Raw genomic sequence first — 144,179 nt, forward strand, 5'->3', positions numbered from 1 at the left:
CTTCAAGGTTTGCGGAAATTATTCCCCCCAATCATCCTCATCAATATTCTTCAGCTCAACATACTGCTCAAAAGCCTGTATATGAACGTATGGATCGTCCTTCTTGCCTCCCTTGAATACTGGAAAAGAAAATTTCAGGGAAGATGTGTAAACATTCCAATTACCACTGGTTCTGCCGCTTCTCTTCTTAGATTCTGAACGGCAGTCTTCTTACAGTTGTCAGTATCGACATCCCAATCAATATCTGTTTGTGTCTCTGTGTTAGTGTCCTCTCTGGCCTGTTTGCTAGAAGTGCGGTGACTGCCTTTACTTCTTGCCTGGACCGAGAACTCTTGGCTTTCCGTGCTTCCCTTTCTGCCCGTCTGCTTCTAGAGTGACTGGAATGATGTGGGTCCTGCATCTCATCAGCTTGACTATGCTCCTCCTGAGCCTCAGTGTCAGTCACCCTCTCTTGCTTAGGGTCAGACTCTCTTCCCCGACTCCTCAGGAATAGGATCAACACGGATGGTGGATTTCTGGCCACGACTGGGTTTGGGTGCCATTGCTGTAACTGAAAACTTCCAACTGGGAGAAGAGTATTTCAGTCAACGATCTTCAGCTCTAGCCACCGTGATCACCAAAATGAAATTGGAGCTGATCTCTTGAGATAGCTAATTCCAGTGTTAGAATATTTCAACTACTATTGGTGATGTATTAGTTCAGACACTAGACTGGACAGAGGAACAAAAACTGAACTGGAATATATCTACTGGAATAAGAACCAGACTATGTACTGAGAATAATATTCAGATTCAGAGTACTGAATACAGAGTAAGTAACTGGAATATACTGCCATGATTGGAATTACAGATGAAAGATTACAATGAGTATGATGTGGCTTATAAACAGAAAGATAGAGTACAGCCGACAACAACTGCCAATGATTGACAACTCAAGTACAAATGCCACCAAAATGCTAACCTGATTATGCTAACCCAATTACAATGTAATGGGCCCTATTTATATGCCTTGGGTTTACCATGGTAATTACCGTAGTAATTACTGATTGATTCACTGCCCGTCTCATAAGAGAGCGTTCCCACTTAGTGAAACTGTCTCAGCCGTCTACACACTGCGAGCGTCGCTAATGTGAAGTATCTCTTGTAATGTTAAGTGGCCAGCCTTCCGAAGAAGTCCTTTACAGCTTCTACGCCTGATGCATGTTTTTGCCTTCAAGCATTATGTCTGCATTTGAGAAAGCATTTTATACAGGTTTCTTCACTTGGAGAACGAAGATATTTGGGCCAGTGATAAGCAACCTCACCTCAAGATTTGTTGGCTATTCAGCCATTGAGCTTAAAAACAGAGTCACCATGCAGTTCTTGCAGATTCCTGATAAAGAGAGAAGACTCAGATATGAAAAAGCCTTACACGCACTGGAAGACCGCCTCGCCAGCCGTCAACCTGAAGACTATTTCAGCCCATAAAGCTGTGTCAAGGGACGACACATGCTAGGAGGGGGGGAATGTTAGCAGCAGGCTAACTCGGATAACTCGGATACCATGTTTCGAAGATTTCATTGTAAAAAAATTTAATATTTTGATGAATCGGGAATATTGTAACTCCTACTTTTCGGATAAAGATTGTAACTGATGAGCCGGGGCTACAAGCTTCCAGATTGTATCAACCTGTCTTTAGTTAGAGCTCACAGATTATTAGTTTTGACCACCAAAAACCTTGGCCAAGGTATAAAAGCCAATTTTTGTAAGTTTTTCATAAGTTTTGGATAATAGAAACACAGCGTGAGCTAATGGCGCTCACTTCTCTCCTTCTTGCGCTTCATACTCCCTCCTCGGTTGTCACATTGCAGTCGCGTCTGTTGCGTTGCAACCGCAGGTAAGAGCTCTACGCATTGACGTAAGCATTTCATAGTATTTCGTAGCTTTTGACATCGCCGACCCGTGGCCTAATTTCATCATAAGTAGGAATTTAAGCTTTAAAATAAAAAACTAAGCATAGGCGGGGTATTGGGGCATCATTGCTAAGCATTTAGATGTATTCTGGATCGAAAACGACTAGGTCAAAAACTCACTACTGCTAATAATCACGATTTTTGCAGTTGACCTAATGTGGGATTTGAGACCATAAGCATGTGTGCTTAGGTCTTATAAACATGTCCTAGAAGTTTCGTTACGTTTGGATGTTGTTTGATATTTGTAATGGATGTGATTTGTTTGCCGATGAGTGATTAGCTTTTGGTGATTTCGGTCATTTGAGGGTAGCTTGAGTTAGATGCGAGTTGTTGTTGTTTTCCAAGAGATTGACAACCTCTTGTAGCCTCTATGCACTAGTCGAGTCAGTTTCATTCCATGGATTGACAATTATATTTATGGTTCTCGCTATGTCTGCAATAAGATAGGAGTGAGGTTAGACACATGTTCCACAGAGAGAGAGAGAGAGAGAGAGAGAGAGAGAGAGCCTGGTTAAAATGGAGAGGAGTGCCTAGCTGCTACAACGTTAATCCTTGGGGTAGTGCCTTCAAACCAAAAAAACATTAGCTCTCTAATGTGGCAACGACGTGCATCAGTATCCAACTCACCTTACAATAACGTCGTAGGCTAGTTACAGTGACCCATTTTACTGATATAGCTTTTATAGCATAGCATGCAAGGTGAGTTGACTTTGAAGGATCACCATCAACGTTTCTTGTTTTCTTGCAATGTTGGCTCTTGAGCTCGCCATCCGACGGTGCATATCTTTTGAAGACACTTGGCAGCCTACATACTGTAGAGGATCGAGGCTAGCTATGGTGGGTGTAGCCTGAGGCAAGCCATGGCATGGAAGATGAGCAGTAGAAAATGAGAGAGAGAAAGAGAAGAAGTCGACACCAAGCCAGAAAAATAACGCTATTGTTTTTTTTATTACTTCTTGTGTGAGAGCCTTACATTGTATATATAGAAAAAGTGTGTCATGCAAACTGGGCTTATAACTGAACTTTACTGCATGCCTATGAGACTTGTTCTCACGGGCTGACCGAAAAAGGGCTTGAACCCAACAATCCCCCCCTCAAGCCCGAATTGGACAGACCACTCTCATGATACCTCGATTTTTTTGGTATACTCGACAACCGTGAGTTTTAGGTTCTCTCACAACCAAGGATTTCTGGTGTATCCATAACCTGGTGCTAGATCAGTAACCCCCCCTTGAACAGATAGGGTGTAGGCCAAATATATAGCTACCAAAAATTGGAGTTTTTGGTTCACTGCCAAACCTTGGGTTTATGGTGTACCCAGTAACCTCATGAGAGTGCAACAAAAATGGGTTGAGAACTGACATAAATTGGGAGGTCTTACCATTTATGGATGGCAGTGTCTATATCCCGTACAAATTTTGATATGATAAAAGCTGACAAGCATGACAATAACTGACAATGTAAAAGAAAAAGCTTTGACTGGAAAGTTTATGACAAAACAAGAGTATAACAATGAATTGGTAAACTAAGTTGTGAAAACTTGTACTGCAACCTCGAAGGAGATCTTTATGGTGTAGCATTTGTTGATGTACCAAAAGCTAGAAGCAAAGTGTTGAAAAAGTCATCGAGGGCTTTCTTATCACATAAGCTATGAATTTTGACTCTACCTGCTTGCTCTTCTTTGGCATCACTATCGAAAGCCAAGTTATTCACCAATTGATCAAATTCAACATCAATATTCTTACCATCATCATTAGACAGTTTCTTTTCAGATGTATCAAACACTGCATGATGCTCATCGCTCAGAAAATCCTCCATGTCGTAGTAGTAGGTGTTTTGAGTTGCACTAAAGACCACCTCTTGGCCAAGTACAAGTCCGTTGATAAGGGCATTTTGAAAAACTTCGTTATTGCCTTGGCAAACCTTCTTCATGAGCAGATTTTCAAGATGCTCCAAAAGTTGTGGATAATTTCTTCCACCGTTGCCAAGCACCACCTTTCAAACACTGCTAGTGTTGACTAGCCTTGCTATAACCTATGATATGCGGCTAGCCTTGCCCTCTACAATCGTTTGTGAAATCTGCACTATGGCGCAAAACAGCCTGCAAATCTCTCCACAATTGGGTTGGAACGGGTTTGATTGGGTGAGAGGACCCTCTAGTTAAGGATTAAATATGATGGCCACCACTATTTAAGAATAGTGTGAGATTAAAAAAAAAAAAGATGGCGAAATCTATTTGCAGACCACGCAGGCGCATATTCCACACATAGAGCGGCTGCTGCTGCGTTAACCTTTGTAAGGCTTCCTTCTCTCTTTGGGATCTATTGGCCATGCAATCTCCTCGAGCTCGTATCCGGCCTACTGTGAAGTGCTGAATCACCTCTTCTGCAGAGAACAGTGCCGACGATGGCGTTTCTTCTCAGAGCCTGTAGAGGCCGAACCAGCAGGGGCTCAAGAGGCGAAACCTCACCAGCAAGCCAGGGCGAATTCACTCATGCAATCTGTGTGCACGTTGATACAGGTCGACGTTGCTTCCTCCCGATGTAAGGGGGCTGCTCCCACGCAAGCCAAGTCGAGCCAAAGCTCTGATACCAGTTTTAGAGGATCGAGGCTAGCTATGGTGGGTGTAGCCTGAGGCAATCCATGGCGTGGAAGATGAGCAAAAGAAAACGAGAGAGAGAAAGAGAAGAAGTTGACACCAAGCAAGAAAAATAACGCTATTTTTTTTAATTACTTCTTGTGTGAGAGCCTTACAGTGTATATATAGAAAAAGTGTGTCATGCAAACTGGGCTTATAACTGAACTTTACTGCATGCCTATGAGACTTGTTCTCACGGGCTAATTGAAAAAGGGCTTGAACCCAACACATACGACCCTCGTTCAAAGGCTACGCACATGAGATCTTTGAAACACAGGCAATACTTCAATCGAGAATACAGGAGGTTGTCGTAGAAGCGCCTTCGCACACATGATCTACCTTAACCCATGGAAATCACTCTCCTGTTTTGCTTAGCATCTGGATTGTCGGGTCGCAACTGTTACCATATACATGTGGTAGTGATGTGTGTGAACACACTAGGACCGCCGGGGCATTTTTCCCTCTTTAGGAGGTTTTTTCCCCCGTGCATTGTATATACACCCATCACTCTAGGGCTATCTATCTTTCCATTGCACACTAAGTAACACACTCTCTATTGTGTGCCTTGAGATTCCTTCGTCTTTTCCAAGCTGTGTGTGTTTCTCTGCAACCCTAATTCCAACAATTGGTATCAGAGTAGGTCACGTCCTCCCGGGCTTAGTCGCCAGCTACTTTATCACACGCCTGCTCTCTTTCTCCGATTTCAGTGAGCTTTGGCGAGCGTTCGCAGATCGACAAAAATTTTGGGACAGCTCCTAGAGCTGGGTTTGCTCATAATTTTGATTTCGGCTCAATTCGGCCTCCGTTTCCACTACAGGCAGTACTACACAGGCTATTTCGTCATTTTGTGCAGAATTTTTGTCAGTGCCGTTTTCTGCATAACAGGTGCCTTATAGTCTTCTACGGTTTGTGCTATATAGCACAGGTTGTTCCCGGTCCGTTTCTCCTATTTTTGGGTAGTTTTCACATCAGGTGCAGCATTTACCATGGCTGACAACAACAACACAGATGTGTTCAAGATGTTTGCTGCTGAGGATAGGTTGGATGGGGACAACTACCCTATGTGGGCTTATATGATGCAACATGTTCTTGTGTCAAAGGGTGTCTGGAACATTGTGCAGGGCATTGATGTACGTCCTGGTTCTGAGGATGTAGGCGATGTTGAGGATGCTGCAGGTCTTGCTACAAGGATTGCAGCTATTAGAGTTGTTTTACCTACGGCAGAACAAGCTCGTTGGGATGTTAAGGATGCGCAGGCTCATGTATTGATTGCATTGTCTGTGAAGCGCACCATTGTTCCTCACATCCGTTCAACAAAATCTGCAAAACAGGCTTGGGATATTCTAGCAGGTCGTTATGCAAGCCGCAATGAGGCTAAAATTGCTTTGCTGCGTAAAGAGCTGGAGTCGAAGATTATGCATGAGGAAGATGATATGGACACTTTCCTTGCTAGTGTCAAGGATATCAATGAGCAGCTTATTTCTGCAGGTGAAGTCATTTCAGACAGTTCCCTTGTGCAGACTGTTCTTGATGCCTTACCAGATTCTTACCAGACTTTTGCTAGTACTTGGAGACTTATGACCCAAGGAAATCTTGAAGTTGTCAAGTTTGATGCATTATGCACATTGCTATTGCAAGAGTCACTTTCCAGAAAAAACAGGACTAGACAGCGTGTAGTTGAACAGGCTTTTATTGCTTCTCAAAGAAAGGGTGGTAACAGTAATGCAGCCACTTCTTATGGTTCTGTTGTGAGTGGCAAAAATTCTGTTCCTAATGCTTCTGCTGGCAGTACTTCGTCTGGCAATTCTGGTGATAAGGGCAAAAAGAAGATGCATTGCCATTATTGTAAAGCCAATGATCACTTGATCAAGTCGTGTCCTAAGTTGAAGGCCAAAGAGGCTAAGAAGAAAGAGGGTGGTTCCACTACAAATGCTGGTTCCACTACAAATGCAGCCATTGTTGAGTCTTCTGTGAAAGGAGACTGTAATGCTGATGTTGATGCAGAATGGGATTTTAGTGCAGAGTGCACTTACAATCCTGCTGTCCATGATGCATGCTTGTCAGTTGCTGCAGATTCACATGTGTGGTATTTTGACAGTGGTGCTACAAAGCACATTACCTCACATCGTGAATTGTTTACCTCTCTTGAGTCTGTCCCTCATGAGAATTCAGTCACTTGTGCCAACAACGCCTCTTATCCAGTTCAGGGAGTTGGAAAGATTGTGCTTACTGCTACTAATGGCAGTTCCTTCACACTTGTTGATGCACTTTATGTACCTGGGATCAAGAAGAATATCTTGTCTGTATCCGCACTTGCTAGACTTGGACTTGTAGTCAAATTTGTGGATGACAGATGTACAATTCATGATCTCAGTTTTGGTGATGAAATTGTTGCATCTGGGCTTTTGTGCCGTGGGCTGTATAAGCTCACTTTGTATGACAAGTGTGGACAAAATTTTGCAAATGCTGTTGCAGATTCAAGGGCTATTTCAGATGCAAAACTTTGGCATGCACGTTTTGGTCATCTGAATTTTGCCAGTTTGCTGCGTTTGCAGAAATCTGATATGGTTGCTTCTTTGCCACCTCTTGAAGCACCTGTCAAACATGTTTGTGAAGGCTGTATTTTGGGTAAGATGCAGCGTTCTAAGTTTCCAAAGGATGGTTCAGTTCGGGCCACATGCAGGTTGTAGCTTGTGCATAGTGATGTTTGTGGGCCCATGCAAACTCCGTCCTTGGGCAATTACCTGTACTTCGTGACTTTCATTGATGATTACTCCAGGCATGCATGGGTATTTCCGCTTAAAGCGAAGTCCAAAGTTTTTATGTGGTTCAAACAATTTCTGGCTATGGCTGAAAATGTCTCGAAATGTACTATGGGCACCCTCCGTTCTGATCGAGGGGGGGAGTATATGTCTCATGAATTTAATGCATTACTGGCTAGTCGTGGGATAAAACACTGGCCAATGTACAATGCCTTATACACCTCAGCAAAATGGTGTTGCTGAGAGGAAAAACAGGTCACTGACGGAAATGGCATGATGTATGGTCAAAAGTCAAGCTTTGCCGCATTCTTTTTGGCTTGAGGCTATTATGTGTGCCACTTATGTACTTAACAGGTGTCCTACGAAAGATTTGCAGTCTATTACTCCATATGAAGCATGGCATGATAGAAAACCTTCTATTGAGCACATGCGTGTTTTTGGCTGTTTGGCATATGCTTTGGTGCCACAAGTGCAGCGCAGAAAATTGGATGATAAGGCTGTCAAATGTATTTTTGTTGGTTATAGTGCTGAAAGCAAAGGTTATAGGTTGTATCATCCGCAAACAAAACGTATTCTGGTTTCTCGGGATGTAGTGTTTGTGGAAGATTCTGTTCAACCCTTGCTGGGTACTAGAGACAGTAATGTAAGCTCACAGGACATTTATGACACTTTGTTGCCTCTTTTCAGTGGTGGAAATATGAATGTAAGTTCCAATGAGGCAAATATACAGCCTATGGGGGTTTCTGAAAATGTTCTAGATTAGCCTATTACTGATGCAGATGTACATGATGTACTTGATGAGGAAAGGGCTGAAAATGAGCAGGCTAGAGGTATGCCAAAATGGCTGGTGCACACTTTGCGTGACAGTAAATTGGATGCACCTTTGTCTAGTCGTACTCGTTCAGGCTCTCGCCATGCATCTTATGCATCATATTGTTATGCTTTGGCTGTGTCTAGCTTACATGATGTTGAGGAGCCTCTGACTTTTGATGAAGCACAAAATTCAAAAAATTGGATGGCTGCCATGCAATCAGAATATGATGCACTTATAGAAAATGACACATGGACTTTATGTGATTTGCCTCCTGGCAAAAAGGCCATTGGTACGAAGTGGGTTTACAAGTTGAAACGCAAGCCGGATGGTGAAATTGATCGCCATAAGGCTCGACTTGTTGCAAAAGATTATGCACAGCAAAAAGGCATAGATTATGAAGAGACTTTTGCTCCCACTTTTCGTATGACTACTGTACGTTTTCTATGTGCATTGGCAGCTCATTTTGGTTGGGATGTACATCAATCAGACATTGTTACTACTTTCTTGAATGGTGACATATTTGAGGAAGTTTATGTAACGCAGCCTCGCGGTTTTTTCATAAAAGGACAAGAGGACAAAGTGTGCAGATGTAAGAAGGCTTTGTATGGGTTGAAGCAATCTCCTCGTGCTTGGTATGAGAAAGCTGACACTCATTTGGTTAAACGAGGCTTTCGTAACAGTCCAACAGAAAGCACATTGTATGTAAAGCGTGAGGATGATGTACTTCTCATTGTGGTTCTTTATGTTGATGATTTGCTGATCACTGGACCAAATGAGAGACACATTGCTGAATTTAAGGCTGATTTGAATGCTACTTTCAAGATGAAAGATTTGGGGCTGTTGCATCATTATTTGGGTATACAGTTTAAGCAGTGTGATGGTGGTATTGCCTTGTGTCAGAAAAGTTACATAGAGACATTGCTATGTAAGTTTGGACTTGAGGATTGCAAACCTATTGCCACTCCCATGGAAACAGGTTTGAAGTTGAGTCTACATGATGCTGGTGATCCTGCTGATGTCACTCTTTACCAAACAACTGTTGGCTGCCTCATTTATGTATGCAACACGAGGCCGGATATTCAGTTTGCAGTCTCACAAGTCAACAGATTTATGCATAGCCCAGGGTCTAAGCATTCGCAGGCTGTCAAGAGGATTTTCCGCTACCTTAGTGGCACTTTACATCTTGGCTTGTTTTATCCCAAGGGGGGATCATTGCCGCCAGACTTACATGCTTTTTCGGACTCAGATTGGGCTGGTTGTTTTGACACGCGAGTGTCCACAAGTGGTTTTTGTTTCATGCTTGTGCAGATGTAAGAAGGCTTTGTATGGGTTGAAGCAATCTCCTCGTGCTTGGTATGAGAAAGCTGACACTCATTTGGTTAAACGAGGCTTTCGTAACAGTCCAACAGAAAGCACATTGTATGTAAAGCGTGAGGATGATGTACTTCTCATTGTGGTTCTTTATGTTGATGATTTGCTGATCACTGGACCAAATGAGAGACACATTGCTGAATTTAAGGCTGATTTGAATGCTACTTTCAAGATGAAAGATTTGGGGCTGTTGCATCATTATTTGGGTATACAGTTTAAGCAGTGTGATGGTGGTATTGCCTTGTGTCAGAAAAGTTACATAGAGACATTGCTATGTAAGTTTGGACTTGAGGATTGCAAACCTATTGCCACTCCCATGGAAACAGGTTTGAAGTTGAGTCTACATGATGCTGGTGATCCTACTGATGTCACTCTTTACCAAACAACTGTTGGCTGCCTCATTTATGTATGCAACACGAGGCCGGATATTCAGTTTGCAGTCTCACAAGTCAACAGATTTATGCATAGCCCAGGGTCTAAGCATTGGCAGGCTGTCAAGAGGATTTTCCGCTACCTTAGTGGCACTTTACATCTTGGCTTGTTTTATCCCAAGGGGGGATCATTGCCGCCAGACTTACATGCTTTTTCGGACTCAGATTGGGCTGGTTGTTTTGACACGCGAGTGTCCACAAGTGGTTTTTGTTTCATGCTTGGCAGTTCATGTATATCATGGTTGAGCAAGAAGCAACCTACTGTGGCCACTTCGAGTTGGGAGGCTGAGTATAGGGCAGTCTTCACAGCTACAGTTGAGTGTGTATGGCTCAGACGCCTTATGGCTGATTTGGGTGTTGGACAGGACACTGCCAACACTATCTACACTGACAGTCAGAGCGCATTGGCAGTTGCGAGGAACCCAAGTTTTCATGCTCGCACAAAGCACATTGAGGTGCATTACCACTATGTTAGGGAGAGGCTCTCAACAGGAGAGATCAGCTTGGCTTATGTGCCAACACAGGACAACCTTGCAGATCTTTTCACAAAGGCATTGTCTCGTGAGAAGCTTGAAGCTTTCCGCAAAGCTTTGGGCTTACTCCCCTTTGTGGACTGATCCTGTCCTCAGGGCATGGCACTTCCCTTTACTCATGTGCCAGCTCTCGTTCACCGCATCACTCCAGGGGGGATTTGTTACCATATACATGTGGTAGTGATGTGTGTGAACACAGTACGACCGCCGGGGCATTTTTTCCCTCTTTAGGAGGTTTTTTCCCCCGTGCATTGTATATACGCCCATCACTCTAGGGCTATCTATCTTTCCATTGCACACTAAGTAACACACTCTCTATTGTGTGCCTTGAGCTTCCTTCGTCTTCTCCAAGCTCTGTGTGTTTCTCTGCAACCCTAATTCCAACAGCAACGGCTAACTGTGTAGCGAGCCCTACTTAATCGCATTTGACGTAGCGGCGGTAAGATTCCTGCCAGGTCACTGTTCTTAGCCGTACCGATGGACTCTCAGGTTCATGTGCGCACCCTCCACACTATCTCGCACGGGCATGCTCAAATGGGATCGACGGCTGAGGTGATTTGGGCCATCGGATGTGCATTTGCTAAATTCGGGGCGTTTTGGTAAATTCGGGAAGAAAAGTAAATTCGGGCAGGCTTGTAAATTCGGGTCAATCCGCACCTCATGTTTCGAACCCCCAACCTCCCCACCACGAGCCATGTGCACTAACCAATACACCCTCATGCGTACGTTGAAATATAGGTGATTCGAGTACGCCATATTGTAAATGTGGGCCGATTAGTAAATTCGGGGTAAATTTGTAAATTCAAGCAAATTGGTAAATTCGAAGCAACCTCAGATCTGATGATCCATAATTGACACGCGTCGCCTTTTCCTCCTCCATCATTGATCCCATTTGACCATGCCCGTGTGATATAGTGATGAGGTGTGCGCACCCTTTCATAAAGAGAACAGATAATAGATAATAGCCTAGATTCATCTCTGCCCCTTTTCACCGCAGATTCATGTGTTCCATTCTCTCTCGTCCACTTTCAGAGATTCTTTGGAATTTCCGTTAAAGATTCTCGTTGTTACAAAGCTCTCCAGACTCTCCCCCCCCCCACCAAAAAACTCCATGGTGACTGCACACGTCTTATATTTCGGCAAACCCATTTTCTTTAAAAGATTCTCTCTCTCTCTCTCTCTCTCTCTCATTCTTTCCCTTTCTTGTGAGCAGCAGGGAACAAGGCTTGGTGGGCTGCTTTGCCTCGACATGCCGAGTCCCGTATAAGGGGTATGAGCCTCCCGAAAACGGCCACGGGAGGGGACCCCCCACCTAGACACGCTAGCCTCACTCCACGCACTCGTGCACCGTGGGGGTTCCGCGCAAGGTTCCCCAGCGCACGCTATGACCCTCCGTGAGTGCGGGGGAGCTTGAGGCTACGTGGGGCTAGGGACCCGGAACGCAAGACCCGTGAAACGCACCACGGCCGCCGACCCACGGAACTCAACTCACCCGAGCCGGTCCCGTCCGAGCCGGGCCCCTTGAAGACAAACACCTCGCCCGAGCCGGGCCCCTTGAAGGCAAACGCACCTCGACCCGAGCCGGTCCCGTCCGAGCCGGGCCCCTTGAAGGCAAACGCACCTCGACCCGAGCCGGGCCCTTTTCTCCGCAAACGCGTCCACCACGCTTCTCCGCATGACGGCCCCAACTCTCGGGTCGTCACACTTGGTATCAGAGCTCCAGGCCCCCGTTCCAGAGCTCCAGGCCCCCGTCCCCGTGACGCGCCCAACCCCGGGCCGTCACACTACCTCCCCGTGACGCGCCCAACCCCCGGGCCGTCACCACTACTCCAAACACAAAGGAAAGATGCGAGCCAGACAGGGCTCTTCTTATCAAAAACAGAAAGAGAAAAACGCGATGGACTAACTCAACTTAGTTCGTCGCGCCCGGCCACTTTTGTGGCCCATGCTGAGCTGAAGACCCATTCAAGTCTACAAGAGACCAAAAGGGCACCGTGCTAGCCCTCCAAATGATGTCCACACAGGGACAAACTGGGATCAGTTTGACGATTGAAGATTCAGCCAAAGCCTTCATGGTGTCATGACGACCAAAGCTACTTTAACCTAAAGACTGCATCTAACCAAGTAACCTTACCCGACTCAAGATTCAGCGATTGGAAACCAAAGCTGGTGTCAGCCTAAGTCTACAACGCGCGTCAAAATGACGGTAAGTTTCCTTGCAACTTCGCAAGGGCTGCATTGCGACGGACCTTCCTTCACATTCCACTTTCAAGAAGTCTCCGCGCGGACCAACGCAGCAGGTGGCTCCGCGCACATCGGGTTACCTTTTGGGGAATGCTCAAGTATGGGGAATTCTACTTGGGTATTCAAAGCATATTTTTTCAGCCTTCTTCCAAAAACACAAAAATACACACACTTCATTCCCAAAATTCCAAAAACAAAGCATGCTACCTACTTGCATTCGGGTACAGTTTTCACGCACTTTGCACTATATGCACCCCTTAGACCTTTGGCCCATGCATAGCCAAGCTCTCTTTTCCCTTCGTTCGACGAGGACGTCGAACTTTCTTCAACTGGGGGTGTATATAAGGGGTATGAGCCTCCCGAAAACGGCCACGGGAGGGGACCCCCCACCTAGACACGCTAGCCTCACTCCACGAACTCGTGCACCGTGGGGGCTCCGCGCAAGGTTCCCCAGGGCACGCTATGACCCTCCGTGAGTGCGGGGGAGCCTGAGGCTATGTGGGGCTAGGGACCCGGAACGCAAGACCCGCGAAACGCACCACGGCCGCCGACCCACGAAACTCAACTCGCCCGAGCCGGTCCCGTCCGAGCCGGGCCCCTTGAAGACAAACACCTCGCCCGAGCCGGTCCCGTCCGAGCCGGGCCCCTTGAAGACAAACGCACCTCGACCCGAGCCGGTCCCTTTTCTCCGCAAACGCGCCCACCACGCTTCTCCGCATGACGACCCCAACTCTCGGGTCGTCACACTTAGTATCAGAGCCACGTTTCCGTGACGCGCCCAACCCCGGGTTGTCACATCCCGACTCCCTACCCCCGACCTGATGAGAGGCTGTAGTGGAAGCTGCAAGCAGCTTGTACAAGACAAATAATGTATGGGTTTTGTCTGTGTGCGTGAGAGGGAGAGATGGGGAAAGGCAAAAATGAGTGAGGGCAAAAGGGGGTTGGGCTGCTGCTCCTGTTGTACAGACCCATCATCATCATCGTCTTCCTCTCCATCATTCTCTTCTCTTTTCTTCCTGTGGCCCTGCCTGCGGACAACGCAGCACAATTCCTTCGCACTATTACTTGCTCTCGAGTCGTCTGCTCGATTCGACTACCACACACACACTCTTCTCTCTCTCTCTCTCTCTCTGCTCGATTCGACTACCGCACACACACGTCTCTCTCTCTCTCTCTCTCTCTCTCTCTCTCTGCGGGTGCATGTGTGTCTCTTTGTGGAAATTGTGGCTTTGTTTATTGGCATATCTTGCCCCCCTTCCCCACTGTTGACAGCCGCAAATTCATGATGTGACCCCATTTCGCTCCTCCTGAATATACCGCCATTCTCTCTCGCTTCTTCATTATTGCCTCTCTCTCTCTCTCTCTCTCTCTCTCTCTCTCTCTCGGAATATACTCCCGCCCTCTTGGGCTCCTTCCCAGCTTCCTGCGACGCGTTGCTCACCGTCCCCCTCAGTAGCCTTGGTTCAATATTCGTTAGTTCGCAGCCCCAGCTACCTCTGCTTCTTCCAAGGGTCATAAAGACATCACAAAGGCTCTCTTCTTGTGAGTCCTTTGCCCGCTCTCTTCTGTCTATCTCTCTTCGCACCTTATTGCATGTGTGCATGAATGTACAAGAAATAAGCGCAGGCAGAGAGAGAGAGAGAGAGAGAGAGAGAGCGAGAGAGCGAGAGAGAGAGAGAGAGGGAGGTAGGTTTGCGGAGCTAATGGTGCTGGGGGTGCGCATGTTGGAATGTAGAGAGAGCCAGAAAGTTCAGAATGGAGCCGGTTCGCTGGCCGTACTTCGACCCAGAATATGAGACATTAAGTCAGAGAATCAATCCACCAAGGTATGTTATCTATCTGGCTCTGTTTTCTCCTCCATACATCGATGGCTTCACTGCATTTCTGGCGGATTAGCTTCTCCCTGAATCAACTGCAGAACTTCATTTTATATCACCCACAGAGTCTGTATGTTACAGTGTCTTGAATTTTTTATGGAGTGGCTATATTACCTCACCGGTAGACCTGCACTTCAAAGCTCCTGTAATCTCTTGTTGAACCAAGAACGTCCACGAGCATGGTTGAGGTTTTGTTTCAAACAGTTTTTCTCCCCACAGGAAGCATTCTCAAGTAAAATTTCACAATAGGGAAAAAATACCATAAAGCTCCTCTTTTGGGCTTTATTTGAGTATGGTCTAGTTGAGGATGGAACATGGAACTATCTTATCTTGTATCCTTTTGCCCTAATTTTCTGAGCTTGCCATGTCACGTGGAATCAGTTTGTTCATGCCTAGTGCATATCCACCCGTTGTTTTGAGTTTCAATTTTCCTGTATCTCAGGGTGGTTATAGAAAACGAGTCATGCGAAAAGTGCACTTTAGTCAAGGTAATCCCTTGTGTTCCTTATGTACATGTGATTAACCTCTGTCTTCTCTTTGCAATGAACAGGTTGTCTCAAGTCCTTCTTATCCACAAAGAGGTTTGTTTTACAGGTTGATAGTGCAAATAAGCATGGAATCCTCCTAGAAGTTGTTCAAGTACTCACAGATCTTGATCTCACTATATGGAAAGCATACATATCCTCAGATGGCAGCTGGTTTATGGATGGTATGCATTGTATATTTGTATATGTATTTGAAGTCATGTTGTTCATGGATGATGGTCCGTCTCTGGTAGAAGCTTCTTTTCACTTCACGCTCTAGAGATCTGTCCCAGTGTGCTTGGCTGTGTATGTCCGTCTACTTTTGCTTTATGTGTGCAGTGGAATGTGTATCTTAATTTACCTCATTGGATGTTAATCTTAAAGAGTACATAAAATATGATCTTGGTAGTATTTTCCCAATCTGAGGTTGAATAACAAGGGTTTGCCTGCTTGCAGTATTTCATGTAACCGATCAGCTTGGTCACAAGCTTACGGACAAGAGACTGATTGAATTCATTCAACAGGTTTGTGAGGCCTTTGTTCATGCTTGAAAGGGCAAGTGGTATACTCTTGGAGCATGAGTTGGAGATATAACCTCACTATAAACTAGTGTGTTCCAGTTGAATTAATCATGTTGGATATCTTGTATGAGCTATTCCCTTTCCAAGAAAAAGGGGGGGGGGGGGGAGGTGTGTGTGTGTGTGTGTGTGTGTGAAGTGAGGAGTAATAAGCAAATCAACACTGGGGCCCATTGGCTTATAGATTTTGTTTGGTTATCTCTCTACAATGACATATCAATATATTGAAGATCAATAATGTTTTTGGTTGCAGTCTTTGGGTGCAAAGAGAGCCATTGCAACGCCTGAGGTTCGAACATGTTTGGGACGTACCGTGGGTGTGCAATCTATAGCTGAGCATACAGCTATAGAACTAACTGGCACAGACCGACCGGGCTTACTCTCTGAGATCTCTGCTGTACTTACGAGCTTAAAGTGCAATGTTGTGGCTGCAGAGGTTTGGACACACAATGCAAGAGTTGCTTGCGTAGTCTATATTACAGATCAAGCCAGCAGTGGCCCTATTGAAGATGCCCAAAAGCTTGCATCCATTAAGGAGCAATTCCGGAATCTTTTGAAGGCATCTGACGATCCGAAAGGTCCAAAAACCGATGTATCCATGGGCCTGACTCACACTGAAAGGCGGCTACATCAGATGATGTTTGCAGATCGCGATTATGAGGGTTCTTCACCCCCTTCGCCTACAAATTGCAGGGACCGGCCGATAATTACCATTGACAATTGTGCTGAGAAAGGGTATTCAGTTGTGAACATTCGCAGCAGGGACCGACCCAAGTTGCTTTTTGACACTGTTTGCACACTTACTGATATGCAATATGTGGTTTTCCATGCGACGATTGATTCAGACGGGCCTTATGCAATCCAGGTAAGTTTTTCTCAACAAGGGCTCCTTGGGCAATGACAGGGGCCTTACTAACTCCTGCTGCATGGAGTGGAACAGGAGTACTATATACGCCATATGGATGGGTGTACATTGGACACAGAAGGGGAGAGGCAGAGAGTCATTAAATGTCTTGAGGCGGCAATAGAGAGAAGAGTATCACAGGTACCTCTGCCAAAAGCTTTTTCATTGTGTTGTTTGTTTTTTTCGAAATCAAGGCCAAACCTTTTCCTTTTCTTATTTCCCAGGGGATCAGGCTTGAGCTGTGCACGAGCGACAGAGTAGGGTTGCTGTCAGATGTGACTCGGATTTTCCGCGAAAATGGCCTGTCTGTTGCCAGGGCTGATGTGACAACGCAGGGGAACAAAGCTCTCAATACGTTTTATGTCACTAATGCCTCAGGAGGCTCAGTGGACATGAAGATTTTAGAGGCTATGCGAAATGAGATCGGTCAACAGATACTGCATGTCAAAGATGTGCCAAAGTTGGGAATGGCGTATGCTGCAGATGCCTTAGGAAAGGGTGGCTTCTCCTTTGGAAGCCTCATCAAGTCTCAATGGGAACGGTTCTCGTCTAATATAGGATTAGTGTGAGGTATGAGAAGGGAGGATGTGAGTGACTAAGGTTCAGGAATTTAGCATGTGATGTAAGAGTGGAGATTTGCATTGTTCGGTGCACCAAGAACAGAAAGTGTCTGTATATATCTTGTTAGAGAAGCTGCAAGCATGGCAAGCTATCTTCCTTTAAAACCATCGCATGCGATTATGCGGTATATGTGGCGTGCAATTAGGATGGCCCAATCAGCTAGTACGTCTTGCTTTGCTCTTATGATTGTGTTTAAGGGCGAGCTTCAGGCTTCAAAGGTTACTCTACAGGAAGCTACTACTGATGGGTTGGTCTCTTGTTTGGGTTGGTCTGCATCTGGTAGGGATGTTTATTTGAGATGTATGACAAAGGAGCTGTATCATATATCCTAGGTATTTGAATGGCTTTGAGTTTAACTCTGTGTCCATCCTTTGCAAGTTGGAAGAGGTGGTGAAATGGGCGAGTTATTCCGTCATTGTTGGATTGTGCTTTTGATGATAATGAGATACTGAAGGTAGCATGCAATGCTGCCTGGGTTGCTCCTGGGAAAGTGGCCATTCAGAAGGTACTCAACGATTAAATAGCTTTGTTTTGTGCTAGCAGAAATGATCTGATAGACAAGGTTGTCATGGTTAGCAGAAATGATCTGATAGACTTCCCTCTGCGCTCGACAAGAGGGTATATTATAGCAATGATGCAAGAGTGATTACAGTAATGTTGTCTGATACAAGCCTTGCATGTATCAAGGCGACCCTCTTTGTTTCACATGGAATCGGACAGCATCATTATGTTCAAGAAAAAATAGGCTGTTAGCCTAAGATCGTTTTTGTAAATGATGAGGCTATATAAAGCCATGTGGATCAATCTAGGCCGCTCAATCACGAAGCACACCTCTTCTTGCCCGCTGTCTGCAAGTGGATATGCGATCCACTACAAGTTTTAGACATCTTCTCACTTCGAAAAGAGTTCCTTTTTTACACCCCAATGTGTAAAAAACCTAGGACGTGACTTATCTTTCTCATTGCTCTTTTTGTTTCCTATGGTTATTTTATTAATTATGCATCAAATTTTCTTATTCTCAAAGTGAGAATAAATCTCTTGCAAAATAATATAGTGGCTTGAAAATTGATAGAGCTCATAACTATTGTTATCTTTCTTCAATTCTTAAGAGAGAAACTATTCACACATAATATTTGATGGTCGTATGGAATGAATAAACCAATACACAACTTCATGGGGTGAACTTTTTCTAATTGAGGCTCTTAAAAGGTCATACCGCGAAGTAGGTAAAATTTAGCCCCGTAATAATTAGCACCTTAGAAAAAAATTTATTCTATATTTCATATTTCCAATGCAAATACTTTTCACTTATACATCTTATAATGATAAATGCTACTCTTGACCGAGAGAATTATCAATCTTGAGTGTTAATTATTTTCACTTTTGACATTGAAAAATTTTCATTCTTAAGAAATTTTTTACAAGCTAATCAATACATTGGATAGGTACAAAACCATTGGAAAAAATTCTAGTTGGAGCCTTGCCTTGATTTTCTATGCAAAAGAGACATCGACAGTCATCGTCATTGCAAAAACTTGAACAGGGTATTTTTTCACTTCACAATGACAAAAGGATCCTTAATTGCATATATAATCTTTTTGTAGCAAAAGTTTACATGTTAGAAACATTCAACACCTCTAATGTAGTTTCATAGCTATAGATTTATCACATACTGAAAGGAATCTCTATCTTGTACGCATAAAATTATCCAAATTATGAGATAACCTCAATTCATACATCTTTTATGGCTAGTTGTTTAGTTTGAAATCTGTTAATAGTGGCCAATCAACTATTATATGTCAAACATTTAAGACTACAACAGGAGCAATAATGCTTTAAGATCATATCGATTATATCTTGTCCCGTGTAAGGGAATTGGACTTGTTATATCAAGAGTAACGGAATTAAGATAATTGTTGTGAGAATTTCTTTATGAGAATTCTTCATGAGCATAAGAAGAATACTTAATTAGAGATAGCAAAATAACCATTAAACCTAGTTAACTTGGCATCAACAATACTTGTAAAAGAGAGAGTTTGGTAAGTTGACAACAGTTGAGGAACTGATTTACTTGGAGCTGGTCCCCCCTCCACAAGGCTTTTGTATTATAGATTCTCCCATGAAAAGAGACTTGGTACAATGCAAGCTTTGTGTTCCTTGAGACCTCGTTGATGCAATGAAGATGGGAAGCTTCATGCACCAAGATTATGCCCTTAGCTAACTTGTCCCTGGCCTCAATCCCAAGAGCTCAGACACCTTCAAAGGTGGAGAGAGCTAGTAGGGAGTGAGGGTTGGGAAGAGGAAGAAGTAGCATACAAGAAAGAAGTACTTTCCTCACCATAGATTACTCTGGGAGCTTAGCTTAGCATAGTAATATAGATGGTAGAGAAGATGAGCATGCCATTGAAGCTTGGCTCTTGGTTGGAATTGCATTCCATAGCCAAGAGTTGTTGGTGTAGGCTCTCAACTTCTCAAGATTGGAGAAGGAGATGAAGCTCTTGCTCAACACAATGAGAATGAATGTGTGAGTGTGTGTGTGGGGGAGAGAGAGTATACCCACAAGCACACCCCCTTCTTGCTTTGGTCAACCTCCTCTTCTAGCTCAAGCTTGCATTTGATTGGACCTCACCAAGCCTAGCCAATCACATTCTTTAGTTATATCAAGCAACAAGGGTAGCATTTGGACAAGTGTCCTCCTTTCCCATTTGAGAGAGAGGACTTGAATAATGCTTGGATAAATATTTAAATAAACTAAATTCTCATTGGACCCCTTTAGAGGCCATCCAATAGGCTTTAGGTACAACATGAGGGTAGCATGGGTAGGTGCTTGACATGTGTCTCAAAGTCAACTCTCAATTATAGAATTATACGCATAGAGAAAGTCATAGGTTTTTTTGACACAATAAGTCTGTGTCATTTTTTACAGTCTACAAGCATTTTGGCTCCAATCGAATTCTTGTGTGTGTGTGTGTGTGTGTGTGTGTGTGTGTGTGTTGCCATGGATTTTGTGGTATGAAATCCATTGAGAACATTTTACTCCCCAAGGAGCTTAAATCTGTGATTTTTTTCTTGCATACGTGTTGGCACCTATTTAGCACATGCATTGCATTTACTGTGATTTCATGACATATATACATTGTCTTATGGATATTATCATTGTATGCCATTGTGGAGCCAATTCTAACTTGTTTTATCATCATTCCCAAATTTTTTTTAGACTCGGCCCGGAATAGCTCTTTTTGAGACTGTGGCTAGTCACATGTCTACATAACCTTTTGTGCGAATAGTTGCGTTAGGATTTTTTTAAAGGCAAGCACTGTGGGTTGGGTTACCCAATGTAAGGTGGATTAGGTTGTTAAAGATCCCCACTCATGGCCTCACCGCAAGATATGTATAGAAGGGTATAGGTGCTTTGACACCAAGTTTGCAATCTTTTGATAGTTCTTTTGACAAATATATGTTAGTTGATGCCCTGTTGGCTCTCTTTGACAATGTATGCATTGTCTTTCTTGAGTTTATCTTGAGATTTTGATATTTGTACAAAGGAGTCTTTGTCAAAATTTCTACAAAAATTTGCCATGAATTCCTAGTCTCTCTCTCTCTTTCATTTTCTCTGGTTAGTTACGATTGAGTCTTCTAAAAAAAGAGTATTACATCAAGACTTGGATTGCACGAACTTCATGATATGGAAGCAACATATGCTATTTTAGTCAATAAAGGCCTTGCAATACCATTGAAAGAGTGTAAACAGGGTGTTTACATTGAAGATGAGTGGGAAGAGTTGGATGATTTTGCAATGGTGACAGTTTGTCTTCACCTTGGTGAGTCTATTTTCTTCACGAATATGGATAAGACCACTGCAAAGAAATTATGGGAGTCATTATACTCAATTTGTGATGGCAAGAGTGCCTCGAACAAATTTTTTATATGAAAAATATCATGCGTTTGAACATGAAAGAGGGTAGTAGTGTCAGCTCACACTTGAATGCATTCAACAGTCTGTTTTCGTAGCTTACATGTAAGGGACTCAAATTTGATGATAAGCTTAGTGTTAGTAGGTTAGCTTGATGATTTGGGCTCTACTATCATAATTTCCAGCAATGGTTCTTGGATTATTTGCAAGGGGAATTTGGTCATCTTGAAAGGACACAATTCTAGCTCATTGTACTCTTTGTATGTCTCTTTTGTGAAAGAGAATTCCATTTATCTTGGTGAGCTATTGTATACTCGGTTATGGCATAGTCAGCTTGGTCATATGAGTCAAAAAGGAATGAAACAAATTCAGAGTTTGGGCTATGTAACTATGTTAAACTATTTTGATTTTATTTTGTGTTAGCGTTGTATTTATGGCACTTTATCTTTGGCATTGCTTGCAAGAAATTGCTTCATGATGGAAATTCGTAGAGTTTTCCATGTCTTGGGAGCTTTACCATTGCCACGGAGACTAGCCCACCATTGTTGGTTGGAAGTGCATAGCTACATGACGTATCTTGGAGGACTCTATGAAGCACTCATCTCCAAAGGTCGCTTCAAATTGTTGGATGAAGGCCAAATCTTTGTTTGTAGCACCAAAGGTTCCATCATAGGTGAGAAAAGAGATTCTCTTTCCTCCCTCCTTGAACTTATTTTGTAGGACCTTTTCCAAGCAGCATAGGATTTGCGATGTCCTCCTCTCTTGTATTCTCTAGGAGAAACATCGTTGCTTTCATTGGAAGAGGAGAAAGATGATGAAGATAGAGAAGAGGGTGACCTCTTTCTCGCCTTTTTCTTCCTTTGACTCCTCTCTTCCCTTTCGGAGTGGCGAGGAGAAGGACTATAGGGCGATCTTTTCCTCTTGGAAGGAATTGGAGATCGTCAAGACCGCTGTCTTCATGGAGCCACATCTTCAGACGAATTTGGAGATTCCCCTCTTTCTCATTCATTGGATTCCTCCTCTTCTCTTACGGAGAGAGTCTTATTTTGGAAGTTTCAACAAGAGGCTTCCTAAGCTCTCTCTCTTCTTGGAGAGGTAGGGAAATCCCATAAGCATGAAGTTGTTGGGTAACTTAAGGCAGGGCTGACCATAGCTTGTTGCAACCTAGTAACAAGATAGTTTACAAACATTGGGGCATCATCAGCATCACCTTCATGTGCAAAATCAAAGTCATCAATATTCATTCTACTCTCTCTATTATTGTCAACCATTCTAACTAAACTTATGTATATGCTACTTTGTGCTTTGGCAACTCAAAACTTTAGTTGCTACCCTTCTTTACTTTCGGAAATTAGTCCTCAAGTAGCCACACCCGTGGTTTAGAGATAGTTGATTGCAAAGAGTAGTGGAGAGGGCCTAACAATGCTCAGTTGATTATGGTTCCTCTTGATCTTGGTAGTAGCTTAATAATGGTTAAGCCGAAGGCAAGCCCCGAAAGACTCCATTATTAAGTCTATAATTCTCAATGGTGTACCTCGAACTAAGTCCTTTTCAACCAAGTTAATAGATCCATGTCCCACTTACCCTCTTGCAATGAACAAGTCCAACCTTTCATGGAAAACTTAAGAACCTCTCTTCTTAAGCAAGAAAAGAGAAACCAATAGCTCTGATACCAATGTTACAAAATTGGACTTGTAACATTGAGAGTAGCAGAATTAAGATAATTGTAGTGATAATTTCTTTATGAGAATTCTTCATGAGCATAAGGAGAATACTTAATTAGAGATAGCAAAATAACCATTAAACCTAGTTAACTTGGCATGAACAATACTTGTAAAAGAGAGAGAGAGAGTTTGAGAAATTGACAATAGTTGAGGACCGGATTTACTTGGAGCCGGCTCCCCTCCAAGGCTTTTGTATCATAGATTCTCCCATTAACAGAGACTTGGTACAATACAAGCTTCTCCCATGAAGAGAGACTTGGTACAATACAAGATTTGTGTTCCTTAAGACCTCATTGATGTAATGAATGTGGGAAGCTTCATGCACCAAGATTATACCCTTAGCTAACTTACAAAAGCATTAATTTGACCCCGGCCTCAATCCCAAGACCTCAAACACCTTCAAAGGTGGAGAGAGCTAACATGGAGTGAGGGTAGGGAAGAGAAAGAAGAAGTAGCATATGAGAAAGAAGTACTTTCTTCACCATAGATTACTCTTGGAGCTTAGCTTAGCATCGTAATATAGATGGTAGAGAAGATGAGCATGCCATTGAAGCTTGGCACTTGGTTGGATTTGCATTCCATAGCCAAGTGTTGTTGATGTAGGCTCTCAAATTCTCAAGATTGGAGAAGGATATGAAGCTCTTGCTCAACACAATGAGAATGAATGTGTGAGTGTATGTGTGGGAGAGAGAGAGTATACCCCCAAGCACACCCTCTTCTTGCTTTGGTTGACCCCTCTTCTAGCTCAAGCTTGCATTTGATTGGACCTCACCAAGCCTAGCCAATCACATAATTTAGTCCTATCAAGCAACAAGGGTAGCATTTGGACAAGTGTCCTCCTTTCCCCTTTGAGAGAGAGGGCTTCGATAATGCTTGGATAAATATTTAAATAAACTAAATTCTCATTGGACCCCTTTTAAAGCCATCACATAGGCTTTAGGCACAGCATGTTGGGATTAAAGCCCAAGTGGCCTCTTATGCGGATATGGCCGGCCGCCCGCCTAACTCACTTACCTCTAACTCTTTGTATATACTAACTTATACTTTGTGAATACTAAGAAATTGGGAGATAACCCTTCTAACAGTTCTCTGCATACTGTACTGTGTAAGCTCACTGTGTGTGTGTGTGAGAGAGTCGACCCACGCTCCGCTCCGTGACTTCAATTGGTATCAGAGCCTTGGTTCAGTGCGGATTTGCGCAATCGTGCGCGCGCGCACTTTTCCGGCAGATTCTGGATCCGGAGTTCGAAAATTCACACTCGGCGTTCCGGGAGCGTTTCCACCAGGCGACCTAGAGTTTTACCCCCCTTTCGAAGCCGTTTATGCCCTCAGAATTTCGTTCTGAGCACTATAGCAGAAGATAGATTTCAGCCGCAAAGAAATCCGTCTTGTGTAAATTGGCAAGCAGGAGGTGGTCGACATCAATATCGGCATCGACATACATCACCTATTAGTCTTCAGAGCATCATCTATAGACCAGGTACACATATATATCATCAGATATATATATTGCAGTCTGCATTGTTACTTCTTGTGCTTGCCAGGTTCCAGGGGAGGTGTGGCCATACGACGGCTTGACACCACTGGCATGTATTGCAGATTGATGTACTGTGATTGTGGGTCTGCTAGTTGTGAGTCACGCTAGCAGACAGACCGCCGCAGCGGTCATAGGACAGTGATTGGTCTATTATAGGATGTATGCTAGTTCTGGGCAGTTTGCTGAGCCATCTGAGAGGGTCGTGTGTGAGGTTTTTTGAAGCCAAGCACTGGGGGCTGGGTTACCCAGTGTGAGGTGGATTAGATTGCTGGAGTTCCCCTCTACACGCATCCTCTTCGGCGACTTTTATCCCTTAGGATGTATGACTTTGTGTAGACACTGGATTGCATCTTATGCGTCAGGCCGTTGAGGTATTGATCAGGGTTCAGTCTTGAGACAGATACAGGTTCTGTCATCGCCCAGAGAGGAGACAGTGTATGCTTACAGGACAGCATATTACAGAGATTTTGTAGATTTGTCACTGGTCAGCTATTTATGATTGTTTTTTGAGCTATCTTTTGGTTCCCAGAGCTCAGTTTACAGGGGAGACTCTGTCAAAAGTTTTCAAAATACTGACAGTTCCTGAGGAGAGGTGTTCAGCTTGTTGATTACAGCTTGTTTACTATGTACAGAGGCCAGTTTACAGGGGAAACTCTGCCGGATTTTTCTCAGGAGTAAGCAGTTTGGCAGATATGGCATCTTCTCAAAGTGAGACTCTTTACAACATAAAGAAGCTGGATGGCACAAACTTTCCATTCTGGAAGAAGCAGATTTGGCAGGTTTTGGTGGAGAAAAAACAAGTGAAGCCACTGAAGCTCAAAGGGGAGAGACCAGAAGGTATGGCTGAAGATGAGTGGGAAGAGCTTGACGAGTTAGCTTGTTCCACAATCATGTTGACACTGGCAGAAAATGTTTACTTCAACGTAGCAGAAGAGACTACAGCGTATGGTGTATGGCAAAAGCTATGTGATATGTACGAGAAACAAAGTGCTGCTTCTCAGATTTACTGGCTCAAGAAATTGGTGGATTTGAAGATGAAGGAAGGGACAGCCATGTCAAATCATCTGAATGAATTTCACACAATTTTCAGCCAGTTAACAGCACAGGAGATAGTCTTTCCAGATTCAGTGAAGGCTATGTTTCTCTTAATCACTTTGCCAGACAGTTGGGATACTTTTCGTACAGCGTTAAGTAATTCTGTCGTGCCAGAAGGTCTTACAAGTGCCAATGTAGAAGGCAGCTTGCTCACAGAGGAAGTGAACAGGAAGAACATTGACAAAGGCAAAGGCAATAGTGCTTTGGTCGTTCGAGGGAGACAACAGTTTAAAGAGAAGAAGGGTAAGAAGGCACAAAACCGAAGTAAGTCTCGTGATTCGAAGTCAAAGGATGACATAGAATGCTACCATTGTGGCAAGAAGGGTCACATGAAGCGAGACTGTACGAAGTGGAAACAAGAAAAAGGAAAAACAAAGAGTTCTGAGCAAGATGAAAAGAAGAGTTCACTGAAGATTGAAGAGGTGAATGTCACAGGATCTGGTTCAGACAGTGATTCTGGTATAGCAGCTGGTGACATCTTCCTTACAAGCAATCTTGATTCTGTTTTCTTGACTGCAGAGGATGGACATGCTATGAGTGATTGGATTATCGACTCAGGGGCATCTTTACATGTTTCTCCGCACAAAGAGTGGTTTACATCATATGTGGCTACTAAAGATTATGTCAGACTTGGCAATGAGCAGGTTTGTGACATACTTGGAGTGGGAGATGTGCAGTTGAAGTTTCAGAATGGCTCTTCTTTATGGCTCAAGAATGTCAGACATGTTCCAGCAATCCGAAAGAGCTTGATTAGTACAGGGAAGTTGGATGATGCGGGTTATGTGACAGTTTTTGGGAACAGCGCTTGGAAGATCTCCAAAGGTTCGATGACTGTAGCACATGGCAGCAAGTCAAGAACTCTGTACACTTTACATGTTTCAGAGGTTAAAAACCATGTAATTAATGTGATTGAGCAGCCAAGTGTGTCACTGTGGCATCGTAGGTTGGGACATATGTCAAAAAGAGGAATGGAAATACTTTCTCATTATGGTTATTTGCCTGGCTTTTCATTTCAAGATTTCGAGTTTTGTGAGCATTGTGTTTATGGTAAGCAAACACAGGAACCGCACAGATCAAAGAGGAATCGTAGGGACGAACGGTTAGCTCTTGTACACAGTGATCTATGCGGACCAATGCCTAGTTTGTCACTAGGGGGAGCAGCGTACTTTTGTACATTCATAGATGACTATTCTCGCAAAGTATGGGTTTAATTCTTGAAGCACAAGGATGAGGTGCTCAAGGTCTTTAAGACATTCTTGCAGCTGGTGGAGAATCAGAGTGGTCAGAAGCTGAAGTGCTTGAGAACTGACAATGGTGGAGAGTACGTTTCCAAAGCTTTTCAAGACTTTTGTGAAGCAAAAGGGATTAAGCGGGAACTTACTGCACCATATAATCCTTCACAGAATGGGGTTGCAGAACGTATGAATAGGACCATACAAGAGAAGGTCAGAAGCATGTTGTCAAATGCTGAGTTGCCTGATGGATTTTGGGCGGAAGCAGTGGCTACAGCAGTCCATTTGATCAACAGGTCTCCTAGTAGGGTTCTGGATAAGAGTGCAGTGGCCGAGATGCTATGGACAGGCAAGGCACCTTCGTATAAGCATCTCAGAGTCTTTGGTTGTGAAGCTTATAGCCATATTCCTAAGGAGTTCAGAAATAAGTTAGAACCAAAGAGCAAGAAGTGTATATTTCTTGGCTACGGAGAATCGGGCGAGATGGGTTACCGGCTTTGGGATCCTGAGTCCAGAAAGCTTATTCGTAGCAATGATGTGCATTTCAATGAAGCCAAGTTTCACGCTAAGCCAGAGAAGACAGAGGAGATCAGAAGAGTTGTCTTCAGGGAAGATGGACCTAGTGCTAGCACATCAAGACAGCATAGTCAGGCTCAGGAACAACCTATAGTGGCTAGAGTGGCAGAATCAGTTGTGGTGAGACGTTCTAAGCGTGTCTCCAAACCACCTGATCGTTATGTGCCATCTCTAAATTATGTCATGCTCACAGATTGCGGAGAACCATCTTGTTACAAGGAAGCATTACAAGTGGTTGACTCGAAAAAATGGCAGTTGGCCATGCAGTCAGAGATGACAGCTCTGCATAAAAACCAGACATGGAAGTTGGTTAAATTACCACAGGGCAAAAAGGCTCTACCTTGTAAATGGGTTTACAGGTATAAGATCACCGCTCATGATAGTCAGCCAAAGTACAAAGCAAGGCTTGTTGCCAAGGGCTTTAAGGAAGAACAAGGCATTGACTTTGATGAAGTCTTCTCTCCAGTGGTCAAGATGACTACATTGAGATGCTTTCTTGCATTGGTTGCTATATTGGATTTGTTGTTGCACCAAATGGATGTCAAGACAGCGTTCTTGCATGGTGATTTAGATGTGGAAATTTACATGCAGTAGCTAGAAGGGTTTGTTGAGAAAGGCATGGAACATTTGGTATGCTAGTTGTTAAAGAGTCTTTATGGCTTAAAACAATCACCGAGGGCATGGTACCATAAGTTCCACTAGTTTATGCTTTCTCAAGGCTACAAACGTAGTGAGTTCGATCACTGTCTATATACAAAGAAGGCTAAGGATGGCAGTTGGCTGATCCTTATTTTGTATGTGGATGACATGTTGATTGCTGGCAAACACTTGGAAGAAATTTCGGCTTTGAAGTCAAAGATGGCAAAATCATTTGACATGAAAGACATGGGTGAGGCAAGTCATATACTTGGTATGCGCATTGAGAGAGACAGATCAACGAAGTTGATTTGGTTATCTCAAACAGAGTATATTGACAAGGTTTTGCAACGTTTCAATATGGAGAAGGGAAAGGCATTGAGTGTTCCATTGCCACCATATGTGAAACTTAGCAAACAAGATTGTCCTGTGTCTGAGGAAGAAAAGGCTGAAATGGATAAGATTCCATATGCGTCTGCAGTGGGTAGTTTGATGTATGCAATGATTGCTACACGTCCGGATATTGCATTTGCAGTGGGAGTGGTTAGCAGATATATGTCAAATCCCGGCAAGAAACATTGGGAGGCAGTGAAAGGTATCATGAGATACTTAGAACATACAAAGAGTATGCGCATATGCTATGGTAGTCAGGATTTGAGTGTCAGAGGATACACTGACTCAGATTATGCAGGAGACTTGGATAAGAGGAGATCTACATCAGGCTATGTCTTTACATTGGCTGGAGGTGCCATATCATGGCGATCTCGATTACAAGATTGTGTTACGCAGTCTACTACAGAAGCTGAGTATGTTGCAGCAAATGAGGCATGCAAAGAAGCTATTTGGCTTGGTAGATTGGTTGTAGACTTGGGAATCAAAGTAGATATGCCAGAGTTATATTGTGATAGTCAAAGTGCTATACAATTGGCAAAGAATCCAGTGTTCCATTCGAAGACTAAGCATATTGATGTCAAATATCACTTCATTAGGGAAGTACTTGTAGACAAGCAGATACAACTGCTGAAGATCCACACCAAGGACAATCCTGCTGATCTACTCACAAAGGGACTTCTAGGAGAGGGCTTTGTGCATTGTCGTGAGTTATTGGGCATTGGATAGATGGCAGCCATGTAAATCTTTGTACATTTATGTTCATAGATTTACAGTTACTTAAAGTGCCACATTGGACTTTAAGTGGGAGGTTGTTGGGATTAAAGCCCAAGTGGCCTCTTATGCGGATATGGCCGGCCGCCCGCCTAACTCACTTACCTCTAACTCTTTGTATATACTAACTTATACTTTGTGAATACTAAGAAATTGGGAGATAACCCTTCTAACAGTTCTCTGCATACTGTACTGTGTAAGCTCACTGTGTGTGTGTGAGAGAGAGTCGACCCACGCTCCGCTCCGTGACTTCACAGCATGAGGGCAACATGTGTAGGTGCTTGACATGTGTTCTTATTGCCTCTTGAGTCTTGGGCTTGCCTTGTGTGTGTGTGTGTTGTGTGTGTGTGTGTGTGTGTGTCCCTACTCTTCGAGCTCACCCCCTCTTATGTAGGAGTCAAGTTTGACTTTGGAACCCCTGAAGCACCTTAGTCATGAAGCACCTCAAGCACCTTAGTCATCACGCACGACAAGCACCTCAAGCACCTTAGGCATTAAGCACGACAAGCACCTCAAGCACATGCCTTGCCTAAGGTTTAAAGTACCCTAAGGTCCTAGGTCTAAGGACTTTTGACACTGACCTTTGGAGGTCTTTAATGAAGCTAACCCTAAGGTCTTCTAAGCTCCATCACATACTCATTGCTCTTTAGTAGACCATCTCCCTTTTTGGACCCTTAATGAGAAATAGCCTTTTCTTTCTTTTGATCACGTGTTGAGATAGATCTAAAAGCACCCTTTCATTTTTCCACAATAAATGATTAGTTCAATATGAGAAAATCATTTGGGATAGTTAGATATTAGATTTTATGACATCCCACAAAATCTTTTAGCTTTATAATTCGGATATGCACTTGCGCATTACATGTCAAACTGCCCAAAAAATAATGTCAAAAGTGAACTTGATTAAAAAAAATTTAACTTCATCTTAACCCATATCTTTAGCATTAGTGTCTTTGAGCTTGATCTTGTTTTGCCCAATGGCCCAAGACACTAAAACATCCAATGCCTTTGAGTCTTGGCATTTTTTCTTGAAATCAAATGATTCCTTTGGAGTAGTCCATTGCAACTCTTTTAAAAAGTCAGCTAGTCGCATATACATGAGGTCTATGTTGTGCTCTCCCATCAATTTCAAAGCTATTGCTTCTTTTTTTGTCTTCTTAAGTGCCTTATTTTGCAAAAGGTATGTTACACTCATGTAAGGACCTTCATAGAAAATCTACTGAATTTGCAATGCAACGCGCTCATTTGTAAGACCAAAGATGTTAGTAGCTATACATGAGTCGATAATGTGACTTTGTTATGAGAAGGATTCAAATTCCGCTTTTTAGACTTGCAAACCTGCAATACATAGAAACAATTCACAACACTCAAAATGCTTGATTATATTAGTATACCAAGAAAAGGGCTTGTACCAGGGTAGAGTTGTTATGTTTGTATCTCTGCAGGAACTTTGGTAACTATTTGAGCTTTTCCACTCTTGCTTTCACCTTACAAAGACCATCCCATTTCAAAAATAGAGATTTAAAGTCTCTACCAAAGAGTTGACAATGAACAGACCCTTGAAATGACGACATCGTTGTTAGATGATTTCTTGTTTGCGATCCTTCAAAGCCTGCAAAAACAAGATTTTGTTGATCCCTTACAAGGGAGACTCCCTCTAAGGACATCTAATCACCAATGTCAAACCTTTTTCTTTGAGGGTACATTTCCTTTCTCTTTGTTTCCACACTATAAGTAAACATATAGGTATCATTCAAACACCATTAATAGATAGAGTTTTTTTCTTCACACTTTGAGTTTGGGACACTTACCACTAGCTCATTTAAGCACATGACCTTTGGCTTCTTTTTTGATATGTTAATGGGTGGTGTAGCATCATCATCCTTTAAAAAAATTGACATTAACATCACAAGATTTTTTTCAATAAGATGACAACCTAAAGAAGTTTACCACTCCAAATATCTCCATATCACTTTTGTCGTCAAGGTCTACTAATGCATGGTTAAGCACCTACATAAACTATAATCTATAAGCAAAAAGGTGGGTCTCAACCCATGACATAACCAATAATAAAAATAAGTCCTTACAAAACTCTTGATGATTGAAATGCCATGGTCTTTACTGTTTCCACCATATCAAACATCTTCCATGTCAACTACACACCAACACCAATAAACATAGCCAAATTTGAGGAATTTCATGTGATTAGTTTTGTGGAAAGATCACAATCTACGTCTCTCACTTCTTTGTTTGAATGATCCAAGTCAATAGGTAAATTTTCACTTAGAGGAGAGTCATTTCCAAAATTCTATAAACACAGATATACAAAGTAGATAAATATTCCAAACAATTTCTTGAAAACATTAAAATTTGCTACAAAAGCTCAACATACAAAACCTTACAACTTTACTAAGCAAACTTGATCAATAACATTGTGATCCCAAGAATCGTTCTTGCCACAAGAGGATGGTAATTGAATTTTTGTGAACGATCCATTGATAGGTATCACTGTAACCTAGGGGAGTGGAAAATAAAAATTGTAGAGGGCACAAGATTGCTAAATTAAAATCAAAGTACAAACAAAATAAAGGCTATACATTGACCTCCTTAGATTTTTGTAGATGTCCCAACTTATACTTAGGAGATATGCTGCTTGATTGCATGTACGTGGATGACCCATTTGGAGTGTTGTTTCTATGTTACCCACCTTTGAAGTTGGTGACACAATCATCCTTGAAAAATTAAACTTTTGATGAGATGTATGTGTGCAAGATGTTAATAAGTTGGTTGTTTAAGGTTCTTGTATTTCTAGATGTATGTAATATTTTTCACATTTATGTGAAAGGATTGGCTATATGAAAACCAAAAAGTTCAGACGCTTAAACCATTCAAAAAATACCAGTCCAACCTTTAGAATCAAAACTAAAGAAAGTAGCAGAGGATCTAGATGAGTCTATGATTCCTGTAGTAGGGAGATTGAGAAAGAATCAAGGCAAGTTAGAGCAGACTTGACCGAAGCAAAAATTACTAGACTAGGAAAGAATCAGGTGGATTCATCACAGAGCCAGCCAACATCTACAAGAGAACCAATGAAGTGGAATTGTAAAGATTCTCATGAGAAATGTTCTAGTTCAGATAGTGGGAGCTCAAGCAATGAGCAGGATGAGATATGTATCAAGGTCTGTGATCGGATTCAAAACCTAATTGTAGAGTTGGATAACATTCGATACACATTGCCTGAGGCGGCCAATTTTCTCAGACAAAATAGGAAAGTTGAATCCGAGGCTAGAATAGTGGATTTAACGGCCCTTAAAGATGATGAGGTTCTAGTAATCCAAATAGACTATAAGCTACAAAAACAATGGGAACCGCTACAAAAATAATGGGAACCGCTACCTCGTGTTCTTCAGGATGGGGGAGCAGGAGTGAATATTATCGGTGAGCATCTTTGACAAAAGCTGGGAATTGTTGAGATGAACCCAACTCTATTCAGAATAAGGATGACAGAACATGAAAATAAGGGTGGGGAAAGAGAAATTCAAAACCAATTTCTTGGTGTTAGATGTCCAAGAGGCTTATGGAATGTTATTACGAATTCGAAGGCCATGTTAAAAACCATTGGGGCTGTACATGATTATGCAAACCAAACAGTAACCATCCAAGGCTCTAGCAGGAGAATCTAAGTCAAGACAGATAACACAAGGTCGTGGAGAAAGGCATTAAAGACCAGAGAGCTCTTAAGAAATATGGTACCAAAAATATCGAGAGGATGTTAGCCTCTATGAACATTTTTTCTTTAACACAGATCGACCTCAATGCGCTGCTAATGTACAAACAACAAGCAAAACAATAGAAACAACAATTCACTAAACAAAAGCTGGAAAAAGATTAGTCCAAATAGATGATTGGGAACGAGACCAGTATGTACCTCAAAAGCTCGAAAGCAAAAACCAATTCAGAGGCAAAGGAAGAAATCCCATAGTACCACAACAGAATCTTCAGAATGATCTCTGGAAGTTGGAAACCCATTTAATGATTATGTTGCGGGCATTTAACAGACAAAGAAGCTAAATCATTGGCTAGGAGAAAAGGAGGTAGACAAAATTGGCTACTAGCGGATGACCAAGAACTTGAAGAACAAAATCTCGACTCAGAGGAAGAACCAAGAATGATTAAAATCAACAAATATTTGAAACCAAATATCAAGGAAAAATAGAAAGCATTGTTTCAAAAGTATAAAGGTTTATTTGCTTGGGAACATACAGAGATGAAGGGAGTAGATCCAGAAGTATGCCAGCATCGCATACCACTGAAACTTGATGAACTAGTAAGACTGCAAAGATACAAAATGAATCCCAGTTATGCAAAGAAAGTCAAAGAAGAGATTGATAATTTGCTTAAGGAAGGAATCATTACAGAGGTAGCTAGAAGCGATTGATTATTTCCTATAGTGGCAGTTGCAAAGAAGAATGGCAAGCTTAGATTCTGTGTCGACTATAGGACTCAATGCCCAGACCATTCAAGACCCTTTTCCACTACCATTTATAGATATGATGCTACATAAAATTGCAAGCCATGAAATGTATAGCTTTATGGATGGCTAAAGTGGTTATAACCAACTGAAAATTGCACTAGAAGACAGAGAAAAAAAACATTCACAATTGAGTGGGGAGCATTTATGTATTTAGTAATGCCATTCGGACTTTGTAATGCTCCAGCTACATTTTAGAGGTGCATGATGGAAATCTTCTGTGAGTTTTTGCATAAAATTTTTAGCCATCTTCGTGGATGATTTCACTGTGTTTTCCATTGAAGAGCCGCACATATTATTTTTTAAGATGGTTTTTCAAAGATGCAGGGAGAAAATAATCTGCATGAACAAATGTTCATGGTCTAGAGGGGACAATTACTGAGACACATTTTTTGGTGCTAAGGACAAGATCAAGAGTATTCAGCAAGCCAAAGCGCCAACTATGGTTTCAGAATTGAGTACATTATTAGGGTACATAAATTTTTATCAAAGATTTATTCATATGTTTGCAAATAGAGTCGTATCCCTTTATGAGATCACAAAGAAAGAAGCTAAATACATCTGGACTGAAGAATGTGAGAAAAGATTTCAATGCTTGAAAGATGCGACGAGCAAGAAGCCAGTTTTTTGCCAGTCTACTTTGAACAAGGGTATTCAAAAATAGAAATAAGAGGCACTGGGAATGGTGTTTAGTGCAACTAAGTTCAGGCATTACCTACTAGGGAAGCTGTTCCACTTTTATGTGGATCATCAGGCTTTATTGTTTCTAATCAATAAAGTGATCATACAAGGAAGATTGATAAGATGGAAGATACTCTTAATAGAATCCAAATTCAAGATTTTCCACAAACCAAGAAAGTCACATTGTGGAGCAGACTTTCTTTCAAGAAGCACTAAAGGATACTCTAAATATCCTTGAGAGACGAACCAATAAATGATGAACTATTTCAAAGCACAGCTGAGGAAGAACCAGATTCAGAATGGCAAGAAGTGTATGATCTCCTCCACCTGGGAAATTCCCAGAATATTGGCATCAGAATAAGAAAAAAATATTGGTCATTTGAAGTCTAAAATTCATCATTATTGCAAGAGCGTTTTATAGATTGGAAATTGATGGAGTGCTTTGAGGTTGAGTACCTTTAAAAGGATGCATGTAAGTCATTACTGAATCACATAATGGTGATGATGGAGGACATTTTTTGGTTGACATCACATATAAGAAAATCCCTCAGGTAGGATTATGGTGGCAATCGATGATAGCTGATGTTAGAACATTTTGTAAGACTTGTGATATCTACCAAAGGATGGGTAAACCCACAGGAGCTGACATGACACCACTAACTCTGGTTATTCCATTAGGAATATTTATGAAATGGGGGCTTAATTTCATGGGACCATTCAAAATGATCACTCTCAGAAAGAATAAGTACATCATTATGGCTACCTACTATGATAGCAAATGGGTGGAGGAAAAAGCTCTATTAGACGAGACTACTAAGTCAACTACTTCATTCATTTATGAGAATATCATGTGCAGATATGGTTGTCCCATTGAGATAGTGTCCGACTAGGGCACTCATTTCATTAACACTACACTTTTGTGTCCTGTAATGTGACCATTTTTCTTGAATTATTTATGAAAATTATTTTCTAGGTGCTATATATCCACAAAGTTGCCTTATGAGCTGAAAAAACTTGAATTGTTTTTTGGAATATCGATCTCACCATTAACCTTACTCTTGCACAACTTTTGAGCCTAAACTCTGTGAAAAAATGTGTCCTGTTTTTGGTTCTTTCTCAAATTTTTGCAGCTACACCACTCTAAACTTCACATTTGAGAGGTTTAGATTGCTAGAGGATAAGCCTTTATAGTTATCAACATGTTTTAATGCTTCAAGGGAGAACTAAGCGTTAAAATTGAAAGTTATGACCAACTTACAAGAATTGCATAATCCTGTTTCTGGTCAAAATTAGCACTTTTATGATTTTTTTGGTGGCTTTCTTGATATCCAAATGCAATTTTGATTATGTAAGTGGAATTTACAACATAAAGCTAATATTCCTTGAGTTTTAAGGAACGTAACATGCTATATAGCATAGTATATGATGATAGTTGAGTTTTTTTATTGCTAAAGAATACAAGACATCTACTTGTAGCAAGTATAACTTTCTCAATATTGCTAGTTTTTTTGGACAATTGTGTGTATTTTGTAGGTAGTAACCATATCTACTCATAAACTACAAATTTGGCTAGATATTTTTCTATGGGATTCTAGAGGTCATAATGCTAAACCTAGTTTTATCATGTTTGCTGTATTTAGCACTTCATCATTGTCCCCAAGGTTCCACTTAGTAAGAGATTCATTATTCTTTTGACATGCTCCATGGATTATTTTGAATCCAAAGGCCCAAAGGGAACTAAGAAAAAATGTATATAGTATCAGTATTGAGCGTGACTATAGAAACTTTGATAAGTCTGCAAAATGGCAAAAATGCAACTTTTTTGTACCTATTTTTTTAAACCCCCAAAAAAAAAGTGAGGCAAAAGCAACCATATGTTTCCCATTGAAGTTAATGGGGAATTTTATCTCATGTCCTAGAAAAATCCCAACTCTTATTTATATGCAGTCAACCGTAAGAAATGATTATTTTGGGCAAAATACACTGGTCCATCAACTTTGGAGGCTTGTTGTGACCAAGAGATGAGAAATTTTACAAGTTTCCCATTTTTGCTATATGTAGTAGTCCTTGAAATATAAGCTCATGCAAGGATTTTTCAAAACAAGTGGATCTACTATGGTTTTGGATTTTTTTTGAAACCCTGAAAGGACAATTTTACATCCTGTTGGGTTACCAAACTAGTGTTAATATTACAATGAAGATTCTCATGGGAATGTTTTCAGTCAACACCATATTATCCCAGATGTCATGGTCAAGCTGAAAGTAGTAACAAAACCATCAAGGCTATTCTTACAAAGATTGTAAGGAGCCACACCAATGGGATACCAGGGCTCACTCTTGGAGGTATTCAAAAGAATCATCCAAAGAAGGACCCCACAAGGACCTTGTGCAGTGGAAAACAACGGTCGGTTTTGCTGAATTTTTAAAGTTCACTTGCTCTCTGAATTTGAAAAGGTGATACAAACAAAAGTTGTAGATCGTGGGCTGAACTTTTGCCTCAAATTTTTTCATATTTTTTTGAGCTACGAGTTGTGAGCTATGATTTTATTAGTGGACCCCAGTTTTCCTATGCTATGCAGCCACACTCTCTCTTCCACTTTATCATTTTCCTCTTTCACACACACTTCTCCACTCATCATCCCCACCTCTCTCACCACTCCTCTCTGCACCCTACTCACCTTCTCCTCAACCTTGAAGAATAAGAGAAACCATGGTGAACTCATACCTCCCACACACAATTCCATTCCAAAATTGACCACCTAGTCTCATTTTTCCTCCTCCAAATTACCCATATCCATCAAAAAAACCACAAAATCCAGCCTCTTCTCTTAAAAGACAGCATCATGGTGGTTGATTACTCAGCTTCACTTACCTTGTCTCTCAAGGAAGGTCAAGAGTGGAGAAAAAATGTACCGTCAAAGCTAGTGGACCGTCAACAAGCGTCAAAATTGGCCCTACTCAAGACACTTGGAGCATCAACCTTGTAAGAAATCCACCTTTTCTTACCTCTTAAGAGTTTTTCTTCCTTATTTGTATCCTACATGGATACTCCCATTGTAAATATCCAATTCCATTTGTAAATTAATACTAACTCTACTAACACTAGCCCACTATGAAAAGTCCTATCACCTCCATTTCTCTCCTCTCTCTTTGCCCACCAACTTCTTGATAATTCCAAGCAAAAAAAATTAGATAAATTGCTGAAAATCTAACCCAACCATGGTTAGAGGAGTAACCCTAGCCTTCAAAATTGCTATAAAAGGAGGGTGTAGCTAGCACAAAAAGGGGGAGAAGAAAGAGCACTATGCTATAGCTTGAGAAGCCAAGCTCAACCTCTTGAGAAGGAGCTCTTGAGTGGAATCTCATTGGCATTAGGCATATGTATGTGTTGTATTAGGGGTGATTAGCAAGGAAACTCTATGCCATTGTAAGAGAGAGTGATCATTAAATTGAGGGTAGGAAATCTATCATTTCTCCTACTAGTGTAAGCCCAACATTTGCTGAATCAAGGAGGGTGAATTTGGACTAAGCATGGATACCTTGTCTCCCTTCCAGCGTGAAGTCATGGACAATAATGATGTGTAAGTGTCTTGGTGTTTTATTTAAGTTCTTGATAGCTTGTCTCCGGGTATTGTTATCAATTTAGCCATAAATCCCACATGCTGTAAGAGGGCGACAGGGTGGAGAGAACTCCCCTGGCCTTAAGACAGTGATTGGGGTGGCTTTTCTCGTGATGTGTTGTGGTGAAATTTACGCAAGCTATGTTGAACAAATACTAATCTCACTTTGATTTGTAATGACAGATTTGTAAGAAGGTATTAATGCAACAAGCACCCCCTCCCCCTTTCTCTCTCTTTCTTAAATATATAGTTGTGTTTGCTTGATCATTGACGATACGTTTCAAAGCAGCCCGAGCACTATCTCTCTCTCTCTCTACGCGTCGTAGTTCACATCCAAAACTAGGTGGTGCCCCAAATTTGTGTAGGGTTAGGTTGTGGGTTTGTGTGTGTGTTTGTTGTTTTTTCCAACCCCAACCCAATTGAGCAGCATGGGAGCCTAGAAGAGTGCTTGGAGGCCACTCTTCTTGTTGCCCGCCCCAGACCGCCTCAGTGTCATGTCAATTGTTGTGGATTTTCCCATCCTTTGGTAGACATCACGTCTTACAAACGTTTTAACATCATCTATCATTGATTTCGACCATAACCTGAAGGATTCTCTTACATGTGGTGTCAACCAAAAAATGTCCTCTAGCGCCACCATTATGTGCTTCAGTTAATGACTTTCATACATCCTTTTAAAGGTACACAACATCGAAGCACTCCATCAATTCTCAATCTGTAAAGCGCTCCTGCAATAATGGTGAATTTTAACCTTTGAATGACCATTGTTTTTTCTTATTCTGAAGGCAATCTTCTGGAAATTTTCCCAACAGGAGGAAATCGTACACTTCTTGCCATTTTGGGTCTTGTTCTTCATCAGTTGTGCTTTGAAATAGTTTAGCGTCTGCTGATTCATCCCTCAATGATGTTTCAGAGTATCCTTCAGTGCTTCTTGAAAGAAAGTTTGCTCCACAATGTGACTTTCCTAGTTTGTGAAAAGTCCTGAATTTGAATTCCATTAAAAACATAATCCATCTTATCAATCTTCCTTGTATGATCACTTTATTGATTAGAAACAATAAAGCCTCACGATCCACGTGAAAGTGAAATAGATTCCCTAGGAGGTAATGCCTGAACTTAGTTGCACTAAATACCATTTCCAGTGTCTCTCTTTCTATTGTTGAATACCCTAGCATTACATGTGACCCTTGCTCCTTTTGTACTGCTCAGAACTATAGCTATTCTCATTGTTGGCTCTATTCTAGATGTATGTCTTGCATTTGCCATGGTCTCATCTTGACCTAACTGTGTATCTATGGAGGGTAGCTTGAGACTTTGTTTTCCAATTTGACTTTCATCGGTTGATTCAATTGGCAATACCTGGATCTTTGAACTTCCTATTGCTCCCTGACTTTTTGCAGCCTCATTCTTATTAACTTCTAGCTTTGGTGGCATTCTCTGCTCTTTTTGATTTGAACTTGGTATTGTCTGATTTTCTTCAAGCTCTTCTAAAGTTTTGATTGATGGAGATGAATCATCTTCAATAAGATTTTCTTTGGAATCGGTCTCAATTTAACTGTGCCTGAGGACTTTGTGCTGTCATCCGCGGGTGACTAGTCTTGGTCTTCATTCTTGATTGTCTCTGAAGACTGCATCTTGTTTGCATTATGTATTTCTAACATCTTTTGAGCCATTGGAATTCCCTAGAATTATTCTACTTTGTCTCCAAGTATGCTCAAAAATTCAGGAGCATCTTCTATGGGACGCATGTCTAACCTCACCATCCTATCTTATTGCAGTATTAGCAAGAACCACGATTAAATTGTCAATCCATGGGACGAAGCTGAGTCTACTAGTGCATAGAGGCTACAAGAGGGTGTCAATCTCTCAGAAAACAACTAACAACTTGCATCTAACTCAAGCTACACTCAAGTGACTGAAATCACCAAAAGCCAATCGCTCATCGGCAAACAAATCACATCCGTTACAGCATCAAATGACATCCAAGCGTAATGAAACTTCTAAGACATGTTTATAAGACCTAAGAATACATGCTTATGGTCTCAAACCCCACTTTAGGTCAAGTTCCAAAATCGCGATTATTAACAACAGTGGATTTTTGACCTAGTTGTTTTCGACCCAGAATGCATCTAAATGCTTAGCAATGATGCCCCAATACCCCGCCTATGCTTAGTTTTTAATTTGAAAGTGTAAATTCCTAGTTATTATGAAATTAGACCGTGGATCGGCGATGCCAAAAAATATGAATTACTGTGATGTGTTTATGTCAATGCATAGAGCTCTTACCTGCGGTTGCAATGTAGCAAACACGACTGCAATGTGACAATTGGGGAGGGAGTAGGAAGCGCAAAAAGAAGAGGAGTGAGCGCCATTAGCTCACGCTGTGTATTGTATTATCCAAAACTTAATAAAATCTTTACAAAATTGGCTTTTATACCTTAGCCAAGGTCTAAAATGTGTAGTGTTCGGCGCCCAAGATCTTTGAGACTCCACATTTATTGTATCTGCCACCGAGGTACACTAATTAGTGACCTATGCTCTACATCTTAAAACTCTTATTAAGCACGTAACATGTTACAATTATTTCAATGGCTAAATAAATCGGGAAATTAAAATACATGGCCATTTTGAAAACAAATGTGAAAAGTGTGTAACTCCAATCTTCACTGCTTCTTCATATTCATCTTCGATGTGCATTCATAAGGCTTTGATCTTTAACAGCTCCTGTTAACTTACGTTGGCTCAGTTAACATTCCCCCCTTCCGATTTTAGTGCCCATCCTCGGGCACTGTTGAAAAGTGTCCGTGGAGGTTGTGGAAGGTTTTTGATTGGTTGTTGATGGACTGATTTTCTTCATTTGTCTTTGAATTTGTTGATGAGGTTCAATTTGCTGTAGCATCTTCATTGGTCCGAATATGTTTGATGTGAGAGATGATGTTGCATTTGTCTGTTGTAATACCATAATAAGGAGGCTTCTATAGTTACGAAAAGCATGTATAAGGGAAATAGAATGATGAGGTTCTAAATTAGATTCTAATACCTAGATGATCAAAGGGAAAAAACCCATTGGGAAAAAAGTGCCTTTGGGATACACGCATTATTGGAGTACTTATTAGCATAGGAAATATTAATTAAGTACTGAAAGGATTATTTGCTGATAGATATGGACTTAAAGAGACAACAAATATGAAAGGGTAGCATGATGGAACATTTGTTGCCTGTTGTAGTCCACTCAAGGTGCATAGGTGGAAGTAAAAAAGAGTATCTAATGCATATGTCCAGTGGTGAGACATTCTATTTATGCATACACATAAATGCATGTAAAACAATATGCTGTGCTAGAAGGATTTTGAGGGGTCTTTAGAAAGATAGTGTAGCTATAAAAGCGTATGACATAGCTTTGCAAGCTGGCACCCCTTTCGGAATGGTTTTTGTTGACGAGGATATGTGCTCTCATCTTACTGTGGACTGTGTGTGAGTGTTGGACTCTACGACACTCCACCAATTGTAAGTTAATAGACTTTGACTCTTATGCTTACCTCATCCAGCATGAGCAACATGAGTTTAGATATGCTCAACTCTTCCAGCTTGAGCGTAAGCCAAATAACTACGAATCTTAGCACAAAGTTTAATATGACTTGAAGCTTTGGGACTAATGCTTTGCTCATTTTATGGCTCAGCACCTCGACTCTCACTATGCCAAAAAGAGTGTTTTTTGCACCTTGGCGACTTGAATTTTCACATTCTTGTGCTTACGAAAAACATTTCTTCAGGTAAAAGTAAGCTTGAATCCGAAAAAAGAGGATCAGTGAAGGACCAAGTTGGCATTGAAGGTTTCTTTTGCCATACCTATTTTATCATCTTTGAATCTGCATTATTGTTGGTTGGATTGTCCTTCTTTGACTGTGAAGACTCCATTATCCGTTTGATTCTCCAAGTACACCTGTTGATAGGAGTCTTTGATGTTGTTGTAGGAATCTGTTGGCTATTGGCATATGGATTTTGACTAGGAGCATTGGGAGACTTAGGAATCCAAAACTCTTGATGACCTTTGTATCTCCTTTGTTGACTTTGTTGAGCTCTAGGTCTTGTTGAGCTCTTGTGATCTTCATGCAGGTCTGATGTAGTTGCAATTGGCTTGTGGTTGACTGGTAGCCAAATCTTTGTATACCTTGTGTAAAATCCTTGTCCAAGGGGAAGACTCTTTGAGATCTGTTTTTTTTCTGTATCCTCTTGGTTGTGGTAGACTTTAGCCTCTTTTGATGTTGTTCTGTTGTATACCTGCTTCTTAGGTATTCTAGGATATTGTCGAGGTTGATACCTTGTGGGCCTTCTTACTTGGGAGGGACTTGACGTTACTCATATGCCCTTACCTGAGGTTCTGGTACCCATATGTGTCTGTTACCTCTATAGTACTCTTGTTCTTTTAAGCTCCATTGTGATGGTATCCTTCCCATGTGTTTGTCTTCACGTGTTGATTTCATTTCCTTAATCCAAACTGGATCATTGACTTTAACTAAACTGCTCGGAACAAAGACTTGCTTGAATTTCCTTTGCTTTCTTGAGTACTTTGGCTGATATACCTTTTCTTTTCCGGGTGTCTCCATTGAGTTTCGGTTGGGTCAGCAATTGACTTGAAGTTTTGAAAGCCTAACTTGCTTGCATAAGCTGATCCATGAGGGTTCTTTGATGTAGAGACATATGCTTTCACACCTTCTTTTCTAATCAGTGGAAGTTCCACTTTAGATTTACCTTTGTCTGCACGATTTGTCTTTGATTCTAGTGACTCCTACAAGTCTAAATCTAGCATTAACGGTACCTGTAATTGTTGCTGGCTATCTCTTGGAGAAGAGAGTATTAGCATTTTATCTTCTTTGTAGGCCTTGTGTTGGTCTAACCACTGATCTCCAAGGATGACATCTGCAAGCATTTCCTTTGAAGGCTTCACCTGCTCTTCATGGTTTTGGATGCTAAGGGTAGCAACCATTTCTTTTTTACTTGTATGCAAACCTTGCATTGTTTTGCTATCATGTTTGCATAGAGTGACCTAGAGGATCCTTTGGAGGTTCTCTGCAACCATATTGTATTTTTCTTCTTTATCCAGTAGAGCGTTGCATCTGACACTTGCTCCTTTTGTACTGCTGAGAACTATAGCTATTCTCATTGTTGGTTCTTTGAAGATCTTTGTATTTTTTTTGCTTTTTCCATGGTCTCATATTGATCTGATTGTGTCTCTATGGAGAGTAACTTGAGACTTTGTGTTCCAATCTGGCTTGCATCAGCTGATTCGACTGGCATTGTCTGATTGATCTTTGGACTTCCTATTTCTTCCTGGTTGTTTGCAACCTCATTCTTCTTAACTTCTGGCTCTGGTGGCATTCTTTGCTCAATAACTATTGTGGTTGCTTTTTGTTCTGTTTGATGTGCACTTGCTATTGCTTGATTTGATTTAAGCTCTTTTGAAGTTCTAAATGATGGAGATGAATCATATTCAATAAGCTTTGCTTTGGCATTAGTCTCCATTTTAACTCTTCTTGAGGACTTTGTACTGTCGTCCGCGGGTGACCAGTCTTGGTCTTCATTCTTTGTTGTCTCTGAAGACTGCATCTTGTTTACATCCTGTATCTCTAACATCTTCTGGGCCATTGGCATTCCCATTATGATGTCGTCTGGCATATCTTTTGCTATGATCACAAAGAATTGAGCTTGATGATTTGTGAACCTACTTCAATGGTAGTGGAGATGATTTCCCAACATTCTGCTCATTTGTTTCCTGATATGCTCATAAATTCAGGAGCATCTTCCAATTGTGGTTGAACACATCTTTTCCAAGTCCGAAAGGACATGAGGTTCTTATCTAGTTGAGAATCTAGCTTTACTTCTTTTGACAGCTTTTCTTCATTCTCACCAACAATGTTGCACTTGATTGTCTCATGATTTCTTTCTTTATTGACTGCTTTTGTTGTGGCAGTGTCCTTTGGTTGAGCTTATCTGCATCTTCTTTGCTTTGATCACCTCCTTCAATTGATGTTGGATCGTTTTGTTGTAATGCTGTACCTTTTGCAATTGTTGAGCATTGTGTGCCTGCATTTGAGTAACTTTTGATCTTAGAAGATCCACTGTACTTTCTGGCAAAATCTATCTCTTCGGAGGAGATTTGGGTGGTGACCTTTGTGTATCTTTTTGGACTTTAGATTTCATTGATCTCGATTTTTATGTCACCTGTTCTGGCAACTTAAGGGTTTACATCATCTTCAAATAGTCTTTGACTTCAGTCGTACCATCCACATGGGTTTGTACAAGGTCAAGATCTTGCTGATATTCATTACCATGTGCATCTTGATATGCATATGCGAGCTTGGTCTCATGCAACTATTTGAACACTATGGGGTTTCTCGGCCTTTGACTTTGACTTGTGGAGATTAACTAAAACTTTTGTCCCCGATGATCTTCATAGAATAAATTTTCTGCAGATTTTGATGGTTTCTGGGTCAATGGAAAACTTCCAACAACCATATGGTCTTCCAATGGTTTTTGCTCTGTTGGCTAGAAGTTCATGGGCTTCTAACTGGTGTAGCATTTTCTGGTACTAGAGCTGAGCTTGATGAATTTGCAGCTCCCCCCTTCCTATCACAACATCGAAGCTTGATTTCTAATGGAGGAGAATTTGGCTCTGAATAGATTTCTGGGTTCACTCGGGTAATATCCTTCAGCTCTAGAGTGGGTGGGCTATAATATATTCTTTCCTATGAAATGAACCATCCTTTCTGATCATTGGACGCACTTCTATGAGCTGGTATGTGGGCCGTTCAAACACAGGTTGATCCTTTTTGTACAGTTTTCCTTTTTGCTCTACATAGTGTGCATATGAATTATGTGTACCATACAAAGCTAACATCATTCTGTTTGATGTGTCCCTTAGACCCGTGAATGATTGCACACTTGTGGCAGTGGATGCAGAATCATTTGCAAACCTAACAGTCTTTTCACCCTTTGGTGATATCTCGACACCTTTTACTAAATTCATGCAAGAATTTGTTGTTCAAAGAATCAATTTTAATCTTTTCAGGTGCCTGTGCATCTTTATGCTGATTTTGAACTTGCAGTGTTTTGAATTGTGCTTCTAATGGTAATGCAAAATCATCTGATTGCAATAAAAGTGACGAGTTAAACGCACTTACATCAAGATTTGCATTTCCGATTTGCTCTGTACCTTGCTTGATGGTTGACGTGTCCTTGTTGTTTGGATTCCTTGGACAATCTTCAGAAAAATGTCCACCTTTTCGTCCACAATTTGAGAAATATGCCATGGTTGGTGGTATTTCATTTGGTTCTGTCATGTCAAGCTCTAGCTGAGAAGTTTTTGCTTCTATGTTTTCCAAGTTGTCGGCATTTTCTTTTAAAACTCTAAGCATCAAGCTGTAGACTACTCCATATTGACCTTGGTACCGTCTTTGGCTTGGTTCTCCACTTAGATTTGCTTCTATTGGTTGATCTGTTGGATCTTGCAATTCTAGTTCTCGACTATAGATCTGACCACTATAATCCATGTACACTGACCCTGACTGCATATGCACCAAATGTATGCTTTGCTCGCTTGTGGAGATTTCTAGATAACAACTTGGGTTGATTTTTTGCACCTCTATCTTCACTTCATCTTTGAGCTTGCAATACCTGGCTCCATTAAAGTGTGTGAACATCTCAGAGTTCTCTAAATCTAGCTTTACTTTGATCAATAGGATCTTGGCTCGTGTGCTGCTTTGCTGCTCATTAGATAGCTATGGCCTTTTGAATTTGCATATAAGACTTTATCTCCATTGTAGCCATAAAGCTGTAAAATTTGGTCCGTTGCAACTGTACTGTCGGCTCTACTTGAGTCCATGTTGACTGGTTCTGTAAAAACTATCACTTAGCAGATCTCGATGTTGATTAGCAGATTTACTCCTGCTTGAGTTTGATAAGACTGCTTTTGCCAAAGTACTTTTGGCGGTTGATTTCTCTTAAACTCACAAGAAACTCTAGCTTGAAAGTGCCAGAATTGATTGCAGCCTTTGAAATGATGAAATTCTAGGTCTTAAATAACCTAACCCACAAATTAGATTGTTATTCCTTTTTTCCACTTGACTTGAATTCCAGCTCCTGTCAAGCTCCCAATTCTTTGCCTGCAACTTGGTTCTTCAATCTGAGCTAAGTGAGCCAGCAAAATGAGATTTCCAAATTCTATTCTTGTAAGGAGCTAAAGGACTAATCTGCAACTTGAAACTGAGTTAACGGGTACCAATTTGGATCCGATGGAACCCAAAATTGACCAGTGGCCTTGTATTATGTTGTTCTAACACTATACAAGCTCAAAAGTCCAAAATCTTATTTCTGGGGCTCAAAAGGAAATAATCATGATTATTTATTTTTCTCAGTTTCTACACTTTTTAGGCTTGTTTTGCCAAGTAATTACCTTGTTGTGGTCTCTAGACAAGTTTGGTTGAGTTTGATCAAGATTTGTCCAAGTTATCAACTGTTTAGTGTCCGCACACTCTGATTCCAAGAATCTGTCTTAAGTCTCAATTTTGTGATCCAAATTTCACCAGATTTGATTTGTGGAGTCTACTTGATGTGCTTGACCCTGTGGTATACTCAATTGTGCAAAATTTCTCAATTCTAGAGCAAATGTAAATAATTGCAATTATTTACTAAAGGGATTTTTTTTAAAATTTTTAAAATTTTTTAAAATTATTTTTTGTCTCAAAAGTAAATAATCACGATTATTTACTTTTGGCAAATTTTTACATAATTTTGGTCAACTGAGCATGTAAACTTGTTTAACACATCAATATAAGCCTATGAGTCAAGTTTCACTGAATTTGAACAAGATTTACCAAGTCACACTCAATTTCTCGACAACCAATACATATTTCAGTTTTTGTCAAGTTTTTGGCATGTTTTGTGATCCAAACTCTATGAGCCTTCACAAAAGATGTTTGTAATCATACATAGAGTCTCTGGTATCAACCTTGATCAGTTTTGAGCCAAAAGTAAATAATCATGATTATTTACTTTTGACCTAAAATGGATAAGTTTTTCAACTTTTTCACTGGATAGTCTTTTTATGATCTATTTTGAGCCTTTGAGTCAAGTTAATACTTAATTTGAACAATATTTATTCAAGTTTATCAATTGTTTCGTGTTCGCAGAATCTGATTTCAAGAATCTGACTTAAGTCTCACTTTTGTGATCCAAATTTCACCAAAATTGATTTGTGCGGTCTACTTGCTATGCTTGACCTTGTGGTATGCCCAAATATGCAAGATTGTCAATTTTTGGAGCAGATATAAATAATCGCTATTATTTACTTCAGTAAATTTTTGCACGTTTTTGTCCCAATCTACACAAATCTGTTAAGGAACTCAACTTAAGGTCTGTAGAGCCAAGTTTTGTCAAGTTTGGACTATTTTTGGTCAAATGGTCATCAGTTTTCTGTCCGTAGACTGACTTTGCAAATTTGGTCACAATTTTCAATCCAATGATCCAAATCTTACTAAATTTGGTTTGTGGGATTATTACAACATGGTAAAACTAGTGGTATGCTAACTTAGTCAAAAAAGTTGAAAAATGGGCCAGATATAAATAATCGCGATTATTTACAACTGGCAACTTTTTGCATCTTTTTGGTCAAGTGATCATGTATACATGTTTATCACATCAATATAAGCCTATGAATAAAATTTCATCAAGTTTGGATAATTTTTTCTCCAATTTACACTCGTTTCAAAAAGTCAATACAAACTTTAGTTTTTACCCAGTGTTTTGTCAGTTTAGTGATCCAAAAGTTGTTTGTACACATGTAATGAGTCATCGGTATGAACCTTGGTCAAATTTGAGCTAAAAGTTAATAATCAAGATTATTAACTTCAGACTTGAAATGAACACTTTTTTGCAATTTTTCAAAGACAGTCTTTTTATGAGCTATTTTAACCCTATGAATCAAGTAAAAACTTAATTTGGCCTAAAATGTCAAGAAAAAGTAAATAATACGAGTTTTGACCAACTCTTGAAATTTTTACCTCGAAGTGTCCTTGAGCTTATCCACTGGTCCAGACAACTTTTAAGCTTACTCTCTAGTCAGATTGAGTAGTTTGGAGTCTTTTCGTGCTATTCTAGCCGTAGACCTAAAATTTTGCAACTTCCAATAACAACTCACAATGATTCTTTGAGAGAGAGAAATGTTTTGAATTCCACCTCGGATCCCACTTACCCTACTCCTAAACTCTCATGCAATGGGGTTGTGGAAAGTGTCCACAAACACTCGTTTTCTTGTCTTTTATGGTTTTTTGAGCATTGATCTTAAGACTTATCTCATCTACCAATCATCCTCACAATTCTACAATCCTAAAGGCACTCAGCAACTACGATTACTTCCAAGCTACCTCTACACAACAAAAGACGACAATCTCAGGCTACGCGGTTTCTAAAAGAAAGTTTTGAACTCTAGGCAATCATAGGGAAAGTTAAAGGATAACTTCATAAGACGCTTGTGTTTTTTCCTAGTTTAGGTCTCTTCGATCCCCGGCAACGGCGCCAAAGGTGGGACGCATGTCTAACCTCACCATCCTATCTTATTGCAGTATTAGCGAGAACCACGATTAAATTGTCAATCCATGGGACGAAGCCGACTTGACTAGTGCATAGAGGCTACAAGAGGGTGTCAATCTCTAAAAAAAAACTAACAACTCGCATCTAACTCAAGCTACAGTCAAGTGACTGAATTCACCAAAAGCCAATCGCTCATCGGCAAACAAATCACATCCGTTACAACATCAAATAGAATCCAAACGTAACGAAACTTTTAGGACATGTTTATAACCTAAGCATACATACTTATGGTCTCAAACCCCACTTTAGGTCAAGTTCCAAATCGCGATTATTAACAACAGTGGATTTTTGACCTGGTCATTTTCGACCCAGAATGCATCTAAATGCTTAGCAATGATGCCCCAATACCCCGCCTATGCTTAGTTTTTGATTTGAAAGTGTAAATTCCTAGTTATGATGAAATTAAACCGTGGGTCGGCAACGCCAAAAACTACGAATTACTGTGATGTGTTTACGTCAATGTGTAGAGCTCTTACCTACGGTTTCAATGCAACAAACGTGACTGCAATATGACAACCGGGGAGGGAGTAGGAAGCACGAGAAGGAGAGGAGTGAGCGTCGTTAGCTCACGCTGTGTATTTCATTATCCAAAACTTAATCAAATATTTACAATGTTGGCTTTTATACCTTAGCCAAGGTCTAAATTGTGTAATGTCCGGCGCCCAAGACCTTTGAGACTCCACACTTATTATATCTGCAACCCAGGTGCACTAAGTGACTTATGATCTATATCTTGGAACTCTTATTGAGCCCGTAACATGTTACAATTATCACAATGGCTAAATAAATTGAGACATTACAATACATGGCCATTTTGAAAAAATGTGAAAAGTGTGTAACTCCAATCTTCACTGCTTCTTCATATTCATCTTTGATGTGCATTCCTAAGGCTTTGATCTTTAGAAGCTCCTATTAACTGACGTTGGCTCAGTTAACATCTTCCAGGTGTGGTTGACCACATCTTTTCCAAGTGCAAAAAGACATGAGGTTCTTGTCTAGTTGAAAATCTAGCTTTACTTTGCTTGAGAGTTTTTCATCATTCTCACCAACAATGTTGCACTTGATCGTCTCAAGATGTCTTCCTGTATTGACTTCTTTTGTTGTGACAATGTTCTTTGGTTGCGCTTTATCTGCATTTTCTTTGCTTTGACTTCCTGCTTCCGTTGATGTCAACTCCATTGGATGTAATATTGCACTTTTTGCTTGCAATTGTTGAGCATTATCTACTTGCATCTGAGTAACCTTTGACCTTAAAAGATCCACTATACTTTCTAGCAAAATTTGTCTCTTCAGAGGAGATTATGGTGCTGACTTTTGTGTAGCTTTCTAGACTTTAGCTTTCATTGACTTTGACTTTTTTGTCACCTATTTTGGTAGCTTGAGGCTTTGCATCATCTTCAGATAGTCTTTGACTTCTGTCTGGCCATCTGCAGGGGTTTGTACAAGGTCAGGATCTTGCTTGTATTCATTACCATGTGCATCTCGATATACATATGTGAGCTTGGTCACATGTAACTCTTTGAACACTACTGGGTTTGTCGGTTTTTGACTAACTTTTGGACACTCTTTGAACACTATTGGATTTGTCGATTTTTGACTAACTTTTGGAGATCAGCTAAAACTTTTGTCCTTGATGATGTTCATAGAGGCATTTGTCTACAGATTCTGATGGAATCTGGGTCAACTGGAAACTTCCAACAACCATATGATCTTTCACTGGTTTTTGCTTTGAAGGATTTTGTTGGTTAAAGGCTCTAGGGCATCTAACTGGTGTATCATTTCCTCGTACATAAGCTGAGCTTGATGGATTTGCAGCTCCCCCCTTCCTAGGGTGATCACTATAGCCTGCTTCATTGTAAAAGTTCAAAATTGTTTGGCTCTGGTTTAGTCTTACCTTTTGGGACTGTGAAGGTACACTTTGGGTAGCACTATTGATGTTTGGCATCTGTAAACCTTCTACATAGCTTCCTATGTATCTCCGTGAAACATGACAAATTATTTCCCAAGTCAAGCTGTAGATAACATTAGTGTCCTATGATATGAGCTTCTGTGGTTTCAGAACCTCATATTTTTGGATAACCACTTGGGCCAAATTTTTGCGCTTTTGTTTGCACTTCATCCTTGAGCTTGCAATACCTGGCTCCAGCTGAAGTCTTTTAACATCTAAGAGTTTTCTAGATCTGGCTTTACTTTGATCAATAGGATCTTGGCTCCTATCTTGCTTTTGTTGCTCATTAGATATCTATGGCCTTTTGAATTTGCATATAAGACTTTATCTCCATTGTAGCCATATAGCTGTAAAATCTGGTTTGTTGCAATTGTACTTGTGTTGCCACTGCTATTGGCTTGCTCTGATGCACTTCAACTCACAGCTCGATTTGAGTCCATGTTGTCTAGTGCTGTCAAAAACTGTCTCCTAGCATAATTTCTCTTGCTCTGTTTTGATAAAACTGCTTGTGTTGAAGCACTTTTGCAATGGACTGCTCTCAGACTCCCACGAGTTGATTAACTCTAGCTCGACAGTGTCTGAATTGATTGCAGCCTTTGAAATGATGAAAATATGGGCTCTGAATAGCCTAATCTGCAATCCACCGTGATTTGTGTATGTTTGTGGAAGCTGAATTTGCAATGTAATTGCTTACACTAGCCAATTTTTAGAATGCAAAATTTTGAAATTTGTCTACCCCTCAAACAACTTTGAGTTGGCTGTTTTCTCGCTTTTTTCGACCATTTTTGTTCGCTTTGGGGGGTGTAATTTTTCGGCGGTGTTCTTTTTTGCTTTTCTGTCTCTTTTTGGCTTTTTCAACGACTTTCTTTTTATTTTTATTAATTTTTTATGAAATTTTGATTTTTCTAAAATTTTTAGTATTTTTATGATGCTAGAATTTTTTGGTGATTTGGTAATTTTAATATAATTTTTTGAAGGCTTTCTGAAATTTTTATGATTTATTGTGATTTTTTTGAGCAATTTATGATTTTTATTGAAATTTTTGTGCTTTTATGAATTTTCTACAATTTTTGGGGATTTATTTGCAAATTTTTTGATTTTTTAGTGATATTTTAATGAATTTCTTAAATAATTTTTTGGGTTATTTATATGTGTCATTTTTTATTTTTCAAAGAAATTTTGATGAGTTTTTTTTTGTGATTCTCTAAACCCTTTTTGATTTTTTGTTGGATTTATTTATTGCTTTTAATAATTTTTGTCATGCCGTTTTTTAATGTGATTTATTTAGTTATTTTTTTTGTGAATTTTAAGAAACCCTTTTAAAATTTTCTTTTTATTGTTGTTTTTGTGAATTATTTATTTTTCTAATTTTTTGAAAATTTGTAATTAAATAAAATATAAAAAAAGTTTATTACCTGCTTAGTGCTAATCTGGTTGGCATGTGGAGGTTGACCTACTTGTAGTTGTGAAGAATTGTAGACCGTTGACTCCCTCCGACAGTACAAGCGCCGCGCAAAACAGGGGGAGTGTCAGATGAGAGCGGAGGCTGTAGGGGTTTGGTCTGGCGTGGAGCACGTGGTAGAGAAGGAGAGATAGAGTGTGTAGAGACGTCCGCTCGCGTCGCTGACATGGCACCTGTCAGCGCCAGTAGAGGCGGAGTGTGCAATGTCAGCTTTGATTGTGGGCAGGGCAGAAGAGCGCGGGTAGTAAGTACATCTGGCTTTGACAACGGGCAGCGGTGATGGCAGCGTGAGTGAAGGCCTTGGTGGCGGAGCCACGTGAAATTAGTTAGCACTGATTGCGGGATAGCGGGGGTGACGGAGGGGTTCAGTCGCCACATGGGAGAGAGTGTGTCTACAGGCTGCAACACAAGGGCTCGGCTTGAGTGGGATAGAGAGAGAGCTGACGATGCGCACTACGAGACGAGAGAGAGTGGAAGAGTGTGTGTGTGTGTGTGTGTGTGGGAGCTACGAGCCAAGCCACAAAGAGAGAGAGAGAGAGAGAGAGAGAGAGAGAGAGAGAGAGAGAGAGAGAGAGAGAGAGAGAGAGAGGATGAAAGAGAACGTTAATAATCGTTAGTTTGAGAGAGAGAAAGAGAGAGTTAGAGAAATGAGAGAGAGGGGGTTAGAAAGATAGTGTTAATAAGCGTTAGTGGGAGGGGTGGGAAAGAGAGATAGGGAATATAATCGTTAGTGGGAGGGGGTAGGAGAGAGAGAGGGTGTGTATGGAGGGTGTTCACGCCGACAGAGAAAAAAGAAATAGAGTATTTTAATGTCTAAGGAAACCATCCCAACAGACCGTAAAGATTTGTCCACCAACGAGTAAAGATTATGTGCTACAAGCAAAGGGCATCAAGATCAAAAACCGGTTTTTATTGTTATTATTATTATTATTTTATTTTCAAACGTCCAAAAATGCCAAAATTAGGTCGAAAATCACATGAGAAAATAAAAAATCATCCAAAAATTCAAGAAATTACCAAAAAAATCCAAAAAACTTCTAGAAAATTCTAGAAAACTCCTAAAACCGTCACCATTACAATCGACACTTTTAGCATGCATAAGCACACCAAAAATAATAATTTTTTATCAAAAATACCAAATTTGACAAAATCATCATAACCGGGTCATTGAAAATAGCGAAACGCTCAAAATTTGGCGAATGAAAGCCCCAATGCGCTCGAAATCAAGCCGCAAACACACATTCAAAACAGCTGGTAAAGATTGCAAGATATCAATTTTAAATGAAACTAAGCAAAAACTTTACAAAAATTATTCGAAAAATACCCAATTTTTTTTGAAAATTCTCCACACATAGGGAATTAGTGCAGTCAAATAAAATCACAAAAAACACATCAATTCAATTGCCAAATAATTAGATCAATAAAATCCAAACTAGACAATTCAATGGACAAAATTAACGACAAAAATAGGTCAAAATTCGACGCATTTGGAGTGTGTAAATCCCTGTTTTGAGTTCAGAAATGCAGCAATTAGCCATTACACACATCAAATGTGCAATAAAAAATTGAATTAATCTTGCACATTAAGCACTTCTTAGGCACACACACATACTAATAATTGGCAGTTTTTACCAATCTTTAGGTGCGCACACAAAAGGGTTAATCTTGTCGAAATTGCAATGTCATTTCACAAATCTCTAGTTGGGCATGATCACAACATAAATCAATCATCACAATTGAAAAATCATTAAGCACACATTGATTTTTAGGTACACAAACAAGTGCAAAATAGTGCACACACACCTAAAATTAGGCATACACACACTCAATTAGAATGCACACACACTTGGTTTTAGTGCTCACACACTTGCAATTGACCATCCAAGCATGCAATTACATCAATTAGGCACACAATTAGCAACACACATTCACCAATTAGGAATTGAAACTTGCCAATTTTATACGCCGCCAAATCTGGAAAATTTTGGCATTACGACGACATGAAAACGAACAATCCAAAAATTTTCAAAGCATAACATTGCATTGGCATTGACATTACATTGCATCATTGTGGAATTTCTACATAATTCTACACATGTTTAGATTCTAGGGAGGTTGAGAATACCACCTTGATTACCTTTTCAATGAAGATCGATTGAACGATTGAAAGCTCCAATCCTTGGTAGCAAATTAGAGTGTAAGTTAGCAAAAATTAATCAAATTAACAAGGCGTTAGTGTGAAATTAGATTGTGTAAACACACAATTGGCAAGATATAGTGACAAATTAGGGAATTATGAACACATTGCTTCATTCACACATCCTATTATGCCACAATTACACTAGCGTAGGCTATCGTCCCCGGAAAGGCGCCAAATGTTGGGGGTTTCCATCATTGCATAGTTCCAATGACCAAAAAAATTATCAATCCGGAGGAATGAGCTATCCGACTAGGGCATGGAAACACTCACACGATTAGTGAGGTAATCATGGCAACACAAATGGTTGACTCTACGAGATGATCTTCTTTACCTATGGAGGAGCTAAGCCACAATGATGGGCAATCTCCATATCCACTTCCCTTCATATTGGGGGTTTTCATCGTTGCATAGCTCCAATGACCAAAAAAATTATCAATTCGGAGGGATGAGGTACCCAATTAGGACATGGAAACACTCACACGATTAGTAAGCTAATCATGGCAACACCAATGGTTGACTCTACGAGGTGAGCTTCTCGGCCTACGGAGGAGCTAAGCCACAATGATGGGCAATCTCCACATTCACTTACCTTCACCTCCAATCAACCCAATCACACACACACTAATGATTGCAAGACACGCACAACACTAATCCTATCATGCAATACACTAATGACAAGCACACACACATAGATCTATCAAGCACTACACTCCAATCAAACCTACATGCACACACAAGTAAAAGAGGGCAATCACACAAGATTAGATAGGGATTAGCCACTAATTAGTTACGATCTAGCTAATCAAAGCATCATAGGCAATCACAAGAAGCATGAGAGAGGCATAGTGAAAGAGAATTAAGAAATTATTAGTGTTAATCACGTCTCATGAGCAAGGAGAAGTTAAGGACTTCATAGACACACACCTCAAGAGCTCTCACCAAAGAGCTTGAGAACCCTAATTTCTTTTACACACTGCCTTATATACCTAGGGTAAATATATGCAATGTCTGGGTGCCCAAGGCCTTTAGGGCTCCACCACTTACTGAATTTGCAACCTAGGCACACTAATTGACCTATTATTTACAGCTTGGAACTCCCATTGAGCCCGTAACACATTAAAATATTAGAATGGCTTGAAATAAATCAAAAATTTACAATACATGAACATTTTGGAAAAATGTGAAAAATGTGTAACTCAAATCTTTACTACTTATTTATGTTGATCTTCGATGTGCATTCGTACGTCTTGATCTTTAGCAGCTTCTAATAACTGACGTTGACTCAGTTAAACATCTATCTCTGCAGTCTTACTGGTCTAGCATCATGTTTCAATGGTATGCGGTGCTGCCATAATTCTGGATCTACTTCCTTCATATCTATATGTTCCCAAGCAAATACATCTTTATACTTCTGAAACAATTCTTTGGCTTTTTTTAAAATCTCTGGCTACAAAATGACCATATTTTCCACAAGTATAGCAGTTCATGTTTCTCTTGGAAAAATCTCCTTTGCCTCTTACTCTTCCAGTTCCATTCTGATAGCATCCCCTTCCTCCTCCAGTGCTTGTAGTAGCTTCATTTTCCCTAGTATCACTTCCTCCATCTACCTTAGGCGTTTCTAGATTTGTAAGGGAAATCATTGAAAAGTCCTTCCCTTACTTGAAGTGGTGAATTCAAATTCCACAATTGTTCTAGACATGCCCAAATGCTTTGCAATATGTGCATTGGGAACACTCACTTGACATATGGTCCTTTGACTTGCACTTAGAACACCATATTTTTGTTTTCCTCACTGAGGTTCTTGTTTTGGCTATCTCAACAATTTGCTTAGACATTTCTTCAATTTTATTGGTCCAAGCTCCTTTCTCACTTTTTCTTTTAAAAGAACCGAAGCTGAATTTGGTTTATAAAATTCCTTCAGTAGATGATTCATTGTCACTAAACTGCCTTCTTATATGCCCTTTCTCCTTTTTTGCACGTTGTTCCAGCTTTAGTGCTCTCTATACCAGATCATTAAATTTCCTTGTTGGTGTTGGTACTTCTTGTTCTTGCAAATTCCTACTCTTAAAGCCATTAGGAAGTAAGCTCTCATCCTTTTTTCTGATGGAGTTGTTTGGTTAGCTCTTTTATCTTTTCCACATAACTTCTTACTGATAGCTTGCCTTGTTTGATCTTATCTAGCTGACATCTTTCTCCAAGAGCCCCTCACTTTGCATAAGCTAAAAATAGCCTAGAGCTTTTTGGCATTGCCCTTTTGGAGCAAATCCCACAATTAAGAGAGAGACCACCGCTTCGCATCTATTGAAAACATACTAGATCTTTCTAGCCCTGCCCTTCTAGGGAAAATCTTGCAATTAGTGCATTCCAAGAGTCCACATTCGAGAAGATATGGTGCTCTTTGAAGTGCACGACATTTACCAAACATGTCAACTAAGGCATTGCTAAGCACGACATCTTTTTCAACAACCCTTGACTAACAATATCAACATGAATTTTTATGCCCATATCAACATCTTGTGTAGAGCCACATGTCTTCAAGATGCATGCGTATGTGATTGAATCACAAGAGAGGGCCTCGCTTTGCATCCGCTTAAAATAGCCTAGAGCTTTTTGGTCCCGCTCTTGTTGTGCGTATCCCGCAATAAATGCACTCTAAGAGACAATGTCTCAGATAGGAAGCTCCTCAATCACTATCTTTTTACCTTGCTCCTATTGTGGATTTCCCCCAATCAATGCACACCGTTCCAAATAGTAAGCTACTCAAGAAATTTTGTGCTTGCAAAAGTGCACCATATTTGGCACACGTATCTATCAACACAGTGTCAAGCATGATGTTTTTTCAAGAGCATCTTGCATAGAGCCACATGCCTTCAAGATGCACACTTATGTGATTGCATCAGGAGAGGTCCTTGCTTTGCATACGCTATGAAAATAGCCTAGAACTTTTTGACCTTTCTCTTATTGTGTGTACAATCACATTAGGAGAGGTCCTTGCTTTGTATCCGCTAAAAACAACCTAGAGATCTCTAGCCCTGCTCTTATTGTGCGTATCCCACAATCAATGAACTCTAAGAGACGGTGTTCCGGATAAGAAGCTTCTCAAGCACTAGCTTGTTGGCCTTGCTCCTGTTCGCCACAGCTGCCTTGGGCTCATTCCCAAAGAGCCCTCAAGAGCCCACTAAGCCCAAGCACGGCAGTCTCTTTTCAAGAGCATCTTGTGTAGAGACACATGCCTTCAAGATGCATGCGTAGGTTGTAACAAACTTGGACACCCCAAGTCAAGATTCTGTTGGGACACAACAGAGATTCAATTCAAAACGGTTCACGAAGATGACATGGCCCGACGTAGTTCTGTGCCAAGAGGTATTGGCCCCAAAGACTGGTGCCCCTTTCAGTATTTCCTTTTATAGTAGTCGGTGTGCAAAGTACAAAGAGATCCCGCGGGTGCTTACTCTCAGACTCTGCGGCCAGATGCTCTCAAGAGTTAGTCCCTAGGGACTTATTTATTCTTACAAGGGATGCCCAAAAGCCCAATACCCCCCCTATATAACATGCGTTCATGGGGTATTAAAATAATCCCTCTTTTAACATGTTTGAATGAATAAAATGACCCCTTATTTTAGGATTTTTTTCCAAAATTGAATATAGAAACCCCTTATTTTAATGTATCTCTGCTAAATTGCCTTAATTTTTTTGCATTTCAAAACCCCTCCTTTCAAACTCACGTTATACATTAACATGATTACATAGTGCACCCCCCAAGCCAAAAGCAGAGCCCCAAAATCTTTTTAAACTAAGAAAAATTCCAAAAAGCAATTGGTCTTCCAAAAGCTTCTAAAAACAACCAATGTAATTTACAAAAAATCCGTACAACTATCGGCGAAGAGACTCACATGAAAAGCATTGTAGATCTTCCAAGTATCGGGCAGCTTCAGTCTAAAGGAGACATCATTTATATTTTCTTTTATCTAGAAAGGGCCATAGTATCTCATACTAAGCTTTGGAAAAAGCCACTCCTTTCCTTTTTTTCTCTTAGACATGCCTACTCAAAATGTAAGAGCACCCAATTGTCTTCCTTTAATTTCAAATTGCGACGGAGTCGATCTACTGCCTTGTTGTGTCTTTCTTGAGATTTCACTAAAGCCTCTCGAACCTTGGCAAAAGCAGCATCCAAGTCTCTCGTGTACTGGCCGGCTTTTAAAATCTTATCTTTCGTGCGAAGGAAGAGTGGAACCTTCGTAGCACCTTCAATGATCTCAAATGGCGCATTCCCTGTCGAAGAGTGGATCGTGTTATTGTAGGCAAATTCCACCAAAGGCAAAAAAAAATCCATTAAGTCTTCTGATCAGCAATGTTAGACTTCAATAAATACAATACGATTGTATTTGCATCAAATTGCCCATCTGTCTACAGGTGGGATGGTGACGAGAATTGCAACCATGTGCCAATATTCTCCCAAACAACCTTCCAAAACAAACTCGTGAATTGGGGATCTCTGTCAGAGACTATTGTCTCAGGCATGCCACGTAATCTAAAAATCTGCTTGCTAAATCTGTTGATGACAGTCTAAATGCCATTATGCCCAATCTATGTCTTTGGGAGATAAAAAATGATATCCATAGCAATACTTTCCCAAGGGCGGGTGGAAATGGGTAAAGGCTGTAACAATCCCTGTGCTTTATGCCTTTCAAACTTGATCTTTTGGCATACCAAGCAACTGCGTACAAAATTGTCCACATCCTTCTTGAGTCTCGGCCAAAAGAAGTAACACTCCACACCTTTCAAGGTGGTATCAATGCCGTGGTGACTTGTAAAAGGTGGACAATGGCATTCAGTTAGAACCTTTTCCCTCAAGGGCTCTCTAACGCACAACATCATTTTCTTCATCAAGTAGCCATCCCGTATGGAATATCCCGCTACTACCTCTCCACTTTGTATTTGAGTGAATATATCAGAGAAATCTAGATCCATGGTGCACTGATTGACCATGTCCTTGAAGCTTCTATGATGAATCACGAAAATAGTCAAGACTAATGGCGAGTTAGATTTTTGAGAGACCTCAACAGAGCAATCTTTGGAGAGAGTTTTTTTTTTTTTTTTTTTGGAGGGCCTCCCTCCCTACCTCCTCTTCCTCCTGTCGCCACCTATGTGCTTCCTCCTCTTCCCTTGCTCCTCCTCCTCAGCCTACTTCTCCAACATCCTCCCTCTCCTCCACCTCCTCTCTCCATCTACTCCTCTAACCGCCCTTCCTTCCTCCATCTCCTCCTTTAGCAACCACCCTCCCTTACTCAAGGTCCTCCTCTTCTCCCACTCCCTTCCTCCTTTCTCTTTCCATGTCACTCTATAAGTTCTCTCTCTCTCTCTCTCTCTCTCTCTCTCTCTCTCTCTCCGCCATTCACCCTTGCCTTCCCTCTTGTCCCAGAGTGAGTTGCACTCTCTGCCACCCTCCCCCCCCCCCCCCCCCCCCCCCCCCCCTCTCCTCTCTCTCTCTCTCTCTCTCTCTCTCTCTCTCTCTCTCTCTCTCTCTCAACCGTTCTCTCCCTCTCCCTCCCTCTATCCTCTAACGATCCTCTCTCCCTCTCTCTTTTGTCTCTTTCCCTTTCAGTTCTCTATACCTTGTACTTCTTTATCTGTATCTTTGTTCCTCCCTCTCTCTTGACCTTTCACTCTCATCTCTCATTTCTAACCCCCCTCTCCCCCTCCCTCTCCTTCCCTATCACTCTCTCTAACTCTTTCCTTATCACTCCCTCTCTACCTCCCGCTTCCCTCTCTCTTCCTCTCAGAATCTCCAACTCTCTCTCTCTCTCTCTCTCTCTCTCTCTCTCTCTCTCTCTCTCTCTCTCTCTCTCTCTCTCTCTAAAATATGTTGAGATTTTATAATATTAATATACATCAAACAAGGAAGAGCTTCTGACTGGACCGGATTACAACAAGATTGGTGTTTTCTTGTTGAAAATGAAGGATTTTTTATTCGGCCCCAGAATAGGAGCTTCCGTTGTCGGAATGTCTTCATATTTGGTGTGCAGAGACATTGTACTATGTATATACATTAGTATCCACCAAACATGTTAAGAACTTATGAATCGATCAATTTAATCAAGAATTAGCATTTTTCAACGAAAACAACGTTTTTTTATTTCGGACATAAATTTAAAGATTCTTTAGTCTGAATGGCTTCATATTTGATGTGTTGAGATTTTATAATATGTATATACATCAGCACACATCAAACAAGAACGAGATTTTGACTAGACCCTCTTACGACAAGATTGGCGTTTTTCGACGAAAACAATGGATTTTTGATTCGGCCCCAAAACACGAGCTTCAGGTGTCCGAGTGGCTTCATATTTGTGTGCAAAGACATTATACTATGTATATTCATGGGTATCCACCAAGCATGGTAAAATGTTATGACTCATCAATTTACTCAAGAGTTTGCGTTTTTCAGAGAAGACTATGTTTTTTGGTTTCGAGCATAAATTTGAAGATTCTTAATTCCAAATGGCTTTTTATTTGGTGTGTTGAGACATTGTACTATGTATATACATCAGTATACATCAAACAAGAAAGAGATTTTGACTAGACCCTCTTACAACAAGATAGGCGTTTTTTGACAAAAACGACGGATTATTGATTTGACCCCAAAACAAGAGATTCAAGTGTCCGAATAGCTTCATATTTGGTGTGCATAGACATTGTACTATGTATATACATCAATATTTACCAAACATGTAAAAAACTTATGACTCGGATCAATTTACTCACGAGTTGGCGTTTTTAAGAGCAAACTATGTTTTTTGGTTTCGATCATAAATTTGAAGATTTTTAAGTCCGAACGGCTTCATATTTGGTGTGTTGAGATTTTATATTATGTATATACATTAGCACACATAAAACAAGAAAGAGCTTTTGACTAGACTCTCTTACAACAAGATTGATGTTTTTTGACAAAAACGAATGATTTCTGATTCGGCCCCGAAACAAGGAATTCAGGTGTCTGAATGGCTTCATAATTGGTGTGAAGAAACATTGTACTATGTATATACATCTACGTCCACCAAACATTTTAAAAACTTATGACTCAATCAATTTGCATGATGTGGAACATACCCATTTATGGAGAATTCCAATGCTAGATTGTTGAATCAATCAATCACTGGTCATACAGTTGGATGAGGTAAAAAACGGCATAATGGCACCGGTGGCAGTGCTACCTTGTGAGTGACCTGTATTATCAAGACATAAAAGTAGATCTTGATGTACATTGCTTCACAAGTATTAGATGAGAATTCTACTTCTATAAAAATATCAACCTCTAGGCGATGCAATGAGTCGTTGAGTAAATCCCATTTCAATGTGGACTTCTTCGTAATATTGAAGAGTCCACAATCTTCATCCCCTGCATCCTCACGTTTGTCATCATCTTCACTCGAGTAGTTTGGATCGGGGACTTGCTTCTTTGATGGTGCCGGTAGCTTGGACTGGGATTTTTCCTTGCGTGTAGCCTTCATCGGCTTCTCCACTTCTTCTTTCGCAGGGTGGACTACTTGTTTTGTGCTAGTTACGGCCTTCTTCATGACCATTTTTCCCTTTTTCTTTGGTGGCTTCTAGCTACTGTCGTCATCTTTTGTTGCCCGGGTTACTCCCCTACTTCCAAAGACTTCGTTTTTATGATCTGCACTTCTTTTTTTTTTGGAGCCGTTGTCTTCGTAAACAATTGCAAACAATTATTTTCTTCATTTGTTGAGAGCCTCCTAATGCTGCACCAGTGGATCGTGGAGCGACAAATACGGATCCGCAAGCTCCGGAGAGTTTTATACCTTGTTCTTTTGCCTGAACACAAAACAATGTTTGTTAATTGGAAGAGAACGCATATAAAAATCTTAAGTAGAACTAATACTAACCAAACCTTTTATCAGCTAGGCCACAACGGTGCCCACCACAACACCTAACGCGCACACCTCATCATTGATCGGCGGAACATGTGGCAACACCAGTCTTGGATTTGAATCCAATGTGACATCAATCCCTAATGTGCCTCTAGGAAGGTCTCTTCCGTGAAGCTTTTCATGGGGTATAGACTACATCACTATCTTTTGCCCACTTCCTTGCCCTTGCTTAACAAGACCACATGCTCATGCATGCCAAAGGATCCACTTGCGCACCATACTATCCACGAAGAAATTGTGTAAGTGCACCTTAGTTGACATATATGTCAAGAAAAGCAAAGTTATGCATTACAGACTTCTTCACATGCTCTTAGCTACCAAACACTTCTTTTTAATAACAAAGGGCTTACCTGTTTTTACTCTAAATGATGCTGAAACACCGGATAGCTTTCTCGACAAATTTTTGCAACGTCTACTTTCCTCTTCAAAACTCCTGGATAGTCAGCACAATATATATATATATATATATATATATATATATATATATATATATATATATATATATATATATATATATATATATATATATATATATATATATATATATATATATATATGGGGAGAGAGAGAGAGAGAGAGAGAGAGAGAGAAAGAGAGAGAGGGGAGCGTGTGGAAGAAGAGAGAAGAACAATATGTGTATGTGATATGCATGTAAGATTCAAAATTGCTACAAATTTTATTTTTGAGCATTGATTCTTGTTGATTGTGGTTGTTTTGTGTTAAGAAGAATATGATTAACGTTTTGTGTAGTGTTTATTGCTAATCAATCTAATGAATCGTTGATTACATTTTCTTGTTGATGACACCGTGAACTTCATCTCAATTTTTAGGGGTCTTCTGCTCAAAATTTGGAGAAACGGAAAAAGCGCAATGGAGTGCGGCATACATTGTGCTTTGTATCCAAAACTTGTTTGTCTCCTCAAGCTCTTCATTTGAGTTGTAGGTTTGCATCAATCGGAGTTCGCAGCAGAAGTTATGCTGTTTTTATTGCAATTGAGCTTGATGAAGCTTTTGTCCTCGTGCGTCTTTGTGAAGCGTCCACGATCGTTTCGAGAAAATTTAGCTTTTTGCTATTCATATTGTGGCCGTCAATCTTGCGTCTCATGCCACTCTATTTTGAGGACTCTTTTATTATTAACATATCCTTTTTCTTGCTTGTTTTGGGTGAAGTTTTTCACATCTTTCGACGTTCATTCAGCATCCTTCATGCGTTTATCGTTGACAGAACGTGGTCGTCATATTTCTCTCGTTCTCAATTGTGGCCTTCACCATATATGGTGTGCAGATTCTGCGATCTTATCTTATATGTCTTCTCGCAACAAGATATGGCTATGACTATTCTCGTCAATGGCTTTCCTTCTGGCCAGTGTTTTGTTCCTCCTTTCCAAGGCCGAGGATTTCCAGGCTGGAAAGCAAAGATGTTGTTAATTCTTGAAGGCAATGAACTCTCTGATGTTGTCCTTGGAAATCATGTTTATCTGCCTCATCCTGTTGAGACGGATCATGATAACATGCTTATCACTGAAGGACCTATATTTGAAGATTGGAATGGTACCTATACGGATTGGCAACAATGCGATAAAGCAGCTCGTCGGTATATTCTTTCTACTCTTACTGATTGCCTTTTGCTTGATATGTATGAACTGCCTACTTTCCACGACGTATGAAAGTACCTTATTGCCAACTTTCAAAAGAAATCTGTTACAAAAATACTTTATTTGAGAGGGTTTCTTAACAAGTTACAATATGAAGTTGGTACTGCCATGACGGGACATATTGAATCTTTTAAATCTATTATTAATCAACTTGCTGCTGCCGGTGATCCTGTTCCACAAAAACTATTGATTACACTTCTTCTTGATACGGTGAAGGACTCCTCTTATGATAACGTTGTTACTATTCTCTCCAATAAAGATGGTTTGGATTTCGACCAAGCCTGCATGTCTTTAATTGAATACTCTCAACGTTAAGAATGCCGTAATTCTAGTCATGCCGGTGATCCTATTCCACAAAACTACTGATTACACTTCTTCTTGATACGGTGAAGGACTCCTCTTATGATAACATACTTACTACTCTCTCCAATAAAGATGGTCTGGATTTTGACCAAGCCTGCATGTCTTTAATTGAATACTCTCAACGTCAAGAATGTCGTAATGCTAGTCATGATACAACTATGATTTACAAGAGGAGATTGAGTCACAACAGATGGAATATGCTTTTTATGCTCGAAGGCGTCCATTTCAACGAGGAAACCGCAAAGGTGGCAGTCGTGGTAATGTTTTCTCTCCTCTCAAATTTCCCAATAAGAAATGTTCTTATTGCAACAGAAATGGTCATACTGAAGATGATTGTTGGGCACGTCAATATGCTGAAGAACACAATATTACCACGAAACAACCACGTTTATCTAGGGACTCTTCTTCTTCTTCTTCTTCTTGTGAATATTGTGGAGGATCTAATCATCCCACTCATATGTGCTATAAGCGTCGATTAGACATAGATCGTAATAGAGCACGTGCTACTGAATATCAAAACAATATTGTACCAAAAACAAGCTGCGTCCTATGTTCAGTTGCTCCAGACAAAATACTTCATGTACGTGATGGATCACTTTTTATTGTCGATTCTGGTGCTACAGGAACTATGAAATATCAGTCTAAGTGGCTCCATAACTATCATCCACTACCAGTTCAACGTGTTGTTTATCTTACTGATGATACTACTTGTCAAGTAAAGGGTATTGGACACTTATATCTTGGTACCTTATCTTCTTCCACTCGAATTTTGCGAGGAGTATTACATGTACCAGATCTTCAACGTAATCTTCTTTCAGTTGCTAGACTTGTTGATCTTGGTCTGTTTGTTGGATTTGATCATACCAAATGCCGAATTGAGAACAGACTATAGCCAGTGCTCCTCAAAACGGTAATTTGTTTGAAAACTCTCTCAATGATGCTATAGCAAATGTTGTCACTGCTCCAGGTGATCATGATTGCAAAGTATGGCATCACCATTTTGTTCATGCTGATTTCTAAAAACTCCTTGATCTTGTTCATGGCCTGGATCTTAAAGCCCATCCCCATATGGGAATTTGTGAGTTTTGTGCTCTTGAGAAACACAATCGTAAACCCTTTCCTCTTTCAAATACAACTCATTCTCGTGACATATTGGATCTTGTTCATACTGATATATGTGGACCTCTACCTTCTTCAAGATCACAATATTTCTACTTCATTACTTTCATTTTGATGATTTCTTACAATATACGACTGTATTTCTACGTAGACAAAAATTTGAGGCCTTATCAATTTTCAAACAATTCCACAAGGCTGTGGAACTTCAAACCGGCCGTCGCCTTAAGAAGCTTCGTAGTGACAATGGAGGCGAATATGTTTCTCGAGAGTTTGTGAGTTACTGTGCTGACAATGGAATTCATCATGAACACACTATTCCATATTCACCTCAACAGAATGGTGTTGCTGAACGAAAGAATCGCACTATTCTCAATGCTGTAAGATGTATGCTGATTCATTCTGGTTTATCTTGTGTTTTCTAAGCTAAAGCTACTTTGACAGCATTATTTATTCAGAATCATCTTCCTACTACTGCACCCTCTGGTAAGATACTCTCACATCATGGACATGTGACATTCCTTCTGTATCTCATTTTCGAACCTTTGGATGCATTGCTTATATTCATATTCCCAAAGAAACACAAACAAAACCTGATGCTCCTGGTCTTAAAAGTTATTTTTATTGGATATTCTGACACTTCCAAAGGTTACAAACTCTATGACCCTTCCTCCAAGAAAGTAATTGTGAATCGTGATGCCACTTTTAACGAACAACTTATGGGAGGCTCATGGTCCATGGATGATTTTGATGATATTAAATCATTGCTTCAGGCTTTTCCATTTCTTTCAAATGATAAAACTCTTCCTATAGAACAACTTTCCCCTTCACAACTATCCATTCCGAAAGTTGCCAATGATGATATTGATATTTTTGTTGATCTGCCTATTGATTTTGAACATGACTCATGTCATGTTTATGATGACGATAATGTTGATAATGCTTTTTCTACTTCTGAAGATCGTGTTACTTATGATGAAGCTATCTCTTCACCACAAAAGGATCAATGGCAAGAGACTATGGAAGTAGAGTACGATTCTCTTATCTCTAAAGGTACATGGATACTCACTGAACTACCTCCTGGTCGTAGAGCTATGAAGTGTAAGTAGGTGTATAAGACAAAAGCAAAATTAGATGGATCTTTTGACAAGTTCAAGGCACGTATATATGCAAAAGGTTACTCCCAAGAAGCTGGTGTTGATTATCAAGAGACCTTTTCACCAGTTGTTCGCATTACAAGTGTTCGAGTTTTATTGGCATTTACTGTTCAATTTGATTTAGAAGCTCATCAAATGGATGTGCAAACTACTTTTCTTAATGGTGACTTGGAAGAGGAAATATATATGGAACAACCAGAAGGGTTTGTTATTCCAGGTAAAGAGGACCTTGTTATTCAACTCCATAAGGTACTATATGGTTTCAAACAAGCTTCGCGAGCCTAATATACAAAATCTGATCTTTTTCTCACCTCTAAAGGATTCATCTCTTGCTCTTCACAACCCAAATTATACATAAAACACCAAGGTAGCAACTTTGTGATTCTTGCTCTTTATGTGCATGATACCATCCTTGTTTCCAATGATTTGAGATTTCTTCAGCAAGTGAAAAAGTTATTGTCTTTTGCATTTGATATGTTGGATCTTGAAGAGATTCACTTGTGTCTTGGCATTCAGATCCAACGAGACCGTACAAAAGGTATTTTATTCCTTCGACAGTCAAAGTTTATTGCAGATACTATTCAAAAATTTGGAATGGAATCCGCACATTCGGCCAACACACCTTGTCTTGTGAGCTCTACGAAGAACACTTCTGACAATGGCGATCATCTGACACAAATCAACCTTCTACTAACTTGATTGGATGTCTTCAGTTTGTTGGCATGAATACTCGTCCTGATATTATTTTTGTTGCTAATTATCTTGGACAACACCTTGCACGTCCTTCTCTTAAGAATTGGTTTGCAGCAAAGCGTGCATTGAAATACTTGAAAGGCACTATAGATTTTGGTTTGGTTTATCATCGACAACTCACATCGGATTTCATGCAATTTATTTCTCTTTTGGGTTACACAGATGCAGACTGGGCAAGCTCACATTTATCTATGCAATCTACTAGTGGAAATTTCTTCTTTATAAATGGTTGTCTTGTTTCTTAGACCAACAAGAAACAACACTGTGTTGCAGTTTCTACAATTGAGTGAGAATATGTTGCTGTTGGACGGGACGGACTCACACACCCATGAAGTGCATGCAAACACTACCTAGATCAACATAATGTCAATCGAGGACACAAATGACACGATAGGCACACGAAGGAAATCTCTTAAGCTTGTCAGGCTGAGACCATCCTACACATACAACACTCAGGAAGGCCAACTAAACCACAATCAAGAACCTCACTGCTCTCAACTACACCACCTAGCCACATACACACATACGAAAGGTAACTCACCTAATCATGCCAGATTCGTACGAAACTTAAGGAACACCATCCCCTCACTAGGATACACCTGTCCCTAAGCTTCTATTCTCAAACCCCTCACTCTAAACCCATTTGCGGAAAACGCGTAGGATGACAGAGCTGAATTTCGAAAGTGCCCGAAACTGAAATTTATGAGTACCTATGCATAGCTTATGTCGCCACGATTCTATAGACTACTAGCACGCAGAAAACAGACATCGTTTGATACACTTACGGCCACAAATAGCTCGTAGATGCGTCAGCCTGTGCGCTTCGTCTCGCGTGGAATGCTTGGCGTTGTCGCGTAGCTCTCCTCGAGCCTACCGCAATGGTGCAGTCGGATCTCCAATGTGTTGAGCGAGCCGGGCGTAGCGGGAGGATGAAGCTCACACTCACTCTCTTTCTCTCTCACACACAGTAGACGGTAGCGCTAAGTTTGATTATGATTAAAAGTCTCCCTCCTTTTACAAAATGACCTAGGTACCTTATATACTAAGGCTACCTTAGGTTTAACCAAAAATGGGGTTGAATGGGTCAAATGGCTTTGTATTTACAATCTGGAAGTGCCATTGCACCCCGGCTTCTGAAACTAGAATAACTACTCATTACAAATGACGTTTATAGCCATAATCCGCAGCATTTAATAACTCGCAAAAGATAAGACTTTGGTACGAAACTTGAGTTATGCTGTGTTGTTGACCCAGCGGTCAACATTCCCCCCTTCCGCGTTCATGTCGTCCCCGACATGACCTGATTGTCGATGGCGATGTGGTCTTTGCTGTCGCTTTGTTGTTGGAAAGAAAGTTTAGACTATAGCCTTTGCAGTAGCTTGTCTTGTTCGTCCTATCCGATGTACATAGTCTTCACATGATTGAGGAAAATCATAATTGATGACGAACTTTATGTCTTTCACATCCACGCTCCGAGCTGCAGCATTTGTTTCTGTCATTATAGGTCTACTGCCAGATCTAAATTCAAAAAGAACCCAATGTCGTTCAACTTGACTCTTATCATCATGGATAGAGAAAGCTCCATCCATCACTTGCTCCAGCAAATCTATCAATTCGAAGTATTTGTGATTTTCAGAAACAACTTCTACAATCTGTAGAATTGAGTGATTGGCTTTCTGATCTTGTGAGCCAATGAAAACTTTGTAAGGATTTTGTAGAAATTGTATGGCTAAACCCTTAACTTCTTTAGGCCAAGTTGCACTCCAATGCAAAGTCTGTCTGTCAGGCCGAATCCAGGACTTAATTATTCCAATTTTAGGTTTAAAACCCTACCGAGCATTCGATGGGCATTATCAAGGACAAGCTTTTGAGATCCTTTGATTGCCCTTAGGTCTGCTCTTTGTCATTGAGGACTTATTTGTTCCTGTGCAATCATGTTGTTAGTGTTGTCTGCAGCTTTGTCATTGTAGGCCATTCTTCGACTCGCCATTGAGGAGAAGTATGCTATGATCTGAAATTGGTGCTCCAATTCATTTGTCAATTGATTTGAGTAGCATTTCCTTATTGTTGATGTAGAAGGAATATGTACAAGAGGATGGTGATAGGTGTCTTTAGATTAGGGTCTAAAACTTGGATGACCAAAGGGAAAAAATCCCCGGCAGCGGCGCCAATGTTGGACGGGAGAGACTCACACACCCATGAAGTGCATGCAAACACTACCTAGATCAACATAATGTCAATCGAGGACACAGATGACACGATAGGCACACAGAGGAAATCTCTTAAGCTTGTCAGGCTGAGACCATCCTTCACATACAACACTCAGGAAGGCCAACTAAACCACAATCAAGAACCTCACTGCTCTCATCTACACCACCTAGCCACATACACACATACGAAAGGTAACTCACCTAATCATGCAAGATTCATACGAAACTTAAGGAACACCATCCCCTCACTAGGATACACCTGTCCCTAAGCTTCTACACTCAAAACCCTCACTCTAAACCCGTCTGCAGAAAACGCGTAGGATGACAGAGCTGAATTTTGAAAGTGCCCGAAACTGAAATTTATGAGTACCTATGCGTAGCTTATGTCGCCACGATTCTATAGACTACTAGCACACAGAAAACAGACATCGTTTGATACACTTACAGCCACAAATAGCTCGTAGATGCGTCGGCGTGTGCGCTTCGTCTTGCATGGAATGCTTGGCGTTGTCGCGTAGCTCTCCTCGAGCCTACCGTAATGGTGCAGTCGGATCTGCAATGTGTTGAGCGAGCCGGGTGTAGTGGGAGGATGAAGCTCACACTCACTCTCTTTCTCTCTCACACACAGTAGACGACAGTGCTAAGTTTGATTATGATTAAAAGTTCTTTTACAAAATGACCTAGGTACCTTATATACTAAGGCTACCTTAGGTTTAACCAAAAATGGGGTTGAAAGGGTCAAATGGCTTTGTATTTACAATCTGGAAGTGCCATTGCACCCCGACTTCTGAAACTAGAATAACTACTCATTACAAATGACGTTTATATCCATAATCCGCAACATTTCATAACTTGCAAAAGATAATACTTTGGTACGAAACTTGAGTTATGTTGTGTTGTTGATCCAGCGGACAACATTCCCCCCTTCCGCGTTCATGTCGTCCCCGACATGACCTGATTGTCGATGGCGATGTGGTCTTTGCTGTCGCTTTGTTGTTGGAAAGAAAGTTTAGACTATAGCCTTTGCAGTAGCTTGTCTTGTTCGTCCAATCCGATGTACATAGTCTTCACATGATTGAGGAAAATTATAATTGATGACGAACTTTATGTCTTTCACATCCACGCTCCGAGCTGCAGCATCTGTTTCTCTCATTATAGGTCTACTGCCAGATCTAAATTCAAAAAGAATCCAATGTCATTTAACTTGACTCTTATCATCATGGATAGAGAAAGCTACATCCATCACTTGCTCCAGCAAATCTATGAATTCGGAGTATTTGTGATTCTCAGAAAAAACTTCTACAATCTGTAGAATTGAGTGATTGGCTTTCTGATCTTGTGAGGCAATGACAACTTTGTATGATTTATGTTGTGATGTTGACCCAGCGGTCAACCACAACAAGAACTATGATCCATTAGAGCGGACGTCTATCATCGTAACCATTCATCTTTTGAGATCCTCCGATTTCTTTTATGTTTGCTCTTCTTCATTGGGGACTTCTTTGTTCCTGTGCAATCATGTTGTTAGTTTTGAATGCAGCTTTGTCATTGTAGGCCATTCTTCGACTCGCCATTGAGGAGAAGTATGCTATGATCTGAAATTGGTGCTCCAATTCATTTGTCAATTGATTTGAGTAACATTTCCTTATTGTTGATGTAGAAGGAATATGTACAAGAGGATGGTGATAGGTGTCTTTAGATTAGGGTCTAAAACCTGGATGACCAAAGGGAAAAAACCCGGTGGGAAAAAAATGCCTTTGGTATACGCTCTTTTTGGAGTTGAGCAATTGAACGTGAAGTACATGTTCATGAAAGGTGAGTGCTTGGGTGAAACACGGAAAGAGTGCCTGATGCAAGTGCCAATTATGCGACACTCTATATGCCTATGAGAAATTTGTCAACAAAAGCATGCAATGTGAAAGAAGGAGATGATGGGCGTTCGAGGAATAAATGTAGCACATGTGACATCAAAAGATGTTTCAATAGCTTCCACCATTCCAAGAAGGGTTTTTGATGTAGAAGTTTCTCCACTCGTATCTCACAGTGCTCAGTACGTGAGTGTCTTTTGGACCTTCTCCTTCACTTCACCAGACGTAAGTACTTAGACTTCGACTCTTTTGCCTACTTATACCAGCATGAGCGACACAACATAAATATGCTCAACTCTTCCAGCTTGAGCAGTACCTAGAATAGCTAAGACGCTTAGAACACAGAGAATATTACTTGAAGCTTTGGGACTAACACCTCACTCATTTTGTGGCTTAGCTCGACTCTGACTTGTATGACTTGTCGGTTGCATGTTGACACTGCTTTGTGACAAGTTCTTCGGCTGTTGTAGTGGCTGCTAATACATACTTCGTGAAGTTTCATCGTTTCCTTGTACCTTCTTCTCTTTGTAGTGCTCAGGCCTCTCGTCAGTCTTTTCTTCATGTGGATTATGGATTTTTAAAAATTTTCTTAATAATAAACAAGGAAAATCTTAAAACAACTCAACAAAAGAAAAATCATTTAAATAGAAATCTAAATGCTATGTACACTATACACATGTCCCTAGGGGCTCATATATGGATTTGGTCCCCATACTTCTCTGTAACACTACTATGAGGGCATATACTCTAAATTTCGTCAAAACATTATCACAATAAAACGCAAAAATTCAATGCATCTCACAAAACATTGCCCTCTAATAGTCATAATGTTAGGTCCGCATTCAGAATGCCTCCCCCCTTCCTATTTGGAGTCACCCTTTACGACAGGGTATCGCAAAGGAATGTGTTGTGCTTGGGAAATTAAAAGTTGTGCCTATGCAGGCCTAGTAATGTAGCCCTATTATGCATACACAGTCAATGCATGGAAAAGATTTATGTTGTGCAAGATGTGGGTATAAGCAATTTGCTTATTGGCATTTGTTGGCGAGGCTTCCTGTTCTAAGCAATGTAATGGTCTTTGAAGCTCCTGTATCATTGCTTGATTGAAGCGACTTGCTCTCTTCTAACTGTACTGTAATCGTAGGAAGAATTGTAAGAATTCAAGCGACGATGCACTGACAGCAGTTTTGTTGATCTTCTTTGGGACCCATTTCTTTGCGATTATTGGCTGTTTTGTTGCCGGCTCTCGTTTGGGAACCCATACTTGCCCGTGCTTTGTTTGTGTTTGAAGAGACTTCTTTGGGATCCACCTTTTTGTTGTGTGAGTCGACAGTGGTCTTTGCTTCGGCCCTTGTACGCTTGGTTGGTGACGGGATTCAGGCTTTGAAAGTTGATACTGTGGTTGTTTTGGAATCCAAATGAATTCCTGACTTTTTTGTGCTTGAATCAACTTCTTTGGAGCCCACACCTGAGTTGTGAAAGATTGCGACTTTGTGATATTCTTACCCATTCGTGCACGCTTTCCTTTTTTTTTTTTTTAGGTGTTGGATCTTGTGATTTGTCATTAGAGATCTTTGTCTTCTTGATCCATATCTATTTTTGGCCGATCTGGCTTTTTGGTATCCAGATTTGTCGAGCTTTTTGGCTTTGACTTGTTGTCCTGTTCTTTTGACCTGTCATGGTTGTTGTTGAAGGGGTTGGTGATAGTGATGGCCTGAGTTGATGATAGGGTATGTCGTAAGATTCAGCACTATCGCTACTATCCTCAGCAAGGTTGACTTCTTGTACTTTCCCTTGATTTTTTGGCTGGTAGTGGAAAGTTACTGTCTGTTTGCTCGTGGGTGGTAGTTTCTTGGAGGACTTTTCTAGCCCATTGATTAGAGCATTGTTAGCTCGTTGCCTTGGTCGTATTCCTCCTAGCTGAGTCTTTGCATCCTTATTAGGAGCCCTGTATGAGGATGCTTGTGGTGGTTGTGTTTTCATTGAGGACTTTGGAATCCACTTTTGATGCACTTTATTCGTGAAGCAATGACATTGATTCTTGGGTCGTTGATCTTCTTGAAGCTCGAAGTGTTCTACAGAGTCATAGAACTCGTCGTCTTCTTCATCTTTTGATTCTCCACATTTCTTTGTTTGCTCCTTATTTTGAGAGCTTGTTGATGTCTGGTTCTCTTCGTTTTCCTGGAGTACACTCAGTGCAAAATAAGGAACGAGATCATAGCCATTTTCATCACAAAAATTTGTTGTGGGAGCATCCTCCACGGCGCACACGTCGAGAGTAGCTCCCTAGTAGCTAAGAAAATGAAAATGTTGTACCAGTTCAAGTGGTTACGAGAGCACAAGCCCAAAAGAAAGCACAAGCCCAAAAGAAAGCTGATGAGAATCCAGAGACAAAGAACACGGAAGATGACATGAGTCCAGAGATGGATGATGGAACAAAGACAGACGCACCTAGTCAGAAAACCAAGAGCAAACGAAATAGTTGGAAGGCTAGAAAGACTAGGATGAAAGCACGCAGGGAATGAGAGAAAAAATCCCTAGCTGAGAAGCTTACCGAAGCTGAGGAGAAGATAAACAACACGAGGAAAAGGAGGCACCTTCTCTTACACAGATGGTTAAACCTCTAGAAGAACCATCCACGGATGAGAAACCGAGAAGTGCTAGCTCAGGAGGATCTGTGTTGGCAGAAAAGGTTAATGAGACATTAGATGCCCTCTTGAAAGCCTATGAGAGGAGGCTCAAAAACAACCAAACCCAAGAACAGAGGTGGATGACATATCCCTATGCGAAATTAGAAAAGCAAAGGTTGGAAATGTGCAGGAAAATGATTCAAACAGCCCAAGCTTTACTAGAACCACCAGTTGCAAAACCTGAGGATGTGATCCATGTCATGCCTACACAAGTAATTCCACCAAACCAAGAACTAAAAGAGCCAGATTCTAGTCATAAGCACATACCAAACCTCAAAGACCCAGCAATAGAACCAAGGATAGTACTGAATACCACGGATAACTCATCCGAGGGATTTCACCAAGCTACACCTGAGGATTGTAAAGAGATAGATGGTTTCGATGAATTGTGGAAACAAGTCAGAGAGGCCAATGAAGCCGATGACCTAAGAAGACGAGTAGACAAGACTGGTGATGAACGAGGAATGTTTCTACCACCAATAGAGGAATTTGAGACTGGATCTCCAATGAATCTAAACGTGCGATCGTGTTGGGGCGACAAAGGATCTGTACAATCTATGGATAGTCAACCCCATTCGCTAAGAACACTACCGTCCTACATGGGAGAGTACGAGACCAAATTAGATGTGGTTGCAGTCCCATCACAGAGACTGTCTCCCAACAAGGCCATTGATTCAAAGGGGCTAGTAGATATTCTATCTACCCCAGTCACCTGTACAATAATGTTAGCCGAGTTGCTCAGAATAAGACCAAACATGTGGGCTAATGTGGGTAAATGTCTAGAGAAATTTGGTGTAAAAACCCCAATGACTCAAATCGAGGAAGGCATCAAAGAGCTTGAAATGCCTCAACTAAATACTAGGCCAGTGCCATTAAACAAGGTAGGCGAGTATTACGAGGGAGAAGATGGAAACACCACCCTTCTTGTGGAGTTCAATGGTGTAAAAACCATGGCAATCCTTGACAGTGGAGCTGGTGTGGCCATTGCAACCAAAGAGGTTTGGACAAAATGGGGAAAACCTGCCTTGATATCCACACGAAGGGGACCCTGCAGCTTGCAGACGGACACAAGGAAAAGCCCATAGGACTACTAGAAAAAGTACTTGTTACTTGTTGTGGCATTGAATATGAACACACTTTTGCTGTTGTTGACTTTGGCAAGAAGAACAACTATGACATCATTCTGGGAAGACCATTCATGCGACAATTGAAAATGGTCCAAGATTGGGGTTATGACCATATATACCTGAGACATATGGAAACCATAACAAAGATAAACTTGAGTGACCATAGCTATAGGGATGTGACGAGAACACCAGTTGAGGAGTTTGACTCTGCCACAGTAGCAGGATCAGAACTTCCAGCTTGGTTAGGTAAGCCTAAAGAACTATGGACGTGTGGAGCTTCACAATGTGGTAGCTTGAAATGTGAGGAATCTATCCTAGAGCGAGCTATGGAGGATAGGGACTATATCCCAGAACCATTTCCTGAAGAAGAGTTAGAGCCTTTTGGATGGGAACACATCTTGGCTACTCTCGACGTGTGCGCCGTGGAGGATGCTCCCACAACAAACTTTTGTGATGAAAATGGCTATGATGTCGTTCCTTATTTTTCAGTGAGTGTAATCCAGGAAAACGAAGAGACCAGACATCAACAAGCTCTCGAAATAAGGAGCAAACAAAGAAATGTGGAGAATCAAAAGATGAAGAAGACGACGAGTTCTATGACTCTGTAGAACACTTCGAGTTTCAAGAAGATCAACGACCCGGGAGTCAATGTCATCGCTACACGAATAAAGTGCATCAAAAGTGGATTCCAAAGTCCTCAATAAAGACACAACCACCACATGCATCCTCATACATGGCTCCTAATAAGGATGCAAAGACTCACCTAGGAGGAATACGACCAAAGCAACGAGCTAACAATGCTCTAATCAATGGGCTAGAAAAGTTCTCCAAGAAACTACCACCCACGAGAAAACAGATAGTAACTTTCCACTACCAGCCAAAAAATCAAGGGAAAGTACAAGAAGTCAACCTTGCTGAGGATAGTAGCGATAGTGATGAATTTTACGACATCCCCTATCATCAACTTAGACCATCACTATCACCAACCCCTTCAGCAACAACCATGACAGGTCAAAAGAACAGGACAACAAGTCAAAGCCAAAAAGCTCGACAAATCTGGATACCAAAAATCCAGATCAGCCAAAAACAGATATGGATCAAGAAGACAAAGATCTCTAATGACAAATCACAAGATCCAACACCAAAACAAAAGCAAGGAAAGCGTGCACGAACGGGTAAGAATATCACAAAGTTGCAAGATTTCACAACTCAGGTTTGGGTTCCAAAGAAGTTGATTCAAGCACAAAAAAGTAAGGAATTCATTTGGATTCCAAAACAACCACAATATCAACTTTCAAAGCCTGACTCCTGTCACTAACCAAGCGTACAAGGGCTGAAGCAAAGACCATAGATGACTCACACAACAAAAAGGTGGATCCCAAAGAAGTCCCTTCAAAGATAAATGAAGCACGGGTAAGTATGGGTTCCCAAACGAGAGCCAGCAACAAAAGAGCCAATAATCGCCAAGAAATGGGTCTCAAAGAAGAACAACAAAATTGCTGTCAGTGCATCCCCGCTTGAATTCTTACAATTCTTCCTACGATTACAGTATAGTTAGAAGAGAGCAAGTCGCTTCAATCAAGCAATGATACAGGAGCTTCAAAGACCATTACATTGCTTAGAATAAGAAGCCTCGCCAACAAATGCCAATAAGCAAATTGCTTATACCCACATCTTGCACATCATAAATCTTTTCCATGCATTGACTGTGTATGCATAATAGGGCTACATTACAAGGCCTGCATAGGCACAACTTTTTATTGCCCAAGCACAACACATACCCTTTGCGATACCCTGTCGTAAAGGATGACTCCAAATAGGAAGGGGGGAGGCATTTTGAATGCGGACCTAACATTATGACTATTAGAGGGCAATGTTTTGTGAGATGCATTGAATTTTTGCGTTTTATTGTGATAATGTTTTGACGAAATTTAGAGTATATGCTCTCATAATAGTGTTACAGAGGAGTATGGGGACAAAATCCATATATGAGCCCCTAGGGACATGTGTATAGTGTACATAGCATTTATATTTCTATTTGAATGATTTTTCTTTTGTTGAGTTGTTTTAAGATTTTCTTTGTTTATTATTAATAAAAAAATAAAAAAATCCATAATCCACATGAAGAAAAGACTGACGAGAGGCCTGAGCACTACAAAGAGAAGAAGGTACAAGGAAACGATGAAACTTCACGAAGTATGTCTCAGCAGCCACTACAACAGCCGAAGAACTTGTCACAAAGCAGTGTCAACATGCAACCGACAAGTCATACAAGTGAGAGTCGAGTAGCTAAGCCACAGAATGAGTGAGGTGTTAGTCTCAAAGCTTCCAGTGAGCAAAAGAGTCGAAGTCTAAGTACTTATGTCTGGTGAAGTGAAGGAGAAGGTCCAAAAGACACTCACATACTGAGCACAGTGAGATACGAGTGGAGAAACTTCTACATCAAAAACCCTTCTTGGAAAGGTGGAAGCTATTTAGACATCTTTTGATGTCACATGTGCTACATTTATTCCTCGAAAGACCCATCATCTCCTTCTTTCACATTTCATGCTTTTGGTGACAAATTTCTCATATGATTATAGAGTGTCCCATAATTGGCACTTGCATCAGGCACTCTTTTTGTGTTTCACCCAAGCACTCACCTTACATGAACATGTACTTCACGTTCAACTGCTCAACTCCAATAAGAGCGTATGCCAAAGGAATTTTTTTCCCACTGGGTTTTTTCCCTCTGGTCATCCAGGTTTTAGACCCTAATCTAAGGACACCTATCACCATCCTCTTGTACATATTCCTTCTACATCAACAATAAGGAAATGCTACTCAAATCAATTGACAAATGATTTTGAGCACCAATTTCAGATCATAGCATACTTCTCCTTAATGGCGAGTCGAAGAATGGCCTACAATGACAAAGCTGTAGACAATACTAACAACATGATTGCACAGGAGCAAAGAAGTTCCCAATGAAGAAGCGCAGACATAAAAGTAATCAGAGGATCTCAAAAGATGAATGGTTAGAATGATATATATCCGCTCTAATGGATCATAGTTCTTGTTGTGGTTCGACAAAGATACAAACAGTGCAGCAGATGAAGACAAACCAAAAGCAACGTGTTGACCGATGGGTCAACAACACAAGATCAGAAAGCCAATCACTCAATTCTACAGATTGTAGAAGTTGTTTCTGAAAATCACAAATACTTCGAATTGACAGATTTGCTGGAGCAAGTGATGGATGGAGCTTTCTCTATCCATGATGATAAGAGTCAAGTTGAATGACATCGGGTTCTTTTTGAATTTAGATCTAGTAGTAGACCTATAATGACAGAAACAGATGCTGCAGCTCGGAGCGTGGATGTGAAAGACATAAAGTTCGTCATCAATTATGATTTTCCTGAATCATGTGAAGACTATGTACATTGGATTGGACGAACAAGACAAGCTACTGCAAAGGCTATAGTCTAAACTTTATTTCCAACAACAAAGCGACAGCAAAGACCACATCGTATACGCTCTTATTGGAGTTGAGCAATTGAACGTGAAGTACATGTTCATGAAAGGTGAGTGCTTGGGTGAAACACGGAAAGAGTGCCTGATGCAAGTGCCAATTATGGGACACTCTATATGCATATGAGAAATTTGTCAACAAAAGCATGCAATGTGAAAGAAGAAGATGATGGGCGTTCGAGGAATAAATGTAGCACATGTGACATCAAAAGATGTCTCAATAGCTTCCACCATTCCAAGAAGGGTTTTTGATGTAGAAGTTTCTCCACTCGTATCTCACAGTGCTCAGTACGTGAGTGTCTTTTGGACCTTCTCCTTCACTTCACCAGACTTAAGTATAGTAGACTTCGACTCTTTTGCCTACTTATACCAGCATGAGCGACACAACATAAATATGCTCAACTCTTCCAGCTTGAGCAGTACCTAGAATAGCTAAGACGCTTAGAACACAGAGAATATTACTTGAAGCTTTGGGACTAACACCTCACTCATTTTGTGGCTTAGCTCGACTCTGACTTGTATGACTTGTCGGTTGCATGTTGACACTGCTTTGTGACAAGTTCTTCGGCTGTTGTAGTGGCTGCTAATACATACTTCGTGAAGTTTCATTGTTTCCTTGTACCTTCTTCTCTTTGTAGTGCTCAGGCCTCTCGTCAGTCTTTTCTTCATGTGGATTATGGATTTTTAAAAATTTTCTTAATAATAAACAAGGAAAATCTTAAAACAACTCAACAAAAGAAAAATCATTTAAATAGAAATCTAAATGCTATGTACACTATACACATGTCCCTAGGGGCTCATATATGGATTTGGTCCCCATACTTCTCTGTAACACTACTATGAGGGCATATACTCTAAATTTCGTCAAAACATTATCACAATAAAACGCAAAAATTCAATGCATCTCACAAAACATTTCCCTCTAATAGTCATAATGTTAGGTCCGCATTCAGAATGCCTCCCCCCTTCCTATTTGGAGTCACCCTTTACGACAGGGTATCGCAAAGGGTATGTGTTGTGCTTGGGCAATTAAAAGTTGTGCCTATGCAGGCCTAGTAGTGTAGCCCTATTATGCATACACAGTCAATGCATGGAAAAGATTTATGTTGTGCAAGATGTGGGTATAAGCAATTGGCTTATTGGCATTTGTTGGCGAGGCTTCCTGTTCTAAGAAATGTAATGGTCTTTGAAGCTCCTGTATCGTTGCTTGATTGAAGCGACTTGCTCTCTTCTAACTGTACTGTAATCGTAGGAAGAATTGTAAGAATTCAAGCGAAGATGCACTGACAACAGTTTTGCTGTTCTTCTTTGGGACCCATTTCTTTGCGATTATTGGCTGTTTTGTTGCTGACGCTCGTTTGGGAACCCATACTTGCCCGTGCTTCGTTTGTGTTTGAAGAGACTCCTTTGGGATCCACCTTTTTGTTGTGTGAGTCAACAGTGGTCTTTGCTTCAGCCCTTGTACGCTTGGTTGGTGACGGGATTCAGGCTTTGAAAGTTGATACTGTGGTTGTTTTGGAATCCAAATGAATTCCTGACTTTTTTGTGCTTGAATCAACTTCTTTGGAGCCCAAAACTGAGTTGTGAAAGCTTGCGACTTTGTGATATTCTTACCCGTTCGTGCACGCTTTCCTTGCTTTTGTTTTGGTGTTGGATCTTGTGATTTGTCATTAGAGATCTTTGTCTTCTTGATCCATATCTGTTTTTGGCCGATCTGGCTTTTTGGTATCCAGATTTGTCGAGCTTTTTGGCTTTGACTTGTTGTCCTGTTATTTTGACCTATCATGGTTGTTGCTGAAGGGGTTGGTGATAGTGATGGTCTAAGTTGATGATAGGGGATGTCGTAAGATTCATCACTATCGCTACTATCCTCAGCAAGGTTGACTTCTTGTACTTTCCCTTGATTTTTTGGCTCGTAGTGGAAAGTTACTGTCTTTTTGCTCGTGGGTGGTAGTTTCTTGGAGGACTTTTCTAGCCCATTGATTAGAGCATTGTTAGCTCGTTGCTTTGGTCGTATTCCTCCTAGTTGAGTCTTTGCATTCTTATTAGGATCCATGTATGAGGATGCTTGTGGTGGCTATGTCTTCACCGAGGACTTTGGAATCCACTTTTGATGCACTTTATTCGTGTAGCGATGACATTGATTCCCGGGTCGTTGATCTTCTTGAAGCTCGAAGTGTTCTACAGAGTCATAGAACTCGTCGTCTTCTTCATCTTTTGATTCTCCACATTTCTTTGTTTGCTCCTTATTTTGAGAGCTGGTTGATGTCTGGTTCTCTTCGTTTTCTTGGATTACACTCACTGCAAAATAAGGAACGACATCATAGTCATTTTCATCACAAAACTTTGTTGTGGGAGCATCCTCCACGGCGCACACGTCGAGAGTAGCCAAGATGTGTTCCCATCCAAAAGGCTCTAACTCTTCTTCAGTAAATGGTTCTGGGATATAGTCCCTATCCTCCATAGCTCGCTCTAGGATACATTCCTCACATTTTAAGCTACCACATTGTGAAGCTCCACACATCCATAGTTCTTTAGGTTTACCTAACCAAGCTGGAAGTTCTGATCCTGATACTGTGGCGGAATCAAACTCCTCAACTGGTGTTCTCGTCACATCCTTATAGCTATGGTCACTCAAGTTTATCTTTGTTATGGTTTCCATATGTCTCTGGTATATATGGTCATAATCCCAATCTTGGAACATTTTCAATTGTCGCATGAATGGTCTTCCCAGAATGATGTCATAGTTGTTCTTCTTGCCAAAGTCAACAACAGCAAAAGTGTGTTCATATTCAATGCCACAAGAAGTAACAAGTACTTTTTCTAGCAGTCTTATGGGCTTTTCCTTGTGTCCGTCTGCAAGCTGCAGGGTCCCCTTCGTGTGGATATCAAGGCAGGTTTTCCCCATTTTGTCCAAACCTCTTTGGTTGCAATGGCCACACCATCTCCACTGTCAAGGATTGCCATGGTTTTTACACCATTGAACTCCACAAGAAGGGTGGTGTTTCCATCTTCTCCCTCGTAATACTCGCCTACCTTGTTTAATGGCACTGGCCTAGTATTTAGTTGAGGCATTTCAAGCTCTTTGATGCCTTCCTCGATTTGAGTCATTGGGGTTTTTACACCAAATTTCTCTAGACATTTACCCACATTAGCCCACATGTTTGGTCTTATTCTGAGCAACTCGGCTAAAATTATTGTACAGGTGACTGGGGTAGATAGAATATCTACTAGCCCCTTTGAATCGATGGCCTTGTTGGGAGACAGTCTCTGTGATGGGACTGCAACCACATCTGACTTGGTCTCGTACTCTCCCATGTAGGACGATAGTGTTCTTAGCGAATGGGGTTGACTATCCATAGATTGTACAGATCCTTTGTCGCCCCAACACGATCACACGTCTAGATTCCTTTGAGATCCAGTCTCAAATTCCTCTTTTGGTGGTAGAAACACTCCTCGTTCATCACTAGTCTTGTCTACTCGTCTTCTTAGGTCATTGGCTTCATTGGCCTCTCTGACTTGTTTCCACAATTCATCGAAACCATCTATCTCTTTACAATCCTCAGGTGTAGCTTGGTGAAATCCCTCAGATGAGTTATCCGTGGTATTCAGTACTATCCTTGGTTCTATTGCTGGGTCTTTGAGGTTTGGTCTGTGCTTATGACTAGAATCTGGCTCTTTTAGTTCTTGGTTTGGTGGAATTACTTGTGTAGGCATGACACGGATCACATCCTCAGGTTTTGCAACTGGTGGTTCTAGTAAAGCTTGGGCTGTTTGAATCATTTTCCTGCACATTTCCAACCTTTGCTTTTCTAATTCCGCATAGGGATATGTCATCCACCTCTGTTCTTGGGTTTGGTTGTTTTTGAGCCTCCCCTCATAGGCTTTTAAGAGGGCATCTAATGTCTCATTAACCTTTTCTGCCAACACAGATCCTCCTGAGCTAGCACTTCTCGGTTTCTCATCCGTGGATGGTTCTTCTAGAGGTTTAACCATCTGTGTAAGAGAAGGTGCCTCCTTTTACTCATGTTGTTTTATCTTCTCCTTAGCTTCGGTAAGCTTGTCAGCTAGGGATTTTTGCTCTCGTTCCCTGCGTGCTTTCATCCTAGTCTTTTTAGCTTTCCAACTATTTTGTTTGCTCTTGGTTTTCTGACTAGGTGCGTCTGTCTTTGGTCCATTATTTGTCTTTGGACTCCGTGTTCTTTGTCTCTGGATTCTCATCAGCTTTCTTTTGGGCTTGTGCTCTCGTAACCACTTGAACTGGTACAACATTTTCATTTTCTGAGCTACTAGGGAGCTGAACAATCCTTGATACATTTGTCGTGATTTTCCTGATTTGGTTTGGTTTTTTCGGGCAATCGGTGATCAAGTGAGTGATGCCACACTCAAGAAAATAGACATTTACTTCAGTGATCTCCGTATGAGGACATTGTTTGACCAAGTGGTTGTCACGACTTTTGTGACAATCTGTCTCTGGTTGAGGAGATTCTTTTAGCATTTCCTCTTGGCTATAAGCAAGATTTGACCTAGATAAGCCGCTATTTGCAATGAATCGCAATGTCCTTTCGTCCATTTCATACCTTCTTTCTTTCGATTGAAACCCAGGAGGTGGAGGTTGTACCGGCCTCACCACTCCATGTGTTTCTCTCACATTTTGTTTCTCCAAAGGGTAGTACCCACTTTGGTTGCTATACCACATTGTAGCTGGTACTGGCATTGGTTTATTTGATGCTTTCATCATTGGCATGTATCTCATGTCTACCGGCATTCTAGCACCTGGCAGAGGAGGTTGTTGTCCTAAGACAAGCTGTGGCCTTAATACTCCTACTGGTCCTGGTGCATTCCCCGTTATGTATCTAGGTGGAGTAGGTGCTTCTGGAACAGGTTGTACATACCTCTCCCTAGAATTTTCCATGCTATAATAGCACTCTTCCCCCGTATGGTTCTTCCATTTTCTCTCAATTTCACACCACTTTGGCTCTCCCGAATCAAACCTTACAAGAGGAATCAACCTCTTGACCAAGTCGTCGATAAGCTTTTCTTGATCAATAGGTGCCATTGGCTTGGCAATGGACTCACTTATCTGTGAAACACTGTGCTGAGAGGATGTGTCATCTCCTTCACTCTTTAATTCCTTTTCTTTGTATGCCTCACAATTATCCACTAGATAAAGAGCTTCTTTGATCAACTCGTTTAGCGTCATCCTCCTTATCATCTGCAGATCCTTCTGAAGGCCCTCATCTCTCATTCCCTGGATAAAGATCAGCATCAGTCGTGCTTGCGTAGGTAATTCCGCTCTCGGACAGATCTTAACATATCTCTTGAGTCGTAATGATGCTTTGCGTACTGATTCATTCTCTTTCTGTTTGAATCTATGGATTTGCGAGACCGTGTTGTGAGCAATGCCTTTTGGCAAGAATTCTTCAATAAACTCCTCAAACAGCTCATCTAGGGTCTTAAAATCCCATTTTTCCACCGATTCGAACCATGTAGCTGCATCATCTTCTAGAGTCAATCCAAATCCCGCAAACTGTGTCGCAAAATCTGAAACTTCCTCTGCTCTAATCACTCTTCTAAAAGCCGCTACGTGATCTCTCAGATCTTCATCTCCGGAGTATTTTCTGTTTACCCATTTCTGGACTTGGGATGGTCTAACTTGTCGATTGTCTACAAGTCTAACCAGAGACTCTCCCAATCCTTCTCTCGTTATCGCTCTTGAAGGGAATCCTGGTGGCTCTCTTCTTGGAACTCCTATAGGAATTCTCGTGTTTGGTGGAGGCATTTGTGGTCCTTCATTGACCAAATATCCACCTCTTTCTAGTACAGTCTGTGGATTTGTGCTTTCTACAACTCTGTATTCTCGTCCATACTTGTCGACAACTATAGATCTCCATTGACAGTCGACTCCGTATGTGTAGACATATAAGAGCTTGTAATCCGTTATCTCTTCTAGGTATGGATCTGAGCACCTATAAAGATTGACCTCGTTGTCATCAATGTATCTATATAGTCCTTCACTCTCATGACCAATCATCCAAACTCTCTCAACAAGATGGGTCTTTATCAATTGCAAGTTTGGAAGAGCCATTGTGGGAGGATATTCCTCTATCGTCGGGATCTCCAAGCTTGTGTAAGCTGCGTTTGAATCTAGGGTAGACATGATTTCTGGGCTTAAGAGCTTTTGCTTGGTTCAAGTAGACTTAGTCCACTGTGTTCAAGTGCTTTGGTTAGGGAAAAGTTGAAAGTATGTCCAAAATCGCAACCGTTTCGTCACAATTCTCGCAAATTGTCGCTTTTAGACACCCCTGACTTCCGGATGAATTTTGAGGCCTTAAACGATGTTTTTTTTTTCAAAGTTGAACTAAATGATGTAGGGCCGCTCTCAGGCTACGTTTTGATATAAAAACTTTTCCGATCCGATACTGTTTATGAAAGTTATGGCCAAAACAGTGAAATGCAGTTTAGAATGGAAGAAGATTTGGGATCTATGTGACACTGTGAACACTTCTGTGTGGTTAAAAGCACAGTTGGACCCTAAAACTGGCCTAGAGACATCCTACACGTAGGATGTCTATATGCTCAGAATTTAACAAAATTTGGTCCAGAGACTCCCCTTGAGTCCAGCAACACAATGGTATGCTCAGAATTTCAATTGGACCTAAGAATGGCCTTGAGACATCCTACGCGTAGGATGTCTTTTTGCTCAAAATGACTTGAAATTTTCACCCCAGCTTCTCCTTGATGTGCTGATCACAGTGGTGTGCTCATAGGTTGGTTTGGAGTCCTAAATCAAGCTTGAGACATCCTACGCGTAGGATGTCTTTTTGCTCTGTTTCAGCTCAAACTTGCAATGTAGCTTCCCCTTGATGTGCTTAACTCACAGCTATTTTTACTTTTTGATTCTGACACCTATAGGTTGGTCAAATGATCCAGAATCTGCTCCAAAAGCCTGATGTCTTTTCTGATGAATTCCTAAGTCAAATCAACTCCAAATTGGACCAAAATTGACTAGGAGGCTTGCCTAAGTCTATACAACACCTTGCTATGGTCACAGTAGAACTTTGGTTTCAGAATTATGCCTTAGATATACTACGCGTAGGATGTCTAACTGCTCAGAATTGCCCCAAATTTGAACCACAGACTCTCCTTAAGGTGCTGATCACTGTTGTATGCTCAGAATTTTGTTTAAAGTCCAAAATCACACAGAAGACATACTACACATAGGATGTCTTTTTGGCCTGTTTGACCCCAGACTTGTCCCACAGCTTCCCCTTGATGTCAGTAACCCAGTGGTATGCTTAGATTTTGATTTGGATGTCAAAAGACCCCAAAAACTAGCTGTTCTTGTCTTTTTTCAGTCAAAATGCTAAAGTCCGCTCAATCTTCCCTTTCACTGACCCAAATGAGATGAAATTTATCACATGCACTCAAAACATCATGTATAACATGCACATGAAGTCACCCTATGGTTTGGTCTCAAAATTAGGCTTTGGACACAATTTGGGTAGGATGTCTGGCTATTCTCGTCTTTTGGCTTTGATCTGTTAAAATTTGGTCAAATTTCCACTTTCCAGGTGTAAAAAGGGTAAAACCTACCTTCTAAACACACTGGTAACCTCAGATTTTCAAAAAAGTGCCCAGATCACCCTGTAGACATCCTATGCATAGGATGTCTACTGCTGATTTTTTGAGACTGAAGTGTCCCTGATGCTTCCTTATGCTCTCAACAAGTGCAAGTATGCTTCACAATTGCAAAAACATGCAAAAATCACTCAATTTAAGCCTTTTATGAAATTTTGCGTTTTCTGACTCCGCCTTTTGGCTTTTGGTCAACAAAAATAGGGAAAACACCCAAGTCAATATGTTACTAGGGTAAAACCTACCCTCTGAACCCACTGGTGCAGTCAGAATTTTCAAATCTGGTCTCCAAAACCCCCTTGAGACATCCTACGCGTAGGATGTCTATGTTTACAGAATTGCAGGTTTTCTTCACAGAACCCTTGCAAATGCTCTTTTTTATGCACAACATCAGTCAGTCATACAAAAATATCCACAAAAGCTTGTTTAATGCATTTTTACCCTCAAAAGCACACTTTTCCGTGATTTCAAATGCAATCAAGCACTTTAGCAAATAATTCAATGATGAATAGCTCTAGATCAGAATCGGATCACTTACCTAAAGCTACTCCTACAAATCATATGGAGTTTTGTATCTATGAGTAGAAAAACGCTTCACTGCCACACACGGACTAGTAAACGCTTTTATCACCTCACAAATCACTCGACCACCAACAAATACTCTAATCCGCAGATCCTAACTAAACCTATCTAGTCGCAGACCCTCGGCAAGACACACGCTTCCTGGCTATCCACTTGATCGCGGAATATCCTCTTCCGGATCCACTTGAGAAAAACGCTTTCTTTAGCCGAAACTAAATCAAGCAACCATCACACGAGTGTTAGTAGGAAGCCTACTTAGGTCCTTGTGTCCCCGGCAGCGGCGCCAATGTTGGACGGGAGAGACTCACACACCCATGAAGTGCATGCAAACACTACCTAGATCAAAATAATGTCAATCGAGGACACAGATGACACGATAGGCACACGGAGGAAATCTCTTAAGCTTGTCAGGATGAGACCATCCTACACATACAACACTCAGGAAGGCCAACTAAACCACAATCAAGAACCTCACTGCTCTCAACTACACCACCTAGCCACATACACACATACGAAAGGTAACTCACCTAATCATGCCAAATTCGTACGAAACTCAAGGAACACCATCCCCTCACTAGGATACACCTGTCCCTAAGCTTCTACACTCAAACCCCTCACTCTAAACCCGTCTGTGGAAAATGTGTAGGATGACAGAGCTGAATTTCAAAAGTGCCCGAAACTAAAATTTATGAGTACCTATGCGTAGCTTATGTCGCCACGATTCTATAGACTACTAGCACGCAGAAAACAGACATCGTTTGATACACTTACGGCCACAAATAGCTCGTAGATGCGTCAGCGTGTGGGCTTCGTCTCGCGTGGAATGCTTGGCGTTGTCGCGTAGCTCTCCTCGAGCCTACCGCAATGGTGCAGTCGGATCTCCAATGTGTTGAGCGAGCCGGGCGTAGCGGGAGGATGAAGCTCACACTCACTCTCTTTCTCTCTCACACACAGTAGACGGCATCGCTAAGTTTGATTATGATTAAAAGTCTCCCTCCTTTTACAAAATGACCTAGGTACCTTATATACTAAGGCTACCTTAGGTTTAACCAAAAATGGGGTTGAATGGGTCAAATGGCTTTGTATTTACAATCTGGAAGTGCCATTGCACCCCGGGCTTCTGAAACTAGAATAACTACTCATTACAAATGACGTTTATAGCCATAATCCGCAGCATTTCATAACTCGCCAAAGATAAGACTTTGGTACGAAACTTGAGTTATGTTGTGTTGTTGACCCAGCGGTCAACAGTTGCGGTATCACTTGCAGCTCCTGAGCTGATCTGGATTCGACAAATGATGGTTGATATCAGTCACTCTCCTCTTTCTAGCACACCCTTGCGGTGTGACAACCAAAGTGCTATTAGTCTTGCAAAAGACCACGTTCAACATAATAAGTCAAAGCACATTGCTGTCCATTATCATTATGTCAGGTATGAAGTACACAAAGGAACCATTATGGTTGAACAATGCCCAAGTGACCAGATGATTGCAGAAATTCTTACCAAAGGCCTCAATGAGCCACGTTTCATCCTCTTGCGCTCGGAGCTTGGAGTTGCTTCGGCCTTACTCTTTCTAGATTAGCTTCTCTCCTATTGTGGTAGCTTTGTACATATGACATTGTAATCCTATAGGTACCATGCAGTATGCACACTCCACATTTGCACATTGTGATCTCTGAGTCACTTGTATATTTGTACATAGATACACAATTCACTTTCACATCATCATCGTTGGTTCATATTTTCACATTGTATAGGGGCTTCGGTTTTCCCTTGAACTTCCCAAGGGTTTTTTCATTCAAAGCTAGAGATCTTTGTTTGAGTGGGGGTGTTGGAGCTATATATGGTTCACTCTACTCAACTTGGTCTCACCTATATATTTGTATCTTGTCCTCAATATGAATCAGTCTTTGGGAGCGTACATGGTGTGTCTCTTGTCTCATCTCTCTCTCTCTCTCTCTCTCTCTCTCTCTCTCTACATCTAAACAAAGAAGAAGAGTAATTTATCGTTGTTGAGAGACTTTAATAGAGGCAACAATGATAAATTACTCTTCTTCTTTGTTTAGATGTAGAGAGAGAGAGAGAGAGAGAGAGAGAGAGAGAGAGAGAGAGAGAGAGAGAGAGACTACAAAAAGACACTATGTGTGAAGAAGAAGTAGAAGAAGACTTTTAACACCATAGGAAACTATCCTAAAAGACTCTCTTAAGCCTTTAAAAAAGAAAAAGAACGAAGCACTAGCAATATTGATAGTGTTTGTGTTTTTTTCGAAACCAGTACTATTAAACAAGATTAGTATCCCTACTTTAAAAAAAATCATAAGATTCCCCTCCATAGCCACCTTCTTTGCCTCCAGCTCCAACTCCGTTTGCCTTCGCCTAGGCCCATCCCCACCTCTCGAGTAGCCCCCTCTACATGATACCATCCATCATCCAGAAGCCTCTACACCTGTGAATGGTCCTGACATTCTCCCATGACACATTTGGCTCTATCTAATCACCTACAGATGCTACTTTGTGCCCATATCCCATTTCCGAGCAACCTTGGTTATACCAGTGCGTAGACCTGACACTCTCCCATGCAAAACTAGATGCTACTCTATCGCCTCTACAAATATCGAATGATAATCTTGTAGTCAATTTAGATATCTATATATATATATATATATATATATATATATATATAGAGAGAGAGAGAGAGAGAGAGAGAGAGAGAGAGAGAGAGAGAGAGAGAGAGAGAGAGAGAGAGATCTGCAGAGACCTGCTTCGTATGCAACCCAATACCCACCATCTAGATGGATACTTTATCCTTCTGTGAATGCGAGAGTGTGAGAAAGCATATCCTTAGTTAATTATCTATAAAATTTGAGGGTGAAGTAGAAGGGAGCACTAGTGATGTCGCTAGTGACTCCAATTTTTTTTTTTCATTAATTATTGTCTATCTTTCCTCCACACCCAAAAAAAGATCATAAATGACACTAGTGATATAGCTATTTTGTTCATACATCAATATCTCTTTTCTTTGGTGTAGTCTCCCTCTGAAGACCCCTAGCCTCCTGTATCTACTCTCTCCCCTATGTCCTTTACCCTATCCTCTCTCTCTCTCTCTCTCTCTCTCTCTCTCTCTCTCTCTCTCTCTCTCTCTCTCTCTCTCTCTCAATACTCATTTGTGTCGGTGCATTTAAGGAGATGCAAACAAAACAAGAGATTATATATATACATGATTCATTAGAGTTGCTCATTTTCTCCTACTATTAGTGCTTCAGCTTTCCTTAGATGTCTAGATAACCATCCTTTCCTTCCACCATTTTTCTTTTTCCATCCTTCTCTCTCATCACCATTTTTAATTTCACACCCTCTTTCCATTTTCTCTCTCTCCCTCCTCAACCTCCCTTTGCCTTCAATCTCTCTCTCTCTCTCTCTCTCTCTCTCTCTCTCTCTCTCTGTCTCTCTCTCTCTCTCTCTCTCCCTTCACTTTTGGTATATTCCTTACTATATCCTATGATCTCTTCCTTTCTACTCATGTCCCTCTCTACCTACCACACACATTCCTCCTCCATCTCACCTATATCCCCTCTACTTCTTCCCCTCTCTTCACCTCAACCCTTTGTAAAACAACTCTCTCTCTCTCTCTCTCTCTCTCTCTCACACACACACACACACACACACACACACACACACACACACACACACACACACACACACACACACACACACACACACACACACACACACACACACACACACACACACACACAATGGAAAAATCAGGTTTTATTGTTCACGTGGATGGTGTACGGGTGGGAAAACCATGGCACCTATCATCAAAAGGCACTTTGTTGGTTCATTCAGGAGCTGACACAAACGCACCGGCTAGTTTTAACGTGTTTGCTTTAATGTTTAATGATGAAGGCAAATTGATAAAGTTGCCATTGCAAAATGCAGGGAAAGGTAATGGCTTTCCCCTATATGTTTTAGATGCTAAAATTTCAATCAAATATGTGGAATTCTTAGATCCTCCTATCATACCTCCTACATCTACCAAGCCCAATTTGGTGGTACTTTCTTCCGATGAAGAAGAAGAAGATTCTCCCTGCAAGCCCAACAACATAGTAGACCATGACGGGGTGATCGACTTGGAATCTCCGCTGTCGTGCCGCTCCGCTTTCACGATGGAAAAAAGAGTAAAGAGAAGCAGAAAAAGTCTATTTGAAGCTCACACATTTATTGAGCAGTGACTAGGGCTTGAAAACAAGCAAGAAGATCCAGAAAGTGTATGCTTTATGTGGTTATGAAGTCCTAAGCGTAGAGATTTTATGCTTGAAGAAAAGGTTTTACATATGAAAGGGCTCTTAGGACATATAAGGCAACTTGGGTAGCGGAAGACATGTGGTTAGTGGGGTAAAAATGAAAGTGTGTGAGAGACTTCACATCTTTGCATGAGGGAGGCCGAAAAAGTAGTATTCTAGAAATTTTTTGTAAAACATGTTTCTGGACAAAATAGGCCGCTCTAATAGAAGGAAAAGGGCGTTTTGAGCATTTTTGGGTCTCACGCACAGAGGCTAATTCTGCACCGATTAGGAGATATTCAAGTTTTCGTACTCTGCTGTATTAGCGGGGAGGAAGCCATAAGCTTGGAACACTCTAATCCTAAGCCAAGATTCCATAGCCCACTCTAATCCAAGCTTCCAAGCCACTCTAATCATGGAAGGAGTTTAAATAATGTAAGCAACGATACTGTTAATGATAATCAAGCTTCAGGATCTTGTTCAAGCTGTTAATTTCAAGCTTTGTCTACATTCATTGTGTTTGTTGCAACTGTCTTCCTCAACCTCTCACAGCTAGAGGCCCCGCACCTTTCTAGCTCACCTTTCGAACACAAATCCCCCGACATTCTTGGTGAACCTAACGCGAAACGTGCCGGGGTGAGCATTGCGGTGAAAGAAGATGTCGACACCGCAAGAGGGTGCCATGCAGCAAATGATGCAACAATTTACTGCTTATATGCAACAACAACAGGCTACCCAACAACAGTACAATTTGCAAGAAAGGATCCGTAAAGCTCGGCACATGGTTACCGAGAAATTGCATCGATTTGAAGGTCGGGATATTAGCAAAATTTTCAATATCTATGAGCAGGCAATGGAAGAGAATGGAATTGATGATCAGAATGCAGTGGAACGGTTCCATTTAATTGCGGAGCCGAAACTTAGGAGTCGAATTAAAGAAATTCAGGCGGTTCAAGGCCCGAATTGGCAGGATTTCAAGAAGGCGCTTTAGGAGGAATACTTCCTTAGGAGGATTCACAAAGAGTAACCAGGCAAAGTTTTATGAAGTGGGTGCAGAAGAAGAACAAAAATCTATAACCACGAGAGTTATTAGGGGAATTTGAGAAGAAGTTCGAGCAACTGTCCTCGACAGAGCAACATTCAATGAGGGATCAGAAGGTTGAGCTGTTCATTCAGGCTGTTGACCCTCGACTTCAAAAGAGTCTAGTGCAGTTGCTGGAGGATTCAACAGGAGAATTGGGCTTAACATCCGACTGGAAGGTAGTCACTGAAGCAGTCAACATGATCGTGAAACGACAGATGAGAATCGATAAGCTGATCGTGGCTGACATCATGGATATTGCGGAAGAGGAACCTAAAGAGAAAACAACCTCGACAATACCCAGAGTGGAGGAGCCAATTCTTGACGAATTGGTGAAAGATATTCAAGAATTAAATTTGAATTTCGAAGCTGTTAAATTTGACGGACTAGTTGCAAAGGGATCTACATTTGAGCCTAGACAGCAACCACCATGCAAAGGATGGGACCGATGCATGTGGTGTGACAATGAAGACCACAAGTACGTTAAAGAATGTGATGATTTTATCAAAGCTTATAAAAGGAACGTGGTGTTCTAGAAGGAAAACAAGATACACCTTAGGGCAACAAGTGAGATGCTCAGCCTGAACTTTGGTAGGGGCGGCATGAAGAAGATAGTTGAAGAGATCCAGCATAATGTTGCTCTTGTGGAAGCAACTACATATGGGTTGCAAGTCTGCAGGAAGGGTGATGATGATGGTGCAGGTACCAAGGGTCAATTATGGCCTTATTCTTTGAAGACAACAGAAATAGGACAGGTAACTTATGGGAAGCTGCGGCAAGTAGGGAATTCAATTCGAGAAACCACAGGGTGGACTGATCCAGTGGATTCCCTCTCGGTGTATGCATTCATTGCGAAGTCTCAAGCTAATGAGGCTATGGTGGAGGAAAAGCGGAAAAGAGATGAAGAAGCTCCTAGGAAATCGATCGAAAAGGAAAATGAGGTTCAAGAGCAAGCAAGAAGAATGTCCTGCTCCTAAGCCTGCTCCTGAAGTGGTGATGGAGGAGGCACCCAAGGACAAAAAGAAAGTTAAACCTAGGGGACCCTCATATAAGCTTAAGTCTGACATTGAATTAGCTACAGATTTAAAGAAAGTTTTTGAAGAGAGCATTCTAAATAGCAAAGTGGAGCTCACATTGGGTGATATTTTGGGCATTTCCAAACGTGAGTTTCATGAGGAGACAGTTGACATCATCAAAAGAAAGCGGCACATACCAAGTGAACAGGAGCCGGAGTCAATGAAGAGCCAGGCGGTACGCCACATTGAAGGAATTTTGGACGACTATAAAGAGTATTTGGCGAATCTTGAAGAAGAAGAAGAGTCGAGGTTTGTGGTGGTGTCAAATCCAACCGTACCTGAGGTAAGGCATGCTCATTTCAATGAAGATGAAGATAGTGAAAGTATATCAAGGAGTCACTTTTCAAGGACTCATTGGGCAAGAGCAACAACCAAAACTGTTGGGAAGCTTGGTGACATCGAAGAACCGGTCTTAACACTCATAGATCATGGATCGGAGATAAATTTGATGGCTAAAATCTTGCACAAAAAGGGGAAATTGCCTATTGATGTGGACCATGGTTGGCCGATTCGAGCTGCCAATATGCTTCCAGGCGACCTCTATGGGACTTCTGCCAATGTTAAGGTAATTGTAGGGGATGTCTGTGACGAGCAAAATTTATTTATACAGGAGCATTCCTCTTTGGCTGTGCGAATGGAAACCAAAGTGTTGGATGATGGCTTGGCCTATGCCAGGGTTCGGAGCCGTGATGGTAAGAAAGCAGTACAATTCTTGACTGTATGTGTCGATCATGCCATGAATAAGGACAATCTACGTGATCATCCAATGCTGAAGATACTCAAGGAGTTTAGAGAAGACAGGTTTGCACAGGATTTTCTCGGAGTGCCATTATAAAGCGGGACTATGGTGGTACAAGTGAGGAGAATTTCTCACAAAGAGAAGATTTCTTTTCGGGGTTTTTGGGGTTAACATCTGAAGGTTCAGTCTCTTTCAAAAAATTTAATGATTTGCCGAAGTGGGAAAAACAGTATGTTTCAGGTATTCAAAGTGAATTGCAGGGTTGTGATGTGCTTGAATCTGATGATGTGATTTTAGGAGTCTTTGAAGAGGTATCTTATGAAGATACTATGTCAGTGCTTGAAGAGGTCAGGCAAAACAGGTTACAAAGAGGAAATGAAGTAGTCAAGGTCCATTCAATGGACATGTATGATGAGTTGAGTTTATATGAAGCACTTATGTATATTGAAGATGATTCAGGTGAAACTATTGAACCACAGGAGAGACAAAATACAAGACTGTTGCAAAGATTGTGAGGCGAGTGGCTACACCGCTGCCAAAAGGAAGTGATGGGATGATCAAAGAGGCTTCTTGACAGCCTATACTCAGAGATCCAAAGAACATAGGGCATAAGTTTACTAGGGAGACATTGCAGCAGCTGAAGGTTGGCGAAGACGGTTTCCTCAATGAAGAGGAGATCAAATGTTTTCAAGGTATGCTAAAAAAACATGGTAAAGCTTTCGCTTTTGAACCCAGTGAGATTGGGTGTGTGGATCCGAGTGTTGTTTCACCAATGGTTATTTTCATTGTTCCACACATGCCATGGAGCTTGCCTCCTATTCCAGTTCCTAAAGCTCACTTGCCAAAGCTAATCAATTTGCTTAATGAAAAGATTCAAATGGGAATTTTGGAGCCATCATGTGCTTCGTATTCTAATCGATGGTTTGGTGTTTCAAAGAAAAATAGTACATTAAGGTTCATTAAGGATATGCAACCAATTAACAAGGTAACAATCCTCAATGTGGGTACTGGCCCAATTGTGGATGAATTTGCTGAGGCCTTTACAGGTAGATCTATTTACTCCATGGGTGATCTTTATTCAGGATACGATCAAGTCCAATTAGCAGTGGAAAGCAGGGATCTTACTACAATGCGTACTCCTCTTGGTTTGGTAAGGATGTGCACTCTACCACAGGGTGCTACTAATTCAGTAGCTCATATGATGAACGACATGAATAAGGTATTAAGGGACTTTATCCCACATGTTACTATGCCTTTCATTGATGATCTACCAATTAAGGGTTGTGAAGAAATCTGAAAAGATGAAGTAAAAGACCAGAGGGGGTGCTGACAGTTTGTTGCTCAACATATTGCTGACTGTGATGCTATATTATCAAGTCTTGAAGAAGTTAACTTAACACTTTTAGGTCAAAAATCAACTTTTGGTGCTAAGGAGGTCTTAATTGTGGGACATATGTGCAGTTCTGAAGGAAGAAGGCCAAGTCTAGCAAAAGTCTAAGCAATCCAAAAGATGAAGGAAACATGTTCTTCAGTTACTGAGGTTCGTCGATTCTTAGGTGCATGTGTATTCTATCATATTTGGCTGCCACACTTTGCTCATGTTGCAGAGGTGTTGTATCAATTGCTACGAAAAGGTAAGAGGTTTGTTTGGGAAGAAGTTCACACACAAGCTATTAGGAAATTAAAGAAGATGCCTCTTAAGGCTCGGACCTTGAAGAAAGTTGATTATAAATGCGACAGGCCAGTTATTTTAACAGTTGACGCTAGCTCGATAGGTATTGGATGGGCTATAGGTCAAGATGATGCTGAAGGACATAGGTATGCAGTGAGATTTGGAGCCAAGGTGCTCAATGCTCGTCAACGAGGATATCCACAAGTTAAGAGGAAACTTTGGGGCGTTGCTACTGCTCTAAGGACCAATAAAGAATAATTTATTGGAGCTTCTGTTGTGGTAGAGACAGATTGCTTGCATTGATAGGGATGATTGCAAATTGCTCTACTCTGGACATTGCCATGCTACGATGGATAGCCTATATTAAGTCTCTTAACCGTGTATTTTGTCATATTGCAGGTAGAGATAACCCCGTTGCAGATGTGTTATCAAGAGCCAGGTTTGAAGACGAAGAAGAGATGCTGACCACGAGTGATGATGTTGGCTTGAAGTTCTACACGTCTTCTTATCTGCATGCCAACTGTGGTAGTATTGCTCATGGTTTTGAAGTCTTTTCTGAAGAGTTTTATGATGGAGTGTCTTATGATTGTCCGCTACCTAAATACTCTCACTAAACAAGAAGGATGGAGTGATCAAGAATTCAAGAAGATCAGAAAAAAGTCCTATGGCTATTTCTTGAAAGATGGGCATTTATGGAAACAATTGAAGCGCCCAGGAGGGGTACCACAACGAATTATTTGTGACAAAGCAACTCAACATCAGGTAATTAAAGAGTTTCACGAAAGTCTATGGGTTGGACACAGAGGAGTCTGGGCAACCTTTGTCAAGATTAAAGACCGATATTGGTGGAGAGGTATGTACAAAGATGTGGTTCAATTTGTGGAATCATGCTTAATATGTCAACAGTACTCTAATGTGTGACATAGAGATGGATTGCATCCCACCTATCCACTGGCTATGCACTACAAGTGGGTGGTGGACCTTATTACAATGCAAGTTCTTGCTTGAAGATGTTATCTCCAGGTATGGATGTGTTGGCAGGATTACTACAGATAGAGGCGAGCTGGATGCAGATGAAGCTTGATAGTTTTTTGCTCGTATGGGTATTAAACTCGCTCTCACTACAACATATAATCCAGAAGGTAATGGAAAAAGTGAAAGAGGCGATCTGGATGCAGATGAAGCTCGAGAGTTTTTTGCTCGTATGGGTATTAAACTCGCTCTCACTACAACATATAATCCAGAAGGTAACGGGAAAAGTGAAAGAGGACATCCGCCTATTGTTAAAGATTTCGCAAAAGGCGTGTGAAGGACATATTGGTGATTGGCCTAAACTCTTGCCATTTGCTTTATGGGCTGATCGCACTACGCACAGTTCTGTTATAGGATTTATGCCATTCAAATTGATGCATGGGCAAAAACCCATTATGCCTATAGAGGAAGCAGTTATAACTTGGACCATAATGCCATGGGAAGAAGGTATGTCTACTGAAGACTTGCTTGCTCTACATATTCACCAGCTTGAGAGGTGTCAAGAGGACATTGAACAGGCTAAAGAGAAGCTTAAAGAAGCAAGATTGAAGAATAAGGGAGCATTTGATGGTAAGCATAGATTAAAGAATAAGGGAGCATTTGATGGTAAGCATAGATTGAAGAATAAGGGAGCATTTGATGGTAAGCATAGATTACGACCACATGCTATCAAAGACGGTGACTGGGTACTTGTCTATGATAGTAGCTTGGAGAACCAATATACTGCTATGCGGAAAATGGTTAAACGGTGGTTTGGACCATATGTGGTTCTACATGTTTTTGATAATGCAACATATCAATTATGTGAACTTGATGGCACTATGCTCAAAGTGCCTATTGCAGGGAAACGGATCAAGCTTTTCAAAAAGCGAGAAGGCGAGATTGTTCTTGAAGATTCCCATTCAGATCCACCTTTAGAGGATCATGTTATGTATACATCAGATGACATGTCTGACGATGATTTTAATGAAGCTGGTTAAGTGCAATTCGCACAGACCGGAGGCTGTGCAGGTTCAGAGGGGGTGAATGTCATGCAGCTTCGCTTCCATGATGGAAAAAAGAGTAAAGAGAAGCAGAAAAAGTCTATTTGAAGCTCACACATTTATTGAGCAGTGACCAGGGCTTGAAAACAAGCAAAAAGATCCAGAAAGTGTATGCTTTATGTGGTTATGAAGGCCTAAGCGTAGAGATTTTATGCTTGAAGAAAAGGTTTTACATATGAAAGGGCTCTTAGGACATATAAGGCAACTTGGGTAGAGGAAGACATGTGATCAGTGGTAAAAAGGAAAGTGTGTGAGAGACTTCACATCTTTGCATGAGGGAGGCCGAAAAAGTCCTATTCTAGAATGTTTTGTAAAACATGTTTCTGGACAAAATAGGCCGCTCCGACAGAAGGAAAAGGGCGTTTTGAGCATTTTTGGGTCTCACGCACAGTGGCTAATTCTGCACCGATTAGGAGATATTCAAGTTTTCGTACTCTGCTGTATTAGCGGGGAGGAAGCCATAAGCTTGGAACACTCTAATCCTAAGCCAAGATTCCATAGCCCACTCTAATCCAAGCTTCCAAGCCACTCTAATCATGGAAGGAGTTTAAATAATGTAAGCAACGATACTGTTAATGATAATCAAGCTTCAGGATCTTGTTCAAGCTGTTAATTTCAAGCTTTGTCTACACTCATTGTGTCTGCTGCAATTGTCTTCCTCACACCTCTCACAGCCAGAGGCCCCGCACCTTTACGGCTCACCTTTCGAACACAAATCCCCTGACACCACATATTGAGAAGATATAATCATAGTCAAACTAGCATTACATCCCTCCATGCGATCCCCGAAGCTGAAGAAGTTGATTGCATCTTCCAAATGGGAGTGGGTGGAAGAAATTCCCTCATGCTACCATGGGAACATGGTATTTGAATTGCCACCCCAACCTGATATAGAGAAGTCAGTTATGGATGGAATGGAGCAGTTAGTGGATGGTCACGTGTGGACAAAGCCAACCACCACAAACATCACATTTTCAGCAACCATACAAAAAAGCTATTGTGGAGGGGATTTTGAATGTGTCTTTGCATAGTTCTCTCAAGTGTTGTCTACTAAATTACCCAATCGATCATCATGGACATATATTCATTATATACGGTTCCTTATTCGTTTTCTTCATGTACAATGACTTTTAAATGAAACGACAGGTATATGAATGTGCAATATAGGTAAATTGAATGAGAGATCAATGCCAGCTGATGACCTAATAAATTATGGAACCTTGAAGTGATTCTATTGTCAACACGTGCCCATTATTCAAAGAACCTGTGACTGCACGGTGTTCTACATTATGCCAACTGACAAACACTACTCGGGCTATGGTGCACCAAGGGTTCCATGACCATGAAGTCAAACTAGGGTCATCCAAAAGCACTATCGCTACAAGGGTGAAGACATTAGTGGATGAGGCTGTTGATACCCTTGGCATCTATTCCATCCCGAGACAAATCCAAATGGAGGTGGTAAAGATCATTTCCAAATCCGTACTTCAACCTTCTTTAGGTCAATGCACATCGCTTGGACAAGTTGAGTTGTTGGTCTTGCTACAAGAAATATTTCCTCTCGTTAAAAGTCAAAGGTATGGGAATTGGTTTTTCTCCTACTAGTAGTGTTTATGTGTCTAGTCTTCCACCATGATATTTGCAAGATAAAAAATTGGGTGCATAAATTCCGAGGAGAGGCGAGTTAAAGAGGGGAAGAGTCACAAATAATAGACTTAAAGAGGCGCTTAGCATTCTCATTTATCATCAACGACATGCTTTTCCCTGGTCAATCACACACACAGGAGGACATATGTTTGGTATTCAAGATGTCAACAATAGTACCAAGCTCAGGCATTGATCTTGTTAATAGAATGCGAAGCACTGGAAATAGAGATTTGAAAAGAGTGTGGGTATGCTTTGATCACGTATGACGGATAGAAGGATGGACAACTATGGCAGCACTTCTTTACGACCCGATGCAAGTAGTCTTCCACTAGAAGATTGTATAGCACAAATTTTCTTATACATATTGATAATCTGTGAATCTTAATGTCGGTTTTGCTTGGTATTTACTGTGCAAGAGTTAATGACGACTGCCATATGTGAGATGAAAGAGGAAGACACTATCGCTCAGATGATATTTTGGCAACAAATGATCAATGTGGAGGAGCGTAATGGGGTGCCTCCACCGGACTTTGCTGGGTTTATGGTATACAATGCCCAAGAAAATTGGAATGCGGTACATACAATTTTGAATGGAGGACCGGACAAGTGATGGAAGGTACGGAGCAATCTTGTCTTTTTTATTAAGAACAAAGTCTAGGGATCCATACCACAAAATATGTAGTCAATGCATTTCAAGATGAGCACAAGCAGTTGTGTCGAATGTGGCAGTGCACGCAACTGAAGATGCAGAGGCTCAATATCAATTCATTCGAGCTTGGTGGGCAACAGGAAAGGTGGAAGATGGGAATCTAGGTGCAACGGAATGTTGGTTAAGTTGGTGGCATGTAAGGTACCCTCACTGGAGGAAGGAAATCCTTGGTAAGTATTAATCAATGTTTTGGAATAGGATTTAAGATGTCCATGTAATTAAGCCTTGTATGACATCAATGGGATACTTTCCATCATTCACATCAAAGTCATACCTCGAATGCATCTCTTAGAGTCACATCATGCATCGTGGCTAGCAGGTGGTCACAAGCAAAAAATTTCTTTGTATGATGCAATAGTTTTGGACATTGGCAACACAATCCTTCAACAATTCAAACAAATGGCATATATGGAGGGTAAGTGTATTGGAAGCAGACCAAGCATAAAAAAGATGAGAGATAAAACAACTACAAGGAAATTCCATACACCTAGTCCATCACAAACTAGCCGTGTTGTGAACGATGCAATAGGAGACACAAGCCTTCCAAAGATTCCTGAGTTTTTTTAAGATAGAGTTATAGTGATGAAGCAGCGTAATACATTCGCCCATATTAAAGGCGTGGAGGCAAATAGTTCACACAGGCCAGAGTATGTCACTAAGAATGTTGCACGTCAAAGAAACGCCACAAAATTCTCATTTGGTGGAGTAGTGCAGACAACTCCAAAACCCCCTGCAAAAGGAGAGAATGCCGGGGTGATGATTCGGGCCATGAAGGTTGACATAAATGACACCATGTGGGCCATTAGAAGGTGCAAACCGGGGAGTAGGTTCACCTACCAAGGAATCATCAAAGGAGGAAAGTGCAAGAAAAAGGTGAATGTATGTAGTGAGGGAACAACTTGCCCAAGTTTTTGAGGAAAACTCAATTGGGAGGGACGTAACAGTGACACATGAGTATGGTTTTGTAGCAACAATGTGAAGTACGTCTAGAATGTATGTCCACACATTGTGATGCGACCTCCAAGGCCTCCACTTGAGTGGCCAGTGGCACGGGGCACAGAGAGTAAAAAATAAAGGGAATGCACCTTGCAGGTTTTTATATCGCAACGGAGATTATGGAAGTGCAAGGGAAAAGACGTGTGGGCATGTATAGAACAGGTTTTTTTGAAGAGGCCTCCAAAAGGATAGACAGTGCAATAGAGTTAGAGATGGACATCACAAGTGGAAGTCATAAAGACAGGATCACAATAGCTAAGAATCCTTGTTGTACTTGTAGAGACTTCTAAAGGAGGGCAGGGGAGGGAATGGTCTATGTGGCTTGCAAACACTTATATTACATCTACTTAAGAGTGTTTGGAATGGGCGTAAACCACAACATGTTCATTCATCAATTTAGTTTGGTTGACAATGAGGTCAAAACTTTATTAGAGACCAAAAGGCTGCTGTAAGAATTCTACATTTTTGGGTTGCCTTATTCTATTTGAGATGTGGAAATGATGAGAATGTCTTGAGTTGACCACATATTGACTTTTTGTACTATTGTCTTGTGATCTATAATTCACATTTAAGCTAGCATGAGAGAGAGAGAGAGAGAGAGAGAGAGAGAGAGAGAGAGAGAGAGAGAGAGAGAGAGAGAGAGAGAGAGAGAGAGAGAGAGAGAGAGAGAGAGAGAGAGAGAGAGAGAGAGAGAGACCAAACCGTTACAAACTAATGAATCTAATACCATGTCTGAAACTGTGTGGGGTATGTGTGATCATTGATACTATGGGTACCCAAAGCAATGAGAGAGAGAGAGAGAGAGAGAGAGAGAGAGAGAGAGAGAGAGAGAGAGAGAGAGAGAGAGAGAGAGAGAGAGGTGTGTAGGTCTAAGTCGTGGCTAAAAGTGTGAGCAAATCTGAGCACTCTATTAGTGTGTGGTAGACTCTCGAACGTGCAATGAGCATAATGTGCAGAGTCAATAAGACTCAACATTTTTGCTCCTCCACATCCCATCATCCCTTTTCTTCAAACCTCTTTTGCTCACCATCCTTCTCTTGCAAGTACACGCACAACCTTTACACAACAAAGAGGTAAATAATAGGTTGTGATGTAAAATGAGCTTGATTGTGTAAATTTGGAAATTTTAAGGGTAGTGGACTTAAAATCCTTTTGTGGATCTCCACTGTACTAGTTAAAAGAGATATTATACTTATGTAAAAACGAAATGATATATTATTAGTATGTTGGTACGACAATGAGAATCTAGCAAGGGGTTAAGAGAAGGAAAAGCCTTTCGCTTGGATAAACAAGGTGAGGACTTACGATGACATGTTGAAGATAAGGGGGAGGAAAGATTTATTGAAAGTAGGTCTTAATCAGTGTTGTAGTTGTATTGTTTTAATATAACATTGTATTGTTCATATACATGTGAAATAATTTTTTTTTTTAATATTATAAAATTTAAATAACATTTAAAGTAAGTCTCAATTAGACCATTTTTTTATTTTCTTCTAGTCGGTACCAGCTACTCGCAAATGGCTTATATATCATCAAGGGGCCCCAATAATAAGGTAAATGGTGCACATTGCACATCAGTATTTTGAAACAAAATAAAACAAAAAGGAAATAAAACAAAAAGACACATAAAAAATCAAAACAAAAGAATTTTTTAATGCTTTCAAATAAGCATAGAAAATAATTAAACAATTTAGTAAAGTGATTTTTTAAAAATCCTCAAATGAGAGAATCGTTTATCAATACCCGAGTGTTTGAGAAAGGTGTGTATGAGCTTAGGCTTAAGCCGATTGCAAAGGATGGCAAAGGAGAAAAAACTCGATAAAATATACTAGAAAATAGTTCGAATACTTGGAGAAAGTTTGTAAGAAAACGCTTTTGGACATTCTCAAACTCTTTCCAAGTAGACTTTGAGATGCTTCCGTCCCACACTTCAACTCCATAAAGAAGAACAGGTGTCACCAATGCATCAAAAAGATACTTCTTGAGAACCCAACACTTGATGTTTCCCGGATTACACATGTTCTCAAATGCATAATATGCTCTCTTTCCCGCTTCCAAACGACGCATAGCACATTCATGCCACTTGTGATTGGATGGAACCTCAAGGCCAAGGTACTTAAAGCTCTCAACAACTTCAAGTGTCTCGTTGTTGTACACAATGCATGGCTTCTCCTTATGGTTGGTTTTCACAAGCATAACCTTTGTTTTGGATTCATTTACAATCAGCCCACTATGCAAGCAAAAGTTCTCAAGGACAACCATAAGCTTTTGTGCATCTTCTAAAGTGTGTGCTAGAAGCACTACATCATCCGCATACAACAAAAGCATGACTACTGCATTGCAAATAGTGACCTCTTCAATGCCTTCTTCTTGCATAAAGTCAAGTACCATTTGTTCCAATTGATCGATGCATAGACCAAAGAGAGTTGGTGACAATGGACATCCTTGTTTAACCCCAATAGTGCTTACAAAAATTTCTGAAATTTCTCTTCCCATGCGCAATTGACAAATCACCTTCTCATAGATTCTAGAAACCGCAAGCATAAACTCACTTGGCACTTGGAGTTCTTCCATCCTTCTCCACAAATTGTTACGTGGAATCATATCTAAGGCTTTCTTAAAGTCCACAAAACAACAATACAATCGCTTGCCTTTCAACCGACTTTCCTCCATGAGAACACGAAGAGTGACAAGATGATCAATGGTGCTATGGCATCGACGAAAACCCGCTTGTCCCTTTGCACTTGTCATTCTCTTCAGCCCAATCACTCAATTTCATCTCCATTATGCACCCAAACAACTTTGCCATACGAGACCCAATCATTATAGTCCGGTAGTTGCTTACATTCTTTACATCCCCTCCTTTATGCAAAGGCTTAACCCAATTAGTACTCCAATCATAAGGCATACCATGTTGAAGTGCAAGGTTGAACATATCACACATCCACTCATGGGTAAAATCTCCCGTCCATTTGATCATCTCCGGCTTGATACCTTGAAGATCTCCCGCTTTGCGAGTGGCCAACTTTTCAAGCCCACCGCATACATCCTCAATAGTAAAAAAAGACGGCATACATGGGAGTGAACCATAAAATGGCATTTTTTCAGTATTTGCTTGCTCATATAATTGCCTACAATGTGTGTACATATCCACTAGACTCAAGTTACCAAAATTCTCAACCCGCTTGCCTCTCAAGTTTCTCCAAAATCTTCCACATGCATGTGCCTTTTCTTGGACTTGATATTCTTGTTGCTTTACTTCCCATCTTCTTCTCTTCTTTTGAATCAATTCCTTGTATGTATGCAAATGACTTTGATAGTTGTCTTTGTCCATAGTTGCATCAAGCTTTATCAAGGACTTTCAAGCATCTTGACATTCTTTATCAAACCACCTTTTGCTTGATCTATCTTTGTTGATACCATGGAGATGCTTTATGGCAAAGCATTCTTCCGCACAAGAACAAATAGCTTTCTTGAAAGCTTCCAATTTAGTTTCCAATGGTGCATCACATTGAAGCTTTGTCATCCATAATTTTTGTTCAACCATTTCAATGTACATTGGTGCCCATTTGAAATCCATACATAGTGATAACTTCTCTTTCCTTTGGCTGAGATTATCATGCTTAGTTGCTTCTCCTCATGAAAGGCCAATACATAAGGTGCGATGGTCGGATTCTGGAGAGAGAGAGAGAGAGAGAGAGAGAGAGAGAGAGAGAGAGAGAGAGAGAGAGAGAGAGAGAGAGAGAGGAACACAAATGAACTTCTTGTATTATTGTCTTTGGATCTGTAATTCAATTTATGTCAGGTAGATGGAGAGAGAGAAAAAGGGTGGCGGAGAGAGAAGGTCAATAGGATAGAGAGAGACACACAGAGAGAGAGAGAGAGAGAAGAAGAAGAAGAAGAAGAAGAAGAAGAAGAAGAAGAAGAAGAAGAAGAAGAAGAAGAGAGTTGTAACGCCTTAAGAAACTATCCCAGGAGACCTTAAAGATCTAGTCGACGAGGAGTTGAACTCAAGACCTATTAAGAGAGAGAGAGAGAGAGAGAGAGAGAGAGAGAGAGAGAGAGAGAGAGAGAGACTTTTGATTTTTACTTCAAGTTTATCTTAGCAAGGTGGAGAGAAAGAGTGTGAGGGGGGAGAGAGAGAGAGAGAGAGAGAGAGAGAGAGAGAGAGAGAGAGAGAGAGAGAGAGAAAGGAGAGAAGGGATATGGGGAGAGACAAAGGGGGGCGAAGAGAGATTTTGGGGAGGGGAGCAAAGGAGAGGAGCCGAGAGCACAACAAATCGTGCAAACACACTCACACACACATACCACCATAGAAACTCACATAGGTTGGAGGGGGAGAGACGACACACACTGTTTGCCCCCTTTCTTTCTTCTCTATCTTATGCACTAAGGCACAATACACATTGTAGTTAGTGTCAGTGACTCACACAAGTGTATAGATGTACATTTAGGGTTAGTAGCAGTTAGTGATGGGCGGTCGGCCACATGGCCGTTAAACCTAACATTCTCCCACTTGATGGCCAATGTGGGAGACCATAAGAATGGAAGAGAACCACTCTTTGCCCAATGCCCATCAACTCACAAGAATGCTGAAACTGATGACTGGAGAGACTTTTAGTGAGTGCATCTGCTGTGTTCTCTAACGTAGGAATCTTCACTAAATCACGGCTCTTGTTTACGAGCCATTTACGATTGAAGTAAACACGCACATCAACATGTTTTGTTCTGGAATGAAACACTAGATTGTTAGCCAAGGCAATATCACTCCGACTATCACAATGAAGAACTGGTGTACATTACTCCAATCCAAGATCTTTCCCTAGGCGAGCAAGCAAAATAGCTTCTTTGCACACCTCACTTAATGCAACATACTATGCCTCTGTGGTAGAAATGGATGTACAATCTTGAAGAACGGATCTCCAAGAAATAGCAGAACTAGCGAATGTGTAAATCCAACCTGTTGTTGATTTATGACTGTCAACACAGCCTGCATAATCAGTGCCTACAAATTCCTGAATAGATGACTCTCCATGACCATAGCATAACTATCTATTTGCACTACCACTCAAGTATCTAAGAATCAACTTGACAACATCCTAATGCTTTTTACCAGGGTTAGAAATAAATTTGCTGACAATTCCCATTGCATGTGCAATGTCAGGTCTTGTAGCCACCATGGCATACATGAGACTACCACAAGCTGAAGCATAAGGAACCTTAGCCATTGCAGATTTTTCCTCAGCAGATTTGGGATAGTCGTTCGTGCTAAGTTTCAAATATGCAGGCAATGGAGTACTCAAATCCTTCCCCTTCGTCATGTTGAAACGATCAAGAACCTTGTGTACATACCCTTTTTGAGAAAGGTACAACAACCTCTTATTACGGTCACGAGTAATGTGCATACCCAAAATGTGATTGGCTTCACCCAATTCTTTCATGTCAAATTGACTTTTTAGCTTGGTTTTTAAGTCAACAATTCCTTCTTGGAATGACCAGCAATAAGCATGTCATCTACATAAAGGATAAGCATAATAAGCTGTTCATTGGGTTGTCTTTTCACATAAATACATGGATCCTCATTACTATGTTTATAGCCTAGGGAATGCATAAATGAATAAACTCTTGATACCATTGTTTGGATGATTGCTTCAAGCCATAGAGATTTTTCAGGAGCTTAAAGACCAAATGTTCCTTGCCCTTTAGCACAAACCCTTCATATTGCTGCATATAAATCCCTTCCTTAAGATCACCATGTAAGAAAGCTGTAATGACATCCATTTGATCAAGCTCCATATATTCAGTGGCAACCAAAGAAAGCAACATTCTCAGTGTGGTCATCTTGACCACTAAAGAGAAGATTTCTTGGAAATCGACACCATATTCTTGCTTGAAACCTTTGGCCACTAAACGAGCTTTGTAACTGACAATCTTCTTCTTGTAAACCCATTTACAAGGCAATGCTTTCCTACCTTTTGGCGATGGAACAAGTTCCCATGTTTTGTTGTTTGCAATACTGGACAACTCCCTCTTCATAGCATGTTCCTGTTGAGCCTTATCATTGGCTAGCATAGCCTCTTTGTAATATGAAGGCTCACCACTCTCTCTCTCAAAAAGACAAAATCCACGCCTGGAACAAAACGTTCTAGCGAATGCATTAGGAGATTTTGGAGGTCATTTGGAGGGCCTTCTAAGAAATTCTATTTCTCTCTCGACAAAATGTTCTTAAAATATACTTGCACTTGTTGTGTATGTCCAAAAGGACAACTGGATACTCTCAAAAGTGAACCCAACTTTTCAAAAATCCTTGAAAACGGTCACTTTTCCATTTAGTGTGTGTGTCGTTTTCATGAAGTACACGACGCTCATTCAATATAGCTTTTGTCATCATTGAAATTAAAAAATTCACAAAATTATCGTTTGGTGTTAGAATTTAAAGTTTTTGACACCACCAATGCGTCCAAAATGACCAAAAACTTCAAAAACGTCCATCTACTTACCTCAATCTGACACCCAGAGGGAGAAATTACCCCTAAAAAGGAGATTTTGCCTCATGGCACGTGAGGGGGCATATGGAAAATTCCAAATGGCCCTCCGTATGCTATGAGGCAAAAAATAAAAAATTTGGATCACGGAGCGTAGAGGGTCATCTAGAATTCTCCAGATGGTCCCTCGCGCACCATGATCCCAGGGGTTTTTTAACGATTTTTCTCTCTCCGGATGTCAGATTGAGGGAAGTAAATAGGCATTTTTTAGGTTTTTGGACATTTTGGATTCATTGGCAGTGTCAAAAGCTTCAATTTCCAACATTAATTGATAGGTTTATGACTTTTTAAAATTTCAATGATGACGAAAGACATATTAAATGAGCGTCGTCTACCTCATGAAAAAGACATTCGCATTGAATGAAAAGGCGACCGTTTTCAAGGACCACTGATACGTTTTTTATATTTTTCTTAATATCAATCTATTTTTCTATGTAAAGTAGCCTCTATTTTTCTATGTAACGTAGCCTCTTCTAAAAGGCCCTCCAAAAGACCTCCGCAATCTCCTAATGTGAGACTCTTTGAGATCTCTGTGATTGATCAGAACTTGTACTAGCATGTGTAGTAATTGGCTCAAGAGATGTCTTGACAGGAGGTGATACATCAGAAAATGTCACTTTTCGGAATTCAACCTCTTTCACTAGCTATCTATGCATAGTCTTATTAAAGACAACATCATTGCTATGGATCACTATTCGACTTTCCGGATGTTTAAGATGTTTGTTGTTGATGAAAAATTGGATGGGGAAAATTACCCTATGTGGGATCACATGATGCAACATGTCCTCGTGTCAAAGGGCATTTGGAACATTGTGCATGGCATTGATATACGTCTTGGTAGTGCGGATACAGATGATGTTGAGGCAACTCTAGGTTTTGGTGCCATGGTTGCTTCTCACTATAAGAGGAGCTGTCTATAACCGCGTCCATAGCCGCGGAAAAACAAAGAAAAAAGGAGAGACAAAAAATTGCAGGAGTGGCAATAACCGCGGCTATGAACGCGGTAGTGGTTTCTCAACAATAAGCACGGTAATAGTCGTGGCAATATACCCGCTGCTATTACCGCGCTTATTTCCGCTACACGCTAATTCAAAAATAAAGGTGCTCATTTGGGCCACCCAATTTTGGGTAGCCCAAATGAGCACCTTTATTTTTGACCTACATAAAACAATGAAACAACAATTGTTTTTTGGAAGAGTATAAAAAAGACCAAAGAATTGAAATTGAATTTACTTTACCTTGACAATTTAAAATGCAGAAGATCAACTATTTAAAAAAGTTACATTAAAAAGTAAATAGTTGTATATACATTGTGCCACATTGGGACTTTACAAAAGTTCAGACAAAACATTTTCTATCTAATCTTCTTGTATCTCGTCATCGTCCAGAGGCACGTATGTTGGATCACTTTGACTCTACATAAACCCAAACCAAATTAAACAACTATCAACAACTCAGAACAATTGATACAAAATTACTTGTTAAAACTTACCGCTTGTAGTGGTCCAAGCGCCGCTTGTCTGTATGATGATCCTGTTTTGCAGCTTGATTGCTCTTCTCTTGAATTGCCCACTCCCACTCCGCGTCTGCCATGTTGCCACCGCGGTAACTCCTGTCTGGATCTCTGATCTAGTTGGCTGACCAGATCTCTGATCTGGTTGGCTGCTGCGTGCCGCAGACTCGACTGTTTGTTTTTTAGAAATGTCTTTATGTAGCCTTCCAACCATTGTTGTGAAAAACATTGATCGGGGCATTTGGAAATCTAGCTAATAGAGCGTCCTCAATGTACCATGCATGATCGGACAGTTGGTCTCTAAACTTTATAAAATAGCTCTTATACGTTGAATGTATAAGAATTTGTAGATGGCGTCAAAATGCCATGCCCTATGTTGTGCCGAAGTCCACCTCCCCACCATATTTAACCCTGTAGTAGTGCCCATGCATGTTTGGCATGGTGCGTTAGTATCCTCGTCCTCTGCATCGGGGGCGGCACGCTCTGAAAGTGGGGACTCCGTTCCCCCACCACTACCAAAACATGCAAAACCACAAGATCCGCCACCGCTTCGTCCCTCACGATGCTTGCTAACCTGAGATGAGCGTCGGCACGTGCTGCTAGAGAAAGTCCGTCGATGATGTTATGGCGAAGCAGGAGTGGAATGGAGTGGCGCAGGACCCTCCAATGCCATGGGAGTGGGACCCTGCAATGCAAGGGGAGTAGGACCCTACGATGGAATAGAAGTAGGATGATAGAAAGAGAGAGTAGAGGGAGGTGCCATCGATGCAAGGCTCTGTAGAGTAAGGAGTCCCTCCCTAAATCCCCCATGGTGTAGTCTACGGAGAAATGCCATAGGTCGCAATCTGCTACGAAGTGTAGCGGCCAAACAAATCCTCCATTGAACGCAGATACTACTCTCATAAAGAGAGAGCCCGCTGTAGGTCTGGATCTACGACCGGTGGAGGAACCTAAGAAGGGTAGGTGTAGGATGGCCATGCCTGCAAATAACAAAAAAAATCTATGACACTCATGGTTTAGGGTTAACTACGTAGAAACATTCTTTATTTCTTTGCTTGTTCTCACCGACTCAAGACTTGGGTCCACTCGAGGCAATGTCCGCCCAGGGTGGGAGCCTACCTGGATGTGAACCAACCAAAAGAACAGCCAACTGGCTTCTCCTCACCAGTTGGTATCTTCTCTGACATCTACAGTACAAAGAGCAATATAAGATTAAGCTTTTCACCCTACTCACTCATCTATAAATATGTACACAAGTATATTCGTACACAAACACGTAGATACATATACATACTAGTAGACCTAAGTAAAGGCTAGTAGTGCCAAAGGTCAAGTGCACCTCTTTAGATATCATTGCAGTCTCAACTATGGTAAAACCAAAGGTGCATTGCGGTAATCCATGCATGAGTGGATCAATGACTACAACAACATGATTAAAAAAGGACTATACCGAAGAGGAAATGTCTAACCTTCGGGTGCTATGCTCCCGTACTTAGTGCCTACATACATGCAAAAAGTGATGTAGCCATCGTTTTGTGTAGCCATCCTTTTGCCGCATGTATGTAGGCACCAAGTACGGGAGTATAGCATCGTTTTGTGTTGGCTGCACCTAGATTCAACGTCTAAGTGATCAATTGATCGTAACATTACACTTCTAATGTAATGCAATAAGTAAATGTAGCCATCATTTTGTGTTGGCTGCAACTAGATTCAACGTCTAAGTGATCAATTGATCGTAACATTACACTTCTAATGTAATTCAATAAGTAACTCCATTTCTCTCACTTAGTCTCTCTCTCTCTCTGTCTCTCTCTCTCTCTCCCTCTCGCTCTCCCCCTCTCGGTCGTGCAGTTGAACTACGAAGCGGAAGCTCCATCCTAGAGTCATTCCTGTGCCTTTATGTAAAGCAAGCACTCTCTCCCCCTCTTTCCCTCTTTCCCTATCCCTCTCTATTCCTCTCTTTCCCCCTCTCTATTTACTCTCTCTCTTTCCCTATCTCTCTCTCTCTCTCTCTCTCTCTCTCTCTCCCTTTTTCTCTCTATCTCTATCTCTCTCTATTCCTATCTCCCTCTCTATTCCTATCTCTCTCTCTCTCTCTCTCTCTCTCTCTCTCTCTCTCTCTCTCTCTCTCTTTCTCTCATTCCCTCATTCCATCTCTATCTCTCCCTCTTTCTCTCATTCCTATCTCTCTCTATTCCTCTCTCTCTCTCTCTCTCTCTCTCTCTCTCTCTCCCGCTTTCCTATCTCTTTCTCTCTATCTCTTTATCTCTTCCTATTTCTCCCTCTCTCTCCCTCTTTCTCTCTCTCTCCCTCTCTCTCTCTCTCTTTATCTATCTCTCTCTCTTTATCTATTTCTCTCTCTCTCTCTATTTATCCTTCTCTCTCTATATTTGTATCTAACATTCTATCCAAACAAGCATAGAAAAGCAATCATTTCCAAACGTGCCTAGCAAAGCAACCATTTCAAACAAGCCGTGCAAAGCAACCATTTTCTAATGAATGAGGTATCTTATGGATTTTCTATTTTCTCTTTTTTTTTGGATTTGTGTGTGTGTGTGTGTGTGTGTGTGTGTGTGTGTGTGTGTGTATTAGTAGAAAACAAAAGGGAAAGAGGGGGTATGTACTTTGTTTTGTGTTTACCTCTTTCTTTGTAGCACGATTGAGCTTCGACTAGGTTGAGCTTCCAAAGATGATGGCAAAATACCCCCTTCAACCAAACGTGCACGAAACCCCCTTCGATGAAACTTGGGAAGCTTGGAGAAGGGAGAGAGGGGCGGGGGGGGGGGGGGAGCTTGGGAGCGATGGCGGCGGATAGCAAGAACGCAGAGTATGTAGCAAAATGGGACATACTTTGCCTTCTTGCCTATTGTAAGCACCAGTTATTATCGCAGATATGACCGTGTATATTACCGCGGTCGATCATTTCAAATGGATACATGCAAATCGGAGGTTGTAGGGGGATACAAACCACCCCTTTACCCTTAGCTATACATTGTTTCATTTTTGAGCCTTTTGAGTTGTTTTTTGAAGATTTTTAATTTTTTTATGGATACTTTACTTTGTAGTACTTTTAAATATTTATTAATTGCATTTTAAAAATTTCTTTTAGTTAAAAATAATTTTAGCACTCATTGTCATTTATTCCCTTTGACTTTAAATATATGTAATTTTTTAAATGGAATTAAATGCTTTTCTAATTATTTCTTTTTTAGGACACATGACTAAACAACATTTCGCGTGTGCAGGACATCGACTAGGATGATCGTGGTCCCCCTGAAGGTCTTGAGCACGATCGTTTGCTCAAGGAAAAAATCCCTTATCCTTGCGCCAAGTGCAAAAGGGCAATCTCTCGCTTGAGGCGCATTGCTTTGGAGTACGTGGAGAACAAAGGGCTTTGACATCCTCGAAAAAGTGCTTGGAGAGATGATAGCGTGACTCACCCGTCGCTTGAGGAGGTGCCCCATTGGTTTGTGTTCAGTGGTGTTGCACCGGTGCGCAAGGCCAAGTGGCAGAGGCAAGAGCGACTGGGAATTTGGGTGCACCGCATGGTGACCCTCCCATTGGCTCTACGTCGACAGCTCCTATGGCGTCTCCTTCGCACTTTGAGGCAGAGGATGAGCACATGTTTGACATGTGTGATGAGTTACTAGCTCATGAGCGCGATGTGTCGAGGAGGAATATTGTCAACCCTGCACTAAACGGGTTGCCAAAATGGAAGATAGATTGATGACAAGTTCCCAAACACCTCTTGATGATGGTGCACGATACTCGGTGCGCCGAGCATCGTTGGAAGTACTCAACTTGCAAGAAAAATTCGGCTGGAGTGATGCAAGTGTTGATGCACTACTTCAGTAAGTATGGAATGTGGCTTTTATATGCTCTCCACTCGCTTTTAGGAATTATACTAGTATACATGTTTGTTGTAGTTTGATGGGCAAAATGTTGCTAGAAGATCACCACATGCCTCCAGATTGTCGACGAGCTAGATCGTATGTCACTGCACTTGGAATGGAGTCTGAGCGTATCCATGCGTGCGTCAACGATTGCATGCTATACCACAATGAGCATGCATATGCTACCTCATGTCCCGTGTGCGGGGAGGCACGATACAAGACATGAATGAGAGGGACACACCTACCCCGCAAGGTATTGAGACATTGTTCATTAATTCCTCGCATCCAACACATGTTTAAAATCAGGTCTATGGTGGAGCTTCTTGCATGGCAAGCAAACCATTTCTCAAATGATGGAATGATGTGTGTCCCTGCCGATTCACCTGTATGGAGGCACATCGAAACTCAATGGCCAGAGGTTGGGTTGGAGCTTCGACACTTGAGGCTTGGGTTAGCAAGTGATGGTGTCAACCCCTTTGGCACTAAGTCTACTTCATGGAGCACTTGGCCTTTGGTGATCGTCAACTACATATTCCACCATGGGAGACAACCAAGAAGGGCAGTATACTTTTTCCTTGCTTGTGCCAGGGAAGTACAAAGTGTCAAATATTGACATTTACCTCGAGCCCCTCATCGAGGAGTTGGAGGAGTTATGGAGAGGCATTCTTGTTGTCGATGTCTCACTTGCAAAAGGGGGGGAGAGAGGCCATTGTGAGGGAAATCCTTATGTGGACTATGCACGACTATCCTGGGCTTGGAGAGATTTCTGGTAACCCCTTTCCTCTATCTCTCTATCTCTCTTTCCCTCTCTCCCTTTAGTTTACTTTAGTCCACTCATCTCTCTAAACATGTGATATTTATGCAAGGTTGTCCACATCGGGGCACAATGCATGTCCTACTTGCGGGCCATGGTTGGTGACGGAGAGGCCTGATTCCTTACGCAAGGTAATCTATCCAAACAACCATCGTTTCTTACCCCAAGGGCATAACAAGCACAAGGCTCCAACAAATGGGAAGACTCCTCTAAAGCTCACGATGGAAGATTGGGCAACCATTTGGGAAGAACACCAAAAAAACAATCCGGCTCCATGTCCTCCACCAAAAGGTATGTCAAGGTATTTCATATTGGAAGGACTTAAAAATAAAACACCTCTTGGATCCCATGCACATATTCAAAAATGTAGCCCAAACACTATGGGACCACATTATTGGCAAGAAAGACTCTTTGTGTGTGAGGGAGGATTTGAGGCTTTTAAAATGTCTCCCTGCCTCTCCTACTCCACGGCGTGCCCCAAATGGAAAGATGTGCTTCCTAAAGCACCATGAATGCTAGCCAAAGAAGAGCTACACAAGGTAAAGGGTACCATTGCCTCTATTCGCACACCGATAGGATACATGAGGTCGCTAAAGGGAGCTTCCACAAAAGCGAAGAAGGGTGGGAGAATTCAATTGTATGGGTTGAAGTCCCATGATTGGCACAAGATGCTTCAGGTAATCTTCATACTCCCTGTTCTATCTATAGTTTGTGTGTATGACTATCACTCACTTTCCCTTTCCCTGATTTGCATTGTAGTTCATTCTGCTGGTGAGTATGTGTATATGTCGGAACAAGAAAGTTAGGGACGCTATTTTCAAACTAGGAGAGCTAGTAAGGTACACCACAAAACTCCACTCAACTACACCTTTTTTATATACACAATAATTTCAATTAGCACTTAGTGTATCCTTGTGTGTTTTCTTGTAGATTGTGAGCTCCAAGGAAATCAAAATAGATGCTATCCCTGCTGCTCAAACACTTGCAACAAAAACTGTGTGTGCCATAGAAGATGCATTTCCTTGAGCGGTCCTTCTTAGTCAAATTCACCTCTTGGTTCACGTGGTGGAGGAGATTTCTATATGTGGAGTAGTGCATGCATGATGGATGTTCTTCTTAGAGAGGTTTTTAAAGACTCTCTGTGGGACACATGTCTAACCTCACAATCCTATCTTATTGCAGTATTAGCGAGAACCACGATTAATTTGTGAAACCATGGGACGAAGCTGAATCGACTAGTACATAGAGGCTACAAGAGATTGTCAATCTCTCGGAAAACAACTAACAACTCGTATCTAACTCAAGCTACACTCAAGTGACTGAAACCACCAAAAGCCAATCGCTCATTGGCAAACAAATCACATCTGTTACAACATGAAATGACATCCAAACGTAATGAAACTTCTAGGACAAGTTTATAAGCCTAAGCACATATGCTTATGGTCTCAAACCCCACTTTAGGTCAAGTTCCAAAAATCGTGATTATCAACAACAGTGGATTTTTGACCTAGTCGTTTTCGACCCAGAATGCATCTAAATGCTTAGCAATGATGTCCCAATACCCCACATATGCTTAGTTTTTTATTTGAAAGTGTAAATTTCTAGTTATGATGAAATTAGGCCGTGCGTCGGGGTGACGCCAAAAGCTCGTATTACTATGAATTACTTATGTCAATGCCTAGAGCTCTTACCTCCGGTTGCAATGCAACAAACGAAATCGAAATGTGACAACCGGGGAGGGAGTAGGAAGCGCGAGAAGGAGAGAAGTGAGCGCCATTAGCTCACGCTGTGTATTTCTTATCCAAAAACTTACAAAAATTGGCTTTTATACCTTAGCCAAGGTTTTTGGATGGTCAAAACTAATAATCTAGAGTTCTACCAAAGCTGGGTAATGACTGGCTGATAGAATCTGGAAGCTTATAGCCCTCGCTCATTAATTATAGAGTTTATATGAGAAAATAGGAGTTACAATATTCCTGATTTATCAAAATAATAACTGTTTTACAAAGAGAACTCCAAAAAATGGTGTCTGTGTTCGCTTGCTGCTAACATTCCCCCCCTTCTCGCCTGTGTCATCCCTTGACAGAGCTTTATGGGCTGAAATTTTCTTCGGGTTGATGGCTGGCGAGGTGGTCTTTAAGCGCATCCAGTGCCTTCTGGTATCTGATTTTTCTTTCTTTGTTGGGCACTTGCAGAAATTGCATGGTCACTTTATTCTTCAGCTCCACCACTGAGTAGCCTACAAATCTGGATGTGAGGTTGCTGATCACTGGTGTAAATATCTTCATTCGCCAGGTGAGAATCCAATGTAGAAAGCTTCTTCAAAGGCCAACATATTACCCAATGGCAAGAACATACATCTGGCATAGAAGCCGTAAAGGACTTCTTCCAAAGGTTTCTCACTCAGATCGTAGCATAAGCCTTTGTTATCTTCTAAAAATGATATCCATGGGGCTCCTATTTGCTCAGGCTCATAAAAAAATTGGATGCATGTGAGCAACATCCTGCAGATCTTATATAACATGGCACATGAGAGATCTGGTAGACTCTTGAAGAAAGACATGGCATCCGTTAGGGTTTTCACCATGTATTCCTTTGTTGCTTGTCCTCTCTCTGGAGATGGAAGCCTAGGGTAGTTCAACCAAGTTGGCCTCTTCTTTGTCGGTGCTTCATGCTCTTGACATGTCCTTACTCTGGGTACATGACAAAATGTGGGATCTCTTTGATGGACTGCAGGTGCTCTTGTGAGCAGAATCAGGTATCTTGGATTCTTGTTCAACCAGCTTAACCTCCACTTTTGGGTGGTCTTTATCTACGCCATCTTCTTGCATATCTTTGTACAGCCTCTCTTTTACCTGTAATAATTCCACTTTGATGAGAGGGTATGGCAGGGATTGTTGATGCCATTGCGCATTGATCTGATTGGGAGTGAGTTGAGTGACGTTGATAGAGTGTAAAACTCTCAATTCCCAATCCATTGCAGCTTTCCATTGCTCATCCACCTCTTGGGAGATCTTCTCTTTTAGTGCGTCTTCTTCAACCTTTGACAGCTGGGCCATTAGCACTGTGTCTGCATCTGTGATGTTGATCTGAAAATACTCATCACCACTCGGCTCTGTTGTGGACTGTGTCTCAAACTCAACAAATGAGACCGAGGGTATGTCTATATGCGGCAGCTCTGAAGTTCCTGCCTTTTCCTGCGTGTCTGGTCTTCCATATCTAAGGAGTTGGTTAACTCTTTTGAGCTCTGCTATATCCTTTAGAAGCTCCTCTTCTCTTTGAACCCGCATTAGTGCCAGGTCCCTGCGTTGTGATTGTTCCAGCTTTAATTCCAACTCAAGATCTTTATTATTCTTTTCGAGTGCCTTGTATACTTCTCAGTCCCTTTGATCGAGGCCACAACAGGATTTTCTCTGATTTGCCGTAAGAAGATTTCTTGATCATTTATTCTCTGTTCAGAGTATTGCAGAGAACCATTGGAAACATCTAATTGAACTTGAATTTTTTGAGCTGACAGGGATGTCGTAAGAAGTTCATTTGTCACTTCTATCAACAGCTTGTCTTTTGCTTTGCAGGCATCGCATAGTTTGGTGAGTAGATCACCTAACTCCTCCATTTCTTTTTGCTCCCAATCTCTAGATAGCTGGTGCTGTTTAGCTTCTGCTTTCATCTCTTGCACTTTCCTCTGAAGATCGGTGATGACAGTCATCTTGTCTTCTAACTCTCCATGGAAAGTGTCGATCACCATCTCAAGCTCTTTGGCCTTTGTGCTACGGTTTAATGCTGCTGAACATATAGTCTCTCCGTCATTTCTTGCATCTACCATGCATATTCATTTACTTGTACTATTACCTCGTTGTTGGACTGCCAATCCTCTTGTCACGCCAGCTGAGATGTACTTGCAGCCTCATGTGTGTCTTTCTATTGCATCGTAGCTGCTGGTTCTTCTTGTGTGGAGGTAGAGGGTCGGTCTTCTTCTTTGTCATCCTGAGGCTTTGATGCCTCGGCCATTTCATGCACAGTGGAAGTAGAGGGTGTTTCATCCTTCTCTTGATGTGTTGCAGTAGAGGGTACTGACTCAGATCTTGTTGTCTCTTCTAGTGCCGGACTTGCTTCCTTTTCTGGCTCGCGTTCTTGCTCTTGTGCAGTGGTAGCCTCTTTTTCTGGTTCTGCTTCTTTATCTTTCTCTTTCTCTTGCTGGTCCGCCTCTTGTGCATATTTTGTTTCTTTGTTGGATTTAGGTTCATTTGTTTTCTCTGTCTCAGGTGATGGTGGTGGGTTTCGCATGGGGTGTTCTTGTTGTTCGATAGGCGGTGAGGTGGGTTTGGGAGATTCGTATCCTTGCTCTTGTGTTTCTTCTCTAGCTGTCTCCTCGGCTTGTCTTTGTTCATCCGTCTCTTTGTCTTTCCTTGCCGTGTCTTCTGCCTCCTTCATCTTGAGGGCTTCAGCTTCTTGGTACATTCTTTCCAAACGCTCTGTCGGATCTTCAACCTCTTTTCTTGTATGATGCTTTGTCCTTGGGCCTTTGAGTCCAACAGGCACCCATTTCTCTGGGTCCTTCCCTTGTTCTTTTCTACTACGTTGGTAGGCCTATTTCTCTCTTTCAAAGCATGCTTGTTTTTGGGTTGGCTCTTCTTGGTGTGTGGCCACAACTTTTCTTTTCATTTCTTCTCTACGAGCTCTCTTTTCCTCGTTGTCAGAGCTCTCGCTGTTGTGCCTTTCCGGTGAGCTGTCAGCTGATTTTCTCATCGAATTTATAGGATCTTTTTCCTGACCTTGTAGCTCTTGGAGAGGGTTGTGCTGCCATATCCATGTGTTTTGGTCAGGAGTAGGTGGTAGATTGTCGGCCATGCCGATGACATGGTATGCTATCCTCGTCAAGACCTCTGGTGCACCCAAGTAAGTGATTTTGCGTTCTTTCTTGGTGCCCTTCAAGGTAGTCAAGACATATTGCACATGGTCCACTAGTTGCTTTGTTGTCAACTTGAGAACTTGAGTGAATGTGGTGGCCACAATGTGATTTGACGTAGTGTACCTTGGTGGCCTCTTTACCAAAAAATGGAAGTGTTGGTGGTTCAAGCGGGCTGGATCTTCCACTTGTTTGTGAATTAAATCGGTGAATGTTGCCAAGATGTCTCTTTGGTAAAGGTTCCTGCTGTTTTCCTGTCCCTTGCTTGCATGGTCATTCCTTCTGTGGGCAGTCTGAGTGCCTCTGCCAGTATCTCTTTAGTGATCACTACTTCAGCCTTGTTCCCTTGGGTGTCAGATATCTATTCCATTCCATCTTCTTTAATTGTGGATAGAAGCTCGTAAGCTTTCTGAAAATCCACTCTGCAAGGATCCTATTCATAGAAATCCCTGAGGCGCAGCCTGCGGTTAGCCTCTTTAGTCTCTGTCTTTGCAGCTACATCACAGACTTCCTTGGGTAGGAGTTGCAACTCCACTTGATGCCCCTATTCACTCTTGAACCTACCACTGAAGACTGTAGTGTGATGCTCTTTTAACTGTTCTTTGGAGAGGTAATATGCCTTGGCTGCTTTGACTGACTCGGGGTCTAGTTGATAAGCGGGTAGTTCTTGTAGTTTCTCCTTTTGGTTGAGTTTCTTCTTGGCCTTCTCCGCTGCTTGCATGGCTCCTATTCAGTGAATAGAGTGCAAAGTTAGTAGATTTGTTAGAATTTTCTATGAAATGTCCTTTAGGCTGAAATGCTAACAATTTTGGTCCAATTTTCTTCAAGTCAATTTTTGGACAAGCAAAGATGCATAAAAACATGCAAGGAACAAAACTGTGAAGTCAAAACAAATATTTGCAACCAAAGTAAATAATCGGGATTATTTACAGTTGAGGAAATTTTTCAACTTTTTGCCAACTTGGCTTCATAGGCTTGAAGGATATACCAATTACATGCTCTGAATGAAATATGGGCTCATTTGGATGGATAGGGTGAAAATGGTACCAGATTTTGGCTTTAGGTCTCTGAAACAGTAGATATAAAGGAATTTTGAGATTTTGAGCTCCAAATTGGTGCAAATTTGTCTAGTGGGCTTAACACATCATGTGCTTTGGATGTATGATGGCAAAATATGAAAACTCCCCAATTTTGACCAGAAAGTAAATAATCTGATTATTAGCTTTTCTTCCAAAATTGAATTTTTTTTGGTACAAACTGGTTCTAGGCATTGTATAGAACCTGTATATGAGATATAAGGTGATTTGGATCAAGAAATGTGGTCCATAACCAAGAAATTGACTTGCAAAGACTTCTTTGTGTTTTTTGACAATTTTCCAAGTAATGGGTGGTTATTTTGGCTCATACTTGATTTTTGGCATGTAATAGGTGTGTACACATGATAGGTGAGGTGAGGTAACAATTTCCTAGAAAAACTGATGCAAAAGTAAATAATCGCGATTATTTACAACAGTGACAATTTCTTTGCAAAACTCACAAATTTTGACCTAGACATATTCCACACACCTAATGCAAGTCCTAAATTGAATTTGGTCAAGTTTGGTCATGCCGGCATCACTTTGTGCTTTGTCGACTCTGAAATCACCGTTTTTTATGACTACTCTGTCTGTTGGGTTGGTCGGTCAACTTTGAGGCTTTGGACTTGTCCGCAACATAGTCGTGAAGCAACCTGTCAAATTCTGGCTCATTTGGAGTCAGTTTGACCCCGTATGTCGAATTTCACGCTTTGTAACCTTCGAGCCATTTTTTTCTTTTCGAGGGCTTTCCTTGATGGATTTCACCAAACCAATCATATACATTGTATATGGACCTCATAAGAAAACCATCTGTGGAGTCAGATCGGAATTCTGGCATTTGCCAAAAACCTAACTTTTCTACTGGGGACCCCCTTGACCCCTGATGAATGGTCAACTGATGCTATAGAAAGGTTCTATTATATTAGGGCATGCTATGGTTCAAATCCCGTCTGATTTGGTTGAGCTGGCAGGCTGCTATGGTCAGTTTTAGGTCGTAGATCTTCATGCACTCCTTGGTTTCTAGGTTTTTTTCTAGGGCTTTAGACTAGCTACCGGCCGTACAAAATGGATCATTGACGAGTAAAGAACTTACCCCTCATATCTCATGTGAGACGGCGCTGAAAATGGTCAACTGTGGGCTAAAAAAAAGTCGCGTGAAAGAGGTCGAAATCTCTCTTTGCAAAGGCTCCAAGTGGAAATGAGGTGGTTTTAGCCTACCATGGATATCTATACCCGGACTTCTCGAGCCAATTTTCCCCAGATTCCCCCGTTAGTCCCACTAGGCCGTGAAATCTATGTAAGACTCAAAAATTTCCCTGATCGGATTCTTGTAGCAAGAATTTTGCAAAAGTAGGTATGGCCGCCTATAAATTTAGGCTTCCCACTTCCATCTTCTGATTTCATTGAAAGTTTTTTTGCTTGTTTTCCTTGTTTTTCTGATCACCATCATGTCTTCTGTTTTTCCACTTGAGCTTCCCTGCTATTTATTATTAATTTTTGACCTGTTTATTTAAAAAAATCAAAGAAAATAGCAAATTTCTTTAAAAAGGTAAATTAAAAATCCAACAATTAAGAAAATCCATTCAAAAATATAGCTCTATTGTTTTTTGTTGGATTTTTCTATTTTTAAGCCTCATTGTCAATAAAAATGATGAAAAATATCCAAAAAAGGACTCTTTTTGATGATTTTCTGATAGTATATACACTATTTACACTCATCGGGAAGATATTATCAGTGAATTTTTCCTTGATATTATAAGGGCATTAATAGGTAATTTTGCAAAAAATCACACGTTAACATCAAACTTTTCTTCCCTCTTCAAACATTGCCCTTAATTACTCGGTACTTAGTGCCCTTCCACCCCTCCTAGATGGTGTGCATGGGTTGAATAATTGTGTCTATGCATAGTCGTGGTTGGATCTACCATGCTATAAAGATCAATGAAATTCAAACCAATATACTGTGAAAGAGCTGGGTCTTGAGTAATTAACTCAAGGGTTTCCGATGTCGAGGTTTGCTGTTGAAATCTTGTAGCTTGTGTGCTCTCTGTTTGATTGTACTATCAGGATGCTTCAGCACACTGATTGTTTGAGCTGTTGTTAGCACTTTTGACTGTTGTTGAGCTCTTTCTCGCCATTGGTAGCTTGGTCGGCTTGGTGCTGCATGGTGTGGTGGAGTCTTTTGAGACTTAACTCGCCATTGCTTGATTGGTTTTGCGGTTTGTGGAGAAGATAAGTGATTCTTTTTCTTCCAAACCATTTTCATGTTAGGTTCCTTGCTTGGAGTTTCTCATCTTTGTGTTTTAACCCTTGAAACCTTCTTTTGTTTGGTCGGTAAAGTTCTAGGCATTCAGATCTGAATAGGTTTATCCTTAAGATGTGCTTTTGGTACCCAAATTTGCCTGACTCCTTGCATGCTACTTGTAGCATTTAATTGTCGAGGGGATGGAGAAGATTGACTACTTTGTGGTTTAATCTGCTGATTGCTTCTTTTCCATTCCTCCTTGCTTGGTGAAATTGGAACAATGAGTTGCCCTCCTTTAGGTGATAGCTTTAGCTGATTTGTATCCCAATCTGGTACTGCTTTGTATGTTCACATCCAGAGAATTCCAAGAATCATCATTTCATTCATGTGTTCATCTGGTAAGCATACAAACTAATGAGGACATGAACATCCATGTACTATCACGTTCAAGTTGACTACTCCCAATGTTGGGGTTGGGTTCTGGTTGCATCCTTTGATTATCGCTATTCCTGCCGTTATTGCTTGACTTGTTGCCTTCTTGTATGTGGAATAACTGATTGCATTTACTCTAGCTCCTGTGTCGACCAAAGCGTTGGTGCTATGATTGTTGAGCTGTACTTTGATGCGCAGGTCCATTCCGTCTAACCAATCATCATCTGTTGAAACCGCGACTTTAGGTAATTCCCATTGTCGATCATCTATTTGCAGAGTGTTGATGGGAATCAGTATCTGTTGATATTTGAGAGCAGTTTTCCATTTGAGTACCCGAAGCCTAGCTTCCCCTTGGGCTTCATCAATAACGTGATGTCGTTTAATGTTCCTTTGTTTGTCTGCATGCATTCTTTCTAGCAATTCATTGGTTAGTGGAAAATTGTATTTCTTTAAACGACATCCACTAATCCAATTAGCCATTGGTTCACCATCTAGGGTGGACAATTTTACTGCTCCACTTGGAGATACATCTTCAATGATAAATGGTCCATTTCCCTTTTTCTTAAACTTGGGAATGTGTTGCTAAAGGGAATAGACTAAAACTAAGTTCCATTTCTTGAAGATTATTGTGATTAAGTGGGAATCAAAAAATTGTTTTTGATTCCATTTTTGTGCATAGATATGAGCTACAACAATTAGCCTTTGCTCATCTAGCTTTTCCAAATCTTCAAGTCTTTCTGACAATTCATGTCTAGTCCACTCAAGATTTTGTGCTACCCTTAATGTCGACAATAGAAATTCTATTGGAAGTATGGCATCAAGACCATAAACAAGGTTAAAGGGTGTAGCATTTAAAGCTGTTTTGAATGAAACTCGATAAGCTCATAGAGCTGCATGGAGATTTATTTCCCAGTCTGTCCTTCCTGAACTAACCACTTTAGTCAACACTAAGCTAAGAATTTTATTCGTATGCTCAACATGTCCGTTTGCTTGTGGGTGATAGGGAGATGATTTGTTATGGATGACCATAAACTCATTAAGCAAATACTCGATTAACTCATTGAGGAAATGAGTTCCCCGATCCCTGATAATTTCTATTGGCAGTCCATATCTCGTGAATACATACTCATATAAGAATGCAACAGTGGTTCTTGCATCATTCTTTTGAGTTGCTTTAGCCTCGGCCCACTTGGTCAAATAGTCCGTAGCTACAATGATATATTGAGCTTGGATTCTATAAGCAGGTGGCTATATTGGTCCAACAAAATCTATACCCCATTTTGCAAAATCTCTAGCCCCCATCATTGGTCTTAAGGGCATGCTATCTACTCGTGTTGGAATTTTTGCTCGTTGACAAGCATCACACCTTCAAACATATTCTTTAGCATCTACAAAAAGTATTAGCCACCATATGCCTGCCATCAAGATTGCTCTTGTGGTGGTCTCACTAGAAAAGTGACCTCCAGCTAATCCAGCATGTGCTTGTTCTATAATTGGAATATACTCTTTTTCATTTGCACAAAGACAAAAATGTTGATCTTTATCTCTCCAATGCAATTGGTTCCCGATAAGAGAATAGTCTCTTGCTTTAGTGTCAATTGCTCTTTGATGGTGTTTACTCATATCCTCAGGACATGTTCGGCTTGATAAGTAAGTAACCAGATAATTACTCCACTTAGGAACAGGTGACATTTGAAACAGTGTTACATGAGATATGGGTGTTTGTTTTTGACATTGAGGGCAACCTTTTACAAAATATCGAACATCTCTCCTCATAGTCGGCCAAAACACTCCAAGTCTCAAGATTCATTGCATAGTTTGGTCTTCCGCAAAGTGAAGTCCTACTATGGTAACATGTGCTTGACTTAGGTATTGTTCTTTTTCTTTAGGATTAATGCATAAGAGCAATATCCCATACCAATTTCTTTTGTATAGCATACCAGCAAGTAACTAATACATAGTCGATTGCTCGATTAATCCAATTGTGATAGGAAGTGGTATTTGTGAATCCACTTGAGCTATTGTCATCAATGACACAATGTTTTTCAACCATCTAGGTATCATTTCCACGGAGAACAAATAGGCATCTGGTAGATCATCGTCTACCCCTGTAGGTGATTCTCCTGAAACAATCCTCGACAAATGATCTACTTGTTGATGTGTAGTGCCCTTTTTTTACAACCACAGTGAAATCAAATTCCAAAAGAATGATGAACCATCTCACTATTCTCCCTGTGCTGCATGGCTTGTTGACTAAATACAACAAAGCTTGGTTGTCCACAAAGAACACAAACTTGTTGGCTAATAGGTAATGTCTATACTTTTTAACGGCATAGATCATTCCTAATCCTTGTCTTTCGGTGGTAGTGTAATTCTTTTCTTCCATGTTCAATTGTCGGCTAGCATAAGAAATAGGAAAGTCAATTTTCCCATCTCCTGGTTGAGCTAGTATACAACCAATAGCAAAATTGGAAGCATCTACACGTATGTGGAATACCTTGTTCCAATCAGGTGCTTTGAATATTGGAGCTAAGGTGAGAGCTTGATTAAGCTTCATGAAGGATTTTTCACATGCCTCAGTCCATTCAAAGTGTGTACTCAAGCCATACATGGGTTTTGCAATTATAGCGTACATGTAGATGAATCGTAGGTAATATCCACAATGTCCCATGAAGGCTTGTACCCCCTTGAATATTGTTGGTCTTGGCAAATCAGTAATGACATGAATCTTCTCAATATCAGTAGCTATACCATTTTTAGACACTATATGTCTAAGAATTTTTCTTGTCTACCTATGAATGTGCACTTTTAAGGATTTAAGAAAATTCTATAAAGTCTACATTTTTCGAATACCTTTTTGAAGTGTTCAAAATGATCAGCCCGAATTGATGAATGTACGCATAGATCATCCATATATACTTCTATGAATTTTCTAAGATATTATTTGAAATCATGGCTCGTCAACCTTTGAAATGTGGCTAGAGCATTAGTTAACCCAAACGGCATAACTCGATAGGCAAATATATCCCATTCTGTTGCAAAAGCAATTTTATGATGATCTTTTGGGTCAACCAAAAGTTGATTGTATCACGAAAAGCCGTCTAAGAAGCTGTAAGCTTCTTTTCCTACAAATCGATCATTCTAAAACATGCTCTGTTATTGGAAGAGGAAAGTTGTCTCTAATGGTAGTTGCATTCACCTTTTTGAGATTAACACACACTCGTAATTTTCCATTCTTCTTGAGTACTATCACAATTGGAGACACCTAATCTGTGTATTCAATTTCGTAAATGAATTCAGATTCCTTTAGTTTTTCAATCTCTTCTTTTATCTTCCTTGCAAATGTTTCACTATACGTGTATGACCTTTGTCTACTTGGGTTCACATCATTTCTCATGGGTATGGTATGTTGACAAATTTATGGATCAACACCCTTGAGATCCTTGTAAGACCAAGCAAAGATATCTCGGTATTCCTTTAACAGGCTTCACAAAAGCTTTTCTTCTTCTTTTGTTAGGTCACTTGCGATGTAAGCAGGTCGAGACTCTTCTCCTGGTTCAACCAAGTCTATCCTTTTAGCGTTTTTAGGTCCTTCGTAAGATTCGCCCTGTTTTTGTAGTTCCCTAACAGGTTGTTCGTTTATGATTTTTCGATCTTGGAAAGTATACTTTTTGTAATGGGATGGAACATGCATTACATCCTTGCCATCCTCTTCCGTGGTTTCCATTTCGGTTGTGTATATCTCCTTTAGAGCTTTTTTCAACTCTTGATATTTCTTTTTCCACTCGACTCTAGTCATGAGTGATTTCTTATCCCGTGGGTTTTCTTGAGTACCCTTCCTTGTTTTCCTCATGTCTGAGACATTTTTGATTTTTTGTTTGAAGGATATCTGCCAGTTATTTTGTCCTTGACATAATCATTTGCATTTATCTGCATCAAGAATTGTGTTTTACTAGAGACTGATGGCATAGGTCGTGTTTTCACAATTCTGGTGTCTCCTTTTCATTTATAACATTTTTGTCTTCTTGATTTCTAGTTTGGAAAGTAAAAAAACCTTTCCTCCCCTCCTTTTAAGAGTAGCTTAGCTCACGTATGCTCTTTTTCTAACCCTGAATCTTCTGAGGTAGCTGAGTGTTCATCTAACTCATTAGTTGCATCGTAATAGTGGTCTGAAAAGACTTGTTGAGCTTTCATTAAGTCTTTGGGTTCCTCACCTTCATCTTCAATGTTGAGGATTGAAATCATTTGGATGGGAATGATGTCGTAGCCATCCTCATTGCAAAATTGAGTAGGCAGAGACGTATTCACACATACATCTATTGTCGCTAAAATTTGAGTCCACTCGAATGGCTCAAAAAAATGCTCTGGAAAGGGTTCAGGTACATAGGCTTCGTCTGTGCAGTCCCTTTCTAGGATACATTCTTCTCGTCCTAAGCTTCCGTTTTCTGAAGCTCCACACATCAAATAGGAGTGTCTTTGTTTAACCAGGATGGGAGTTTATTTTCAACCGAAGATACTGAATCAAACTCTTGGATGGGTGTTTTCCAGATATCTCTATAAGTGTGATCTTTTAGATTTACTCTTTTCATAGATCCCACTTGCTTCAAGTACAAATAGTTGTTTCCACAATCTTGGATAATCTGTACCTGTCGCATGAAAGGTCTTTCGAATATGATTTCATAGTTGAGTTTTTTCCCAAATTCTACTATGGAAAAGTGTGTTGATATTCAATTCCACGGGAATTGACTATCAACTTTTCAAGCAGCCCTAATGGTCTCTCAATGTGTCTGTCAGCCAACTGCAATTTCATTTGAGTTTGTCTAATGACTGCCTGTCCCCAAGATTCCCATATTGCTTTAGTGGCTATGGCTATGCCAGCTCCACTATCCAGTATTGCCATGGTTTCAATGTCATTATATTTCACTGGGAGGGCGGTGTTTCCTTCCTCCCCGTCATAATATTCTCCGACTTTGTTCATGGGAACTGATCGAATTTCTTTGTTTTCCATTTTATTTTTTAATTTTATCCAATTTTTTTGAGAGTAACCCAGTTATCCCCACCTTCTCTAAGGTTTTTTGTAAATCATTCCACAAGTATAGTCTGAGTTTTAATAGTTCTCCCAAGGTAAGAGTGCATTGGATGGGTGTAGACATGATTGAATGGATGTTGTCTACTTCTAGAGTTCAGCTCTTTTTACTTGAGTGGTCTTACACACGATGGATTCATCTTTGTTATCTCCCAAGTAAGAAGGTAATGTTTTCAAGGTCAATGGTTTCGACATTCCTGAAGCTTCCGATCTGCAATCCCCATACAAGGATTGTACATCCATGTTCATATCATAAGGTAGATTATCCAACCATACTTCCTATATAGGAGCTAACTTTAGAGTTAGGCTCCCATCATTGATGTCTCTTACTTTTTCCCATAAGTGTCCTGGCCGATCTTCCTTTACGAATGGAATTTCGTCTATAAGCTCCCATCATTGATGTCTCTTACTTTTTCCCATAAGTATCAGGCACTATAAGCTCTGGTTCGTTTGGTTCAAGGTGGGGTTCTGCCACCACATTGGATTTTTCGTTCGTTTCTTTTACCACAAGCTCTTCAAGTTTTGTGATACTTTCAAGCTTGGATTTTTGTTTTTCCAGCATGTCTTGCGTGATTCTTACCAAATTTTGATAAGCTTCCACCTTTGCTGCTTCCATGTCTAGAGACGGATAGTTTTTCCATTTGTTCTCCATGTTTTGGCGTGCTCTAAGTCTTGCTTGGTAGGCTTCCAAGGCCGCATTAATAGGCTAAAAACTTTTATCAACCAAAATGGATCCTCCAGATTTCACAATTTTTTCCTTGAATTCACTTCCAGTTTCTTTCAACTTTTCCTGTACTAGCTTCTTTGCTTTCTCCTTGATTTCTACCCGCTGTTTTTGTTTTCTCATCTCATATCTTTTGCTTCTGCTCCTTTTGATTCTTTGAGAGGAAACTTTAGTATTTTCCAAATCATCAGAGGAGTTGTGTTTCTTTTTCTTGGCTTGGGATCTAGTGATTACCTTGAGTGGAACAATTGGTTCACTCTCTGATGAGCTACTAGGTATCACTTGGACTACGTTTACTACGGTTTTACCCTTGTTCAAAGGATTTTTTGGACAATCTTTCGGAAAGTGTCCTCCTTGTTTGTAGCATTGTATACAATAGGCTTCAATTGGTTTGAGGTTTTTGTTAGGCTCCGGACATTCATTTTTCCAATGATCATCAACACCATAGTTATGACAGTTTCCTGTTCTTGGCTTCATCATGGGTCTTACGATGGAAGGTCTGACACCTTGATTAGATACATATATATTGGTGCGAGCTCTGGTGGAGCATAAGTCATGGGTTCCTCCATTGTTGGGGGTGGATGTGGATTATACCAATATCCTTCTACCATTACTGTAGATGGACTAGGCTCTACATAGGGTGTAGCAGGCACTAACACTTGTTCATCTATGACTCCTTCAGAGTGCATGTACTTTACAGGCACTACATTATGTCCTAGATATGGAGGTTGTTGTCCCAACATAGGTTGAGGTCTTTCCATACCCATTGGTGGTCTTTGAGATTGGGCCATATTAGGCTGATATCTGTACCTGGGTTGTCCTTGTGGCCTCATGTGCACGTATGGAACATTCCCATTATACTTTGGTCTAAAGTAACACTCGTGGGTCTCATGGTTGGTCCATTTATCCTCGATTGCACACCATTTTTGTGTCCTAATTGGTTGTCCTTGTGGAGGTTTCCCTTGTCTTGATCCCCTCATAGGTGCTTTTTGCATGTTGTTCATCATGTCGTTCATCCTTTTTACCATATCTTCTATGGCTCAGAGTGGTGTGGCAGCAATCATTTCCACTTGTGCTGGTTTAGTGGATGTTGTTTTCTCGCTTTGGTTATCCTTAGGGACATCTTCTTCGTTGAAAATTTTGCAATTATCTCCTAAGTCAATAGCATCCGACACACACGCTTCTAGGGCTGCATACTTTTTACTATAGAGTATAGCATGAAGTTTTTTGTTTAGCAATCCCTCCAGAAACAAAGATACAAGTCGTTCTTCTGCAGGCATCTCTAGCTCTAGGCATCTGGCAATGTATTGTCTCATTCGAGTTGCACAATCCCTAACAGATTCACCATGCTTCCGTTTAAAGCTTAGATTTGAGCTACAGTATTATGTTTGATCCGTGTTTTGGAACAAGAAGCTACAAACTCTTGAGCTAATGTGGTCAAGTCCATGATTGACCTTGGTGGAATGTCTTGGAACCATGTCAATGCTTTTCCTTCTAATGTCATTCCAAACCCCTTGATTGAGTATGGAAATAGAATATACGCTCTGCTCTTAGGACTTTCTTAAAGCTTGCTATGTGGTCGTACGGATCCCCTGATCCACTATATTTTCTAATTCATTTTTGAAATTCAACTGATCTGACACGTCTATTTGGTTCAACTCCCGGTCTTCTGGCAGTTGGTCCTGTTCCGAGTCCTTGAAACCAGTCTGTTGGAGATATTAGTGACACATGTAGCCCTGGACTGGCCTTAGTGTCACCCGATTTTCTACGTGATGAGGTGGTTTCTGGTTTCTTTACATTACTCTCAGATGATCTCTCACTGTGTTCATCTCTTGGAATTGTTTCTGGTCCTTGCCCCAATATCCAATCCCATATGAAATAACCATAGTATTTGGTTTGTTCTACCTCCTCAGGAGTCATCATAACAAAGTTGTTGTTATAACAATCCCCAAACATGTAGGTTGGTAGGTCTATTGATCCCTTATCTTTGATCTTGAAGATATAGATGATCTTCATGGCCGTTAATTGTCCTGGTTCGGCATGCAAAGTCCACAAAAGATTCTTTATGTTTCTATCTTCCCAACAATAGACTCCGATCCTACGATTATATGTACTAAGCCATTTCAAAGGCTTCAAGACTACTTGATCGTATGCCTTGAATTCTAAAGTTGGTGGTCCTTCTTTTGCTGATATATCTGGGATTATGGTGTTTACTTCTAACCCTCATTTGTCTATCACGTCAGGGTTTTCGACTGAGTTCCGTTTCGATCCATGTACATTTTTCCTTGTTTGTTTGCCCTAACCTCTTCTTTGAACTCGGTCATCAATGCAAATAGCATACTCCTCGTTAGGGTCCAAGTAAACCTAGGCTCCATGACAATTAGTCTTGTAAAAGATAGTAAATGCTTATAGCGCACTGTCGTTCCAGTTTTTGAATGAGTTGAATAAGAAGACATTTTGGATGTTGAATTTGAAAAAATGTCTGAGACTTCTTCAGGAATTGTGTGCAAGGAATTGCCTTGATTCACACTTTCTTCGGTAGATACTCTACTGGAGGTTTCTCCGAGTATACCCTGATTTCCTAGTACACGACCAGATCTAAGGTTCATATAGACTTACGAAGCCCTGGATAGAGTACTCACCTTTGGACTGACTTGTCGTCAATTTCCACTTGACTCAATTGCAACTTTCTGTCAAGCCATTGATTCCTCGTCTGCAACCTGATTCCGATACAAACTTGATCAAGTTAGCCATTCTTCTACAAAGAGAGTAACTCTCGTGATTGGTCTCTGTGTATCACTTTAAATTGAGCTATGGGATTCAAAATTTGACTTTGAGATTCGACTTTAGCAAAAGTTCAAAGGTTTGATTTGCAACCTGTAAACTGAGTGCACATGTATCAATTTTGATCCAATTGAACCCAAAATTGCCGTGTGGCTTTATGTTATGTTGGTCTAACAGTGCATAAGCTCAAAAGTCAATTGATGTCTCTGGATAGCAGAAGTAAATAATCGCGATTATTTACTTTTGTTATTTTTTTACACTTTTTTGATTGGTTTGGCAAGTATACAACTTGTTAAAGTCTCTGGACAAGTTTCAACAAGTTTGGACAAAATCTGATCAAGTTTATCAACTGTTTTGTGTCCGCAGACTCTGATTTCAAGAATCTGGCTTAAGTCTCACTTTTGGGATCCAAATTTCACCAAAATTGATTTGTGAGGTCTACTTGATATGCTTGAGCTTGTGGTATACTCAAACTTGCAAATTTCTCAAGTTTTGAAGCAAATGTAAATAATCACGATTATTTACTCCAGCTATAATTTTGCAACTTTTTACCCCAACTTTGACACAGATCTATTAAGCACCTTAAGTTAAGGTCACTAGCCAAGTTTCATCAAGTTTGGATAATTTTTCGTCAAATGGTCATCAATTATCTGTTCGCAGACTAACTTTGCACTTTTAGTCACAATTTTCAATCCAGTGATCCAAATCTTACCAATTTTGGTTTGTGAGCTTATGATAACATGTTAAAACTAGTGGTATGTTGACTTGGTCAAGAAAGTTGAAAAATGAGTCAGATATACTTCTGACAAATTTTTACAAGTTTTTGGTCAACTAAGCATGTACAATGTTTATCACATCAACATAAGCCAATATATGAATCAAATTTCAACAAGTTTGGATAAATTTTCTTTCAATTTATACTTAAGATTCAAAAGTCAGTACAAACTTTAGTTTTTACCCAGTTTTTTGTCAGTTTACTGATCCAAATCTCTTGGGCCTTTGCAATGAGTCAATGGTATGAATCTTGGTCAATTTAGAGCAAAAAGTTAATAATCACGATTATTAACTTTAGGCTTGAAATGAGCACTTTTTTTGCATTTTATTCAAAGACAGTCTTTATATGAACTATTTTAAGCCTATGAATCAAGTCAAAACTTAATTTGACCTAAATTGTCAAGAAAAAGTAAATAATCTGAGTTTTGGCCAATTCTTGAAATTTTTACCTCGAAGTGTCTTTGAACTTACCAACTGGTTTAGACAACTTTTAGGCTTACTCTCCAGTCAGATTGAGTGGTTTCGAGTCTTTTCGAGCTATTTCTAGATGTAGACCTGAAATGATGCAACTTCCAATAACATCTCACACTTGATTCTTTCAGAGAGAGCAATGTTCTGAAATCCACCTCAGATCCTACTTACCCTACTCCTAAATTCTCATGCAATGGGGTTGTGGAAAGTGTACACAAACACTTGTTTTCTTGTGTTTTATGTTTTTTCTGAGCACTAATCTTAAGATTTGTCTCTTCTACCAACCATTCTCAAAATCCTGATCTATTTCTACAATCCTACAATCCTAAAGGCACTCAACAAGTACAATTACTTCCAAGCTACCTCTACACAGCAAAAGACAACAATCTTAAGCTATGCGGTTTCTAAAAGAAAGTTTTGAACTCTATGCGAACCTAGAGGAAGTTCAAGGACAACTACACAAGACGCTCATGTTTTTCCCTAGTTTAGGTCTCTTAGATCCCAGGTAGCGGCGCCAAATGTGGGACACATGTCTAACCTCACCATCTTATCTTATTGTAGTATTAGCGAGAACCACAACTAATTTGTCAAACCATGGAACGAAGCTGACTCGACTAGTGCGTAGAGGCTACAAGAGGTTGTCAATCTCTCGAAAAACAACTAACAACTCGTATCTAACTCAAGCTACACTCAAGTGACTAAAATCACCAAAAGCCAATCGCTCATCGGCAAACAAATCACATCCGTTACAACATCAAATGACATCCAAACGTAACAAAACTTCTAGGACAAGTTTATAAGACCTAAGCACACATGATTATGGTCTCAAACACCACTTTAGGTCAAGTTCCAAAATCACGACTATTAACAGCAGTGGATTTTTGACCTAGTCGTTTTCGACCCAGAATGCATCTAAATGCTTAGCAATGATACCCCAATCCCCGCCTATGCTTAGTTTTTAAATTGAAAGTGTAAATTCCTAGTTATGATGAAAATAGGCTGCGGGTGGGCGATGCCATAAGCTACGAATTACTATGAACTGTTTATGTCAATGTGTAGAGCTCTTACCTGCGGTTGCAATGCAACAAACACAATCACAATGTGACAACCGAGGAGGGACTAGGAAGCACGAGAAGGAGAGAAGTGAGCATTGTTAGCTCACGCTGTGTATTTCTTATCCAAAAACTTATAGAAAACTTACAAAAATTGTCTTTTATACCTTAGCCAAGGTTTTTGGGTGGTCAAAACTAATAATCTGGAGTTCTATCAAAGCTGGGTAATGATTGGATGATACAATCTGGAAGCTTGTAGCCTCGGCTTATTAATTACAGAGTTTATCCGAGAAAATAAAAGTTACAATATTCCTAATTTATCAAAATAATAAAAGCTTTACAAAGAGAACTTTAAAAAATGGTGTCCATGTTAGCTTGCTGCTAACACTCTCAAAGATTTTTTGCGGCTACGGTCTCAAATAGAGGCATGTATGGCCAAAGGGTGGATCGTTCAAGAGGCATTTGTTTACATATCAGAGTATTTGGCAGAAGTTTATCCTTCAATGCCTCGCATGTGGTTAGACGAGGAAGATGCAAGGATGTCTTCACACTTGCCAAGTGGAGAGGAGAAACTACTTAACATGGATATGAATCTATCCCGAGTGGTCGATAACATTTGCATTCTCAATGCAAAGATTATGACCAAGTGAGTGGACTTGTGGATAGTGGCAAAGGCAAGGCATTTGCAAGAGAGGGAAGCATGGAAACAAGCACATGGAGGAAGGAGGGCACCCCCAGTGCCTAGACACCTTGCATGTTTCCCAGATCTCATTAGTGCAGAGTGGATTCATGAGAGAATGGGAGTATGCACGAGGCTGCGTACCAAAGGTAGAGTACTCATATACCTAAACCATACTGTAACACTATTTCTTGAAATTATCTTTAATATTTATTTCTTTAAATTAATATATTTTTCTATTTTGTAGTGCCTTTCCTTTATCTCTATGTGGTCAAAGGGTCGTCACTTTCGTACGTGCTACATTGACGAGCGTAGAACCACCATGGATTGTGCCATCATTCGCAACTTTGACACAGACAGTGATGAAGCCAAGTATTGCGCAACAATTGAAAGAATACTAAAGGTTAATTTTAGAACCTTTCATACCTTCATCTTCAAGTGCAAATGGTTTACAAATGTGTTTAGACGACATGAGAATGGCCTCTACATGGTGGACTCTAGTGTGCATCACACAGGGAGGTATGACAATTTAGTTTTACCGCGTAATTGTGAGTAGGTGAGTGACATGTACCTTTTTTATTCTTATTTTCTTGTGGCGTTAGTTATACCAATGTTACTCACTTTGAGCTTCTACTTTAGGTCATCTATCCCATCAATCCACCAATGTTACTCACTTTGAGATTCTACTTTAGGTCAACTATATCCCATCAATCCACCAACCAAACCTTTGGTTCATAATTCCTGTAACACCTCAGGGGAGAACCATTTTTTCCACTAATGAAGTGGAGAGTATCTTCGACCCCCTTCCACCTCCGACTTTGGATGCGGTGGAAACAAAGGAGTGGGAGGTCGATGAATCAAGTCCGACGGTAGCAAGTCTTAGCGAGGATGATTGTCATCATGATGAAGATGATAAGATGGAGGATGATGAAATCGAAGAAGACAAAGGTAACGTATCCATGAACAACAATTTCGTTTCTCTCTTTATTGATTTAGGAGCCATGAGCTCAGAATTGGATGATGCTTCATGTAGAGATCTTTTGGAAGATGATTCAGAAACATTTTGCAGTTATGAAGTTTTTTGGTCATGTAATCTATTCATCTCTCTCTCCCCCCTCTTCCTCTCTTTAGATTTGAGAATATGCTCAATTATGCTAATCAATTGACAATGATTATTTTAGTTGTAACCAAGTGTAATCTTATATCCCCCGCCTCCTTCTCCCTCGTCTTTCTCTTTCTCTCTCTCTCTCTCTCTCTCTCTCTCTCTCTCTCTTTCTCTTCTTTTTTAAATTTGAAAATTATATTCAATATTCTTTAATTTTTATTGAGAGTAGGGAAACACCAAAATTTGAAGGGGAGGGCAGGGGGAGGGGTAAAGCCATAATTTGAAAGTTTTTTTTTTTTTTTTTTTTTTGGGGGGGGGGGGGGGGGGGGGGGGGGGGGGGGGATATAACAACAGTAATCTGCACATTAATAGACGTGATAATAATAGCGGTAATATACACGATAATATACATAGTACTATTTTAAACACACAAAAAAAACGTACCCTCCTCTCTCTTGTTTCTCTACTTGAATTTGTACCTTCTCTCTACAAAACGCGGTAAAACAGCGTGGTAAACACTTGAAGATTTTCATAGTGTGCTGTTAGAGCTGTTTTGCCTACGACTAAGAAAGCTCCTTGGGATGTAAGAGATGCGCAGGCTTTTGCATTGATTGTGTTGTATGTGAGGCACACTATTACTCCTCACATTTGTTTAGCAAAATTTGCAAAACAGACTTCGGATATTTTGGATGGTCTTTATGCAAGCGACAATGAGGCTAAAAATGCTTTGTTGCATAAAGAGGTGGAGTCGAAGATTATTCATGTAGATTGTTAACTGGGTCAACGTGAGTTAGCAGAAGCTGCTAATGGTTTGAGCCTTACGGATGCACATCAAAGATCAACAAGAAGCAGCAGTAAAGATTGGAGTTACACATTTTCCACATTTTCCCAAAATGGTCATGTATTGTAAATGGGAAGTGAGGGCCTTTCTCGAAATGCTATCACCTACGTGTGCATCTTAAAGGCATGTGACTCTATGTAAGTGGCTATTGAAAAGATAAATCGTGCTTGTCACTACCTTGATTGATATGAATGTCAAATGTGGTGCACTTCAAAAAGTACAAAGGCTAGAGGAGCTTACTTTTAAAAACGACGAGCCCTGATTGTGGGATATGCACAACAAGAGCAAGGCCAAAAAGCTCTGGGCTGATTTCAGCAAATGCAAGGTGAGGGCCTATGTCTCAGTGCAATAACCTACACGTGCACCTTGAAGGCATGTGACTCTATGCAAGATGCTGATATGCGCTTCAAAATTCATTCTGATATTGCTAGTCAGGGGCTGTTGTCATGCATGGCAATGCCTCGGTTGATATGTATACCAAATGTGGTGCACTTCAAAAAGCACAAAAAGTTCTTGAGGAGCTTCCTGTTTGGAATGTGGTCTATTGGAGTGCATTGATTGTGGGATAGGTGCAATAGTAGTAGGGTCAAAAAGCTCCAGGCTGTTTTTAGCAGATGCAAAGGGAGGGCATGTCTCCAGGTGCAATTACATATGCGTGTATCTTGAAGGCATGTGGCTCTATGCAAGATACTGATATGGGCATAAAAAATCACGTTGATATTGTTACCCAAGGGCTGTTGCAAAATAGTAGTGTGCTTAGCAATGAGTTTGTCGATATGTATCAAAAATTGTGGTGCTCTTGTGTGGGATGGTTTCTCTTAGAACGCATTCATTGCAAGATATGCCCAGTAGAGGCAGGGCCAAGAAGCTTGAGACTATTTTCAATAGATGCGAAGCGAGAGACGCCGGTGCACCCAAACTGTGTCAACCCAAAGAGAAGCCAACAACACATGTGTGGAAGTTAGTAGGCGGATGGTACAATGCTTGAGCAGCTACTTGATGCAGGGTACAACAAGCATGGATGTGGTATGCATGCCAAATACACTCCTATGCAGGTCAAAGCTTGTTTTTTGGAGCTCTGCTAGCCAGGAAACTTTACCGCATGTACTCCAAATGAGACATCAAGGTTAGCGGAGTCGAAATCTTTGTGGATTCGAGTGCAGCTGCATGGTCGTTTACTATTCGAGCGTCATTTCAAGCTCGAAATGATGATTGACCACGGCAGTCACTATTTAGGGGATTTTATTTCGTGATCGGGTTGGAATCTGGACCATTAGCACAGCGAAGCTCGAATATCAAGGCATGCGGAGCATTCTCTCGTGGGAAGGTGGCCCAACTTGAGAGGATTTTTTTTATAAAGAAGAGGCTTTTTTGGTAATCTGGTCGCCATGCAGAAAACGGGCAGGAGCATATAGCAACCAAGGAGGCCTAGCATGGAAAGGGCTGCCATCTGCCATGCATGCGAGGGGCAAGGCGCCATCTGGTGGCGGGGGCTACATAAGGCGAGAGAGGAGGCCGCCATTGAGAAGGAGGCAGTGCGGAAGAAGAGGGCCCAACTGCAAAAGGCACCGGGAAGCTCGATCAAGGGTGCAAGGGGAAGTCCGCCATCTGCTGGGTGGTGGGAGCAAGTGAGCATGGCGGGGTTCCATATGAAGTATCAGAAAGAGAGGTGCTACTTTTGTCGCATGGTTGGCCATGACAGAGGTGGCCATATCGATGCTGCAAGACGGCCATAGCAGGCACAAAAAATTTGTGCTACTGGCTGGGGGGGACCGGTTAATGCAGGTTATGAACGAGCGAGTGCTACAGAAGAGGGGTCACTGGATGGAGAGCTAGCTGGTTTGAAGACGACCCGAGGAGGGATTCAGGAGTGCTGCAAGAGAAGGGCTGCCCCTGAGCAAGATATAAGAGGAGCGATATCCATGTGAAGGGGGTTGTGAAGCCGGTTCTGAGGTCTGCATGAGTGGTACAGCGATTTATTCCAATCCGAGGCCGAGCAAAGAGGGATTCATTGGGGGTCTGAGAAGGCCGTGCAAGGTTACCAATTGTTGGAGGAGAGCACTGGCTGGAGCTGGCCGCGAGAAGGTTTGAGGAGCATGAGAGGGAGCCCAATCACGTAGCATGAGAGAGCAGCGTTACAAGCTATTGCCCTTAGGGCCGAGGGCATGGAAGGAATTTCACCAGAAATTGTGGCCTGCAGGGTTTGAAGAAGGCCCCCAAGGAGTAATTGAGGCGGGCCGGTGCTCTTGCACATGCTGCACTACAAGAAGCCGATAGCTGCAGGTTGAAGGCGGTGAGCACGAGATCGTCGAGGGCAGCATTAAAAAGCTAAAAGCATGAAGTAAACGCGAGGAAGCACTACGTCCAACGTGTGATGGTGCTATGAGAAGGTTTGGGCTCTCTGGTTTTTTGCTGAACCACGGATTGGCCGAATGCTATACTAAAGGAAGACTTTTTTGATATATATTTCCATCATTATACACTGTTGGAGCTAGTCAAGTCGGCATCCTCATAGTATCCCTATCTTACTATTTCATGCTCTCCCTTGCTCTCATGCCCCTATGTGTGTTGTGTATGTGATTGATTCTGGTGCAAGGTTGGATTGGTTGACTCTATGGATGCTCTCTATCTAGACGTAGTGTATGTCGGTGATCGCAAAGGGTTCGTGGGTATCTAATGTGCTGTATATGCAAGCCTATGACAAACTTGGAGCCTGTTAGAGATTATGCAAGGATGAATTGTTGAAAGTCTGTTTTGTGTGGATTATGTTTGGGAAAGGGCTTTAAGAGTGTTCTCAAGGGTCAAATGTCAAAGCTATGGTTACATGTTCTGTGGTGTGGTATGTTCAATTAGGGTTGGTCGGGTACGGGCATGGGCAGTGATTATCTACAAATTGGATTCTTGAGTGTGTACTAAATATGGGATAGGGGTGCTGTGGAATCAGTGGGCTATTCCACTGGGCTATAGAGAGGCATTCAGATTGTGTGTTGGTGGTTCTCTCGTTTCTCCCTTTCCAATGATATCACCTATGTCACAAATTGGTGACATGGATGGCCCACGAACTCACTCACACACTCTGTTGACGTGGCGACAGTTCGGATATTGCATTGACAGGCTGACATGGCACGGTGCACATAGTCGCAAAATGCACTCACATGCTGACGTGGGAATGTACGGACTTCTATGATTTTCGCTGATAGTTGTACCGATTTTTTGTAAATTGTGTTGCTGTTTTTAGCAACTTTGGAAGACCAATTGCTTTGGGGAAATTTGCTTTTGAGTTTAAAAAGACTTTGGGGCTCTGCTTTTGGGCATCCCTTTTAAGAATAAATAAGCCCACAAGCCCACATGGACTCACTCTTTAGAGCATCTGGACACAGAGTCTGAGAGTGAGCACCCACAGGATCTCTTTGTACTTTGCACACAGACTAACATAAATAGAAATACCAAAAGGGGCGCCAGTCTTTGGGGCCAATACCTCTTGGCACGGAACTACGCCAGGCTGTGTCTTTGTGAACTGTTTTGAATTGAATCCCTATTGTGTCGCGATAGAATCTTGACTTGGGGTGTCCAAGTTTGTTATAGTGGTATCAAAGCGTGGCCAATTTCTCTTCTATTGGGAAATCCGATCCTTTCTTTGCGACACCTATGGATTCCAACAAGAATCATTCGACTTCTTCTGCATCTCCTAAAGCAAGAGGAGATCACGAAGAAGATTTTGATGAACAAACAGAGGAAGAGTATGGGCCACCTCGGCCTACTCAATACAAACTTGAAGAAATAGAACGTTGATAGCAGGTTGACGAGTTCACAAAGCAGATAATTAAAATTACAAAGGATCCGTAGTTTGCAAAATTTTTGTCTCAATCTATCATAGAAGTGCCCACCTAGTGGCAAAAAGCCACACCACCACCCATCAAACCGGTAATAAAAAATCCTCCTCCTTTGAGGATGTTTACAGAGCAAGAATTAAAAGAGGTAGTTCAGACACAGATCAGTTAGTATTTGGATGGAAACAACAAACCCTAAAAGCAAGAGAAATAGCACAAGAAAGGGACAAACTTCCCGGGTCATTTGGATCATCAATGTTCTTTTGCATTGGCAAGAAAGTAGAAGAAGCATGTACGATTTGAAGGACGACCCAGTTCTTCTTCTTCAGACAGTTCTTCCGGTTCTTCTTACTTGAGCGAGGAGGACAGAATAGGCAAAAAGCGAAGCAAGAAGCAAAGATTCGGAAAGGGCAAGGAAAAGTCAAAAAGCCCAAATTTTGCCCAATTTCTAACAGTTCTACAGAGGAGTCATCTTTAGACAATTCAAACTTCGACGATCACATGTTTTATGCAAGAAGAAGCATTTTTATAGAGCCAGCCAATATGAATTTTTCAAAGACAAAAGCAAGAAAGTTAAAGAATTCAAAGAAGCGGACCGTCGATTAAATTTGAATCCTTTTCTGAGTTTCGAGATGCTCCAAGGGCTTTGGCCTTCATTCAACAGTTTGACATAGATTTCTCTGGAGGGCATTACTTAGAGCACTCCAAGATTAGGAGGGATACATATTTCTTCAAGGGAAATGCTCGAACATGGTGGTCCACTCTTCTTCTCAGGAAGGAATCTCCAGTTAAATGGTTGGAATTCAAAAGGCTCTCTATTTCTTCTTGGTTGACTCGAGAGTATGAATAGATCAAGCGATTTTGTTGTGGACTCCCTACAAAGATCCAAGACTATTGCCTAAAACAAAATTTGAATTCTAGTCAAGGATTGATGGGTCATGCGAAACGGGGTTTTGCAATACATTCGGGAAATTTGACCTACCCCACTGATGGGATCTTGACTCAGAGAACCCAACAGACCTTTAGCAATGAAAGTAGAAAGAGTTTGAAAGAAAAAAAAGACCAGAATACAAGAGCTCGTCTCATTCTTCGAGAGAGGGTCAATTATATCAAAGAAGGGAAGTGTTTTGGATGCGGGGAACTTGGGCACGTCTCCGCAAAGTGACCCAAAAAGGCACAACAAGAAAAATATGAAGACAGGCCAGAGAGTTTGAGAGGAGCAAAGGAACATGGAAGAAAAGGCAAGATGAAAGCAGGAGTGGCTCCAGACTGCATGGGTACTTACCCAAGCATGATTAATAAAGGAACATAACTTTGCTGAGCTTGGGGAAAAGTGAAGGATCAAGAAGCCTCGATTTTCTTTTATGTATGAGCCAAGGTCAACTTCATTTCACCTGAATTGGTGGTGCGGCTTGAGATTACACCCGATAGGATGAGATCACCAGCATAGGCAGTTCTAGCGGCACACGTATGGGACATAGCAATTAAACTTGTCATTGGCAAACTTCAGTTACATTGCCAGGGGTATTTGTGGCATGAGGACTTTTACATAATGCCCTTGGAAGGATGTGATGTCCTCCTAGGAGTCCCTTGGTACCATAATAACAACGCCATGGTCGATTATCGGGAAAAAGAAAGCAACATTGACAAATGAAAAGGGCCAAAAAACTCTACCTGATGTAGAATTGATGGGCGAATTTGTCCCTATTATATCGGCTTTGGCCATTTCCAAATTAATGAAATCTAGTATGTTTGTTTACTCGATCTACTTGAAAGAGTTAAATGATGAACACAGAATGAACATGTATGAACTTGATAAAGAACGCTAAGATTTTCTCCACACTCATGTCGATTGCTTTTCTGAGGGCCTGCCAGGCGAGTTGCCACCATATCGTCTTCAGGATCACACTATTAATCTGGTACCTGGAAGCACACCACAAACCGGCCACATTATCGTGTTAGCCGAGGCCAAAATGAAGAGATTATGAACCAAGTGAAAGATCTTTTGGAAAAGGTTCTTATCCAGCCAAGTACTTCACCCTACTTCTCTTCGGTGTTGTTGGTTTTAAAGAAAGAAAAATCTTGGAGAATGTGTATTGATTGCAGATTTCTCAATAAAATCACCATCAAGAATAGATTTCTGATTCCAAGGATTGATGATATTCTTCACCGACTACATGGATCCTCTTGTTTCAGCAGAATAGATTTAAAAAGTGGATATCATCATATCAGAATCACGCCGGGAGATGTCTACCAGACAGCCTTTCGGACAAGCTTCGGTTTATATGAAGTTGTGGTGGTGCCTTTTGGCTTTATCAATGCTCCAACAACTTTCAACCAAATGATGGATAAGATTTTTTAAAGAGTATAGATCTTTTGTTGGCACTTTTTTTTATGACATTATAATCTTCTCCAAGGATGAGGCAGAACATAAACACCATCGACTTCAGGTCTTTCAGGCATTGCGAGATCACAAGTTAGTTATCAATGCCAAGAAGAGTAAATTTTTCTTGCCGAAGATACACTTTTTGAGACACATCGTCTCAGCAGTAGGAGTACAGATTGACCCGGTCAAGATTGACACTATACATGATTGGCCCAATTTGAAGAATGTTCATGAAGTTAGAAGCTTCTTCAAGATTGTGTTCTTACTACCAGCGGTTCATTCAAAAGTTTGTAGAGGTCCTTTCTATTGATCAAAGAAAATTTGTTGACCATCTAATGGCACAATAGTTATTATTTGGATTGGAACGTACAATGCCATAGCCTTCGTTGTCATAAAATAAGTTAGGTGTAGACTTGTTGACACAAACCTCCATGGTAGCCAATATTTGATTCCACTTAAGGGTTCCAAAAAAGGTTCAAATACATAGTCATCATTGTCTACTTCCTAGTCCAAGATGCAATCCTCTCATCGTAAACTAACATTCTCTAAAGCCCCACACATCCAAATAAGAGTGTCTTTGTTCAACCACTATACTAATTTAGTTTCAAATGATGTATTTGAATTGAACTCTAGGCTAAGTGTTTTTAGGACATCCTTGTAAGAGCAATCTTTCAAGTTTCAATTGATATTTTTCAATCAAACTCTTGGATAGGTGTTTTTAGGACATCCTTGTAAGAGTGATCTTTCAAGTGTACCCGTATATCCTCCGTATATCCGACTTGCTTCAAATATAGGTAATTATTTCCCTAGTCTTGGATCAATTGTATCTCTCTCATGAAAGGTCATCCCAAAATTATCTCGTAGTTCATCAACATCTAATTCTCCCCTATTTGTAATAATCTTGCCAAAACATCTGTACTTGCATATCACATCATCAAAAAAAAACTTGCATACCGCATGTTTAGCTTTCGTCCTCAAAGCTCTCCCTTCTACTTGGTTTGTCAAATCCTCTCTAGCAAGCACAATGTATCTCATCTACTTTATACTTGTGAGCATGGTAATTAAATTGAAAACTCATTGAAATGCATAGATAATAAATACTTTGAATACAACCCATCACAATGCTTAAAATTTGAGTACATTTGGCATACTCGACAAATTTCAACAAGTTGCACCACATCTTTGTGCATACCTTTCCATCAATATTGATCCTTGATTTTACTAAAAGTGGCCCAAATACCCCTATGTACAACCAATAGTGATTTGAATTTTACTTGCAATTGTGCCACTCTATGGCAAACCACTCGTTGAGGTGTCCCCCTTCATTGCTTGGGTACTTCCATGGGAAACAATCTTGTAAGAAATACCCATAAGACTTCTTTTGAATGCGCTTGAACTCTTGATCACTCCAACATTCTAGTTTCTTTAACGTGCTCAAATATCACCCAATCAATAACCATTTACCTTCATACATTTCTTTAGAAAAGGATTGAAGTGCATAAGCTACATTTCCACATCCTGTATGGAATTGTGAGGAAGTAAAGAACTTGAACCCCACATCCTTGCTCTTGAAAATCATTTCTTCTTCATCTTCAAATCTATCTCTAGATAGAATCTTAATAGCTATAGTCTTTAAAATATGGTGAAATTCAAGATTTAAAGATTTTATATAAGCAATGCATTGAAATCTAGCTATGATAGGAGTAGTGCAACTCGTGATCATCCCAAGCGAAGGCAAACAATTTGTCTATACAATCATAGAAGAACCTCACTACAAGAGGCTATTCATATTAGCGACGCTCAAAAAAAAATTCTCGACGTCGCTACGAGCGTCGCAAATGTACAAGTAAATTTGCGACGCTCATAGCGACGCCGGCTGGGCTAAAAAAATAACAGAGAGCGCCCA

General features: G+C 40.9%; 1 protein-coding gene across 2 annotated transcripts; it reads left to right on the top strand.

Moving 5' to 3' along the window:
* Window positions 1-13,717: 13,717 nt before the first annotated feature.
* LOC147448273 (ACT domain-containing protein ACR3-like) lies at window positions 13,718-17,604 on the top strand. Of its 2 annotated transcripts, XM_086524126.1 has the most exons (8): window positions 13,718-14,286; window positions 14,480-14,570; window positions 15,064-15,109; window positions 15,216-15,330; window positions 15,602-15,669; window positions 15,977-16,588; window positions 16,664-16,768; window positions 16,852-17,604. In XM_086524126.1, the coding sequence occupies exons 2-8, from the start codon at window positions 14,500-14,502 to the stop codon at window positions 17,194-17,196; spliced, it is 1,362 nt and encodes a 453-aa protein (XP_086380252.1). In that variant the 5' UTR covers window positions 13,718-14,286; window positions 14,480-14,499; the 3' UTR covers window positions 17,197-17,604. The 2 variants fall into 2 exon arrangements, with proteins under 2 accessions (XP_086380252.1, XP_086380253.1); XM_086524127.1 differs by lacking the exon at window positions 15,064-15,109 and having other exon boundaries at window positions 13,722-14,286; window positions 15,172-15,330.
* Window positions 17,605-144,179: the final 126,575 nt, after the last annotated feature.

Source organism: Adiantum capillus-veneris, chromosome 11 (assembly GCF_014529385.1).
Source record: "Adiantum capillus-veneris isolate H3 chromosome 11, ASM1452938v2, whole genome shotgun sequence".
NCBI lineage: Eukaryota > Viridiplantae > Streptophyta > Polypodiopsida > Polypodiales > Pteridaceae > Adiantum > Adiantum capillus-veneris.

Coding starts and splice junctions, on each gene's coding strand:
- LOC147448273 (XM_086524126.1), top strand. CDS start 14,500: ATGGAGCCGGTTCGCTGGCCGTACTTCGACCCAGAATATGAGACATTA. Junction 15,331..15,601: donor TGGCAGCTGGTTTATGGATG/GTATGCATTGTA, acceptor GCCTGCTTGCAG/TATTTCATGTAACCGATCAG. Junction 15,670..15,976: donor TGATTGAATTCATTCAACAG/GTTTGTGAGGCC, acceptor TTTTGGTTGCAG/TCTTTGGGTGCAAAGAGAGC.